The following is a 112,045-nucleotide window of genomic DNA, read 5'->3' on the forward strand; positions in this document are numbered from 1 at the left end:
CCCAACATGAGATGGCATTTCCTCTATCCTAACCCAACCCAACCTGAGCCTCGAGTCGACCCTAATCTAACCTGCCTCTAAATCTCTAAACCCTAACCCAACCCATCAAACCCATAGTTAGCAAAACGTAATTCAGGAGAAAAAAGGGGCCTCGGGGTGGCAAAATTTTGAGTTTAATACGGTGTTGGTTAAAAAAAACGTAGCAAACAAATGAAGACACAGGAAAATGAGTTTAAAATTTTGTCTTTTGCAAAATATGGTGAGGGTAAAATTGGAAAGTTGGCAAGACAAACATGTTTAAAATGTTTGCCTCAAAAAAAAAAGCACGGAGTTTTTTTTCACTCTAAAAGTTTTAAATGGAGTACTAAACGGCACACCAATAACACGTGTTTTTTCCGTTTAAAACAGAGTTTTACTAACTATGATCTAAGCCGAAATCGAGTCGGGAAAATCATGATAAAATTAGAGGACAGAAGTCAAGTCGGGGCTGCCAAGTCCTCAACCCTAAGCCAACCCGAAATTAAATCGGATTGACATTTCCCAACCCTAACCCAACTCAACCCAAGGAAATGCCAACCTAAACAGAGCCAAAATCGGGTTAAACCTGTGTTTCGGGTTGAGCCCGAACCAAGTTGCACCCCTACCACCAGCCATGTTTTGAATTTTGATAAGAATAACGGCATGGAAACTGAAACTGAAACGGGAACCTGAGTAAGGAACACAGGTTAGCCTCTTAACACGTTAAGAACTCCTTAACTTTCTTTTAGTAACTTTTTTCTTGCTTTTACTTGAACTGACAAAACTACCTCTCCCCATGCCATATGGCATGTAGAGATTTACTTGGTTCCACTCTCGGCAGTCGTTTCCATAGCAGCACTCATTTGATAATGAAGCGAACTGACCTTGGTTTTTATATTTAACAGGTGGCAAATGCTATTAAAATTGATAAAGAACTCGATTAAAAAGTAAAAGAGCAGGTGAGTTTGTCTCATTATCAATCGTGGTGCGCAGATATCAAGAGCCTATACTTTAGGAGGCCGTTTCGCCTACATCGCAACGCAATAAAAAACCAGTCGTCACCCATGTTGCAACCGTCTGATCACACGTGTGGTTTGGATTTCCAAGGGCAAAAACCCGATTGATTGGGTAACAGGTATGCCATCTTCTTTCTTTTCCTATTCTTTTGGGCCGTAATCACGAAAACTCAATCTTAAAAGCAAAATAGTCCCACATTAGATAAGTTAAATGGATGGGGATGAGTTATAAGGGAATGGACACCCTCCATGTAGTTTACCCGGTTAAATTCCCAACTCTTTTCTGGAAAAAATGGGCATTTCTTCTAGGAAAAGTACTCTTCAGTAGTAGAAATTCAACAAATCAACCCATCTCTCAAATACTTTTCCAAAATTCCAAACACCACAAATCAACCCTCTTTTTACCGTATCTATCTTACCTCATGAACTCATGTGGGTTGTCAAAAGTACTTTTCACTAGCCAGATTGTGTTCTCAGTTTATTCTAAAATTTTCATTTTACAAAAATCCACATAAAAAATGTCATCACCAAGTTCCCATTACTACTCTTAGCCAATCCAAAAAAATATCGAAAGCCCAAAATTGGCTTATTGGTTTGGGCTTTTCGGAGCCTACTAGGTGGAAGCTTAAAGAATGTAATAATCACTTGCATTCGTTTCCCTATAAAACTCTCCGCCTTACTACCAATGAACAAGATATCATCTTGATTCTTAGACGAATGAAGCATTTTCTAACGTCAGATCTGTTAGTGATTTTGGATTTTCAAAATAATGTATTTTGCATGTTTTAGTGTTTTGGAAAATATTTTATCAAAAGCGTTTGGGAAAAAAAAAATGTTTTCTTGGAAAGATTTGGTTTTAGAAATGGATGTAGAAGTGTAGTTGAAAAGATAGTCCCGTACCGAATGAGAAAAAGGAAAGAGAAGGGCTTATAAAGCACTACACTTCTCTAATACTTGTTGATTGCACATTGGGTTGAACCCATGGTTGGACCCGCGGGATGGTGCAACGCAATGTTTGCACTCGCGCGCGGCGTGGGCAATGGGCAATGGGCAATGGGCGCATAGTGGCGCTTTTTTAGGCGCACTTTGCACTTCGCAAGCCTAATGGTCAGTCCAACGAGCCCATAACTCCAACGGTCAAAGAACACATCAAATGGGTTGTGTCTCTTCCCCCAACGGTCAAGTGCCAAAGGGGTACGATCCACACCATAGATGGTTGATCTAACGATGACTGGGTTGAAGAGAGGTTTTACTCAAACCAACAGTCACCTCTAGGATCGATCAGGACCGTTCAATATCAATGGGTGCGATCTAAAGATCAGATTTCAAACATTCTGGAAATGTGTCCTGTAGAGATGTTTTTCACACTGAAAAGACACCAGGTGGTCTACAAAATGTGCAGAATTCAGTCATTTCATTACAGAAAAACGAATTGGCAATTCTTACAGACTTTACACTCTCTTCTACACTCCTACAAAATCTCCAAGTATTTCTACATACTGTTTTTTCTTTTGTTTACTGTTCTAGATACTGTTTTTCTGCAGAAACAATATCTAGAAATTTCTCTAAGGCTTGAAATTTCGGAAGGGCATTTCGGGTTTGATTCCGCCAGTGCTACGCGTCATCAAACATTAGTAGGGCTTCCCTACTAGGCTTCATTGTATCTTGGAGGCAATTCACGGATCTCCTTTGGACACTACTAGTGGGGGCGAATCTTGTCTTAAGGAAAGTGATATCACGTCTTGAAGCAACAAGTTTCTGTTTTCTATCAATAACAGTACCCTCAATATTTTCCAACAAGATCTTCTAAATATAATGGGACGCAATATCTCAATGTCGATTGATCACGGTGTACCTGAATCGAAAGTAATAAAAAGATCACATTACAACCTGTAAGCCCAATGGTTCCCACCTTGGCAATTCCCATTTTATTTTGATGATTCCAATATACAAGTGATTTAAGATCACTAATGTGTTTGATGTCTAAGTTGTAGATCATAATTGTGTTAAGACAAGATTGCTTGGATTGAGGCCAAAAAGTTCTCATTGGACCACATTATGAAGGCCAAAGACATCGGAGATCCAAGACGAATGAAGACTTGAAGAATCAATTGAAGATTGAAGTCATATTAGATTGTATAAGATCCAATCTTAGTATTAGATTTTAAGAGGCATAAATTAAGTTAATCTCACGCACCCTAAATGTTTAAGTGATTGTCCTTGTGGTGTTCCAATACTTTGGAACCCTCATAACAATCCCAACTTGGTGTAAAGTTGGAAGCCCAAAAATCAGAAATGAAAATCTGCTTGACATAGGCTTCTCGGATCTCCGAGAGAATTCTTGGAGCTCCGAGCTCAGAACTCCGAGACATTCCTCGAAGCTCCGAGAAATGGTCCAGTAGCATTTTTTCATTTTCTGTTTGTATTCCTGGAACTCCGAGAACACTATAACGGGAAGAAATTTGACCGTTGGGAACTTTGCCAGATTTACGACAATGCCACAAAACGGTCATATTTGGGTTTTTCTATATATATGAGTATTCCCACCTTCTCAATGATCAATCCTAACACTCAAAAACTTCATTTAAACATCCAAAGAGTGATCAAAGCTTGTTTATGCCTCTCATCCTCTAAGATTAGGATTTTGATCATTAAGCTCAATTTGTACATTTTATTCAAAGTTGTAAACCCTTGTGAGGGATTTTTTGTTTCCTTCTTTCTTATTCAAGAACTTTGTATTGGGCGAGTGTTCGGAGAAGCGGAGCCCACTCTCCGTGGTGTAGATTGCCACCAAGGTTAAAGCATTCGGAATTGTAATCGGCACCGATCTTCGCCGGAGTTAAGAAAATCAAATAGTGAAGCCATCAACGGGTTTGGTTGGTGGAGTGGAGTAGGCCTTGTGTGTTTGAGGACCGAACCACTTTAAATCTCAGGTGCATTCTCTCTAATCTCTTGCTTTACACTTGCATTGCACCTTTAGATTTAACTTGTGTGCTTGAATTTCATCTTGATCTCTTAATCTTCTAAAATTGGGTTTGAGTTTCTAAAAGAGTTAAAACTTGTTAGCAACCTAATTTTTTACCTCCTCATTAGTTGCCAATTCGGGACCACCCTTGGAATTTCACAACCCAATGTACTGATGTCAAAGCATGATCGATTGAGCGAGACATTATCTCAGGTTTACTTTTCTTTGGAAATTATCTCGGGTCGGCCCTAGATTCATAAACCTGATCCTACCCAAGATAGTTTTTTCAAGTTGGTTTGGGTCGGGTTTTTATTGTTTATCATAGGATATTTACTAATCTCAAAGATTGTAAAAGAAAAAACGACAAATTTTCATGCCAAAAACGTTTAAATTTATATAATCAAGTGCATGAATTTAAGAAGGAAACTATTTTTTCACATCACAACACATGATCAGCCCAATGAAAATAATTATATCAATATATTAGAAAACCCAATAAATAAGATATTTAAGAATGTCATAGTACGCCTATATTGGGCCGTTTGGACACGTGGATTTTAAAATCTTGGATTTCCTCAAAATCATGGACGGGAGACAAGAGAAGAAGGCCGCCCGTTTCGCTTCTCTTTATAATCCTGGATTTTAAGCAATAAATCCAGGTTTTAGAAATCTCTTCCCCATCCTAAGATTTCGAAAACCCATAACATGGGATGATCTCTTACTTTCTTGCTGACAGAAAGAAGGGCGAAAAATTAGAAAACGACAGACAATCTCCTTCTCTCATCTCCCATTCAGGATTTTGAGGAAATCCAAGATTTTAAAATCCGCGTATCTGAACGGGTCGGGTTTCAGGTTTCGGGCTTTTTCCTTCGGGTCAGGTTTTTCAACCTAAAACCCTACCCAACCCAAGTCGCATGATTTCTAAACCTGACCCAAGTTGCAACCTTCGGTGAGAGGGATACTAAAGGTAATTTGAGAAAAGACTGGATTAAAAATAGAAAGATACTGTTCGCACTTTCTCCTTGTTTGCCTGTCTCTCCCCCTCGTCTCTACATATTTCCTCGGTCATACATTTTCTCCCCACTTTCACATCACCCACACCCTCAGTATTTCCGCCGGAACTCCCGGCCAACCTCGCCGGAATCTGACACACGCCCGTAGGAATGGAAGACTATCTGAAGCATTTCGTTGACGAAACCGACTTCTACAACCGTATTGTCCTCGGAAATCTACTGCCACATCATCTGTGGAAACCGCTTCCTCACATTCTCCAGGCTTGGCTCCGAAATTACATCGGAGGACTCCTCCTTTACTTTATCTCTGGATTTCTATGGAGTTTCTATATCTATTACTGGAAAAGAAATGTCTATCTTCCTAAAGGTATAGAATCTCTTCTTTTTCTTGTTTGTGATTTTCAGTTTTGTATCTCGTTTTTCTTTAAGATAGATTTTTTGATCGTAGATAATATGAATTGTCAGATCTGCTCTCTTTGTTGATAGGCTTGGGTTCTCGATTTGGGCTTTCTGTAGTGTTTTTTAGGGATTTTGATGTTGGTTTACTTGAATTGATGGAGATATTTACAGAGGACTACTTTATTATTGATTTTCTTTAATGCAAATGCTAAGCAGATTGGGTCTTTCTTTTTATTTATTTATTTGTGTTTTCTTTTTGTTTGAGCAGCATGTAGAATTTACTTGTTTGGAATGGACAGTAGGAGTGGTTTTAATTTTGACTTTCCTTTTTTGTTGTAAATCTGTTGATTTGAAGAATATGACTAGGTGGAAAATCATTGTTGATTCGATATTGAAGTGTTTTGTTGTCAATTGGATTTGGTTTACTGGTTAACTTTTCTCCTTAAACAGTCACAGAATTCTGTTTACAAATTTGTTTCAATGAAGACTAAAGTTTCTTCGATTAAGAAAGTAGGCTAAGTGTTTGAGCACATGATATAAATGTTTTCACTGATTCCTATGGCAGTGATCCATTTGAAGTTCCACTATTGGAATACATTTGGGATCCCTTTAATCCATATAGAAGGATCTTAGAGGGAATGCTTCTCAGGGTTTCACTACTGCCATGTTTCAAAAAAGACGAAAAAAAAAAAAAAAGGTTCTTTACTACGTCTTACATTCGTGCCAACCTTTTAGCTATTTAGTACCTCTTAAGTTCTTTACTATTCTGGGCATTTTTGAGTCCTTGTATCCCCCTTCATGTGTTAGGGGTTGTTCTCTTTGCTCTTCATGATGTACTTTTCTATCTATTTTAATATATCAGGTGGGGGTCTGCCTAACCCCAGCTTACCCATAAAAAAAAAAAACAAAAAAAAAAGAAGCCTTTCTTGCACATCGAAGAAGTTGGAATGGCTCTTTTAAGTTTGATCACAACACTCATGAACAGAACTTGTAGTATTGAACCCTGACACCTTTCTATCTGTATTTACTTTCTTCCTGTGTAACATGGTGGATGAAATGCAACCTGACACTATTCCTTTTCACTCTTTTATCCATTTCACTGACTCTCTGACACAAGACCGACTTGGGACCAAAATATTTGAATTCAGTGGAAATAACGCAATGAAACTTAATGATCTCGTGTCGGCTACTAGCGAAATTGAAATCTATCAGCTGAAATGTCAATCCATACTATCTGGTTTGTACTTCAAAGAGTAGAGCTTACCACATATTTTCTTTTCACAAGTCAACTAGATCCCAATTTCTCTGTTCTTCAGGTGCTTCCATCTCCTAAGCCATAGTCTCTTTCCATTTAGGATGAAATGGGGTATTTGCAAGCCTTGTAGGATTACGAAAAAAAGGAAATAGAAGCTAGATATGGTCGAAAGGAAGGAGACAATAAACTACAAAGAAAAAAATGATTAATAGGATGACAAGTAAAAGTTCTCTTTTCTTTATGGAGAACAATGGTCAAGTCAGAGGAGGAATATGGAGGAATAGAAGAAAAGCTTGAGATAGATGATTGTAGGTGTTCTTTGGATTGGTCTGTTTGCTGGATCCGAGACTTCCTTTGGTGTAAACCTGCAAAGGCTTGTCATGAGGGATTTGTTGAACTTGAGGGCATTCTGTTGACTTTTCAACAATAATTGAGAGAGGTGTTGAATTCTTTAAAGAAGGTGCACCAGTGTCACTCAAGGAAGAAAAATATGGAATGTCTTCAATGGTGACATCTTCTTTAAAGAAGGTGCAACAGTCTCACTCAAAGAAGAAAAATATGGAATGCTTCAATGGTGACAACTTTAGATACAAATCATTTCTGAGTGATTAGACTAAAACATTTGTGTCCTTTATGAGTACTAGAATATCCTAAGAAGACACATTAATTGAACTGCGGTTCTAACTTGTTTCTTGTGGGAACTAAAATATGAATGAAGCAAACAGAACTGAAGACCTTTGTGGAAGAGGGGCGGAGCCAGGAATTTACACTTGCAGGGGCCGCACTAATTTACACTTGCTAAGTATTGGTCATTTGGGGTTGGGAATGTGGAAGGGGGGGGGGGGGGGGGGGAGTGGGGGTTATGGCCACTAAACTAGAAAATCATGCCTGTACAACCATGCCCATAAAAGGGATTTTTCTAGTCATTGGGGGGGCCATGGTCCCCCTCATGCTCTATGTGCCTCCGCCCCTGCGTACTACCATATTTGAGGAGTTGAATAGGATAATCCCCCCATCGCCCTAGGAGGCAGTCACAAGACTCAAAGCTACTTCACCCAATATATTGTTGAAACCTTCATCCCGATGAGTAAAGATGGAGTCACTTCCAAAAGGTGATGGTTTTTTCGCTTAGCCATACTATTATTTTGTTGTGGTGTGTAGGAACAAGAAAGTTGTGTTTTGTACTATTTTCTAGGAGTTACTTCTTTAAACCATGGTATGGATACTCCCATCCTTGGTTCGAACAATAAACATGAACTTTAACGTCAAATTGGGTTTGTAAAAATTTTGAAATAATTGAAATATACATGTTACTTCATCACAATGTTTCATCAAATATATCCAAGTAGTACATGAGTAGTCATTAATAAAATATAATAAAGTAACGAAAGCCATGAGTATACACTCAACGAGGGGCAGGAACCAAACATTTGAATGGATTAATGAAAATAGTGTGGATCTTTTATTGATACTAGGAGCATAAGTAGTTTTACTTTGAAAATTGACACGTCTCACGGCGTAACTTTGACTCGCTATTCAAAGCAATTTTTTTAGGAAATAATAACTCGACTTCAACAAAAATGCTTTAGGTGACATTGCCTCATATACAATGGACGAATATGATTAATTGGCTTTCAATGATGGGTTGTTGGATAGATATTCTTTATATATAGGGGTGTAAACGAGCCGAGCCGAGCTTGGCCAGGCTCGGCTCGGCTCGTTAAGCTCAAAAGCTCGGCTCGGCTCGGTCAGGCTCGCGAGCCTTACCGAGCTCGGGTTATATTATGTTCACACCCCTCATCTTCCCTGGACAGCCCTACTAGTGTAATTTGACTACTTTTTTTACACTATCGGGGGTGGTCCTAGTAACAAATGGGGTTCCAAAAATGAAGTGACATATTTTGCCCCCCCCTTTTACTCCCTGGACAACCCTTTTAATGTATAAATTAATATATAATATATATATATTTAAATATATTAAATTCTTAACGACCCGAGCCTGGCCTAAATTGGGCTCGGCTCGTTAAGCTTAACGAGCCTGGCGAGCCGGCTCGGCTCGGCTTGTTAAGAATTCGAGCCGAGCTCAAGCCGAGCTTGAGCGAGCCTCCGAGCCCGAGCCAAAATTGACACCCTTATTTATATATATGAGCAAATACAACTTGTTATTCTCACGACCACCACCAATCAACTTCTTCGATTCTAGATGATAAAAAATGCTGTCTCTTCTTTTCCCTCAGTGTTTAGCTTATCTTTTATCATCCGTGGAAGTTCCTAAACATGACTAATTTCTCCCATAATCATTTCTTGTTCCTTTATTGCCCCTAGAGTCCTTTGCTAGGGCTGAATGTTCTACACTAGTTGTTGAACCAACACCATCGTAGTAGTTTTTTCTGCTAGCGTCACCTTTAATACAGTTGTAAATTGATTCAAGAGAGTGTAACTCATCTTTTTCGAGGACTTGAAAAAGTTGGAGTTCTAGATCTGGAGTTAAACCAACTTACCAACAAGGAACTCAAAGATCATACATTGTTCTGCTTGTTTCTTTATGTCTTCAATAGTAAGGGCTATGGGCTAGTTACATTATTCAGTTTGTTTCTTTATGTCTTCAATAGTAGGGGCTATGTGGGAGTAGTAATCAAGTTCCTCCCCTTTTTTCCAAGGAGGCCAAGAAGTACTCTTCGTTCGATTAAGCACCTTGCTACATATTTGTATATAATAACTTCTACTACTACGGGGTTCCACCAAATCCAAAAGCCATGCCATAATAGTAAGGTTCTCACTTCTTACCATCATGGGATGAGCCCTCTTCTGTTGGTTCTTCAACCTTTCAGCTACCGATAAACATTCTAGCGGACTGAGCCCTCCAATTAATTTATTTTATAAACTGTAATAATCATCAATCCTAGGTGGTCATTGTTTTATTGTTTCTCGTGGAATTGATTACTCTTTGGTTAACTTCAAAAACATTGCTTGATCCTATATCCATGCTTCGCAAAAAGAAAAAAAAAACAAAAGATCTCATCCAAAGACAATATAGATAGCATGGAACAAAAGGGAAAAATACACCTTCATTATCCATGCATTGTATGCTGGTTTCCATTTTCATCTTTGACTTTGAGAAAAAGGAAACCCTCAAAATCTGATTCTAGGGTTATGATTTAGGATTTGATCAGAACTCTCTCTACTACCATGTCATAAATAAAAAAAAGGGCGGCCCAGTGCACGAGGCTCCTGCCATTGCGGGGTCTGGGGAGGGCTAGATGTACGCAGCCTTAGCCCTGCAATGGAGCAACCTTACCGTTGCGCCAAGGCTCGCCCTCTGTAATGGCGGGAGCATTCGTGTATATAATAATCAATTACAACTAATTACAAAACATCACACAGAAGATCGGACTTATCAAAGTTACTCAGTAAGTCTCTTAAAAGTGACGAACAGTTCATTCAGTGGACCATATCCAATAACTCTTAAGAAACACCATTATTACTCTTCTAAAATTTTGTTGGCTCATTTCATCTGTAAATCGAACAACATCTAAGCTGACACCAACGTAATAAGAAGATTCCTCTTCTCCCTAACACATCCAGCTCCACCCAAGGTTTGAAATTCCGGTTTCGGAGCCGAAACCAAAATTTCGGTAATTTTGGTTTCAGTCCCGGCCGAAATCCTAAATTTTGGATTTCGGCCGAAATTTAAAACCATGGATCCTCCTAGAAACCGCTCTAAGAGGGAATCTGTCAGCCAATGTACTGCGCTAGCAACCAGACAAAGCCATTATCCAAGCGTTTTTCAACCTTAACTATGACACTGAACTGGGGCAGTTTGAAACCAGGCTTGACAGTGATCCCAGGATCCCATGGGAGAAAATTCTGCCCTCTTCTCCCTGTCTTTCCCATTGCATCAAACTCAGACCACTCGAACCTTCTCCCTCGCCACGTTGATGTATTCCTCTGTCTACCTTCTCAAGCTTAATTTCTTGAATAATAAACAGCCAGCCTTTCTAGCTCTAATCACTTCCTTGATGCAGCCCTCCTTTCCAAAAGAGCCCAACACTTGACGTTCCAAGAAAAATCTTCATCTTAAACCGAGTTAGATTTATTCCTGGTCAAAAGGAAAAAGAGAGTTAGATTTAGTCCCCTCAATCTGCACTTTTCCAGATAATTAGCTAGTTTTTTTTTTATCATAATTCATCTAGTGATTTAGCCTCAAAACTCCCTTCTGCCTCTCCCTTTTGCTGTTGATCTCATTGAAAGTGATATTTTGCAGATATAGATCGGCTGACGATATGTAAAAAGGGGGATATCTTTTGACAAAGTACCCTCTTATGGTGTAGGTCTAATCACGTACACTCATGGAATGTCAAAAAGGTGCTTTAGGCTGTGAAATTACAGTAGTTACTGTCTAACCCTTAGAGTTGAAATGAGTAAGTAATTCGGAGTGACTAGATTATCCCCAACATATACAATAAAATACATCATAATAGTATTTCCCAACAGACCTCCTGCCTAATTTTATGCTCTAAATACTTTGAGAAAGTCATGAATTCCTTTCTCTTAGGGCTTACTTATAGTCTCATGGAATTTCTATCCGAATTAGAATGACTGTCTTTGGAATTTACGTAGTGTTCCATATGATATATTCAGTCTCTTATGTTTTTATGAGATAGAACTTGCATCAATGAAAAGATAAGATGAACTCATGGTTGAAATGTGAAAATGCATGCTTGGCTGTGGAGTGAGATCCTGAAAGAGATGTTTTCATCATTTTTTTTGCGGATAACATTTTCTCCCTGTCTTTTTTGCACAGATTTTATACCTTCAAATGAGTCCATACTTTTGCAAATAATGGTCACAATGAAAGCCATGCCCTTTTATAGCGCTCTTCCAACAGTTTCAGAGTACATGATTGAAAGTGGCTGGACAAGGTGTTTTTCTAGTATAAGTGAAGTTAGTTGGCCTGCCTATCTTGTATATTTGACAATATATTTAGGGATTGTTGAGTTCGGAATTTACTGGATGCATAGAGAGTTGCATGACATAAAACCCTTATACAAGCATCTTCATGCAACACACCACATCTACAACAAGCAGAATACACTTTCTCCATTTGCTGGTAAGTTCTACCATCAATTCGATTGAACTCGCTTGATTTTCTTGCAGATTAAAGTGACTTTTTTTTTTTTTCAAACAGAAACGTGTTTTCTTATGTAAAAGCTATCCTGTCAGTATGAAGACCCTGATATTGAACTGTAGCATTGCCCATTTCATGTCTTTGCTTCTTTCAACTGAATCCTAATCAATGTTGATAATCTTTATTTTAAGTGTTAAATAGTTATGCTGTTAATCAAAGATGCAAAGATGAGGGGTTAAATAGAAGAATCCACACGGCTGGTTCAACAACCCAACAAAAAATTAAAAAGGGACTCGATGTTCAGGACAAATAGTGTACCTCCAAAAGACAAGGATCTGGTAAGCACGATGGTTGGTGATTTGAGTAGGATAGCCATCTCAAAGAGATTAGTCACCTCGTTACGGCCTAGGACCTATGACTGACTCTCTAGGACCAGACATACTGCCCCGAAGTAAGGTTTGTTCTCTTTTTATGGGGTCAGAAGGTGTTAGGAACCAACTCCACTCGACCAAAAACTCGGTCTCTGCTTTAGATTCCTTGCTTCAATCATAAAAACTACATTTAATCTTGCTTCTTGATGCAATTTGGATTAAAATAAGTGCAATACTATCTTATCACTAAAAGGAGAAAACATGAAGCAAATGAACAAAAATAATTAATGCACTAAGCCTAGAAATCAAGTTTCATTTGACTGTCTGTGCACAAGCTTGATCGACAGGTTAATCTATTGATCGAGATCCAGCAGCATTGATCGGAATTAGATGTCGATTCTGGACAGTCATATCAAATTTGACTTGGATTCTAGATTTTGAAGGTTAAATCAAAACATTTTAACCCTTCCACTATTCTAGCATGCTATAATCATTGAAAAAGGCTCAGTAGGTAGCAGAGAAACTAAATTCACTGATATATGAAATAGGATTCCAAGGCTAGTCGGAACAATCTGATTGTCTCCATCAACTTGCTAACCAGTCGATCTGATGGATCATTCCAGCGATTAATGGCTCATTCCATTCTACATATCTGCATATTGATTGATGCATAGGACTGTGCAGCTAGTTCTATGCCAACCTTAAATCCATAATTCGGTATTAAAAATAAAAGGAGCTTAATTTAAAGATGCAATTCTAATATTATTTTTGAAACCATGATGATTAATATGAGGAAATAGCTATTGATCGAATGCAAACTGAAATACATGTAGTCTACTGGATTTTAAATTTATGATATATTAACTGTATATGAAACTACACGTGGAATTAATTTAACCTATATGTAGAATTCACTAAAGCATCCTATTTTATGGTGTGGAAATTGGAGATGCAAAAACCATAAAGAGCTAAAATACTGACATCTAATGGAGGCTTGGGGTTGCAATCTTCAGCTTTTAACCTTTGGAGAGCTTAGGAGCCCATCCAACTTTTGTTTACCCTTGAAACTTTATCCAAATCCTAAAAAAATATGAAGTCTCAAATGTTTTTTTTTCCAATGTAGTTGACTGTATAGGTATAATTGCACTCAAGTTGGTGTGCCTTGCCATTGGGAATTCATAGCCTTTATATAGGTTGGGGGTTTTTGGAAAAAAAAATCCCTTGAGTTTAAAAATCAGTTTTAGATAAAAATAACAAGTTTTGTTCAAAGCCTTTGGTAAAATCAGAAGTTGTTTTTAGATAATAAAACCCTAATTCTAAGGTTAGGTTTCATGTTTCTAATCTTAAGAAGTTTGGAAGGAAACAAAGTTGATTTGGAAGCAAATAGACAACTTTAGCAATTCTTGAAAATAATTACTTTGCCAAAAAACTAGTCCTGGCATCAATTGATGAGTTAATTTTTGATCAATGTGACAGTACATCGATCGATGGTTTGGGCCATCGATTGAGGATCAGAGCCGTTAAACAATGTTTTGCTGCCGGATTCACCATCCACCCTCCGATTCGCGATCCGGGGTCGCACGATTTCGAAACGTGGTTCACTAACGACCCGGATTGCCAAAAATGACGAACCGCGGCGACCCGCGGGAGAGAGAAAGAGAGAGAGATGCATATAGACTAGAAGAGAGATGGAGAGAGCTACAAATTTTATATATTTTGGGTTGAATTGGAACTAGAGCTTTATTTTGAAAAAAATATGTAGGGCACACATGAGGTTTTTTTATTTTTTTATTAAATGGATGAAGTATGGACTATGGAAGGATATTCATATATTCCAATCGGAACTTTCTTTTTGAAAAAATATGTATGACATACACGAGGTTTTTATATTTTGTGTATTAAATGTGTGTAGTGTGTACTATGGAATGACATTCTTGTAAAAATATATGAAATTATATATATACATATATATAATATATATATATATACCCTCATCGTACCGCGTACCAAACTACCATCGTACCCCGTACCCGTTCCCGTACCGGAACGAACCGCGTTCCAGGTAACCTTACTTTTGCATAAGAACTCTTCGAAAATCATATAGAAACCTTTATGTAGAAACTAGTTTTGTGGAAAATGGTTGAAAACAAGTCATAATTATCTACTGGAAATAAGGGTGTCAATTTTGGCTCGGGCTCGGAAGCTCACTCGAGCTCGGCTCGAATCCTTAACGAGCAGAGCCCGAGTTAGGCCAGGCTCGGCTCGGCTCGGCTCGTTAAGGCTCGTCATTTCAAAATCTGCAAAAACGTACCGAATGTCATGTCAACATCATCTGCAAAATGACGGTTGTGAAAATTCGAAATTTATTTTTTCCCGTAATTGTCATAACTTTTAACCTTTTTTGGTATTTTTTTCTTAATTGTCATAACTTACTGCCTTTTTTGGTAATTTTTCATTTTAAACTTTATAAATTCAGGAATTTACTTTTTGTATGTAATGATTACTTTTTTTTCATATCTGCTTTTGCTAGCGACATTTGCGATTTGTGACATTTGCGATTTGTGCGAAACTTTATAACGAAGCTCGATAAAGCTCGGGAGCGGCTCGCGAGCCTGGCCGAGCCTGACCGAGCCGAGCCTGGTTCGAGCCCGAGCCCGAGCCGAGCCGAGCATTTGAGCTTAACGAGCCGAGCCGAGCCGAGCCTGGCCAAGCTCAGCTCGGCTCGGCTCGTTTACACCCCTAACTGGAAAGCTTTGGATCTGTTTTTAAAAGCAATCTTCTCAGTGGTTTGCTACTCAGAAGTCATCCGTCTATCTTAAAGTATGTGCATCTCTATGTCTCAGTCACACCCTCATCATTGGTTTGCAACGCCAAGGGTATCGACCAATGTTAGGTCAGTCGAAAACAAAATAAGTTGCTACAACTACACATTGAATTATGTAAATTGGGAAGCTATAAAGGAAAGAATGAACAGAGAAGAAAAGATGGAGAAAACGAGAAGGGAGACAGGATTTCGTGGGGATGAAAGTTACACAATATGTGTAGCTTTCTCTCCTTTATGCTCATATGTGACAAACATTGGAAATGAAAAAAATATCCTTCTTATGGTTAGGGTTTTCACTGTTCACGTCACTATTAATGCACGCGAAAAACATTTTACTCTAAACCTCCCTCAAGATGAACTATAGATAGCTTATGAGGAATATCTTGAAACCTTTTGCTTGCTAGTGCCTTGGTGAGAATATCTGTCAATTTATTTTTAGATCTAGCATACGGGACGATGCTAACCTTTTTTTCTATTTTCTCTTCTGAAGAAATGACAATGTACCTTGTATATGCTTGGTCCGTTCATTGAATACTGGATTGGTAGTAATACTTGATTTCATAGGCATATAAACTCACTCCTAGACCTCTAAAAAGCATTATCATCTACATGAGCACAAAAGTGGCATGGGATATTGCTCTATACTCTGCCTCGACACTCGACTCGATGAAAACTGTTTGCTTCGTACTTTTCAATGTAACCAAATTGCCTCTTGGATCACTAACAGAGCCGACCATATTGGTATCATAGTCCCCTATACATCCATTTGACCATGGCATACAAAACTCCTTTCCTAGGGCAGTTTGGAGACAGATGCGAATTCTATAGACATCTTCAAGGTGATTTGAATAGGGAGAGTGCATGGACTAACTGATTAAGCTTACTGCATATGCAATATCTGAGCGATTGGTCATGAGGTAAATCATTTCATGAGTTCATGGAATCTTCATGAACTCAATTTATGTCTTCTTTTTCATACAATTTTCTTCTCCAGTCTCTTTTTATAGTGGGTCCAACAAATACTTCCTTTGAGATATGAAGATTCCATACTTTGATCTTGCCGCCTCAATTCCCAAGAAGTATTTATGAGGCATTGGGTCTTTGATGTCAAATACCCTTGCAGGTGCTCTTTCACTTCTTTGATATCTCGAGCATCATTGCTTGTAATGACAATGTCATCTATAGATACCACTAGGATGGCCATGCTCCTACGATTCCTTCTAGCAAATATAGAGTGATCACCTTAGTTCCTCCTTAATCCAATGCGATTTATCATCAAACTAAAACTTGGGCTGAAAAAAGTTGAGAGATCGATATACACCCCTTCTTAGAGGTCCCCATGAAGAAATGCATTCTTCATGTCTAGTTGATGGGGAGGTCAAAGTAGAAATTGTAAGATTAACGAATGGAATGCGGAAGAAGACGGAAGAAGTGGAGGAGGAAGAGAGGGGAGAGTTTAGAGAAATCGTATGAGAGAATTAGAGAGATGTGGTCGACCACTCTGTCTCTTCCCTATATATTATAAATATAACTTATTTACAATTAATTCACTAGAAGTGAAATGAGAGAAAATTATAGTTATACCCCCGTATGCATAAAGTAACTCCAGTAAACTCCTATATCTCAAGTTCTCAGCACTCTCAAGTTGGTGAAAAGATATCACTCATGCCTAACTTGCCAACTATCTAAGACAATCGATCCGAAGTGATGACTTTCATATGGATGTCAACAAGTTTTGTTTAGGTAGGAATGCAAGGGGTACAAATCAGTCATTGCTTGCGCTTCTCCCGTGTGATGATACGATCAACCTTAGTATGTTTTGTTTGATCATGTTGAATAGGATTATACACGATGCTTATGGAAGCCTTGTTATCACAATACAAGTTCATAGGACCAGATGTAGAGAAAGCTTTGACTACAAGCCGAAAGGTTTGCTGATGAATACAAGTCGAAAGGTTTGACTGTCTGGCGTGATATTATGAGTTTGGTCCATGAGTTTAGCAAAGGCATTCGGTTCAAAGTATATGTGGGCGATCGGATTCGATTTTGGTTAGATTCTTGGTGTTCGGTTGTGCCTCTTAAGGAGCTTTTCCCTACCTTGTTTGTGGTTTCTTCTCATAAAGAGGCGTTTGTTGCCGATTGTTTCGAAAGGGTGAATCTTAAGGTAGTTTGGAAACCAAGTTTCAGAAGAGGTTTCTTTGACAGAGAATTGGATTCAATTACTCAACTGTTTGGATTGATTGAAGGGTGTTATATCAAAAGGTGTGGGGTTGATAGAAGAGTGTGGGTTTGGAGCACATTAGGTTCATTTTCGGTCAAATCTTTCTATTTTAACTTAGTGCCTAGTGAAGCAGCTCCGTGGCTCCTCTTTCAGCCAAGATATGAAAATTTCATTGTCCTCCTAGGGTGAGTTTCTTTGGTTGTGCTGTTTGTAGTGGGCGTATCTAGACTATTGAATTCCTAAGAAAGAGAGGAATGTGGTTGGTGGATCATTGTCCTTTGTGCAGATTAGATTGAGACTCCATTGATCATTTGTTTGTTTATTGTAAGGTTTCACGAGAGGTTTGGGGTCTTATTCTATTGCGCTTTGGATTTTGCTGGGTGTTCCCTAGTTCTATTCCAAATTTGATTAAGAGCTGGGAGTTGTGTCCGTGGAAAAAGAAAGAAAAGTTTCTATGGAAGATTTGTCTTTTGGCCACTTGGTGGGTCATTTGGAAAGAAAGGAATTCTAGGGTGTTTGAAGGGGTGGCTAAATCTCCTTATTGGCTTTATGTGAGGGTTATAGCTGTATCAATTCTTTGGGCTAGAAGTCTTCCCCTCTTTTCGTTTGTATCGGCATTTGATCTTTGGGAAGGTTGGCAAATAATTTGCAATGAAGGGGAGCGCAAGTTCAAATTATTCAACATTGGGAAGCCCCTCCTGCAGATTTGGTGAAATTGAATTTTGATGGTTCTTGTTTAGGCAATCCAGGGGCGGCTGGAATTGGAGGCATATGTAGAGATTCTTTGGGAGAGGTTTTATGGGCGTATTCTGGGTCCATCGGACTAAGTGATTCAAATGAGGCGAAGGTAAAGGCGGCTTTCCATGGTATTATCAAGCATTTGGATAGTGAATTTTATGACGTTGTGGAAGATGACTCTTCAAATGTTATCAGTTGGCTTTCGGGAGTCGTGGCTCCTCCGTGGGGATTTCTTTCCTTTTTTGAGGAGATTTCAGATCTAATTCGTGGTTCTTCTATTGTTTTTAAGCATGTCAGGAGGTCTGCTAATGGTGAAGCAGAGTCCCTAGCTAGGGCGGGTGTGTCTGGGTTGGGTTTGGAATGATTTGACTTCCTCCCGCCTTGATTTTGTATGCTTCCTTTCTTTCCTTCTTTGTAATCCTTAAGGACCATCTCGGTTTTTTTTTTAATATATATCATGTTGCCATTTCAAAAAAAAAAGGACCAGATGTAGAGAGCCCTAACTTAGATAACAGTCTTTGAAGCCACACTAGTTCACACATTCCATATGTAGAGAGTCCCCATTTGTAGATTTTTAAGGGTTGCTGTGTCAAACACCTCGGATCCAAATTGACACTCTAGATATGAATCTATGTTTGCTTTCCATATTTTCTCTTTTCCAAACCCCTCACCTCCCGTACTCGCTTCCCACTCTGGTAACTAGAATATAAACTAGTTAAATGCAGTATATGAAATCCGAGTGGAACAAGAGCCGGTGTTGTGATTAGGCAGATATAAAGCAGTCCTAGCTTCATGGCCTATCTTAAACTTTTGAGTACTGTTTTCCTTATTAATGCATATGCATCTCAAAATATCTATTGTGTCAAAATTAAATGATAACGTGTTATTAGTATCGTGAGGTCCACTGGAGCAATTTGGGCATACAATTGTATTTTCAGCAACACACTAACTTCCAGCATTTGAGATTGATTTTCTCACCTTATGGATATAGCTTACGTAAGTATAAGTTATATCTGAGGATTCATCTATACCATATTAAGCATCTTTGTCTATTGTTAGTTTGAGAATTCCCATTGACATGCCTATTAAAATGCATCTGATATGTCATATTGTTTTTTTTGCCAGTTCAAAGTGGTTTCCATATTAAACAAATAGCTTGTCACAATTCATGAATTCTTTTCAGGGTTGGCATTCCATCCACTGGATGGTATTCTACAGGCACTACCACATGTTATGGCGCTCTTCCTCATCCCAACACATTTCACGACCCATATGATTGTTTTCTTCATTGAGGGCATTTGGACTACCAACATTCATGATTGCATCCATGGTAACTTGTGGCCTGTCATGGGCGCTGGCTACCACACAATTCACCACACCACTTATCGTCACAACTATGGCCATTACACCATATGGATGGATTGGATGTTCGGAACTCTTCGCGACCCAAAGGAAGACTCCGAGAAAGTGTCATGATATTATTCGTCAAGGGGATGGATCATTTGGCCAGGTTAAAGTTAATGGGCCTTCAACTTGTGTCTTTCCCTTCTTCCATGTAGCTTTGATTGAATTGCTACTTTCTTGTGATATTTAGCTATGTAACTCATGTTTCTTGTTGCACTATACATGCAAAGAGAACAGGAAATCCATTAATTTGTGTAACCAACCATAATTTAGGAGCGGCACATGGTGAATTTTGGATGAGATTCGATCATCCGAATGCCATGTGGCATATCCTTTTTGGGTTACATTTTCTTCTATGAAGGCAGGGTATAGTGTTCCTTTTTTTAGGGAGGATATGATACAAATGAGATGATTTTGTTGCAGATGTTTGTGTTTCTTAAGTCACGTTTGGCAGCCATGAAAGTTTTTTTTTTCCCCTCGGAATATTGGTTTTTCAAGTGGTGGGAGAGGGGAGGAGCGTGGGAGATGAAGAGAATTGAGAGGGCACGAGTGGGGAAAGGGTGACAGGTAGGGACAGGAGAAACTCTATCGAAAATAGAGTTTTATTTTTCCTTATTTTATGCCACTTCGCATTATCTCCTCACTCATGCTCTCTCGTTCCTCTCCCTCTCCAGCTCTCCTCACACCTCTCTCAATACTTGGTAAGCTACTATTCCATGGACAAAAAAAATTCATGGTTGGCAAACATGGCCTTAGGCTCCATTTTTTTCAACGTAAAATGGGCGTAAAACAAATTTTACACCCATTTCTAAGGGTGTCAATTTTGGCTCAGGCTCGGAGGCTCGCTCGAGCTCGGCTCGAATCCTTAACGAGCCGAGCCGAGCCGGCTCACCAGGCTCGTTAAGCTTAACGAGCCGAGCCTAATTTAGGCCAGGCTCGGCTCAGCTCGGCTCGTTAAGGCTCGTTAAGAATGTAATATATTTAAATATGAGAAAACGGTTCCTACACATGTGTAGAGAGTTCTCTACACACTAGCTTAAAATACAGTGGGGGCTCACATTGTTTGGGTGATCCAAGCCAACCATTTTAAAGGCCCTCACATAGATATGGTGTCGACAAAAAATCAGATCCATAGGATCATCCCAACCCTACGATTTGTGGAGGTAAAATGGATGTCTTTAAACATTCACAAATTAGTTCATTTTTTACCTCCAAAGTTCGAATGGTTAGGATGATTCTATGGATCTGATTTTTTGTGGACACCCTATCTATGAGAGGGCCTTAAAAATGAATGGTTTGGATCACCCAAATAATGTGGCCCCCACTATATTTTAAGCTAGTGTGTAGATAACTTATCTACACGTGTGTAGGAATCGTTCTCTCATTAAATATATATATTATATATTAATTTATACATTAAAAGGGTTGTCCAGGAGGTGAAAGGGGGGCGGGGGTGCAAAATATGTCACTTCATTTTTGGAACCCCATTTGTTACTAGGATCACCCCCCATAGTGTAAAAAAAGTAGTCAAATTACACTAGTAGGACTGTCCAGGGAAGATGAGGGGTGTGAACATAATATAACCCGAGCTCGGTAAGGCTCGCGAGCCGCTGGCCGAGCCTGGTTCGAGCCCGAGCCGAGCCGAGCCGAGCCTGGCCAAGCTCGGCTCGGCTCGTTTACACCCCTACCCATTTCCAAACTAAAATGTGCATAAAATCTGTTTTATGCCCATTTTACGTCATCCAGCATTTTATGCCCATTTTACGTCATCCAGCATTTTATGCCCATTTTACGTCATCCAGCATTTTATGCCCATTTTACGTCATCCAGCAGTTCTGTATTTACAAATACATGGAAATGCATACTACTACCATATGCAGGTTTTTCCCCATTGGCTCTCTGATGCGTACTTATTATGGCGTATGTGATTTAGTTATCAAGTAGTTATTTATGTAGGGTAGTGGATGTTAGTTCCTCTCGAATCGTTCCCCAATTATCAAGTAGAAAAGAATTTTACGACAGCAAAGGAAACTTTGTTTTGAGGAGAGTCATGGTTCCTCTCGAATCGAGCCATTAGGAGGTCCGGTTGCCTCGAATCAACCTTTGCCTCCCCCCCCCCCCCCCCCCTTTCTATCTTTTGTTTTGTTTGTTTGTGTTACGGCCAATTAGGCACGTAACACTCTCATTGGTTGATGAATTGGGGCCCTCCTTGGGATTACTTTGTACATCAAAATTCCATCGCTTGAAATTGAAGATCCCTCAAATTTGTTTTTTTGTATCCAAAATTTAGTGGTAAATATATAATTATGGCTTATTTAAGCAGATATCAATTATAAATTGAAGATCCCTCAAACTAAAACAACCATTAAAAAAAAAATCCCTAAAACTTGGAATTGGTGTGGTTCAAGGTACTTTTTCCATTTGTGCAATCAAATCAATGGAAAAGTAAGAAATTTTGGACAGAGCTTTCTTTCCCAAACTTGTCTAGAAAATTCCTGCAATCCCAAGAGAGTCTTATCTTATTTGCGAATAGGATATTTAGGCCAATTTGGAAGCATAAACTATGATAGATATAAAACTATATATGACCGTTATTTACTTAAAGTGACCTTTGAACACGCTTTGCTTACCTACACACGCTTTACTTAATCCCCAACTAAAAATGATGATAGAGACATGCGTTCAAGGGAGTGAATATTGAATCTCAGTTCACGTGTCTTGACAATTGGGGAACGCGTCTTTACATATTAATAGTTCAGTGCAGTGCATTGCATTGTCTATTAGGAGAAGATGTTAATGATAAACATGAATATGGAAATGATACACAGACTCCCTCATTTTGTTAGAAGCTATTCTAATTGGCTGTTGGAAGAAGTGTCTAATAGAAAGGGATTATCATTTAAACAAGGGAGTAAGGATATTATACCCTAATAATACGGGTTAGTATGTTTTGACAAGAAATGTAGCTTCCATGAAATACTTTTTTTAGTGATTATATTGAAAGCAACTGAGCGCGTTGGAATGTCAGCCCAGTGAACGCGGAAGATTAGTGCGTTAATCCTCCCACCCTAATAAAACAGTCAACTTGCATTTTTAAATTTACCAAAAATGCATCAAATTCAATGCAACCCAAAACTTATACAAGGTGGTTTAGTGGAAAGAGATGTTTATAGATGGAGAACGATCTGATTCTATATTGATGTATCTGTTGCAAAATTCAACGTGGTTACGTTTGGCCAAATTGCCTGGGTCTATGGGCAAGAACACAATCTTCCACTAAGAGAAATAAATAAAAAAGATTACAATATGGTTAAATCACTCGTAACCCACAAGTAACATTTTTATTTTGACTTCTCAATCAAGACCAGACGCAAGAAAAAATATAAAAGATCTCTCAGTTTCTCGCTACTAGAGAAAACCCAAGAAAAAATATAAAAGATCTCTCAGTTTCTCACTACTAGAGAAAACCCTTAGAAGAAAACTCTCTTGTTTCTCACTCCCACCATTCACATTCTTCCTCTCTCACAAATATATGTAGGACTTTTCCAAGCCAAAGACCTAATTCTAGTCTAAGTGAGAGGCTCGGACTAACTCTAATTTCTCTCTCTTGGTCCAACCAGGTACCTCCATAGCAATCCTAGTTGCACTAGGTAACTAGCCAAAGGTTAAACCTACATGGAGTAGGAAATTAGACAAAATCATAACAATCTCTGCCGGAAGATTTTTCCGATGAGTTGTCGTCACAAACTATCATTTGCCCCTTTGCCTTTTGAATTACTAGTTACACATCAACGAATCATCTTGGTTATGACTCTACCTGACTCGATCAGCACAACCAAAGCACATGTGCAATTGCACCAAGTCAACTCGCCTAGTCAACTCTATAGAGGGACCTCAATCCATCATCCTTGCTATCAAGAACTAACCCCTCACCATTGTCTTCATTTTGAAAATCTGTCTTTCCATGAGTTGCGAAAGATACCTTATGTGTGTGTGCGCACTATTCCATTTCCAAATAATGATCGAGATCATAAGAATACTTTTAAAAACTCCCTATTCTAAGATATAGTCCACTCCACTGCTATCTTTTCATCAGAACCATACAACCACGTGCGATTTTCATGGCTCCACCTATAGCCGAATACCGGCAATCACTGGAGTCCAAATGGTTAAGAGAGTTACTATCGTATTTGTAGCATTTGTTGTTCAACTTATCAAGTCGTTTCAAACAATTCTTCTTGATGTGATTGTATTTCTTAGAACAATAACAATGCACACTTTTGCCAGTGACTCTGGATCTTAACCTGTCTTTTTTGGATCTCCTATTAAATGTCCTTGCTTTTCTATTCTCCCCACATAATCAATCTATGCACTTGACGAATATCTTGATTAGGCCTCCTTCTAATCTCATAACTTCTTTCAATTTTACGGTATTCTTAGCAAATAATAACATAGTCACAAAATTCTTGTACAAATAAGAAAAATAAGGCCTTGTCTTCTTACTTTATCTTTTCTTGAACCTTGTTAAGCTGATTCACAAGTCCAATGAACAAAGTTATGTGTTTCAAAAGTTCTCACTTTCTTGCATCTTTAGCACATAAAACTACTGCTTCAAATACAGTTGATTGTAGGGATGGGAACCGAGTGGGGCGGGATGTTGCATTCCCCATCCCTGCTAGAAGGAAAATTCCCTGTCCCCACTTCGGGGATGGCAAGGAATCCCCGCCCCCGCCCCACGGCAATATCTAATCGACATCCCCGCTCCGCACAAAAATCCCTGTCTAAAAAAGAAAGCTTTTTAACGCCAATGAAGAAGAAAAGACAAGCCGTGCACTTATCAAAATATCGTAGTGCCAATATCACTAGCCTAAAAGAAATGTTTACTGTTCATGGAAAAAAACACTAAAACAGTACTAAAATAAGAGGGTATTGATAATGGCTTGCATATTGAAATGGGGCGGGCCGACGTGGGGCGTGCCCATCTCCATCCCCGTCCCCGCTCTGGGAAATTTTTTAAATTCCTGTCCCCGTGCGGGGCGGGGTGGATCCCCATTTTCACAGGTGAAATTGCCTACCCAAGTTGGTTGGCCAAGCTTTTTAACATGTAAATCTTCCCTTAATATTGGTGTTGACTATTCTTCATTAACGTTGAGCACAACGTTATCCGTAAGACATTGGCGAATTGTGCCGACCGCCTTCCCCTCAATGTCTCCGCACTTACCATTTATCATCTTCTTCGGCTTCCCATCATTTCCCTTCAATTCCTTAGCCAAACTTTGTGGAACAATAACATCTTTCACTCTTCTCTGCCAAAGAGTGAAGCTTCCCTTTCTATCAAATTTCTCAATTTTAAAGTTTGATGTTGAGCCTTTTAGTGCTATAACCGATCACCCACATCTCTAAATAACATTCTATTAAGTCGGCCACCCTACACGAGGAAGAATTATGCTCGTCTTTCTCTATTTTTCTCCAAAGTTGAGAGAGAAGAATGAAATACTAAAAATAGGAGTTCGTTCAAAAAAATGTATGACTTAATTTTACTAAAATACCCCTAAAATAGCATTTTAAGTTATAAAAAGATTAGAGGGTATTTTTATAAAATAGTATAATAAAATCGGATTTATGATTGTCCGAGAGGCTTTTGTTAATTGCCAGGATCCGATCGACAATAATTTTGGATCCTATAATAGGGTCCCAAAATGTGTTCATGGATCCGTAACATGTCTTGTCCTTTCCATTAAAGTTCGGATTCGGATTGTCCATCGGGACCGTCTAGGTCCGTTGACACCCCTAAAAGTAGCCCTTAAACATGCTTTGCTCACCTTGAGACACTTTACTTAACCCCAATTGAAAATGAAGAAAAAGACACGCATTCAAGAGGGTGAATCTTGACCCTAGGGTCACGTGTCTTGACAATGGGGAACGCGTCCTTACATATTAATAATTCAGTGTATTGCATTGCTTATTAGGGGCTTATGCTGATGATAAAAATGAATAAGGAAATGATACAAAAGCTTCCTTAATTTTATAATAACATCTCATTTTAATAAGAGAAATGATATCAGCACAACTATGTTCTGATATGTTCCTACCGTATCTTGTCTTTTAATATTTAAGGGGCTATCAAAAGGCAATTAAAAAACAAAATCCAAGCTGGGTATGTGGATTTATTAAAACATGGTTGTGCTGATATCATTTGCCTCAATTAAACGCTTCTCTAATTGGCAGTTGATAGAATTTTGAGCCGCTAGTGAATGAAAGAAATACATCATTAATAAAACAAGAGATTATGGATGTTATACTGTGTGGTATCGTTTGACAAGAAATGTAGCTTCCATGAAATAATTTTTTAAGTGATTGTTTTGAAGAAGACTCGGAGCGTTGGAATGTCAACGAGTAATGCGGAAGATTAGTGCAATAACCTACTCATCCTAATTAAGTAGTCAACTAATTGCATTTTTTAAATTTTAAGTAGGCAACTCTTTCTCATTGCTGAATTTGTCATTTTCTTTTTTGTTAGGTAAGTTGGGATTGAACCTCAGACCTCAAGTTTAAAAGAACATTGTGAAATTTCCTTAGACATTCCTATGTATTTCCAAACAATAGAAATATAAATATGCAATGTTTCATTTTCAATGGATAAAAAACCATTGAAGCCACTACTTGAATGGTTCATACATAGTACAGATGCATTGCATTGGTATATAAAAGCTACTGATATTAGCACTACCACATGTTTTGATAGGGCTGGGGCCATCATCCCCACGCAAACCCATGGGCAGGGGCGGAGCCAGGAATTTACACTTGGGGGGCCAGACTAATATACACTTGACTGCATTGGTCATGTTGGGGGGGGCGCCATGACCACTTAAAATAGCTAAGCCACTAATTTTTTAGCCAAGGAATCCGTACTATATAAAGGGATTTTTCAAGTCATTGGGGGGCCATGGTGTATAAAAAAGATAATGACTATGTTGAAAAAAAAAAAAACCGTTTTATTGGTGTGCCATTTAAAACTTTTACAATGAATAAAACTCCTTATTTTTAGGCAAACGCGTTTTAAACATTTTAAATACTTTTCTTTGGTAAACTTTCCAATTTTACCCCCACAATATTTTGTAAATGACAAAATTCTAAACACATCTTCTTGTGTTTCCGTTTTTTTAACTACGTTTTTTTTTTACCAATGCCGTTTTAAACTCGATTTTTTGCGGTCCCGTGTTTTTTGGCCGAATCACGTTTTGCTAACAATGAGCGTAATTTCTGATTACACTAGAAGGGGTGGCCCCGGGAAGAAAAGGGGGCGAATATGTCATTGGAAATCTAGACGTGCCTGCCACTATGAGTGTATTTCGGCGCGTAAAAGAGTCAGAAAATCAGGGAATGTAATTTTCCTAGAAATGCAGTACCAATTTCAAGGAAAGTACGTTCCCAGCTTCAAAGAAAGCAGAGAGTATGACAATTTCATGATCCCATCTTGACGACAACAAATTTAGCATACAAACATGAATCTTGACCTACAAACAAAGCCGTATGAGAGTTAATCTTCTCATCATGAATCAAAATCAAATATTTGTGGCTCCCACCATATTTTGCATCACTAGTCAGGTCAATCAATATAAGTTGATTTCCATCTTTAGGAAAGATTTCAAAGTGGACTTTCTAAGAAGATGAAACGTATTTTCCTAGAAGATGCTACAATATTCTATTTTCATATCACCTACCCTAAAGCAAAGCCATGCAGGAACGCCAATACTACTAGATTTCGCCTACTTTAGCCGGATTTTATGACTTAAAATGATATGTTCACCCCTTTTCTTCTCTGTTCCACCCGGTTGTAGACTTGTAGTGTAAGAACCAAGGTTTAAAATTTCGGTTTCGGTACCGGTTTCGAAATTTCAAAATTTCGGTCGAAATCTGGTACAAAACCCGAAACTAATATTTTATTCAATATTAAATTTCGGTAATTTCGGTCGAAATTTCAATGAAGTATTAGATTAATTTTCCATTGCAGGAATTTCCATCATTCTTCTCTGTCACCCAGCTTCTTAAACCGATGGTGATGTAACAAGAAACAAAAGGACTTTACAGGATTTAATGCAATTCCAATCCCCAAAAAATATCGCTTTCTGCTTTTATAATCCCAAAAAATAGTTAAGTTACATATCGCTTTCTGCTTTAAAAAAAAAGATTTTTTGGGTAAATTTCGGAAAACCCGAAATTTCGGTCGAAATAAATGACCGCTTCGGTTTTCATCGATTTTGGTGTCGGTCTCCACCGAAATCCAAAATTTCAGATTTCGGTCGAAATATGAAACCATGGTAAGAACTAGGTGTGCAACTTGGGTCGGGTTGGGTTGACCTTTTGCCAAAAAATGACTAGGAATCAACCCGACCTGATTTAATAGTAAAAGCTCAACCGGAATTTCCAAAAATCAATCTAAGTTGCACCACTAGTAAAAACCGTAGTCATAAACAAGGTTTTAAATTTCGGTTTCGGTATACATTTCGGTCCTCACCGCTGAAATTTTGAAATTTCGGACGAAATCTCTCGAAATCAAATAACGTATTATTTTATCCCCTAAACAATTTCGGCGAAATCCCTGAAATGTCGGCCAAAATTTCGGTAATTTCAGCTGAAATCTCAGGATAATATTAAATAATTAATAAAGCCCAGATTTTTTGGTGATTTTCCTTAAATTTCGGCCCCAAATTTCGATCGAAATTTCTAAATTTTGCTCGAAATTTTGTAACATTTCTAGTTTACCCAATTTCGGTTTCGGTCTCAACCGAAACCCAAAATTTTGGATTTCGGTCTAAATTAAAAACCTTGGTCATAAATACACTGGAGGGATGGCCGAAGGAAGAAAAGTGGATGAATATGTCACTTCCCTGTCATAATGAAAATTTCAAATTTTGAATTGTGATAACCTATGCCTGACTTTTTATGGTAATATGCACCTACATGAGACAAATTTAGAAAATTATTAGAATGGTTTAAAAAAAATTCTTGATTAATCATGAATTTTCTTCATCTATTTAAACATTAAAAATTAATTAATAATTTGAATATTCTCGCATTTTCTGAATTGAACGTGAAATCACAAATAAAATTTCAATTCTCATACATTATTTGTAAATATGTTTTTGTTGCGTTTGTTTATACAACAAGTATATTTGGTAAATATTGTGTTGTAAATAAACAGAGCCAAGCATTTTTATAAAAAAATTTCTCCATCTTCTCCTATACATTTGCCTCACCTGCAGAAACCAAACTTTGTAACTATACATGAGACATTTGCAGTTGGGCCCACACAACTGAATCACATCTGAATCCATCGGATCTAGATGGATTCAGATGTGATTCAACACACATGAAACTTCAGTGTGTGTGTGTTTCACACCCGATCCTTTGCTTTTAATAAAGGTGAATAAAGTCCAAAGAGATACGTAAACGAGTAGAGACAAAAGAAAGGTCGCCGCTAGATAGCCTAACGGCTATCAATGGACCCGGATGGTCTGATGGATCCAAAGAATCCGAACTCAGTTGGAGAGAATTGGGTAATTTCGTAATATACATCATAAGGATCAAAATTGTTTCAAAAGAAGTCTCTCTCTGACTAGTTATGTATTAACATAACCCTAGAGGCTAGATACTCGTATACAGTTAAGATTAATTCCTTTGTTTAGCTGCATTATTTTGACTAGTAAAAAGGCACGTGCACCGCACGTGCGGCGTCTTAATGAACTATTCCGATCGACTGCATATGAATTTAATAATAATCTTTAAGCAACAAAGACAAGTATGGAGCTCATACAATTTCTGAAATGTATGATACAGAAAAAGCATAAGATATGAAGAGCCACAAAAGTGTAGTTGCAATCTCAAAAGTAAATCTATAAAAAGCATGTAGAAACCTGTGTTCTAATGGAAATTATTGTTGAAACTACATATGTTGATGAAAACAATGAAAGTTTATATATGATTAAGCTCATTACATAGATTTTGACTAACACAGTTTGACTAATACGTCATGCAGAATTATTTGCTAAACATTGATTTGAACAATTCTTCACTTTGGGCTGAAAATTGGTCTCAACTTTGCGTCACCTGCATTTGCTATTTGAAGATTTAAAGGGTGTTTTAAAGGCCAAAGAGGAGTGATCCGATATCATCTCTTGGGCATTTTGTCATAACTTGGACTTAGTTATTAGCTCACACTGTGGACAGAATTTTAGATGCATGTGTAATCTCAACTCTGTTCAGTCAATATAATAATACTAACCGAACAAATTCACTAATTAATAGAATCATCCAGCATAGACAATGAATACTATAGAGTTGTTAAACTATTCCATCCAAAGAAATAAAGCACAGATCAAAGCTCCCTTGAGAGGGATATAATCAAAATTCATAATTATAATTGTCAACAAAATAGAATACACAAGGAAAAAAGATATACATAAAAGAGATAAACACACACAAGCAAGAAAAGTAAATATTAAAGTACTGATATTGGACCTATCATGTTTTGATAACTGCACTAATTAATCTTGTCATTTTTATTTAAACAACTGTCAACTATTATTGCTCTTTAAAGCCAGTTGAAAAGGAAATACAATCTAATTTTGTTTCATTACTAAAACATGGTAGTGCAAATATTACTACTGAAAGATTATTGTTCTTTTATTCTATCAAAGGAATAAAATATTATCACAGAATTAGAATATTATATAAAATATTTTTTATTTTATTATGTAATTAAGTACTTTAAAAGTAAAAAAAAATAAGTTGTTAATTTAAGCAAAAAATTATATTATAGAAGAAAAGCAACACCATTAAAAAAAATGAAAAGAAAAGCAAAATAATCAATATTTTGAAGGAATAAAAAAATTAATTTGTTCTTTTGAACATCCAATCCATCATCACATAAAGGATTTTAGCACTACGTCTGTGTGGCCCTACAAGTCCAACAACCTCCTCATCAATCATGACATCATAAATTCTATCATCTGCAAAGCAACATGGCCACCAATTTAAATTCAACATATGAAGAAAGGGAAGACAACCCCTCCTCATAAAAAAAAATAGCCTAACAATAGCAATTTTTATTCGTCGAGGACAAGCAAATTCAATCACCCGTCTATCAAGATTTGATAGTTCTTAATAAATTTGTATCTCATCTCATATGGAGGTTGAATCCTGAACAAAACGGTAATTTTTGAGTTGGATGGAGATTTCTTAGCTAATAGTAGGATTTTCTGCATAATCGAAAATATCAGCCCATTTGCAATAGGTTCAACTGATATTCAGATTAGGAGTACATTATGACTTGCATCAGTAAAATGAGTGAACCTACTCTAATTATCTCCATTACCTTTCTCTCTAATTCTATCTTTTGTGATTGAGTCAAGCGAACCGTTAGATGTGTTCTCTAATTGGATAGATATGTTTCTCGCCACCGAAACAACTTTGGCATTGCAAAAAGTGTTTCTTTGCACTCCATTATCTATTTTACTTTCATACGTTTCTAGAAGCCCCCGAAGCGAATGTAGTCAAAGCTGCAGGATGCTAAGATAAAATACTTTCTAAATGAAAATGGTAAGTTTGCTTATGGCAAAGACTGATGGTGGAATTACCATCTAATACAGGAGAGATTTTGAAAGAAACCACTAATTTTTAAATATTCCCCATTATTAGCACCTGACAAGTACAAATTTCATTTCTCGCATTGGGTGTCTGTAATCATCAAATAACATATTGAAACAAATTACAGTCTTTCATATTTGTCTTTCAACAATTTGGTGTTGAGAAATATTTTAACAGTTTCATGCATACAATTATACTTTTTTCAATGTTTGTCATATTAAAGAGTCGCTTCCTTTGTCATATTTTGTTGTTCATTATCAGCTTGGAACTTAATTATAGCTCCAGCAACAAAATTGATGGACAATTAATACATCAATCACTAAAATCAATGGCTATGCACCAGATCACTCTTTAAGTTAGATTATTTCTCATCCATTAAATCAATGTTCTTATAACTTGGATACAATTAAAGATTTGATTTGGGGATCTTTCCTCTCTTGAAAATTAGGGACTCTTCCCTCTTTTAAAGATAATTTCTCAGCACAAAGAAAAACTCAGATCAAAAACATGATTTGCAATCTCTGCATAAAGAAAAAAAAATTAGATCAGAAATATGATTTTCAGCCTTTTTTATACTAATTAAAGGAAAAGCAATCGAAACAAAAAAGTGAATCAACAATTATAAGTTGAGTTTTACGGAAAGAAGACGGATTTTTTTCTTCTGAGAAATGCCTTGATCTTCTGCAAGTAGCAATAGTTGAAAAGCAGGGCCGGGTCTGCTCTTGTTTCTTTACGGGGGACAGAGTTGTTACGAATGATAAGGAATGGAAGCAAAAAGAGATGAGTAGAAGTGATAGTAGATTTGCGGTCGACAGAAAATGTTATTTTTCATTTCGTTTGTTTGTCAATATTGAATTCTTATCATAGATGAACCTAGTTAAGTTTTAGTCACAATCCAATCACTTAGGCCCTGTTCGTTTGAGATTATGAGTTGTGACAACCGATCGTGAGTGTGAAACTGATTATTGGAGTAGAATTTGAACATTGTTTTGAGTCCAATAATTGGTTTGGTACTTACAATTGGTTGTCATAATCTTAAACAAACATGGCCTTATTAAGATTGTGATTTTGGATTAGGATTTGATTCATTGAGAATCATTGTGTATATAAATAGAGAAGAAAATTGATTGTATGTATATAAACATCCACAAATTGAAAGATTAGGATTTAAGAGAATGAAGCAATAAATAGGGAGGTGATAAATTCACCCCCTTCTATTACAATATTCACCCCTTATTGTTCAAATGGACTCTACATCCACACCATAGGATGATCCAAACCGTCCATTTGATGGGCCACAAATTAAATAGGTTTTGCCCCAAAAATAATTTCCATAGGATAATCCTAGCCCTCCGATATATAGAAAAACTCCATATAATCAAACCTCTATAGATTTGACAGCCAGGATCATCCCATGGAAATGATTTTTGGGGCACAACCTATTTACATTGTGGTCCATCAAATGGACGGGTCTGATCATCCTATGGTGTGGGCTGTACAGTCGATTTTGAAAAATATGGGGCCCCAAAAATCATTTCCATAGGATGATCCTAGCCCCCCGAGATATAGAAAAACTCAATATAATCAAACCTCTATAGATTGGACGGACAGGATCTTCCTATGGAAATGATTTTTGGGGCACAACCTATTTACATTGTGGCCCATCAAATGGACGGGTTGGATCATCCTATGGTGTGGGCTATACAGTCGATTTTGAAAAATAAGGGGTGAATACTGTAATGAAGGGGGTGAATTTATCACTGCTCATAAATCAAGATAGTTTCGATAAAAGGAAGGCAAACATGTGGCAAGATACGAACAAAGAAGCATTAAAGCAGGGTGGGTGCAGCTGGGTTTTTTTTTTTTTTTTGGAAGTATATGCAGAGGCATGGGAGAGGCGGAAATGACCAAAAAACACAACAAAGAAAGGGAATACATGGGGAATTAATGCAAATATGTACAGGACATAGAAGGAATTAATACAAAAGAGTGGAAGAAATTAACCCATGATTCTCGCTTTATACATAGTATAAGGATAAGGATTACTTAAAAGTTTAATTTGTCTCCGACCCATAAAGAGATTTTAATGGATTGTAGTCTAATATTATAGGATGGGACCAAGACCATATGAGTCACCTCGTGATGCTCTACAAGATCAATAGTCTTGATCTCATGTACACTCCTCCTGTGCCCCCATGTAGGACCCAAAACTTGCCTTTGAACCTACAAATGAATTTCAGAGCAATTGCTCTCTATCATGATTTATTCCCGGTTATAAATATTTTTATTTTATATTATTTATGTGAGGAATGCTAAACTCAGGTGCACCCTTGCATAAATAAGATGAAAGGACTCCTCCATTGGTTGAAAGTCACCAAAGTGCATTTAATGTCTCTGACATTTATAGTTTTCGGTGCTATTATAAATGCAGTTTGATGACTTCAGACCAATGGGGGCGCCCTTTCATCTTATGTATGCAAAGGAGCACTTGAGTTTAGCATTCCTCATATGCTACAGTTAAGTTCGTAATGAACGTTTTTTCTTTTCTTTTAAAGGTTTTTTTCTGTTCTTATTTGTTCATTTTGAAAAGGCTTGTTGACGTCAACGACGTGACATATTTTGAGTAGGTCACTTTGTTGGGACTTGCCTACCTATTTCCTCATCCCTTCCGAGAACTTTCTTTTATATGTTTTTAATACCTTCTTCTAGTTTATATTCATTCTCTCTAACTATTTTCGATAAGAACACCAACCTTTGCCTTCCACATCATTGCTCTCAAAGTTTCACTGAAAATTCTTCAAACTTTGCCAGAAAAAATGGCAGCTAAGAGATCTCTTGATGAATCTGCAGGTAGCGACCCAGATCAGCCCCATCAGAAACAACTCAGAAAACCACCTTCTTTTTCAACGTTCGTATCCCAATTCTGATAAACCTTTTCTCTCTTTTGATCTCTCTTTTTTTTTTGCCCTTTTATCTTATTTTGTTTTGCTTATCTTTTTCTTGATTTGGTAACTTCATGACGCATAATAGATATTAATTCATTTGGCAGTTGATCTTGCCTGATCTTATATACTACTCCATATTGCCACTAGTATCTCTTTTTTTTTTTTTTTTTGGATAGGTATGCCACTACTATCTATGTTATATTCTATGGCATCTTTCGTTTTTCCTATTTAGATTGGTACAGGATTTCTTTTAACAAACTTATAGCTGCTTTTACCTTCTCTATCTACCCTCTTTTGTGTTTCTTTTCCTGAAATAAAGAGAAAGAGAAACAAGAAGACACTGCAACCTTTAATAGAAAACAGACAAAAAAAGGGTGGAAATTTCATTTCTCTCTCTCTCTCTCTCTCTCTCTCTCTCTCTCTCTCTATATATATATATATATATATATATATATATATATATATATATATATATATATATATATATATATATATATGTATATGTAGATAGATATTGCTTGTTTTTCCATGTGAAGTATGGTTATCATGATGGGTAAATTTTGGTGGAGATTATTCTGACATGGGTTTCTTTCTTTTGACAGTGTGATTAGAGAAGCTATGATGATGAGATCGTATCAAACCTTATGTTCTGCATTGGAGCCATTGCTAAGAAGAGTGGTATGCTTCAATCTCAATCAAAGGATGCATAAGAAGATTTTGCCCTTTCTAATCAATGCTACGTTCTTCATCTTTGTTTTAAAATTCACTTGGAAAATTAAGAAAATCTACTTTTTCTTTCTTTTTCTTTCAATGGAAAGAAAACCTACTTTTATAATCAATGCTTTTGCACCTTTCTTTCAAAATTCATTTGAAAAATTATGAATCTTGAACTTGCCACAAGCTTAATAAAATCGAAATATATATATTTATTTAACAGCCTACTAGTCTACTACATGATATCCTTCACACCCATATTAGGAAAAAAAAATCTCATCTGCTATTTTTTGTCTTGTAACTACAAATTTCTTTTTTGCTCCAAAAGTTGTGATTGTGAAATGCTTTTGCTATAGATTCCATCATATCTTATATGATATTCGGATTTCCTACTTTTTTGTATGAGAGAAGAAATCCAAAATCTTGTTTTGGCAACGGCACTCCTTTCTTTATTTTACACTTCACTAAAAATCTATCCACGGCCAATCAGAAAGTTTAAAATAGAGAGATTAGGAGTGCAACTTGGGTTGGATCGGGTTGAGCTTTTGCCAAAAAATGAATTGGAATCAACTCAAACCCGACCCGATTATGGTAAAAGCTAAACCCGAATTCCCAAAAATCGACCCAAGTTGCACCCCTAAACCATTATTGAAACAAAGTACAAGGGAGTGGGGATTTTATCTCTCCTTTTGTGAACTACTAATGTAATAATTTCTACATATACCTATATGATATTATCATAGCTGGATTGAGCCTCTAGCTCAATTAGTCAAGGCTTTGTTCTTCAATCCTGACGTCGGGTTTCAAGCCTAGCTTACCAAAAAAATATATGATATTATTTTAGAGTTTAGATAGTAGAAACATAATCAGTAATGAGTAAATTATCTTTGTTGGAGAAATGAAAGAAAGAGCATAAAAAATTATAGTATTTTGTACATAGAAATAGTTTTAACTGTCTTCTAAAAAAACCCTAATTTTAAGATCATCTTATGCATATTTTAGGTGCAAGAGGAGGTTGAGCTTGTCGTAGCACGCGCTGCACGTCATGTCTTTAGGTACCAAAATACTGGCTTTGTATGTGTGTGTTGGACGCGCTTTCTTCCCTTATCTGTTTGGATTGCAAGAAAAACGATTTTGATGGAAGAAAATTTCTTGGATTTCTTTCTTTATTTATTCACAATGTAGAAGGAATTGATATGATTATGGTTAATTTAGATGGATATCATCGTAAATTGAAGGTCCTTCTGCATAAAAATTGAATAAGTTTGGTACAAGTTATCTTTTTCCGTGGGTAAAAAAAGTAGAATTTTTTACAAATACTTTTCCTTTCCAAACTTTTTCAGTAAGGCTCTGCTCACTTGTTTTCCCGAGAAAGGAAAAGAAAAGGTTTCCTGGGAATCTGACGTGGTATTAGGAAAAGAAATCCAGGGAAACTGTGTAGGAAAAGGTTTCACGCGCCTGTTCACGTGCGCAGGAACTGTGCAGGAAAAGGTTTCCCGAGAAACTGCTTGCCCACCTTTTTTCAGTAGTTTTCCCGGGAAAGCAAATCCGACCAAAATAGTGGGATTTGGTTTCCCACACTTGTGAGAAAAGAGACATTTCCACATCATTTTTGGCAATTTCCATGTCATTATTTGACATTTCCCACCTAGGCTTGTTACTTTCTCAGGAAAACAAGTGAACACCAGAATTCTGTCTTGTCAAGGAAAAAAGAGGTTGATTTCCAGGGATTTGCTTTCCTGGGAACGCAAGTGAACAGAGCCTAAATTCCTGTAATCCAAAGGGAAGTTATAAATTCGCACCCTGGGACAGCCCCCTCTAGTGTATTTATGATCCTACTCTTTTATGCTAGAGGGGGCTTTCCCATGTGAAAAAAAAGCCGGACGAATATATCATTTCCCCTTAATTAATTATTTATTTCTCCTGGATTGTTAATATGGGTTGGCCTGACTGAGTGAATGATTGACTTGTCTGAGTTGACCCGATTTCCACCTGCGTACTAATAAAAAATTCCTTTGACTCACCCAAGTCAATAAAAAATCGCCTTACTAGCTACCAACTCACTCAAATTAATTAACTCGGTTTTATATTCGATGAGTTTTTGTCCCAGTGAAAAAATTTAACATTTATCCTAACAAGGCGTGTGAACTTAATTTAAACATGAAGCTGATAGAGTGCTATTTTTTTCCATTTATAGATCTCCCTCATTGAAAATCCAAGCAGCAGAAGCATCAAGCTATCAACTCATCTTCAACACGAAACTCTCACTCCCAATCTTCACTGGAAGCAAGATAGTGGGTGAAGATTATAACCCACTTCAAATACTTCTCGTCGATTCCAATGGCCAAGAGGCCACCCTCCCATTTCCTATCAAAATAGAGCTTGTTGCTCTCAATGGAGATTTTCTTAGCAATGACCAAGAGGAGTGGACATCTGTGGAATTTGAGAGCAATATTGAGCGAGAACGGCCAGGGAAAAGGCCATTGCTCGCCGGCGATGTGTTAGTCACTCTACGAAAGGGCGTTGCACATGAGTCAATTGGAGATTTTGAGTTTACTGATAATTCGAGCTGGATAAGGAGCCGAAACTTCAGGGTCGGCGCCAGGGTTGCTCCTGGGACTTCACTAGGAATGAGGATCAAAGAAGCAAGGACTGAAGCTTTTTCTGTTAAAGATCATCGTGGAGAATGTAAGTTTTTTTTGGTAATTTGTTTGATGGTCCTTTTTTATATGAATATGAATTTATTACCACAATTGATCTATAGAATAAGGAGACCATCATACTATTCTTGTTATATTACAATTAATAATGATAATTAAAATAATTTTAACTGATAATTTATTATTAATATTATCATGATTATGATCTAAGTCACAGATATCGTTATCAGGAATTTCTCAGCAAGGGAAAATCTCTGGATATATTAATTTTTGGAGTTATATCGGGAAAACGATAAAAACAAAATTATTTAAAAATATTTAAGTCTAAAAATTATGCAAAAATATAAAATAAAAAATATTGTAAAAATATCGTGGTAAATGAAAATATCAATATTTTTTAAATTCTTGGAATTATTTCATGCTTTCATCGTTTAATCAAAATATCACGATAAAATCGCTCTATGTTGAAAATATCGGAGATATTTGTGACATAGATGATAATATTATAATAATTGTAAGGTGATATGCTAATGTAACCGTTTGCTTAGTAGTTTGTTTCTTTAGTAATAAAAGATGAAGGTTAAAGATCTCATGCATAACAGAATTTCACTTATTTGAGAAGGAAGAAAAGAAGGTAGCCTGGATATGATCTGTCTTACTGTTTAAAAATATCTTATACTGCGAAAAAGAAATCATTTTCAGTTTGACTATTGAGGATACGTATCCATGGCTTTTGTAGAACCATGCTATTGGGACAACAACTCCTTCAATCAACCAATAACGATGGAGGGTGCGTTTTTTTGTTTGTTAGTTTTGTTGTGTGTTGAATGTTAGGTGAGGTTGGAGGGTGCGTTTTTTTGTTTGTTAGTTTTGTTGTGTGTTGACTGTTAGGTGAGGGTGTGGTAATAGCGAAGTTGGCCCGGAATGAGTCTAAACCACATAACAGAGAAGTATTCCCAATCACAAATTTTTCTCTCATTTTTTAAGTCCCACCTTATTCAATATACTTTTATCAAAAATTCCCTCTCTCCGTTTACTTCACATAAATTTCCCTCATTTTATTTTACATAAACTACCAACCAAAATCTCTCTCTCTCTCTCTCTCTCTCTCTCTCTCTCTCTCTCTCTCTCTCTCTCTCTCTCTATATATATATATATATATATATATATATATATATATATATATATATATATATATATATATATATATATATACATATATGAGGAAACTGTTGGTGAGCTTAAGCTCACAATCACATGGGGGCCCACTTTGTTAGGATGATCCAAAGCATTCATGTGAAAGTCCCTTACATAGATGGGGGGTGTGCCAAAAATCAGCTCCATAGGATCATCCTAACCCCTCCATTTGTGGAGGACAAAAATGGACAGACACAAATCTGCCCCATTTTTGTCCTCCACAAATGGAGGGGTTAGGATGATCCTATGGAGCTAATTTTTGGTACACCCCCTATCTATGATAAGGCCTTGCAAATGAATGGTTTGGATCACTCCCCAAAATGTGGGACCCATGTGATTGGGCAAGCTAGCTCACCATAAGTTTGGTGAGCTTCCTCTATATGTATATATATATATATATATATATATATATATATATATATATATATATATATATATATATAGAGAGAGAGAGAGAGAGAGAGAGAGAGAGAGAGGGGAAAAGGATTGTGCACTCTAGCGTACCAAGCTTATGGTACGCTCGAGTGCCCAATCACATGTGGGCCTACTCTGTTAGGATGATCCAAAGCATTCATTTGAAAGGCCCTTACATAGATGGGGTGTGTACCAAAAATTAGCTCCATAGGATCATCCTAACCCATCCATTTGTGGAGGTCAAAATGGACAGACACTGTGTGTCCACAAATCTGCCCATTTTTGCCCTCCACTTTTTGAGGGATTAGGATGATTCAATGGAGCTGATTTTTGGTACACACCTTATCTATGATAGGACCTTGCAAATGAATGCTTTGGATCACCACAAAAAATGTGAGACCCATGTGATTGGACACTCGAGTGTACCATAAGCTTGGTACGCTCGAGCCTACAATCCTTTTCCTCATATATATATATATATATATATATATATATATATATATATATATATATATGTGCATTTATTTTTAAATAAATTACCCAAAACCCTTTCATTCCTTTTATTTTATCTAAGCTAATTAAAAAAACCGTCTCCCTCTCCCTCTCCCTCTCCCTCTATTGTAGGTAAAGTTGTAGACATTTGTATAAGCAGACTTTAAAAATCTAGGCCTATTTTATCAGATAGAGCTAATCACATGAATGGTCCCAAATATCTTTGCCTTACTTGGGTGGGCCTAATGATAAAGTGTCACATGACTTTTAATGATAAATAGAATGGAGAATAAAACAGTCTGACACGTACACCTTGTGGTGGTCATTTTCATTGATCAAGTGGCCACTACTGGTCTAGTCCATTACCTTTGCAACCTTGATAAAATGATCTTATCAAGGTATTGATCAATGGCCTATAATCATTCAAAGAATCAATCATACAAAGTACATCATCTTGTTATTAAAGGCTTTTACATTGTTTAATATTTATTTGTTCTTACATTTAGTGCATGTCTTGCAACCATGGAAAAAATATTCCACGGAATATTAGTGGGTTGGGAGAGAGAGAGAGAGAGAGAGAGAGAGAGAGAGAGAGAGAGAGAGAGAGAGAGAGAGAGACTTGAGAGAGTAGGAGTGAGAGGAGCATAAAAAGGCACAGAAAAACAGGAAAAAAAATTCCAATTTGAAGTAGTGTATTTGTATCTCTGTTTTTTAGGGATTCTCATGCTCTCTCAAGTCTTTCTCTCATTTTTGAAGTACTATCTCACAATTAGTCATTTTTCATGATTGCCAAACATGCCCTTAGGCTATTTAGTGTTGCTAGGTAGACTAAATATGAAACCAATTTTAGGCAAATGATTGTTGGTTTTGGTATTTATACAAAGTTTAGGGAGTTTCTTGTTATTAAATTTAAGTAAAGAGGGTTTTTGATAATTTTTATTTTTTTTAGAGAGATTATTTGATTTTTATGAATAGGCGTACAAAACATACTCATCATCCCATCCTTGATATTTGATCCGACATCAGGTCACACTTTGACGAGGTGCTGTTCGATCAACTATCAAGGGTATTACTTCCATCATACCACCTTTATACGCCCTTTCATCATATGATTTCTCATTTTTCTATTCCTATTATTTTGTTTTGCCACCTCTAACTTCATGTGTACTGTCTGGATGATCCTAACCCTCTAATTTGTAGACCGCAAACAAACAATTAAAGAGATGAAAATACCACTATCTACATTTAGCAAACAAACATCTACATTAATCAGACGTTTATTATGGGTTAAGAGTTGATCTAGATTGTTAGATGTGTCCACTGATTGGACAGTGATAGAGAAGGTTGAGAAGGTGAGATCTAGCCATTAGATTAGTTTGAGATCTAATCGAGATTACGTATATTACTATCCACAACATAAATCCTTGGATTGGAGATTCAATGTTAATCCATTCTCTTTGCAACAATTATCAAAACATTTTAAAGCTTACTTGAAGTAAATTTGAATCTGTTTGTAGTGTATAAGAAGCACCATCCTCCATATCTACATGATGAAGTGTGGCGTTTGGAGAGGATCGGAAAAGATGGCGCTTTCCACAAAAGACTCGTGCACGCCAAAATTAACTCAGTCCAAGACTTCCTGAAGCTATCAATTGTTGATCCTGGCAAACTCAGAACGGTAAATATCGAATCCAACCATCTAAATTCTTTACATCTGCATTGTTTTATATCAAACACCAATAGTAAAAATTTCATTACGGGTGCTTTGCAGTACTAGATCATTTCCCTATCAAAGGTTGCCTTGTGTTCGATCTAGAATAGGTTGTTCTAGATAAGTTCTTACCCACATAGATTTTATCTCTTAAAAGCACTTCTTCTTCCAAAACAATGAGGATAAGAGGACGCCCACCCTTTGGAAGGAATTACACTTATCCATGCTTTTTCAAGATAAAGTACTTTTCAGAAATAGTTCTCACTCTGGAAAGTTCCCTGGCAAACAATGGATAACTCATATCATAGGATAGATCTAATCATCCTTTTGGCTGAGGGCTGATAGCGAGATTAGTCTCAACCCTTCACAAAAAAGTAAAAGGCTGATTTTGGGCATCCCACTTAGTCACAACTGTGGTAAAACAACCATCTTATCTAGGACAATCTATTCTACAATCAAACAGTTTCTAATTAAAAGTTTAAAACCTTCTTGCACTAATATAATTCATACTTTTAAACTTGGGCTAATCTCGATTTTGAATATCATGCAGATACTAGGGCAAGGAATGTCAGAAAAGATATGGGAAGTAACAATGAACCATGCCATGACATGTGTCATGGGCAACAAGCGTTATGTGCATCAGAGCCCTCATTCCACCCTCATACTAAATCCTATTTGTCAAGTAGAAGGCATCATCCACAACGGCCAAACATACGCAACACATACTATAACCGGGCGTCTCAGAGTATGCCTCAACTTTCTATTCACTCTCATATAGACCTGAAATGTTTCCTTGTATCCCTTAATCAAATGTAAAAAATAATTGAAATTTTGTAGGCCCTTGCGGAGCGAATGGCCTTAGATGCTTATTGCCACTGGAATCAATTGGAAGAGGTTGACCCCGAGAATGCCCCAAGTGAGTACTTCTACTTAGTGACCTTCTTTTGTAAAGCTAATTGAGTGATTTTTCTCCCACCTCTGTCCTTTTACACTAGGTAAACAAGTATTGTATGAATTTTTTTTAGTTACGAGTATCAAAGATTAGATAACCCAACTTCAACAGCTTAAGCTTTTGGAGTAATTGATTGTTTCACATTGTATCACAACAAAGGTCCTTAGTTCAAATCTCTCTGATATTAAAAATCCACATGTAATGACCAACTCAAAAGAGTGGGGCCACATGTGCCATGTGTAGGCCAACCCTAAAAAAAGAGGGGCCACACACGAGGGGGAGTGTTAAAGTATGAAAGATTAGATAAAGGTTTTAAGCTTTTGGAGTGATTGTTCGTTACACATTTTCATGGTTCCCAAACATGCCCTTATTCTTGATATAACTTTGATATGTATGAAATTCCGCAGGTGGGTTGATGGCCCAGGGAGTAATTGAATCGCGTCATGACATTGTGCAACCAAGTAGCCAGTATGGGGATCCGGACACAGGGTTTGTTCAGATGGTGCCCCTTCCGGACAACAATGTACGAATTGGACATAGTGATTGGCCACAGAACTTGTCCCGTCTCCCTTCAATGATAGTTGGAGACAGACACTTGTTTATGTCAGACTCTATGCTAGATGATGATTCATCTCCTACTCTTCCTTTCCTCCTTGAAAGTTAAGAGTGATCTTAGTCAGCTTGGTATGGATGAAGTCAGCAGCCCTCGATGTCTAAACGCATGTGAAGAGGCGACCAGAATGGAAGATGATCAAGCAAGCAATTTTCACTTTCGAAAGGGCTTTCTTTTCTTTTTCATGTGTACTTTTCTATTTTCATACCTTCGTTGTGCCATCTGCACCGGTTTTGTTTTAGAGTGTTTCCAAAGGCAACCTTCTGATTATGTAGTGATGGTTTGGTTGCTTTGCCAATATATTGTAGATTCACAAAGGCGGACTTTGGCTTTGGAAATTGACATTAGGAGTTGACAGAGGAGAACAACCCCACTTCTCTTCTCCTCTGTTCTATAAAAAGTAAAACATCTGATCGTACTCAAAATTATAAATACAAATATAAGATACTAAAACCAAATAAAATATGGTAGTTAAATTTGAATATAGAGGCATATGTTTGGAAAAAGATAATTATTTGACCACAAGGAGTATCCATGAAGTATCTGCAAAGTAAGCATCGGGGTGCTGTTTTTTTTTTGGTAGATAAGCTGGGATTGAACCTCCGACCTCATGGTTGAAGAACATTGTCTTTGAAAATTGAGCTAGAGGATCAACCTCTTATCCGCCCATGTTACTCTCACTAAGTAGGACCAAAACACGGACAAAATAGTGTTGAAACTTTTTTTTTTGTTTTTTGAAATGGCATATATAATAAAAGAAACAGAAGGGACACCCGAAAGGGAATACCCAAAGATACAGAACAAAACATAAAAACTAATTACAAAATGACTAGGCCATCAAATAGGAAATTGATCAGACCAATTCATCGAGATGCATACCACCCCTCTTCTAGCCAAAGCGTCCGCCTTCTCGTTAGTAGCCCTTCTAACATGAATCAACTCAATATCTGATTCCGCCAATATATCTTCCATTTCGTCAAAAAGATCCAAAAACCTCCAAGGTAGAGCCATCCCACCCCTCAGCAACCGGATAACATTAAACGAATCCCCTTCAACAATTACACTCTTCGGACGGTCCCTACTCACCTTTTTTATGCCATTGAAAGCCGCTTGGACTTCCGCCTCCGTAGCGTCAGTCACACCTAAAGGGCCCCAAAAAGACCAAAGAACCTTGCCGGCATCATCACGACATAAATCTCCCACCCCGGCTGGACCAGGATTCCCAAAGCAAGCACCATCGAAGTTTATTTTTAACACTCCTTGATGCGGTGGTTCCCATCTCTGCACAACTTTATTAGCCCACTCACTACTCAAGCACACCACCCCCATCCTTCCTAAAGATCAAACGCTGAGAAAAACCGGAAAGATTGATGGCATCTCGTCCAATTAATAACCAAAGCAATTATCCGCATATAAAGATAATGAGGAGCCTTGGACATTCCCTCAAACACCCGCTCATTTCTCTCCTTCCATACCACCCACCAAGTGGCAAGCAAGCATACTTCCCACAAAATTTCCCCTTTCTTCTTCCAAGGCACAAAGCTCCATTGTTGCAACAACAATTCAATAGACCTAGGGAAAATCCAGCTGATCCCAAATCTCAGAAATATGCGACCTCATATAGACCGGGTGAACGAAAAATGCATAAATAGATGATCTGCAGATTCCCCATCCGCAAGACATAGGAGGCAATGATCAACAAGTCACATACCTCGGTTTCTCATAAAGTTAATGGTTTGAATCCTGTCGCGACATACGGCCCAACCAAAGATACTAACCCGCGGCGGACAATGAAATTTTCACACCTTTCCTGAAAAAGAGGGAGTCGGGCAGGGCATCAGGCTCGTATAGAAAGATCTGATAGAAAAAAACCCAGAAGAATCTGCAATCCATATTCTCTTATCCATCCCTTTTCTTTTAATGTAGCCATAATCCAAAAGCCTCCTAAGTCTAGTCGTAGAATCTAACTCTCAAGCAAAGAACCTTCTTCTACAAGCCGGGCACCATTCCCAAACACCATCCCTACTAACCATACACTCACTCACCATAGCTTCTTTATTCACCGCAACCCGAAAAATTTCTGGGAACAACAACTTGAGCGGGCTATCACCACACCATAAATCACTCCAAAACTTAACTCTATCCCCTCCATAATCCCTAAATCTAATATTCAGGTTGAATAGGGGGGACATTTTTAAAATATCTCTCCACACCGTTAGCCCCTTTGACTTAAAATTATCGAAAGACTCCCACCCTCCGGGTTGACAACCTTACTTACTACAAATGACCCTAACCCACAAATGAGATCTTTCTTCGCTAATTCTCCATAACCACTTTCCAAGCAAAGCGTGGTTAAACTCCCTAAATCTTCTAATACCCAAACCACCCACTTTGATGGGCACACAAAATCCTTCCAACTCACCAGAGAGATTCCTTTTTTGTCCTCATTACCTCCCCACAAAAATCTACGTTGGATCATTTCAATCCTCAACAAGACACTGACAGGACACTTGAAGAGAGACATAAAATATACAGGAATATTTGCTAAGACTGCCTTGATTAAAACCAATCTTCCACCTCTCGATACTAAATTTCTCTTCCAAGTATCCAGCCTATGCCCAATCCTTTCTAAAATCGGCTCCGAAAATGCCTTATTTGGTCTTCCAACCCCCAAGGGCAGACCCAAATACGAGGCCGGAAGATTATCCATCTCACAGCCCAATAACCTCGCGAACTCCAGAACCTCTTCCAAGGGGACATTCAACGCAAACAATCTAGACTTATGGAAATTAGATCTTTGACCCGTTAACATTTCATAACATCTCAAAGCGGACTTTAAATTTAACACTTGGGATCTCTCCGGAACGCAGAACAAGAGCGTATCATCCGCGAACTGGAGGTGAGAGACCTCCACACAGTCTCTCCCAATACTGAAGCCATTGAACAACCCTATATCGCATCCTTTAGCTAACAATCTACTCAGAGTTTCCGCCACGATGACAAACAAGAAGGGAGATAAAGGGTCCCCTTGCCGAAGACCACGAGAAGACTTAAAAAAGCCTTTAGGAGACCCATTTAACAACACTGAAAACCACGCTGAGGATACACAGGACATAATCCATTTGCGCCATCTATTCCCAAAACCCATTTTAGCAAACAGGAAATCTAAACAGTCCTATTCCACTCTATCATAAGCCTTTTCCATATCCAATTTGCAAATAATTCCTCTCAACTTGAGCCTACGATAATAATCTATGGCCTCATTGGCAATAAGGGAGCAATCTAATATTTGTCTCTTCGCTACAAAAGCACTTTGATAATCAGAGATAACTACCGGTAGAACTTTCTTTAAGCGCTCCGCTAGAACCTTAGCCAAAATTTTATATAAACTACCCACAAGACTAATAGGACGGAAATCTGCAATTTTTGTTGCCCCCGCTACTTTAGGAACAAGAGTGATGAAGGTAGCCCCCGTGCCCTTGTCCAACTCCATACCATTAAAAAACTCCATGAAAAAATCTAATATGTCCTTTCTCACATTTTCCCAACAAGATTGGAAAAAGGCAAGACAAAAACCGTCCGGCCCCGGAGCTCTATCTTTGCTCAGAGCAAAAACCCCTCTCTTAATCTCCTCCTTCTCAAACGGTTTTTCCAACTCCGCACACAAAGATAGATCCAAACTGCTAAAGTCAAGATGCTCCGGAGTTGGTCTGGGACCCCCATCCAAAGTATATAAGGAATTGTAAAACTGTAAAACAACTCTGGAAATCTCATCTTTACCCGATACTGCCACTCCCATATCTAATAAAGAATCTATCCTATTTCTCCTCCTCCTTCCACTGGCCACGGCATGAAAGTATGCCGTATTTTTATCCCCCTCCTTTATCCACCTATCTCTTGATTTTTGTCTCCATGAGATTTCCTCGTGTAACAACACCCCTTTGTGCTCTTCTTTTATCCTACCAAGCTCCTCCCTCAAATCAAAAGACCCTAGCCCATTTTCCTCGAGGTCCTTAATTTCCTCTATTCTACTTTCCAACCACACTTTCCGGGTTAGATCAATACTCCTTTGCTCCTTCACCCACTCCCTTAATCTCTCCTTCACAAATCTTAGCTTCCTACCGATTCTAACATCAGATGGACCCACAGATTCATAGGATGTCCACCAGCTACCTAGCTTTTCTACCATGCTAGGGACCAGTAACCATGCAATCTCGAATCTGAAAGGAGGGAGACCCCAAGATTCCATTCTCGGGTCCAAAATGATAGGGCAGTGATCTGAGACCGAATGAACAATGGACCTTTGAAAAAGCTCAGGGACCAGCTTCAACCATCCATGACAAAAGAGAAATCGATCAATCCTACTCTGAGACTCACCCCGACACCACGTGAATCGAGATCCAGCCAATGGAAGATCAATTAATTCATTTTTTGCAATGAACTCATCAAATGACCTCATGTTTTTAACCGATCTCCTACACCCCAATCTTTCACCAACAAACCTAATCTCATTAAAATCACTCCCAATGCACCAAGGATGGTCCCATCTCCCCCTAACCCCATTAAGCTCCTCCCATAACAACCCTTTCTCCGCTCCTAACGAAGGGCCGTATACCCCAGTAAAAGTTACGCATAAAGCATCCTCCGTCCTCAAAAGGACGATGGATAAGGAGAAGCATCATTTCCACTCCTTCTTAAAAGACCACACCGACTCATGCCAAGCTACTAATATTCCCCCCGAGGTCCCTTTTGATTCCACAAAGGAGAACCTCCAATCACCCCTAACACCTATATTTCTCAATAGATATCTATCCACTACCTCCAACTTAGTTTCCTGAATACATAATAGGGTCGGCTTCCATTTTCGAACCATTTCTTTAACCTGAGCCTGTTTCTCCAAAGATCCCAGACCATTAATATTCCATGATAAAATCTTCATAGGGAACCAACTTTGACAAATTTCCTCCCCTTCCGACCCCTTTTCTTCATATCGGAGGGAGAGTAACCCATTTTTCCCTCACCCACTTTCCCCCCATAATTCACCTCAGTCTTTAACTTAGCTAGTTCCCTAATCGTCCTTTTTTCAGTAGGACACTCTGACCTAGCCAAAACTCCCTCTGCCTCTCGAACCTCGGCCTCCCTAATCATCTCATGAAAGCCACCCACCGGACCAGAGTATTCAACTCCTAACACCTTACTAACACCAATTGTATGCTCCACCATGGCCTCTACCCCATCTAAATCATCCCCTCCTTCTACCTTTTCATCACCCCCCAGCCTGATGTCAGAAGAAACTTTCACTTGAGAATTAGGCCCTGGACTATTCTTGGATGTCTTATCAAAAGCCACATCTAGAGAAATTGGAGAAAAATGTGACGAATATAAACTCGAAAATTCTAGATTTTTCCTGTCAGAAGCCCCTTATACACTACTGATTCCTGCATCTAATCCCTGCAATTCAGCAAAAGGAGACAAAAACCCATTATCCAAAATCGAATTAAAATTGCTAGTACCTTCCATTGCCACACCGCAAAGGATACTGACCCCTAACCTCTGTCGAGGACAATTGATTTGCTCGATATTTTCATTGCTCCCAAATACCTGAAAGCTAGGGCTGTGGCACCCTCCATCCAGGCAAGAATCCAAGGTATCCGCAGATCCAGTAAACAATCGATTCGGAAGTGGGTTGCTGTCCAAATCTTCAACAATCCTCTTGAATACTCCATCCGCATTAATTGAAGTGCTCACCTGCTGCGGAATGATGTCTCTAAAGCTCCTTTTCATCCTCACCGCATTAGGGTGTTTGAAGCCAACCTCGTCTTCTCTGCTCTCCACCCTCAAAGAAGAAAGACCAGCAGCAGCCAAATCTGGGCTTTGATCAACTTCCCTCTCCGCACTCTCCACACCGAATTGGATACCCTGACTTTCCAATGGTTGGAATAAATTGATTAGGGCCGGAGAAGATTGTACGGGCTTCCTAATTCCATTCCTATCAAAACTAGGGGTGCTGGGCCCAGTTTTAGCCACTCCATTTCCTTCCAAAAAGCCCACAAAACTATCCACCAAAAGATTAAGGTGATTTTTTAACCCACTCAGGGGCCCACTCGAATGAATCCCAGGAATAATTTCGTACCCATCCCAATCCCCAATGTTCCGATTTTCCTCAAATTGGTGACCTGCTATCCCCGGTAAAAGAGACCCACTACAGCCGGTCTTTTCACGCGTCAAGTAATTGTTATCGTGTGCGATACAGCTATTTTCCATCCTTCTGTAATCCCGCCCAACTGCGGCCTCATGTAAACCGACACGTGTTTCTAGTTCAGAGTTTTCAAACTCGTCACTATCTTGCGCCCTTTCGCTAGAATAAGCCGGTAACAGAACACCTACCGGAGAAATGTTAACGAGAGCCTCCCCCGCCGATAGCTCCTCCTCTGATCCATTATCGTTGCTCCGGGGTGACATAAAGCTGCTGGAATCATAGCTAGAGTCCTCATACCCATCCAAATCCGGCGATTTTGACTTGTCACTCACCGTATGTTCAACTCTAGCACATTTGGCCCAAATTATGACTCCCTCAACACTGGTCGGAACCGCCACCACCACCGGACAACTCCGGCTAGTCGCCAATCGTATTCTCGCCTCGAAGTATCCCCTTGCCGATCTACATGAATCATCCACTTCTAACACTCTGCCAATCTTACTTCCAATTCTCTTAAAATTTTCCAAACACTAAGCTTGTGGTGGGATCCCAGTTATTCTCCACCACCCCTCCTCATTCAGAGTATCGAACTTCTTATGCCAGTTTAATAGTTCCACTAATGGTGAGTTGTTAGCCGCAAACCACACCATTTTTCGCCTTCTCAATCTCCGGTCTGGATTGCATAATAATCAAGACCTCAAGCTCAGCTATCTTGTATACCTTTAACTCCCCACCAATCTCTGCTCTTTTTCTCAACCATTCCTCAATGGCCTTAACATTACCTGACCACCCACACCTAAATTTTCCCCATAAACTGTTTTCAACCCCTTTTATAGATGCAAGTGACACAATCTCCCCACTATCTGAGTCACCATAGTTAATAAACTGATTAGGTGATGTGGTAACCTTTTCCTTGACACCATCATCTACCTCAACCTTCTTCCTTATTTCAGCTTTTTCGTGAGGATTGCGCTTCTCTCTATCTCCCTCAATATTAACATCCATCGATGACCAGACTTTGCCGCAACCCCAGCACTCAGCTCTTCTTCGGAAGTTGAAAAACCTACACCTGCAGCACTTCCAATCCCCCATCTTCCCATTTTTTTCTCTTTACCTCAGCTTTCTCAATCCTTCTTGCTCTACGATTTTTCTGCACCAACCAAGGAGGTTGGGCACGATTTCCTCTGTTCATGCAGACGGAGGAGGTGTGGGCACAAGATAAAGAAAAAGTGAAAAACTCTACTCAAAATAGAGTTGTTTTTTCCTATTTTTCAACCACTTCAGACCATCTCCCCGCTCCTGCCTTCTCAAATCTCTCCCTCTCCCACTCTCCCTACCCCTCTCTCACCACTGGTTGAAACTTTATAATAGTATTAAACTCCTATGCCATGACAAAGGAGTTTAGATACTCCTTTCATCTCAGTAACTATTGACATCAGGTTATATTATAGTGAAACTCCAAAATAGTGTTGATTATAAGTCAGGTTTAGCTGCTAAGAATTTTTTTTTTTTTTTTTCATGATAAATTTGTGTCTCCAAGTGGTAAGAGAGGGATAGGGGATGGGAGGAGAGATTTGAGAGCGCACCGATGACTTGAGGGTGAGATGTGGCTAAAAAATCAGGAAAAAGACTAAGATTTTGAATGGAGTTTTTTGTTTCCTGGTTTTTCAGGCTTTTCTTTCCCTCTACTCATCCAGTACCTCTCGTATCTATACCTCTCCCACTGATAAGCTAATATTCCAGGAAAAAAATTCATGGTATGAACCGGAGGAAATAAAAAAAACGACAAACAAAAATATGTTGGTTGAGAACCAGAGGAATAGAGGTTCAAGGAGGTGAAGATGGAGATGGAGGGTCTCAAACCTCACCCTAAACCCAAATGTAAAAAGGAAGAACCTCAAGAAAATATAAAATGGAGAAGGGACTAACCTCAACTTCGTTCAAGGAGGTGGTGAAGATGGAGTGGAATCGCTCTAGAGGGTGGTTCTCGTTGCCGGTGGGAAACAGAGAGGGTAGAGGCAAACTACAGTGAAAATGGAGTCAGAGAAGATAAGGTAGAAAGATGAAAAAGTAAAAAAATAGTGAAAAATGCTACAAAGGGCATTCCCGTCTTAAAATGGGCTAAGTTTTCTCCCTCCTCCCTTCTTTGACAATTTAGAAAATAGCCCCCCTTTCTCACAATTTCAGACAAAAGGTACATTATCATTTCCCCAAAATAAAAACGCATGCTTACCGTGATTTTTAACTTTTACATAGATTTCCTCTAATTAAAATTATTCCAATAAAAGAAAGATTCGATTCATGTCTACAAATTCATAAAATCAATTTAGAAGCAACAAGATAAGCTTGCAGATTTTTTTAACAAAGTACAGTCATCACTGACTAAAAAAAAAGATGATAAAACTTGCCATATATATATATATATATATATATATATATATATATATATATAGGGCACAGAGACATTGCCAGACACAAGCTTAGGAGAAATGAGGTCTTTGAAATTCTTCTTTATAGCACTCCTTGTGGCTGCCATTGCAACAAAAGAGGTTGCTGAAGCAACTAATCGTCATCTATTAGTCAACGAGTTCAATGTCACACCTATCCCTTACAAACCAGATCACTGTAAACATCTTATTCCAATTTCATTTTCTACTGTCATCTCTACCTTACTATAAGAAAAAAATAGCCTTAAGAAGAGCTTTCTAGTATTGGTTTTTGTACTTATTTTGTATATTTTGTGAAAGGATAAGGAGGGCTTATGGTTGGATTTGTTGTTTTCAGGGAAATTTTGTGATGGTCAGTGCCTTACGCACTATTGCTGTGTATGCCTCGGATTATGTTTTAAATGCTGTGAGCATCATGGCGAAGAACTCCAATATCGCTGACTACTTTTAGGACATGTAAATGGAGGTTGTGGACAAGCGATACCACTGTTTTTGTCTCTTAACCTTTCTTTGCATACCATTGAAATGGGATTATGATATAATAAAATATAATAAGGAATGACTGTTTCCACTTATATTTGTTTGTTTTCTTCGTTGTTTTTGTTGTTTGTCTTTTAATTTAATTTTTTTTTTTCATTTGTGCTTTGTGTGTGTTAGAGAGAGAGAAAGAGAGAGCGTTCATTTCTTTTATACTAGAGAGAGCAATGTCAAGTAAAAAAAGGACGATATATCACTTCCCTTAACGTTACACAACTATATAAAAAACAAACTGTTACAAAATGGGAGAGCAAAAGAAAATGATTTTTTCACCCTCTTTTCAATTTTTCAACCCCCTCCTGTCTGTCTTTTCTAAAACAAAATGCCTCCATTTCCACCCTTTTTGTTTCCTTTTCTTGAAAATGATTTCTCTTCTATAGGGTTTCTATATACTCGCTTACTAAGCTGGGGTTCAAGACATATAGCACTGTTTTGATATTTGCACTAACTCATCTTTGTCTTTTATTATTTGAAGAGGTTCCCAAATAGCTATGAAAAAGCCAAATAAAAAGAAAAGACTAAGCTGGTGTTTTTTTCTTTCTTTAAACCGGAATTTATCTAGGAACGCAGCATCTGAATTTTGTTTGCAGAATAGCTGGGTTTATGCAATTATTAAAGGGTAGTGATAAATTTACCCCCTTCCCAATTCTTGGTCTCGGAATATCCTGATTGAATGTGGAAAATATAATGAACCAAACATGCTCTTAGTGTGGGAGGGAAGGGAGGGCCTTGAGAGTGAAGGAGCACCACCACAGTTAGATCTTGTTTAGGCTTTCTGGATGGAGTTGTCAAGGTTTGGGTGCTAACCGTTTTGCTGCAGGTCTACTGATTTCCAATGTATTTGCATGAGTGGGACGCCTTTCCCAGCCTTTGTAATCTTGATTGGGAAATAATATTAGTTACCTTTCAAAAAAAAAAAAAAAAAAAAAGGTGCCCTTAGGCCCGTTTGGATACCTCATGCTTTTGTATTTGGATTTGGATTTGAGTTTTGGGTACAAAATACATCAATCATCCTTATGCTCATGTTGTACGAGAGGAGGGAGGGAGGGACGCCTTGTTGCTACTGCGGTAAGGTTGAGGAGCAGCGAGGGTGAAGGTAATTGCCACAAATATGGATTTCCAAATAATGTCTTGCAGAAAAGATTTGAAAGTAGATTTTTTTTCACTGTTGTAGCTGATTTGGAAATCGAAGGATTTGATCCAGTTCCAAATCTCAACTACAAATGTGAGAAATCCAAATCTAAATCTTGTGGGTACCTAAACGCGGCCTTAGTGTTTGAAAATGTGAATGCAGACCAAAAGCCCAATCATGGTAGAGCCAACGACTAACTATGTGCTAAACTTAGATGTTCACAACTACAGCCTAATCAAGCTGTTGCCTATTTTAAACTTTAAAAAATAGTGAATACTTCAAGAATGTTTTTTTGAATTAAACTCGAATTTCAAGAACAATTCGGCAAACTTTCAAAGTAGGAAATTATTGAAAAGAATGTGATCGTGAAAATTGAACCCACGCACCATTCAAACGATTCCTGGTTTAGTTACTTTCGGCTCCCAAATAATTTTCCTATCGATGGGGAAGTCTAAATTGAAGTGCACCCTGCAAAAGTCCTTCACAAGTGCGCTCTCATTTGATCCACGATGCCAAATACTATTTATTATGGCTCTGTAAAACACAAAAATAAAGGAATAATAAATGCTTATAAATGCGGTTTGGCGATCCAATGGGAGCACCCTTGTGCTGGTCTTTTGCAAGGCCGCCCTTAATTTTAGCATTCCTCTCCATAATTTTATACTTTTCCTAGTCTTTTGTAGAAAAACCTATGCCTCATTGATTGTTTTGGTGATGCCCTCGGACAAGCAAGAAAGTAAAGGAGCTGATATTGGTGCCAGCCATCAATGGTAAGAGGCACTTTTTGGGTAGAGGGCAGAGCGGCACTTATATTGAAATCAAAACCACTTACCTTGTAGAACATTTAAAAATGAATTGGAACCGACCCCCATTTTAGGGTAAATGTTCAACCCAACTTCCCAAAAATCGACCCACCCATGTCTTAGTCCCATACCAAACGGACATCCCATGTGTAAGATTTAAGGGCATGTTTGGAAACTATGAATAATCATTCCACAGAATAATCGTGGGTCCAACTGTAAAAGACGAGTTGAGAATGAAGAAGGAGAGAATTAATGAGGCACGAGTGGAGAGAGCATTGATAAAACCCTACAATACAGTGAAAAATTTAGGGAAATGATTTCGGCACTCCAATGTTTTGATAAACACGCTCTCACTTGTTTGTCGTGTAGTATTTAAAGGGTTTTAAGAGCTTTTTGAGAACCCTAATATCCTCTGACATCCCTTTAAATACTACACGACAAACAAGTGGAGCGCATGTTTATCAAAACACGGGAGCACAGAAATCATTTCCCAACAATTATTCGTTGAATTGTTTTTTTTTTTTTTTTTCCTTCTTGTTTTCTAGTGGTTTTTATATAAACTACAGCTGGAAATCACGAGGGCTGTAAAATTTATTAAGAGATAAAATGACAGAAATGCATCCTTCATATTCAGTCACTGAAAAAGATTTACACGCAATGTTACAATTGGGCAGAATTTTAAACAATTCTTCATTGGGATTTGGAGACCTTAATAAATCATGAAGCAAACCAACTTTCAATTACTTCTTTTTTCTTTCACATTATAAAGCTAAATTCTGCCCAAGTGTTTCATTTTCAGATGCTAAAACTCATCCTGCATTATTTGCAAATATTGCATACATGAACATACAACAAGATTCTGAAATTCAAACAATAGAAAAGCCCAGAAAAATGGGGGCATAATAAAAAAATGAGGGAGAGATAATAAAAGGGGAAGAGTGCTATACCACTTTAACTCCACTAGGGCGTTTTCCTTCCATGGCGTCTTTTTTATTACGACAACTGGCGCAGAGGAAGGGGCCTTCCCAAGGCTTTGCGCTGGTAGAGAAGATGGCGCCGGCATGAACTGAGATCCCCTCACTTGGTGCGAGATCCACTTGGCATACAGCACACGTGAAAAGACCCGATGTCGTTGATCCTGTTGTTGAGTCATTCCCAAGCCTGAAATTCGTTCACATGAAAACTAGAGTTAAGACCAACATCATGTTTCATTTTCCAAAATACCGTCTCAATTCATCATATTTCATTAGATCCAGGATGTGACATGGTTCCGAAGGATGACTCCCAATTGGGGCCCTCCCTCCATCACCCCCATGGGAATGGTCTACAAGGTTCATAGCTACTCCTCTTACTACAGGACACTTACCTAGTCAATGCGTAGATCCAGCTCTCTACCCAAACTTTTCTGGTTGACCCCATCATTACCCCACTTGTCCGACAGTTGCTGAGTAGTTTTTGGATAAATGATTATGAAGTCAAAATCATAGCATGAGCCTGATTAAAAATCCAACCTGACCCAACAAAAAATCGAATCTAATATTAAGTCACACGGATCTAGGACCTATTCTTGTATTTGTAGAAAAGACCGAGTTTCAAAAACGAATTTCTTCAGTGAGTTCGTGAGTGATTGTCCTTGCTCAGGCATCAGGCTTTTATCACGAACTCATACAGTTTCAACAGGGATTTCGAATTAATGCCGGACATTTTACCATTGTCGGAATTCTGGGCCGTTGTCGTCTAAGGGAGTGAAAATGAAAATCTAGGGTTTTATAGAACGAACAGAAGGGTCCTATTCTATAGGAACACCCCTGAAATGGTGAAAGATGGCATTATCTGTTCTGACGAGAAGCAGCCTCATTTCTTCAAAGTCTTCCTCCCTGGCACCACCGACAATTGACTGGTAATTTTCTCTCCCTAGCTCTATTTGCTTTTTTATCTAATCTGCATACATCCGCCCTGGAATGTGATATGTAGATTTTCGGATTTTTTTGGTTATGTTTAGCTTTAATCCTTGGAAAATAATTTCAAAAAATTATCACCTTTTTGGTTTTTGAAAGGAAAAAAACGAATGATGATTTTACGCGGATTTTGGGTCTATCTGAATTCAACATGAACTACAATTACTAAAATGAAGAATAACAAAGAGGTTTTGCGGAGTTTCCTTGATTTTGCACTTTTTTTGTGTTACATTGATAAGAAAATTGCTGTTAGGCAGTTATTTTGCAAGGAATTCACATGTGGGGATAGTTATGCCAATGAATAAATTGCCCTGTTTTAACGATAATCAACATAAAATTTTACTATAAGTTTTCTCAGTAATGTTGAGGATGATACAAATTGAGTCTTTGTATTTGAGGGAATCCCATGTGCTTCGTTTGGTTGCACAAAAGCTCGGCAGCCGTCGGAATTTAATTTGGATTTGGCATGCCATTCCACGTTTGGTTGCCAAAATGCATTGGACTCCCTTTGATTCCCTTGGATGTCTCTCATGTAATAATTGCTTGTCTCCTTCCAAAAGCAAAGAATTATGGTTGAATTTTCTAGGGAATGATGCTCTCTCTCTCTCTCTCCCCCCCCCCCCCCACCCCCCTCTCCTCTCTCCCTATATTGGTAATGACACCCCCTACTTTTTCTCCTACTCTCCGAGATAATTCTAGACAACCAAACACTACTACACAATTTTCCGAGATAATTCTAGGCAAATCAAAATGCTTGTCTCCTCCCTTCCTATTCCATTACTCTCCGAGCCACTCCAAGCAACCAAACATAGCAATGGCCATTCTTGAAACATATCCAAGAGAAACAATCTTCAATTGTTTCGGTACTGGGTCCTAGTGGAATGTTTTGCATGTAGATTTGAACAAGGATGCCAATGAACTGTGCTTACAATATGGTTGGCAGGGTTTCGTGAGGGATCATTCTTTACTAGTGGTGGATATCCACTAACGTCTAGTGAGACAAAGAGAGTTCTCGCTCAATGGTAATGATGCGGATGGAAATCATAAAGATTGTTCTAGTCGTTGGCGTTGAACAAGTTTTTATATTTTAACTATTATTTTTGTCATTTTATTTGTAGCCTACTTTTTAGGCATCAAATCTCACCCGTTTGGTGTGTTTTTGGTATTATTAGAAAGGTTTTTCAATTACCTATCTAATGGGCCCAAGAGCACATGATTTGGATGTGATTTGAGCAAGTTATGAGTGTTTTTAGGAAGGGGTATAGGTCAATTACAGGAATACTATTTTTGGTAAGTTTTTATCTTTATTTAGCTTTGCTTTAGATTAGATGAAGGTTGAGATTAGTTCTTAACTTTAGGTTATCTTCTAGGGTTTCTTTTTCTTATAAATACATCTTATGAAAGCAATGTAAAGAGACTTCGAATATTGAATAGAATTAAGATTTTCTTTTGTGAGAGCTATTGTGGCTTGGACTTCTTTCTTCTCTTCTTCTCTTGGTGGTTTGGAACCATCTTCTCTCATCTCATCTCCTCTATTATCTTCTATTTCTTCAATCAAATCAGCACAAAGAAGGTTAGTAAATCAAATTTATTTTTTCTTTGTTCTTGAACCCTAAAATACAAAAACCCAAAATCCATAGATCTCTCGTTCTTCAAGATCTCGTTTCGAGACTTTGAAGGATTGTTTTTATGATTAAACCTCAGCCTAAACACCCAAGAACCCTAACTTTAAACCCCTTTTGAGCCTTATTGAAAATTTGCACACCTTTCAAGCCCGAAACCTTTTTTTTAAGATCCATAGCTTAGACCTACCACTAAATCAGAGCCTAAACCCTAGATTAACCTTTCTTTTACCTTCTAAACCTTAATCTAAAATTTGGACAGCAGTATTATACCAAAATCTCAAATCTGCCAAATTACCAAAATACCCATACAACCCAAAACTAGACCGTTTTGAACCTTTTACTGCTGCTGAACTTTTTTTTTTTTTTTCTTTATTGGATATTATTATTTTCATGCTTGTGTGACATCTATTTCATTGGGACTTGCATTAGTTTTTAGTTCTTTTAATTGGTTGCATGCGTAGGCTTAGTTTCAAACTAATCTTGCTATTATCAATTCATCTAACGAATCTTTATCGCTTTGATTGATTTGTATAAGGTTTAGTTCATTCTTAATTACAATCTTTACAATTATTTATGCTATTTAAGTCTCATTATTGCTGCTGCCCATAGATTAATTAGGAGTTAATTCGGCCCTAGGTAAGTTGTCAAGTGTTCTTTTAATTTTCCGCGTAAGCCCTAAATTGTCCTAAAGTCTTAATCCCATTAGGAGTGTAGGATTTTTCCCTATTCTAGGTATTGTCCTGCATCAGCTTGGTATCAGAGCACAGAGTTTTTTTTAGGAAACCTTTTAGGGTGTTAGAAAAAAACCGAGTCCACACGATGACGTCTAGCAGTCCATTATCTAATGATGAGTTAGCTCAATTCATTAGAGACAATATGGCATATCTGAATCTTCTCCGCGAAGAGATACAGCTTAGTAGAGAGCACCATGAAGCCTGCAATCGAGACCGTGAAGCCCGTAGTCGAAAGCTACAAACCGTTAGCCATGAGATTCCATGGTACCGATGTTACCAACCGACGTTATTCATGTTACCACAGTCGAGAGCTATAAGCCCACAACCGATGTTACCCACTCCCACAACATGCCAGACGCAGTTGATGCTAGTGATGTGTCGAATGTTCTTGGTGAAGAGTGCGCCACTGATGACAGAGTTGCTGGGTATACGGAGTCTGAGCCTATTGTAGTGATTGCAGACATCGAGGCCATGATGAACATTGTGACTGAGGATGCCGATTCTATAGTACATGAGAACAATGACAGTATTGACTCTACAGTCGATGCTCCGATCGAGATGATTGTGGAGGTTGAGACCGACGATATCAGTGAACATGATGATCATCACGAGGTTTGTCAGTCTGCCATTACTGAGCCAGATAAAGTTATAGTAGACGCTTTTGTTGCCGATTTCATTGAGCCTGTTGCGATTCCAGCGGATGTTGATATTTTAGAGGATGGTCATGGATTGATACTGCACAGAGCTGTCATGCTGATCCTGCCGATCCAGGAGGAGAATGTTGCTATCTTTCCAGACAGATTACTTCTCCGCAGCCGTTTGCGTTCTTATGATTTTTCAGGGGCGATTTCTTCCCTCTCACTCTGCCGGCATTTCAGACGGTTCTTACAGTTCCCACGAGCGTGTTACGGCATTCGAGACTCTGACAGATTACGACTTATATTGAATCAGCGGATCGTATACATATTTGATCCAGGCGGAATAGAACTCGAGGGCGAGTTCTTTTTCAAGCAGAGGAGAATGATGCAGATGGAAATCATAAAGATTGTTCTAGTCGTTGGCGTTGAACAAGTTTTTATATTTTAACTATTATTTTCGTCATTTTATTTGTAGGCTACTTTTTAGGCATCAAATCTCACCCGTTTGGTGTATTTTTGGTATTATTAGAAAGGTTTTTCAATTACCTATGTAATGGGCCCAAGATCACATGATTTTATGAGTGTTTTTAGGAAGGGGTATAGGTCAATGACGGGAATACAATTTTTGGTAAGTTTTTATCTTTATTTAGCTTTGCTTTAGATTAGATGAATGGTTGAGATTAGTTCTTAACTTTAGGTTATCTTCTAGGGTTTCTTTTTCTTATAAATACATCTTATGAAAGCAATGCAAAGAGACTTTGAATATTGAATAGAATTGAGATTTTCTTTTATGAGAGCTATTGTGGCTTGGACTTCTTTTTCTCTTCTCCTCTTGGTGGTTTGGAACCATCTTCTCTCATCTCCTCTCCTCTATTATCTTCTATTTCTTCAATCAAATCAGCACAAAGAAGGTTAGTAAATCAAATTTATTTTTTTTCTTTGTTCTTGAACCCTAAAATACAAAAACACAAAATCCATAAATCTCTCTCTTTCTTCAAGATCTTGTTTCGAGACTTTGAATGATTGTTTTTTATGATTAAACCTCAGCCTAAACACCCCATGAACCCTAACTTTAAACCCCTTTTGAGCCTTATTAAAAATTTGCACCATTTTCAAGCCCGAAACTCTTTTTTAAGATCCATAGCTTAGACCTACTACCAAACAGAGCCTAAACCCAAGATTAACCTTTCTTTTACCTTCTAAACCTTAACCTAAAATTGGGACAGCAGTATTAAGCCAAAATCTCAAATCTGCCAAATTACCAAAATACCCCTACAACCCAAAACTGTTCCGTTTTGAATCTTTTACTGCTGCGAACATTTTTTTTTGTTTTTCTTCATTGGATATTATTATTTTCATGCTTGTGTGACATCTATTTCATTGGTACTTGCATTAGTTTTTGGTTCTTTTAATTGGTTGCATGCGTAGGCCTAGTTTCGGACGAATCTTGCGATTATCAATTCATCTAACAAATCTTTATCGCTTTGATTGATTTGTATAAGGTTTGGTTCGTTCTTAATTATAATCTTTACAATTATTTATGCTATTTAAGTCTCATTATTGCTGCTGCCCATAGATTAATTAGGAGTTAATTCGGCCCTAGGTAAGTTGTTATGTGTTCTTTTAATTTTCCGCATAAGCCCTAAATTGTCCTAAAGTCTTAATCCCATTAGGAGTGTAGGATTTTTCCCTATTCTAGGTATTGTCCTGCATCTGCGCCTTAGTTGTTAATTTGTTATTGTGGGGACCTTGTGTCATTCATCCAAATGGTATAGTTTAGATTTTTACTACCCCTATATAGTATTCCAAGAGTCACTAGCTAACTTGTCAATTATCAAATCCCATTTGCAAATTGTAAAATTCTACAATCTCACATTCCAAAGTCTAGATTCTAGTATTTATTCATGGTTGTTTCATTTGAAATAAAGAGGGATGATGCCTCTTTTTGGCAATGTGATTTTAGCAGTTAAGAGCCACTACTAAACATAATTTGGCGACTCACTATCCATGTGGTGCTAACCTAGTGCATGGACCACATTTATTTTGTTTGGATGGCATGTATCTTTCATTTACTTTGTTTTTTTATTTCAACCAAACACCAGGTTCTAATTTTTTGGATACTTTCCATGACAACTAAACATTCTATGGAAAGTAAACTTTACTTTTACTCTAACGTTACTTCTACATTCTTTCTACTTTAATTCTACTTATAATGTCCTTGCATCCAACGTACCCTTAAGGAATCACCTTCAATCATGGTTATTAATTCCGTTTTGTTTCATCCAAAATGTTAGAAATAGACGAAACATTTCGTTCCGGAATGGAAACGGTATATTTTCCGTTTCGTTCCGGATTTCATTTGGTTTCGTCCAGTACGAAATTCGGACGAAACAGACGAAATGGACGAAATTCCCTGTTTCATCTGAAATACCTCATTTTTCTGTTTGTTTTTCCCCTTCTCGTCTTCTTCTTGCCTCTTCTTAGTTCTCTCCGCCTTTCCTCTTCTTAGTATTTCCCAGTTTTATCCAAAATACAGGATTTTTTGTTTTGTTTCTTTTCTTCTTCTTGCCTCTTCTTAGTTCTCTTCTCTTCTTCTCTTCTTCTTTCCTCTTCTTAGTACTTACATGTAAAGTCATTTACTTAAATTATTGTTGTTGGAGCCGGAATTATAACTAAGCCTTCAATTATTGTTGGAGCCAAAAAAATTTCTATCAGAAGCTTGACACCACACCTCAGACACAAAACTTTCGGTTCCAACGAGACAGCAACACCTCTGGCCCTTGAAAATTCCAATCTGGCCTGCCACTCATGGTTCCTAATAATCCCACAAATATTGATCGGGTCGAGTTCCCAATACATTATTCGTCAAAGTTGAGCTTGAGTTACCCAGAGGGAGGAAGGAATTCCAAACATTTAAAGGTAGAAGGATAACGTTCGACATGGGTTATCTGGTGTGGGGAGGATCCTTTTTCCAGTAGCAATCCAAGTTTCTTTACATGAGCCTTAAGCCCCATAGCGCAATTCTCAGATTGTTATGATAGTTATGTACCTAAGGCTGCATGTTCTCTAATTTTTAGAGATGGGTGTATCTCTAAGAGCTCAAAAGACTTCATTAGATTACAAGGCAGTGTCTCCTCGCCCCCTGCCCCCTCTTTCCCCACGCCGCCCCCCCCCCCCCCCCCCCCTCTTCTTTTTCTTAATGATAGATCATAAGCAATGACAAAGATGTTCAAATTTATTGTCTTGGATATAAAGATGAGATAATTTGGACGTATGATCCATTCAAAAAAACAAAAACAAATGGAAGTATATATATATATATATTTTTTAAATGGAAGTATGATCCCTAAGGTAGATTCTTTGTTAAGCCTTGTCCCAAGATTAAAGTGTTGGCATTTGTTCACGATTTTCATCTATTTCGGATCCTACCCCATCCCTAGGTTGTAGCCTTTCAATGGTTAGTGTTTCAGGGAAAAACATTATTTGGAAATCAGCTTGAAAAAAGAATGATTTTCCAAATGAATGGTTGTCAATTTTATACTTCTCTTGAAGCGATATTGTGCATATTTTTCTTCATTTTCCACAATCACTCAGATCTGTTATACCTTTTCTAGATTATTCAATGTCTTCATTAACCTATTTGAAATTACTAATATTGGTGAATTCTAGACTTGGTAGAGTTGTCATTTTTTTTATTGAATGGTAATTTCACTAAACCGCAAGAAGCGAAAGGGACAAAGAGACCGAGACAGTCTAGAAAAAGGAAAGATACACCAAAAAAACAAAAAAAAGAAGGAAAATACATGCAGAGAAAAATGATCCTCACGGAGAAAGAGCCAAAAAAAAAAATACGTTCTTTGACAACCCCGGAGTGATTGAATCGAACAATGTCAAAATTGGCGGGTACATCAGACGTGTCTGCTCTCAAAGCCATAAACCACGATCACATTGAGAATCTCCTCTATTGCATCCGCAAATCTCCAAGGGTAGTTGGAGTTGTCTCTTCCCATCTAACGACATTAAGGGAGTTGCCCTCAATGATAAGGTAATCTAATCAAATTTTGTCAACAAGATGAATCCCAAAGTGAAGGGATTGAAACTCTTCCTCCTTAGTGTTTGTCTCACGGATGAGACCTGAGAAGGCCCACTTGATCTCTCTCAGAAATCCTCAAAAGACCCTATGTCAGCCAGTCCTAGGTTTCCAAAGCTCAATCCGTCAAAGTTCAACTTCAATCATCCTAGAGAGGAAGAACCCACATGGGGCTAGGGCGCTCCTTCCTACAACATATCAACCAGATCTCATCCAAGATCTGTAGAAAGATGTCACAAAATTACACCTGAACAAAGGGAGGAACACTGGATCATGATAAAGAATATTTTCCTTTAAATTCTTTTAGCGGAATTAGATATACCTTTAAAGACTCGTAATTCTTTCTTTCCATACTAACCAAATTGCAGCCCAAGAGTGAGGTTCTAGAGGATTCTTTCTACCACTAGAAGACCATGTAGCAAAATCCCAAGCTACGAAAAAATCTGCAATATGACTAGGAAGAACCCAACTAACTCTGAAAAGACCAAAGATGAAATTCCAAATCTCGCATGTGAAACTACAGTGGATCAAAAGATGGTCAACCGACCATCAGTTATACATAAAGCACAATGGCTGATGATGATTTTGTATTATGTGACTACGATGATCTGTCGATGTCAACATTCAAAATCATCCTTCGAATTCCAACCCCTAAAGTTGGTCCCATATTTTGCTTTGATCCTCCATCTCTAGAGATTTTCTCTTTCTTCTCCAAATTTTCACAACCATTTTCCAGAGAAGCCTTATTCAGTAATTTTAAGGTCTAAAGCCAAGGCTCCCCCTATTTCACGATTCACATACATCTTCCTAGCAACCCAGGTGATACTTCCTAGTAATCTCATTTTCATTCAGCAGGAAATTCCATTGGAGTTGCTCAATTCTCATAATGATGAGCATCGGGCATTGAAAGATCAACATATAATAAATGGAGAGGTTACTTAGTACCACTTTCGATGAGAGTGACTCTACCCACAATGGAGAGAAGCCTTTTTCCATTGGCTTAATCTTTTTTCCACTTTCAATCATCAGGTCCCACAGGCTTTTTGAAGACATGCCAACACATAGTGTGAGACCAAAGTAAGTGGTGTAAAGAGATTTGATCGTACAGGCCAAAGCACTCACAAACTAATCAATCTCGTTTTCCTCCATGCTGACACCCATCACCACAGATTTGACGAAATTAATTCCTTAGAAGTGTGATGTCTAGAGAGTATATTTTTGTGATGTTTTCTATAAACTAAACCAGTAATTTCCTCGACTCCTATTATGATCTCACATCCTTTACTCCCTACGAAAGAAATCAGTGTGCAATTTTTCAGTTACTTGGGCGAGTATTTCATCTCTTATTTCCAGTTTTTATTCAATAAGTTACTGAGATTCGAATTTCAAAAATTGCTGGAAGTTTGGATTTTTTAAGTCATTATTATGGAATTTCTTTGAATTTCTGTATGGGTTTTCTGCGGACTTTTTGTTTTGCTTTTGAGAGAGGAAACTCGAAGAAATGGGGAAAATTGACTGAGAGGTGAAATGATTTGCTGAAATATCTATTTTCCTACACTAAGAGCACTTTGCCAGATGGAGTTTCCAAGCAGGTTTTAGAGCTTTTTGAAGACATGCCAACAAATATCTATTTAGAGCTTTTTGATTTGATCCTACACTAAGAGCACTTTGCCAGATGGAGTTTCTAAGCAGATTTGATCTTACAGGCCTGAAACTCCCCCTACTATTACTACAGCGACTAAGAGAAAAAGCCCCTTGCCTGAAACCCATTAATTGATTGTTGTGGCTGTACGCAACAAGAATAAGGAGGAAAAGGAAGGATTGCACATGAGCAGAAGAAGAACGCACATGATAAGGACTAGGAGGGACCACTCAATGCATGCAACCAGGGAACCCTATTCGTACCACCAGGTTTTCAGCCCCGCACTGCCTATATATGTATGTATATATTCTTAATTTTGTATATTTATCATGTTTCTAATATTTGTATACATTTTATCTTTCCCCCCGCCATAAACCCAAAAGCAACAAAAAAGATACAAAAATCCCTGAGAATTTTCCTTCTCAAGAAATTCGTTTGACAATTTTTTTAATATGCTTTTTAGTAAACTATAGTGTACTAATTAGTATTTTAGAATTTAATACTTTTACTAAATAACAACTTATCTAAGTTAAAAGTTGAAGGCCATCCCAAGGATAACATTATAGAGGTCTTATTGTATTCATAATCCTTCTATTCAAACCTTGCTGACTAGCACACCGGAATTCAGATTCGTTGAGAACTATTGCTAAGTAAAACCTACAATACATAATGCATCATTATACCATGCAATTCAGGTTGAAATGTGAAATGCCCAATTGTCAAGAGAGAGAATTCTGAAACTTAAATAGCAGAAGAACATAGAAAATAGAAACCATTGCAGTACAAAAAAATCCAATTTCAACTAGAAAAAGCACTAACCTTTCTGCAAGCATTGCGGAGCCTTCTTCAAATAGTTCTTCCACTATAGCCACAGCAGATAGCTTCTTGGCCAATTTATTTGAAGAATCGCGGGACCTCTTCCGGAAGATGAGGGACCTCAGCTTGTTCTGCTTCTTGGGTGGGGGCAAAGGCTGTACAGAATGATCGGGTGGAATTATGTCAACAACAATACAGGTCGTGTCATCTTTCAGCCCCCTTGACCTCAACGCTTCCTAAATGATGATCCGTCAAATGTGATGAGGATGTGTTACCACTTACCATTTAATGAGTTGATTTCTCTATATAGTCATTGTTAAAGTATAAAAGATTAAATAACACCATCTCAATCAGCTTAAGCTTTTGGAGTAACTGGTTGTTTCACATGGTATCACAGCCAAAGATCATGTGTTCAAACTTCAAACCTCCTTGATATTAGAAGTCCACATGTGCCATGTGTAGACCAACCCTAAAAAGAGGGGCCACACGTGATGGAGAGTGTTAAAGTATACTCAACTCAGCTAAGCCTTTCTCCCAAACTAGTTGGGGTCGGCAGGGAGTGTTAAAGTATTAAAGATTAAATAACAACATCTCCATCAGCTTAAGCGTTTGGAGTAACTGGTTGTTCCACAGTCATATGCATACCACCAGATCAAAAGTTCAAGTCATGACATATTGTTCCCATGAATATGGCTTAAGTACCAAATCATGAATGGTTACAAGTAATACATGACTAGGAAATAAGAACAATATGATGCATTTAAATTACCTTTACAACTTGCCTAGCAGCAAGCTCTGCAGGCAAACCACGGCAAGACTTTGCAGACATCTCAGATGATAGTGCATCCCAGATGCCGTCAGAAGCGATAATTAGCCTCCCCCCAACATTTGATAGCTGGTTTACCAGAGGAGAATATTAAAAGTGGTGATAAGAATGTACGATGCAATATAAAATGCAAAACTAGTTCATTGTTTCATCATTCATGCATATAAGGTAGTAAAGAAACTAGCAAGTCAAAGAAGTTTATATGAGGGATTCTAGATGATTAATAAATGGTATTGGCTCAACAAGAACACCAATACCTTCACTTGTTTAACATATGGTATTGGAACTATAAATTCCCCAACATCCATGTCTCCAATTGACCTCGAAAGGCATAAACCTCCTGGCCAACAACGGAGGGGACCAATCTGCAAAGAATTTAAGTAGAGAAACATACACTATCAAACATTACAGTAATAATTACACAAAAAAGTTTTCTCTCACGTGAAACCAAAATTTTAAAAAATATAGTATTTCACCTCAGCACCACCAACAATGCTGAGCCTTCCTACTTCACCTCCGCTTGCAGTGACACGTTCCCTCCTGCAGTTACAGAGCAAGCAAATTAGATGGGTACTCAAAGGGCATAAAAAACAACTCTAGATTAAAACAATAGATACCCACTCTTCAGCATTTTCTTCTAGCCTATGGTCAACAGTCAATAGGGAAACAACACCACCCTGAGCATCCAAAATGCATCGAGAATCTCCAACCGATGCAACTGTGACAGTCCATCCATCAATTATTACAAACGTGGCAGTGGTTCCAGAAGTTTCTCCTGGTGGCATTAAGACAAATACAGTCAGAATTAATTTATCTAGAAGTCCAGAAACATCTATCATATCCTAAGCAATAAAAGAAATTAAAACTAAACCATGCCTCTGCTCTGGAATTCCTTGTCGGTCTTCACAAACCCTGCAACTAATGCACGAGGCAAGGCTTGAAGCCATTCTTCCCGCCCAAGCCCACGAGGAATTGCGCCCAATACATGATTTAACAAGTTCTCCTTTGTGAATATCGCAGCAGCATTCCCATTGTGCCCATCAAATATCTGAAATTTAGTTCATCACATAATGAACCACTGATCATCGCATAGATTGAACCCAAAGAAAAACAAAGAAATCAGCATTCCATGCCAATTTCAGCTAAAGTGAAATCACTCAACATGACAACACAGAGAAGTTGGACTTTTTCTGAGAAGTTATGAGAAGTTATGAAAACCGGTAGCATGTTGCATGTTCAACAAACAGACAAATTTAAATACAATGAAAGACACCAGCCAAATCACTCAACGGATAACCATTGGCCGGTAGATCACCTACAGTTTTCAGCGTGTCCTGAACTTCACAACAGAGAAGAAACAACTATAGCACTTTCATCAGGCAATTGAAATTCTGATACTTGTGCTCAGAATTGAAATGAATTATTTGAACAAACAATCATCCATGTTTCAAAGCATTACATTATCCAAGATGGAAGATGATGAAATGAATGAATTCAATCTAAAGGAGGCAATTAAGGGCGTGTTCGGCAAGGCTTCTCATTCTCTCGTATAGAATCGGGCGGAAACGGATTTAAGAGAATCAACGGAAGCAACTCCGAGTTGCTCCGTAAAATCTAATCCTTTATTCACGTAAAACATAGAAAAGGCAGAAACAGGCCTGGTGGGTCAGATTTGCCGAACTACATTTTAGGGATTTTATTGCTTTTCAGGTTCTCCAAACCTACAAAACAGGGAGAAACCATTTAAATAATAGTTGCCGAACACGCCCTAAGCTTCCAAAGAAGGCCTTCCTATTTACATCACAAATCATATCGCTTAACAGAAAACCATTAAGCGATAGGTTATCTACAATTTTCAGCATGCCCCCAAATTTCATTTGAGAAGAAGCAACTGTTGCAGTTTCAACAAGTAATTCAATTCTCATACTGGTGATTAAAATTAAAATGAATGATTTGACAAAAAGATCCATCCATATTCCAAAATTTTACTGCAATTCAAGAAGAAAGACTCCAAAATAAACCAATTCAAACACAAAGAGACAATCAATCTTCAAGTGAAGGCCTTCATTTGCACATTGCATATTAATATAAAAAAAAAGATAGATATCATAAAAGGTGATCAGAAACATACTGCAAATACCAAAAAGGTAGACGAAGGATTCCAATACATGTGATTAGAATTGAAATGAATTATTTGACAAAAACATTCATCCAAGTACAAAATTTAACTCTAATTAAAGATCAAAGCCCACAAAATAAATGAATTCATCCTTCATTTGCACATTGCATATTAATATAAAAAAAATAAGGATAGAGATCATAAAAGGTTATGAGCAACATACTGCAAAAACCGAAAAGGTAGACGAAGAATTCCCAGGAACTCTCTGGCAATCTGTCTTCATTAAGAAATAATCCTCCCCTTTCCTCGACTGAGCCGCGGATCCATATCTAACATAGGGTTTCTCCATCTTCTCACTCCTCATCTCTCTACTGATCAACGCGGCCAGCGGCACCAGATTATGGTGCCGCCTCCCTTCTCCGGCCACTGACCCCATTCACACCTCAGATTCACACTCTTTACCACCAAAACATCAAATCAAAATCTCTTTTCGCATCCAAACCTTAACCTAATCCTTCATAAACCTCTCTATGTCAGCTCATTTAGCTACAACTAGACCTTAGAAGAAACAATTTCAGATCTGAACACAACAATCTGAAACAAGAAGAAGAAATTAAGACGGAAACGCGGAGAGATGACGAGATATGAACTGTATCCCACAGTAATCTAAAAGCAGAACCTAATAAAAAAAGAAGAAGAAGAAGAAAATAAACCCTAGGTAGATTTTTATTTTTTACCACGCGTTCTCTCAATTAAAAAAAGAAAGGGTAATTGATTTCTTTGAAAAGAGCTTTAGAAAACGCCCTTTTTTCTTCTCATCCATCTTTTTCCAATTCAGGTTAGAAAAGGCCAAAAGGCCAAAACAAAACCCTGATTAAAAATGGACAAAAGAACAGAACGATCTCCTGATTTTCTCCACACCGCGCGTTTTGTTAGGGTTTAAAACGTTAAAATGTCGTTTTCCTTTGGACTTCTGTAGAATTTAACTCGTCAAATCTCAATTTCAAAGAAAATGAAATCCTAATATAAGAATTTCTCTTCTAGTTTGACTCTATTTTGATTTTTTTCCCCTCGGCAAGTAAGAAATTTGGCAGTTCTTCGATTAATTTACTCTCATGTAGAGAGAGAGAGTCTTTTTCTTGTCTGCAGGCTTTTTGAGATTCCTTTGAAAATTCTTTTTAATTTTCAGGAAAAGGTTTCCGATTAGGGGAAATACCAGAAATGCCATGAGTTTTATTAAAATTTACCGGAATCGCCTATCTGAAGGAAAAAAGAAAACTAGAAAAGCTGCCTGGCTGCATGTGTTTCTGTCGCGTAATCATATGAATGAGCTTTTAATGCGCGGGATGCGTAGTGCACACCTGTCATCTTATAATTGGTTTACTATAAGGGATATTGAAGATCCAATGCAGGGCAATATTGAATCAACGGTCAGGATCAACAATGGTGGGACCCACCGGCAAAGTTGCCGCGCCTCACTGTATTACAGTGAGGTCGCGCCCTACTTTATGCGGACAAAAGTTTGCTTATAGCGCATCATAGCATCTGCGAGGAATTGAATTCGTCTGCACGTGAGTGGTCGAGTAAATACCCTTGGATTTAGAAAATATTACGATACTGCCCCTCTTTCTTGGGAATGCAGCCGAGAGCCGCAGATCTTTCCGTCACTGCATCTGCAGAAATGGCAAAAATAAAAGCGAGATGATAAATTCGCACCCACTGCAGGATTATTCGCGGCATTTTAACGTGAATTGACGTCAAAAAACGTTCACGTTACCCACCTTTTTGACGTTTTTCTTACGTCAATTCACGTAAAGGGATGCGAATTATCCTACAGGGTGCGAATTTATTATCTCCCAAATAAAAAATAAGAAAATGATGATTTAATTTAATGAGTGCTATGATAGCTGTAGTTGTGGGTGGATGTTGGTGTGTGTTCGACTCTCCTAATCCACTTAATTATCAGACGCGTCTGACAGAATAAATAAAAAATTAGACGCACTCCCACATGACTCATGGGATGTGAGACTCTTTGTTCCGGTCAGACGCGTCCATATGATTGTTGCGGACATGAAGGCAAGGCACTTGCCAAGAAGCTTCCCCACCATTGCTCCATCTTGCTTGAGAATTGACTTCCATTTGTATCTTGGAAGCCAAGGAAAATGTGGTTGAAAATGACTTAAAATATCGATTTGTGGATTTTTTTAATAAATGATCCAACAACTTTAATGATATAATTTATAAGAAAGTTGATTAGGTCAGAGTAAATGCATTCCCAATCTAAGGCCCTCTTCAGAGGATTGCAAGAATTTTCTGGAAAAGTTTGAAAAGGAAAAAAAAATTCTAAAGTTTTATGATGGTTATACACGAGAAAAAAGATTACTTCAACCAACCCTATTCAATTTTTATTTAGAGGGACATTCAATTGATATGAATGATATCCCTCTAAATTAATCATAATCGTATCATTTCCCTCTAAAGTGCAGAAAGAAAAAGAAAATAATATTTCCCATCAAATTTTTTTTTCTCGCAATCCAAATGGGGCCTAAGTATTTGCAAATTAATTAGATTGGAAAAAAAATTGTCCTAAGTTGATAAGAAAATTAGAGTGGGAAAATAAATAAATATTTAGTAAAATTATACAATTTATCTTGATATTGAAAAGGTAGTTGATTATTAGTTAATGTCATGAAAATGAGTATGAGTAATGGAAAAAACTTGGGTGGTCCATGAAGTTATTTAAAACCTTATATATATTCCCTTAAATATTTAGATATATAGCTGTATAGACTATGGGAAAACTTGGATGGCCCCAAGGTTATTTAAAACCTTTTAAATGAAAAGTTTCATTTAAGTATTAAATAACTGATGAATATAAAGTATTAAATTCCTTATGTGAATACTTTTTTATTTTATGGTTCTATTTTTACCTTATAAAAATTTAATGATAAAAACACATCTTTTGCATGAATGATGTTCACGATTAAAGGGCACCTCATATGGTTCAACAACTGGCAAAAACAAGGAGAGGTAATAGAACATGGCAAGGAATCAACAAATTAAAATGTCTTAAAGTGCATATTTCTCACCAAGCTTGATCAAAGATCTAGAATAATCTGATGAGGGTGTGACCATGGGCAATAGACCAGATTTGTGATGATGAACAATATTCATGGATCAGACCACCTTACATATGCCAATAGGTTCATTACAATGATTGTTTTCCTTTTTGCTCTATTTCTATCGGCGTAAAATGCATTTTTACACTTAAAAATGGGTGTAAATTTTGTTTTATGCACATTTTTACACTTAAAAATGGGTGTAAAATTTGTTTTATGCACATTTTACTTCAAACGAAACGGAGCCTTTATCGAAAACATTGGTCGTCCAAAAATTCTCTTGAAGAGCTCCAGACCTGAGAAATCATGAAAGATAAAGAATTTGATACTGAAGCTCAAGTTTAGTAGTCCTCAAGATTCCAATTCAGGTTATTTGCCCCAATGTAATCATCACATGTATAGAGATTTTACAATTGATCACCAGTTAGAAGTGTTTTTGGTAGGTAAGCTGGGATTGAACCTCTGACCTCCCGGTTGAGTAACAAAATCTTGACTCTTGATCTAGGGGGTCAATTCCTTTCACCAATTAAAACCTCCTATTGATTGTACGTACTCAGAAAATCTTAGAGGTTCAACTCCAACTAGTGCTACAAATGGATTAAACAAAGTCTCTCTTTCTCCCACCGGCCCTACCCCTCTCTCACCACTTGAGAAACTAAGTTATCATGAAAAAAAAAAAAAATCGTGGTTGCCAAACACGGCCTAAGATTTTGAAAATCATGATAAAATTAGAGGAAGGAATAGGGTAGCCGAAGGCCTCAACACAAACCCAATCGAAATTAAATCGGGTTTGCTTTTTCGACCTGACCCGACCCGAGGAAATTCTAACCCAACCAGAGCCAAAATTGGGTGGTTGAGCCCATTGAGCCCATCGGCCCAAGTCGCACCCCTATCTAGGAAATAAAATTCAATCTAAGCACTTTCATTACGCGAACAACACCACCACCTTGACACTCGTCACTCATAAATGCTCCATAGAAGCATATCAGGTTGTTCCTAGATGTTCCATCAAAGCATATCTTGATTGAATGAGGGGCATCCAGGGAAAAAATCCAATTTCTGTTAGCATTTTAATATCCATTGCCCCCACTCGAAAAGGATAGCACCCTTTCAATGTTATTAACCATAGTGTTCTTATATATTGAAATGATTTGGCACTCTCAAAAGATTAGAAAGAGTTGTATTTCTTTCATTTAACTATAGCTATGTCAGAAGCCCAAAATTCACAGCAATCATGCCATTCGAACTTTCATTTTGGATAGCAGGAATTTCTGGAAAAGTTTGGAAAATAACCTTTTCCAAAATTTCATGTTTTCCATTGTTTGATTACAAATGGAAAAAAGTTACTAGAATCACCACATTTCAACTTTTATTTAATTTGTAATGATAGCCCTAAAATTGATCATTTGCCTGTAAAGTGTGAATACAAAAAAAATCTAGGATTTTTTTCCCTCAAGAAACCCGTATGGGTGTGGCTCTATGGCTTAAAGTCATGGTATACTCCCCAGTGACGCGAGTTCGAATCCCGAATCTCCCTAAGTTTACTCGATGCGGGGGTTTATAGGTGATTGCGCGCATCCGTAGGGAATAGTCCTGCCCTAAAAATTGGGGTGGGAATACCCTATGTCATCCAAAAAGAAAAAGAAAGAAATGTCTTTCCTGCAATCGAAACAGAGCTAGTGTATCTTTTGTTGTTGAATTGCATAATTTGACTGTCCAAGCTCATCGAAGAGAAGTACATACTATTGTATCTTAGGAAGGGCAATTGGGGTATTATTTGGTTCCGTCAAAGGACGGTTCAGATAATTGAAGTTGGGACCACTATCATTTTATTACAATGAGTTGTGCCCTACTGAAGCATTCCTTTCCATTCCTCTCTCCATATTTCATGCATATGGCTTGAAAAGCTAAGCATGAGGAAATGTCAACATATTCCTTGTTTGGATTACAGGAAAGACATTTCTTCAGGAAAACTCTTTCTTAGGAAGATTTTTTATTTTAGAATTTAACGGGAAATGATAAATTTTAGCAATATATAATTATAAAGGGAAAGGTCCTATACTCCTTTAAATAAAACTTATGTGGGGTGGTTCAAGTCACTTTTTTTGGTGTGTGATCAAACAATGGAAAACATGAAATTTTGGAAAAGTTTTTCTTTTCGCGTCTTTTTTCTCACATGGAAAAGATTAGCCAGGTCAAGTTTGTGGTATAAACACGAGAATGGTTTAGTTAGCCCTAGACTTTCTTGATAGTCATGACATCAAAGATGATGCCTGGTGAGGGTTTATTATAATCAGGTGGCTTTTGTTTTTTCAAACCCTCGGACTTAACCAAGATTTTCCTCATCAACAAAAGCAGTAACTTTTTGACTAAATTATGATTCTAGATGTCTAATTGGAATATAAACATCTTTCCAGAAAATAGATTAAAAAGGAAAAAGAAAAAAAAAAAAAACTCCTGTAGTCATACCGTTGCTTTTCTTCATCATCCAAAAAAAAGAAAAAGAAAAACCACTCTTCAAGATCTTGGTTCTGCTTGTGGAGCCTACCATTCTATTAGGAAACTTGTACGGTCATGATGGCTGTTTATCTACTGATCTGCCTTAATGGGGCTGTTCACCATGGGGCTATCTAACCAAGATTTATCTTATTCTTGGATGGACTTACTGTTGAGAATATCCACCGGGCAAAACAATCCGATCCTGCACAAATTTAAACGGAAAGAATAAAAGTAACCAACAAGCCACAAGATGAACACCGTGATTTTACGTGGTTCGGCCAAGCCTACTCTACGGACGAGAAACACGACCTTCCACTATGACAAAAACAATATACAAGGATTACAATGGAATTAACCCAAAACCCAAAGACCACAACCCTTTCCTTGCATCTCAACCAAAGATCGTACACAAGAGTAACACGAGAAAAACTCACAAGAGAAAATCCTTGAGAAGAAAACCCCGAAAAAGAAACTCTCTTTCTCTCTCCCTTCTCTCTTACCTAGAGGTAGACGATACCTCGTGCCACTCCTCTTGCCGTTCTCACACACGAGAAAACCCACTCTCGTTATCTTTATATTAGGGTTTTTTCCAAAACCCACAAAGGCTATTTCTATTTTGCCATTCCTTTTTGCCTTCCCACATGCCGTGGAAATAAGGCAACTTTCCCAACACTTACTTTCCTCTATTCATGTCAACATTTGTTCTTGCATAAACTATTATCAAAACAAAATTGGTGAACGGTAGACAAGAAAATTTCAGGATAAATTCATCCAAGCAGCATAACCAATACCAAGAACAGCACATCCAGGGATTTCTATCCCTGTGGTGAACAACCGCGTTTGGATTTCTCGAATCAGGAATTGGAATCGACGAAATATTTTGATTCCCCTATAAATGGAATGGAAAAAAAATTAAAATAAAAATTTTAACTAAAAAAAATGAATAAAAAATTCATTCTGACCGGAGCGGAATCAGAATACCACCTCTTGAGGTCGGATATAGACCCCCCCGGCCACCCCCTTTAATTCTGCCCCGGTATCATTTCTGTACCCTAATTCCATTCGTTTTATGAACCAAATGCTGGAATCCAGCAGAATTGGAATAGGATGCCAGATTTCCTTTACAAATTCTTTTGGGATTCTCAAATTTTCAGTAATGGTTGTGTTTCTTTCCTCTAAGATTCTTGCATTCCTCTATTTTCATGTCCCATCTCTTGGAAGTGAGGCGGATGAGCTAGAAGATGATAAATGTACACAACACAACTAAACTGAATCCTCTTTCATGTCTACTCATTACATCACCACAACTTTAACAATGTCCAGATTTTTCATCCACACGACTTGGAACTTACGCATTTCTTAACAACTTCTACATGAATTGCTGAACATATGCAAGCAGGTTGACCTAACCTAACAGCTCATCTTTCTTTTGGGAATGAGTGATCTCACAACTTAATGGAATTGATTTTCATGGACCCATTCCAATTTTCATTAATTGTCTTTATTTGATGCTAACCATCTATCTGATATGACACATATTTGATATCCAATGGCCAGAAAATTGCAAGAGGATAAATCCACCCACTTTATCCCTATGTTAATTAATGTTTAAAAACGACTTCCCACTTTTTACAATCACTGGTTTAAGGCAATTTTTGGGATCCTAGAGAGTAGACCTGGCAAACGGGTGGGTCGGGCCGGGTCAACCCGCGGGTGATGCGGGTGCGGGTCCACGGGTCGGGTGAGAAAATGACCCGCATTTTGGCGGGTCAAAATTTACGTGACCCCGCGGCCCGCGGGTGGGCCGGGTCAACCCGCGGGTCACCCGCAAATATGCCGCAAATATGGGATTGTAATAATTATTTTGATTTTACAGCCTCTATTTTTCCCGTAATTGTCATAACCTCAGATATGTGATTTGGTATTTTTTTCGTAATTTTAAAATTTTATAACCCTTTTCTAGATAATTTTTCATTCAAAACTTTATAATTTAGCTAATTTACTTTTTGTGGTGTAATGATTACTTTTTTACATTTTCTAGGAACATTTTAGCAACATTTGGATGCGCGCATCTTTGCATACACAAAGGCCACTTGCCGAGAAATTGCCAAAGGAGAAGCTTGATAGCAAATTCTAATAAAATAAAAACCACATTTAAATGTTATCAACACTACTGGGCACTCTCACTTTATGTATGGCCCACACCATAGGATGATCCAAACCGTCCATTAGTTGGGCCATAGCCTAAATAGGTTATGCTCCAAAAATCATTTCCATAGGATGATCCTATCCCTCCAATCTGAATGTTAGAGGGTTGATCCTAACCCTCTATAGATCGGAGGGTTAAAATCAACCGATGGAAATAATTTTGGGGTATAACCTATTTAGGGTATGGCCCATCTAATGGACGGTTTGGAACTTTGGATAATCCTACGGTGTAGGACATACCGTACTTTTTATAAAGTGAGGAGTTACTCATAAAAAACAAACAGCAGTGATGATAACATTCTCAAAAAGATTAAAAAATACTGTAAAAATGCGGGTGCCCACGGGTTGACCCGACCCGACCCGTGTTTTTGCCGGTTGGGTCACCCGCGGGTTGGTTTTTGACGGGTCACGGAAACTTAGACCCGGGGCCGGGTCGACCCGCGGGCACGGGTCACTTTTGCCAGGTCTACTAGAGAGGTCATAGGGGAGCATATATGTGAGATCAAGGCCGTTGATCTTGTAGAACATCATGAGGCAGCCCACATGGTCTTGGTCCCATCTTGAATAGACATAAATGAAGCTTGATCGACATTTGATGGATCATGATCTGTTGATCAAAGTGTTCCTGATGCTAATTCGGCTGGCCTAATGGTTGCTGTTTGGATCAATTATTTGAGGATGCCGAAGTGTGGGCTCAATAAGTGTCTTTTAGGAAGAAGCATATAAAGTGACCTTTTCAATATTTTCCTGTTTATTTGTGGTCGTTGAATGTGGTTTCTTACCCTCAACGACCCAATAATGCATTTTATGGTTGGCTAGGATTGTTTGATTGGCGTGATCTTTGGGTCATTTGAGATTTTCAACATATGTCCTCTGTGATGGACGGTCTATATGACTATATCAATCAAAGATTGGCCCACTATGTCATAGTGGGCCTACGGAAGGATTCCTCTAGTATTGCAATTGGACATTTTCAAAGCCCTTCTAAAGTAGAGCTTCTCTCACATTTCTCATTGGCTCAAACAATAAGGCTCTTCCTGCCCTTACACCTATTTTCAAAGCCCTTCTAATGAAAATCCTGAAAATTTCAAGAGCAGAAGCTCCCACAAGTTCTCAAGCTTTCTCTCTCCCTCTCGCAAGCTCTCTTTTCTCTCAAGCACTTTACATTTTCTTTATTTTCTCTCTTTCTTCATCATTTATCACACCGGGCAGCAGCTTGGACACCATCTCAAGGCCTTCAAACATCCCTTTGCCTTCGCCCTCTTCTTCCCACTTCGCCTACGACTTGGGATTCCGCAAATAAAAGGGGGAGGGACTATACTATTTGTTCTTTAGATTTTATTTTACTAACACCTTGACTGAATAATTTCTCTGAGACTACCGTGAACAATTGTGTTAAACTCCTTTGTTTTCTGATTCTGTTTCCCATACAATATACATATTGTAATCTTTGTGAGTGGAACAATACTTCTTTAGTTCTGAACTTCTGATAATCGGTAGAAAATACCTCTTTAGCGTCTGGTTGCTTGCAAAAGGGGTAGCTACAGCATCATATTTGACCAAAAAAAAAGATCTATTTCTTTGAAATGCCCATTTGCAAGATATAGATTTCTCTCAAACTATCTACAGTTCAAATAAAGAATCTATCTTGCATATGTGATTTCTGGTTTATTTGATTGTATCTGTATTCATTCCAGTGATTAAACCATATTCATTCCAAGTAACAGCCTGAATTTCGAGGGTTAAACTAACCCTTTGCTTATTTTCATAGTATCTGATTCTTCATTTTGACATTCATTACATTTGAAAATCCGACTACCCACAACATCTGGGCCTTAGAACTTGTCAAGATATTTCATTGATATATTGCAAGCTGAACTGCCTCGCTAGGCCAATTAGACGTATTTGGAGCATCCTACATGCACGTATCTTGTGTGCTTCTTCGTTATTTCTAAGATATAATCTTGTCAAGAGCCATACTAGATCTCTTTAGCACTTCTTGTTGTGTGTTATTCGCCTTCGCTTTATGATTTGCGTATCACTTTACTGCAGAAACTTGTCCACTTATACTGCTAAGTTCAATCTTTACTTATTTCTTAAATAGTAGCCTGTTAAAATAAACTGCAAATTGCGCTCTATTTTATTAATTCATAGATTGTCTGTCTTTATCCATCGCTACATGTCATGTTAACATGTATGAATACCATTTCATTCTCACAACTCTAGGCCTTATTACCATTTAAATCAGTTAAGTTGTTCTTACTGTTTGCATTGCTTACGGGAACCTGAGATTTTAAGCTTCGGTTTGTTACAAAGATTTAGGGGCCGTTTGGATACGTCGATTTTAGAATCCATGTTTTTAGTTTGAAAACAATGTAAAAGATGGTTCATGATCAAGCTGTTGCATGCTGTCCTGGTAGCGTTTCTTGGATTTTAAGTAAGAAAACCAGGTTTTAGAAACCTCTCCCCCATCATGAGATTTCTAAAACCTGGTTTTCTTGCTTAAAATACAAGAAACGCTGCCAGGACAGCATACAACAGCCAGATCATGAACCCTTTTTTACACTGTTTTCAAACTAAAAACCTGGATTCTTAAATCTGCGTATCCAAGGGTACGTTTGGATACACGAATTTTAGAATCCGGGATTTCTTCAAAATTGTGGTTAAGAGACAAGAGAAGAAGCTGACCAGCCGTCATTTTTTACTCATGTTTGACTTCTCGCCCTTCTTTCCGTCAGCAAGAGAGTAGCAGATTCTCTCATATTTCCAGGTTTTAGAAATCTCAGGATGCAGGAGAGATTTTTAAAACCTGAATTTCTCACGTAAAATCCAAAAAACGCTGTTAGGAAATCATACATCAGCTTCATCATGAACCCTCCTTTACATTGTTTTCAAACTAAAAGCCTGGATTCTAAAATCCGCGTATCCAAACGGCCCCTTAGTCTTCCTCACTACAACAAACTTGACTTGCTGATTTAATTTTTCTGAATCAGATTTTACCTTCAACTTAAAGGTAGTTTTCACTACTCTCCGAGTCTTTGCAGGGCTACCGTGCTTGTATAGTATACCCTACCCTTTGTAGTTTTTCTTGATGTGAACAAAGGATAGCAAGCCTATCCAAACATAGGATAAACCCTATCTTGTTGTCCCATGGAGATCAACTACAAAATAAAGTGAAGAGTGCTATTATTCTAGGGGTGCAACTAGACCTGGCAAACGGGTGGGTCGGGTCGGGTCAACCCGCGGGTGATGCGGGTGCGGGTCCACGGGTCGGGTGAGAAAATGACCTGCATTTTGGCAGGTCAAAATTTACGTGACCCGCGCGGCCCGCTGGTGGGCCGGGTCAACCCGCGGGTCACCCGCAAATATGCCGCAAATATGGGATTGTAATAATTATTTTGATTTGACAGCCTCTATTTTTCCCGTAATTGTCATAACCTCGGATATGTGATTTGGTATTTTTTTTCGTAATTTTAAAATTTTATAACCCTTTTCTAGATAATTTTCATTCAAAACTTTATAATTTAGCTAATTTACTTTTTGTGGTGTAATGATTACTTTTTTACATTTTCTATGAACATTTTAGCAACATTTGGATGCGCGCATCTTTGCATACACAAAGGCCACTTGCCGAGAAATTGCCAAAGGAGAAGCTTGATAGCAAATTCTAATAAAATAAAAACCACATTTAAATGTTATCAACACTACTGGGCACTCTCACTTTATGTATGGCCCACACCATAGGATGATCCAAACCGTCCATTAGTTGGGCCATAGCCTAAATAGGTTATGCTCCAAAAATCATTTCCATAGGATGATCCTATCCCTCCAATCTGAATGTTAGAGGGTTGATCCTAACCCTCTATAGATCGGAGGGTTAGAATCAACCGATAAAAATAATTTTGGGGCATAACCTATTTAGGGTATGGCCCATCTAATGGACGGTTTGGAACTTTGGATAATCCTACGGTGCAGGACATACCATACTTTTTATAAAGTGAGGAGTTACTCATAAAAAACAAACAGCAGTGATGATAACATTCTCAAAAAGATTAAAAAATACTGTAAAAATGCGGGTGCCCGCGGGTGCCCGCGGCTTGACCCGACCCGACCCGTGTTTTTGCCGGTTGGGTCACCCGCGGGTTGGTTTTTGACGGGTCACGGAAACTTAGACCCGTGCCTGCAAATTTGCGGGTGGGCCGGGTCGACCCGCGGGCACGGGTCACTTTTGCCAGGTCTAGGTGCAACTCGGGTCGGGTTGGGTCAGGTTGAGGCCAACCCCTCCCAACCCGAGGAACCCATTTTTCCAACCCAACCCGATTTCCAACCCGGCTGGGTTCAACCCGATCCAACTCGATTCACAATTTCCTCAACCCGACCTGACCCAACCCAACCCGAATTGATTTCTAATTCGGGTTTGGGTTGGGTCAGGTTGAAGAGAGAGAGAGAGAGAGAGAGAGAGAGAGAGAGCATTGAAAAAAAGAAAAAGGGATCTGAGAGAGAGAGAGAGAGTAGAGACGAAGTTTTAGTCTCTCAAAAATGAAAAACCCACATGGATATCAATCCAACAAACACTTATCTCTAAAAAGAAGGATTAAAAAAAAAACCTCTCCCTGTGTTTTGGCGCGGTCGTGGATAGTAAAGACAAAGCCGCTGGGGGGAGTTAGGGTTAGGGTTTGGTAGTGAGGAAGAAAAGAAGAAGAAGTTTTAGTGTTTTAGTTTTTTAGATGAAAAAGAAAGAAAAGTGGCCGTGAAAGTGAGACGTAAAACACTAAAACTTAAAAAATTGTGTTGTGTGGTGGGCCACTTTCCCAAATCGTGAAAACTTAACAAAATAATTAAATAAGAGGCGGGTTACAATTCGGGTTGGGTTGCCCGACACCCCAACCCGACCCAACCCGATTTGCAAATCAGGTTCCAAAATCCCAACCCGACCCGGAAAAACCCAACCCAACCCTGCAAAAAATCGGGTTCAACCATACCCAAGTTGCACCCCTATATTATTTGAAAGAAAAGTGGAGTGTTTATATGGTGCCCGACCGTCAAGTATCGTGAAAACGGTACCTATCAAATATCAAGGGTGGCACTTTGACGTATCACCTTCACAGGACTTCACAGTCGGCAACCGTATAATTTCTTAGAAAAGTGAATGCCCGTGACATTCTCCTTTTGAAACTTCCTCCAACTATGGATAAAGCATTTGAATCCAGGGAATAGAGCAGCTGATTATCTATCCAAAAGCAACTGTCCTATGAAAGGATTCCCAATCTCTCATTCTGTATTTCCTGATGAATTCCAAAATATTTTGTTAGAGGACTCCTCGGGAGCCATTTATATCCGTTTGTAAATTTTCTTTTTTTTTTTCTTTTCAATATATCTGGTGGGGGTCTGCCTAACCCCAAATTACCGATCAAAAAAAAAAAAAAAAAAAAGCATTTGAATCCCTGTTTTAAATTTCCGTCAAACTATGGATAAGACATTTGAATCCCTGATCCCCGTACTAATATCTAAAGCTTGGGTTCCCCACCGTCCTCTGATTTCACTTCATAGGGAAAGTTGGATGGTGGTGGCGTACACTTGTTGGTGAGGTGTCATTCTTGCGAAGGAACTTTGGAAGACATGCCATATGTCCTGTTGCGTGTTGGGAGTGCGAGTTGGCTCCACCCATCCCACTCAGGCGACTGGTAGGGGCACAAACATACTTTTATAAGGATTTTGCTATTTGGGCACTAGTTAAAGGTGCATTGGAAACATAATTTTAAACGCGTTTTGAGATTTTTATTAATGTTTTATGACTTTTTCATTGGAAACATTTGAGAATGTTTTGAGATTTTACCGATGTAGTAGGAACACAAACATACTTTTATTAGGATTTTGCTATTGGAAACACGTGTAGAATTATGTTTCCAATGCACCTTAACTAGTGCCCTAAGGGCACCGGTTAGCAAAATTGTCATATGTTTCCAATCCCTAGAACGATCCATTGCCGCCATTACAAAAAGGAGGAAGAAGATACGAAAAATAGGATGAACAGTCTTATAATCCAGAGATAGTTTTTAAGGAAAGTTCTTTTCAAGAACAAAAAAAATCTTCATAAAATTAGATTACCAAACCATGGAAAGTTAATTAGGGAATGTTTTTTTTCCAAGAAAGAAAAATGAGTACATCCAAACATGCCCTCAAGGTTATCCCAAGAAGCCCATTTTTTCCATATTCTTTTTGAGGTTCTCCATCTTATAGTCTACCATGTGAAGAAGAATAGTACGTGTATGGCTGGGATTTGATTGGAACGTAGTATTTGGATGTGGATAAGTGGGCAGCATCTAATCGTTACATGTGGAAAATAACAGGGAGGGAAAGGGGGAATAATGGTGGGGACCATTTCTTAAGGGAGATGATATATTCACCCCCTCTGCTGTACGCTTTCGCCCCTTTTTAACGTGAACAGTGCGCAACTTTAACGCTTTCTGACGTCAAATCACGTGAATAGGAGGGCGAATTGGTACTGCAGGGGGGGTGAAAATATCATCGCCCAAACTTAATTAAAATCACTTCACCATCACTGAATTTAATACTAATACATCTTGTTCCTTCGATAGTGAAAAGTAACTGACAAATAATTGAAAAGTTTCCTTTCCCCTTTCTCCCTCTCCAACATTCATTCCTCTAGATCGAATTTCCCCCAAGAATGGAAAATTAGATTAATTTCATCTCTCTTCCCAATAAAAGATACAGATTTTTTGGAAAGGAGAATCGAATCGGAATCGGAATCGAAATCAGGCATTCGAATTCAGAATCGGAACCACGAATCGGAAATTTAGGGCTAATGAGAGTTGTGATGAGATTATGGGGGGAGTAACGTCATCGATCGCGGCAAAAATCGCCTTTTTTCCTCCGAGTCCTCCATCATATAAACTGGTTTTGGATGAATCAGTGGGGAGTTTGTACATACCAGAGATCCCTCGAAGGGATGACGTGGAGATCTTGAAGCTCCCCACAAGACGAGGCCAAGAGATCGTGGCCGTTTATCTTAAGAACCCTAAGGCTACTGCTACTCTTCTATATTCTCATGGTAATGCTGCAGATTTAGGTCAGATGTTTGATCTCTTCGTAGAATTGGCCGTTCGTCTTCGCGTTAATCTCATGGGGTAATTAATTTCTTCTACTATTTATGCATAATTATGAATGTGAATTTTTCGCCTTTTTTTGTGAATTTTGTTAAATCTATAAGAATGCTTGTAAAATTGATTGTATTTATGAAATTTGCTCTGTATCTTGCAAAGGGATATTGGCACTATCCTGTTTTGATAATTGTACTGATTCAACTTGTCTTTTCTTTTTTAATTGGCTTCTGAGAGCTTATTGGGAATTTGTAATTGCGTTTGACTTCTGGTTAAGTGATATAAATACAAGTTGAGTTAGTGCAATTATCAGAACATAGTAGTGGCACTATCAGTAGCCTCTCACAAATTGTGAACTGATTTTGTGCACTAATTAGTGAACTGCAAACCATGTAAATCGAATTAACATTGAAACCTGTAACTGTACTTGGAATTCCTTCACATAGCCTACCAAAATACAGAGATGCCATAAGAAGAACTCCTAACAAAGGAAAGTTTTTTTTTTCTTTGTAATTTCGGTCCTGCCCTTCCATACTTATCATAGGGCTAGAGGTTGGTCACATTCAAGTTATTTATTTGAGGGAAGCTTCAATAGAGGGTCATATGTCTTTCTCGTAGTTCTTTCATCAGTAAATGCCAATTTCGTGCTAAGTATGTTAATGGATTGGCATTGGAAGTTTGGCACCAAGTAGACGAAATGTCCCTTTTAGTATCTTACTTACCCAATTTGTTTGGATTGTAAGCTGGATATATATTTGAGTTATTTATTATATTTTTATATCTCTGTAGCCTATTATTCTGGAAATATATATTTTTATTATTGATTGCCATTAACACGGGCTTATGCTGCATGTTGTTTTATTTCTTGTGAATCAGTTTATTCTTCCAAGCTTTGCTTGTTTGCACTAATTTAAGAAATTTGCACCCAATAGCACCTGACCTTACCCATATTCTATTCAACACTCAAAAGCACAGTATTCTACTCAACACCCACCTAGGTTTACCGGTATTCGACTCAATACTTGGCTTGATACCTATCTGATATATGGAAAGCTTGGATTTCAATTCATTTATTTTTGCAATCTATTTTGCAGAATTTTCATATCTCATTTCCTTCCTTCTCTTCTATTTAATTACATTTTGAGAGTTTTCGGTGCACATAAATGTTCCACTCAATCAATTAAAAGTACTGTGTAAGGAGGGAAATATTCTTTTCTATTCCAACAACCTTTCCTTTGGTTGATTATAGATTCTAATGAACATTTTTTTGCAGGTATGACTATTCTGGATACGGACAATCTACAGGGAAGGTTGAATCCGTAAACCTAATATTACTTGTTCTTATGTTCTTCACGATGAGAAAAATTTCCTTCCGTTGAATAACTTGAACTTTAAAGAAAACTCTCTTATTGCTACCATTAGCCCTTTTTATGTAAAACTAATGGTTTTTCATTGAAACAGCCCAGTGAGTTTAATACATATGCCGACATTGAGGCAGCATATAAATGCCTCACCGAGCAATATGGAGTCAGAGAGAAGGATTTAATCTTATATGGTCAATCTGTTGGAAGTGGTCCAACTCTAGATCTGGCTTCCCGATTACCAGACCTTAGAGCTGTAGTTCTACATAGTCCAATTCTCTCTGGTTTAAGAGTACTGTGCTCAGTCAAAAAGTCATTCTGGTTTGACATTTACAAGGTAATGTTTGATAATATTATATCTCATTCCCATTTTTTTTTGGTAGAAAATAACACATTTCTTTCTTTTTCAGAACATTGATAAAATTGGCCTGGTGAACTGTCCAATTCTAGTCATTCATGTAAGTAAATCTATTGTCCTCTCTTATGTCCTTGTTTCGTTTATCCTATGTTTGATTCAATTGACTGTCCCTTGTCCAATATGAATATTATTTTAATTGCTCTACGATTTATTATTTCTGTTTTGTATCTTTTCTTGCAAACTATATGCAGTTTGAAGGAGCTGATATCTTTACAGTAGCTTATAACATGTGTGCACGTGTCAGTGTTAGGCACAAGGACCCTTAGAAACCTGTCACGCTAACACCTTTATTCAATTATATGATCATAATTAGGGACTTGCTAGGCAATTTCATCGAAAGCCATTTCGCGGCTGGCTTTTGCACGATAGAACAGCCACACCGGTTGACTTTTTGGGAGATTGTCTTATTTATTTAATTCATCTGAGGTGTCTATTCGATCATTGGAAAAGCCAGCCCCGAAATGGCTTTCTGCGAAATTGCCTAGCAATTCTCTCATAATTAAAGATGATACATTTTAGTCCTTTCTGTCAGGCCAACGCCTTTATTCAATTATACGAGCATAATTAAAAGATGATAAATATGTCCTTTTAGATATTAAACGTAGAAGAAAATACTATATGCAATTAAGAAAAAAATACATTAAGCTATTGAAACAGTATACAAATAATACTAGACTTTCTCTTATAGTCCTGTTGTTCTTTAAATGTAGTGTTTTATTTACGTAGAACTTGAGCCAAAGTTAAAATGGCAATGAGAAAAAGTCATATTACTTGAGGTTTGTTGGTTCTAACTTAATGCTTACATATCAAAAAAGAAGAAGAATAAATGAATCTTTACCAGAATCTATATTTACTGGCCTGTCAGTAAAAGATGATCGATGTTTTTCCTAGAGCTGCTGTTTCACATTTTAACCTTCTTGTGTTGGTATCTTCCACTTTGTCTCACCGTTTAGACTCCATTGGCTTGTACAGATTGTATCTGCCAACAGAGGATTCTAAAATAAAGATGAGTAGAAGATGCCAAAACAGCAGTAATTATCAGCTCACTCCATTTACTAGCTTTTGCTTCGAAATTGTTTTCTTAAGGAGGCATGCCTTTACTTAAGGTCTCCCTCTTTATGTTATTCTATTTATTCCCTAGTTTATTTCTCTGCGTAAGATTGGATTTTGGACCCTTGGCCTCCCAGAGGCAGGGATTCTTTGGAATCTCTTTTTTGCTACTGTCCAATGGCTGCTTTGGAAGGAAAGAAACAGGAGAGTCTTCAAAGGCACCTTTAAAGGGAGTTTGCAGTCTACAGAGGCAAATTTTCTCAATGGTAGTTTAGTGGCATCTATCCTTTATTCATTCATGGGAATCTCAGATTCTTCTTTCTATAGGGCTTGGGAGGATATTTGGTTGGGCAGATGCTCCATGGAGGGTTCGTGGCTCAAGTGAGAACCACCTATTCTCGGGAATTGAAATTGAATTTCGTGGCTCGAGTCTTGGCAACCCCAGCCCTGATGGGTCCTGAAGGTATTGGGGGTTTTCTGAGAACTGCAGATGGGGGAAGAATTTGAGCTTTCTTGGGCCTAATCGAGGTAAAAGATTCTAATGAGGTGGAGGTTCTGGCGCATCTTCATGGTGTTAGGCTTTTGGATTGAAACAGCCGTTGGGACCATTATTAAAGGTGGCTCTCAATGTGTTCATATGGTTGAGGGAGGACGCCAGACACCTGTGAAGATTCATGGATGCTATAGAGGACATCTAGGACACTTTGGAGGGTCGTAGGGTAGAGCTCATTCATGTTTGGCAATAAGCCAATTCTGATGCAGATTCTCTAGCCCGTTCTGGAGCTACCACGGAGTCGATCCTTTGGCTTGATCAGCCCATTTGAGCTGATATTATTCCTGCTGATTGTTTTGATTGATTTTGATTAATACTTCAGCTAATCATAGTAGAGTTTTTAAGAGGCTAACTTGACAACGAAACACATATAGCACCATATATAGTAGAAATAGACACACGACAAGAAACAAATATAGGGCTAGGAAACTTGTGCAGAAATTACTACCACTATTATTCCCCTCAGAGAAGAATTGTAAGAGAAAAGAAAAGAAAATATCTTTCTTCTGAGTAGACAGGGCTATTCTTATGAAAAGTAACATCCATCGAATCTAATTTCCTTGTGTCTACCACCTCCTTTTCGAGAGTACTAATGTATGTAGCCTTTTTGTGATAAAGAAAATACTAAGAAAGCACACTTCATGGATCTACCTGTAAGTCAATTTTATCAACTTCAAGATTATGCATAAACCTTTAGAGAAATATGAAACATCGAACCATCATGTTTTTATAGAGCAAACGGAGATTGATTTCAGTTCACGAGTTTAGATTATTTATCAAAAATTAAGTAGGTAAATAGATCGTCCTGAAAGAATTTAGTAATTATATTCCTATCAAGAGAGATCAAATGATCTCATGAAGGTGATGATTCTTTCATTTGGGAACTTCATTTTGTTGAGTATAAGCACAAGAAATTTGGAGTCTACTTTGGACTCTACAAATTGGACCGCCCTGGACAAAATGAGGGAAGCCAACAGAAGGCATGGCAACCCATTTTTCAAGTGGGGCCCACATGGTAGTCCCAGTCCCTGCTAGCCTTCAATGTGAACTCACGAGAGAGATGAGGGGTAAAATTGTCATTGTGACAAGTTTGACTATGGTTAAACTGTCGAAATGTCAATTTCCCTTTTATTTTGGGTTTTGGGGGGTAAAATTGTCATTGTGAAAAGTTTGACTATGGTTGAACTGTCCAAATGTCAATTTTCCCCTTTCTTTTGGGTTTTCATAATCAAGGGGACCCACTTGAGTTGATCCCCAAGCTGGGTTTTGTCTTGTATTCGTAAAAGAGTCCATGTTAGTTTCGGAATAAAAAGTAAGTTTCCTAACTGAGTTAGGCTAGTTTAGTAAGTCATGTTTGGACTAGTTTCTATTTTAATTTTTCCTAATTGAGTTAAGCTAGTTTAGTAAGTGACGTTATGACTACTTTTTATTATAATTATTGTTGTTTTTAATTGATTGAAGAGTCCTTGCATACTTTCTATTTCAATTTGTTATAGAATCCTAAGTTGGAGGAAACTTAAGATTGGTGTGGATTTTGTTTCCAAATTGGGAAGGAAACTTCCCTTCGCAAGTCAAGAGAAGTCTCTAGAATCGTTTGGAGAGTCTATATATGTAGTCTGATGACCACTCTTTATCCATATACATATACATGAAATTTGAAGATTGGGATTATGTTTTAAAGTTTCGGCCGAAAGGCATTGATATCGACCACCCCCAACATGAATTCCACGTGGATTTGTGTCAGTAAAAGATTTATGTGAAAATATTGTTATTTCAGTGATGACGACTGAAACTGTGAAATAACTATAGAAATAATGCAATACTTCTTTCGAAATGTCGACATTTCAACCGAAGTTTTGACAAGAATAAATTTTTGATAAATAGAAAGTAAAAAAGTGAGATTTAATGGATTTTTGAAAGAAAAACAATGGAAACATCGTTTCATATGATCTGTAAAGAAGAAACTCATGGTTTTCTACCCCGGGGTGCCATGTGCCGTTACCGTCATGTTGCCATTACCACTATCGTGGGTATCGACGTTGCTACTGCCGTGAAGTCAACATTGCCAAGAAGTCGTCGTCGTGAGGTAAAGTCGAAGATTAAGTGTTTTTAACACTTTACCCTATTCTTGCTGTAACCTTATTCTCGTTGTAAATGTCAAAGAAGAAGGGCTTTCAGCCCTTTGAATTAAAACTTTTAACACGCGCCTCCCCCCCCCCCCCTCTCTGCAATTTTCAAACATTCACCCCTATTGTTTGTATTTTCCTCAAATAGCTGTATTTCCACCTTGTTTTTTTCTTTTTCTTCATTTTCATGAAAAAATAAATACAGAAAATGCTATCTGCATTACCATATTCTGAAATAATTAGAAAGCAATATTCTTAGAAGAGATTGAGTGTGTTTTAGTTGGAAAGTTTATCTTTGTCTAGGTTGTTTAGAGTTATTTGATAAGTGTTTTATCGTTACAAATTGTGTGTCCTAGAAAGGGAGTGTTTTAGAGGTGAAAAAGTCAATTTATATGATGTAAAAGTAAAACACTCTTTGATGAACTTTGGATTAATTATGAAAATTAAAGTTCATGCGTAGAGTCTACTCTCTTTTCTATTGTCTTCTCTTGGAATAATGTTTGAACCTGATTTTTTTATTCTATTTCTGCTGTGCCTCAGTGACATTCAAAGAACCTTCTACCATAAAAGGACCTTGTAAGTTGGCTAATACATGTCTCCATCCACATATTAATGCTAGAACCTTTGTTTCATTTGTACCAATTCTCCTGAGAGACCTAGAAAAGTTGAGCTAGCAAACCACAAGTGGTCTCTGACAGTAGCACCTAACCCTGTTGGGCCCCAATTGGCCAAGAAGATCCATCCTATTTGACTTGAGCAGTTTCGGGGTGGGGGCTTCCATCTTTCCACTACTGTGCTAGACCCTCTCAAGTCATAATTATTCTACATATGGTAACTTAACAAGTGGCATAGAGACAAATTGGCAAATGTAGTTCTTCATACTGTTTAAAAGGTCCCTGAGCCAATCATGGACTCGTCCTAGTTGACTAGTTTTACCTTAGCTGAGTTTTCGTCCTAATCCAAGTTTTGCCCAACCAATTCAGTCCAAAACTCCGAGTCACACAAGTTAGTGAAAACTTTACTGTGTCAATCTCCGACTCGCTCTGGTTGACTACTTTTTATCTTTCCCCAGTTTTTGTCTGAGTTTGAGTTTTTAAACACTAGTTCTTCGAGTTCGAGAAAAACTCAAAAGATTGTGAAACTGCAACTAGAGAGCATTTGATGGAGAGATGATGTGCATATGGATCTGCTATAACTCGCTACCTATATCAATGTTGTATTCTTTAGAAGTGTTTTATTACTTTTTATAATTTATGAAAATGGCATCCATTACCCACAAACATCATTCATGTGAAAATTACTTGGTTTTATTGCCAAATTTTTATGATGCGAGAGTAGAGCCTGAGCTCAGAAATGTAAGGTATTTAATAGATAGAATGAAATTTTCATCTTTATGATATTTAATAGCTATAGAGAAATTTGCATGTATAAGGTATTTAATAACTATAAAGAAAGTTACATTTCTAAAGTATTTATTAGTTATCATTCAAAAAAATATGAAGTATTTATTGGTCAAAGGAAACTTTACATTTATTAGGTTCTAAATTACCTCGGGGGACTACTCAATTTTTCTCATTATATATTGTATAAATTTCTAACAATCATATGATTTCAAGATGAAATCCAATCCCCTCTTATGGTTTTACAAATGGATTTGAGTTTGACATCATTGCATGTAGTAACATGAGGGGGTTGAAATGTGAAATGTGTAACTGGGAGCAGCCATTCAATATTGGGTACATACCAATTCGAATGGGACGATTGTGAATAATAGTAACGATCATAGAAGAGCATCAAAGATGACAATAACTGGTTGTATTTGGTTTGCCTGCGAATTTTTTTATTCGAAGGGATGCTTTAGTCCCAAGAGAGGACCACGACCTTTGACAAAGAATGATGGATGGAATCAGTTTCTTTGCTAGTATGTCTCTGCTAGAATGAGGTGCAAACTTACATGACTAGTATTAGAAGTGCTGGTTTACAGAACTAAACTACAGACAATAAATGAAATAAAAGCTGAAATAATAAAATATACGCTCAAACAATTGTCAATAACAAATTACACAGATTAAACATCATTATCTAGTATTCTGGCAAATTTCCCTGTTGAAAATTTTGTTAGTAGAGGATCAATGATATGTAAAACAGTATTTTACTTTTTTATTCTATTATCGATATTAATTTCAGGGAACAGCAGATGAAGTCGTTGACTGCTCTCATGGGAAGCAGCTTTGGGAGCTTAGCAAAGAAAAGTATGAACCTCTCTGGCTAAATGGTGGTGGTCATTGCAATCTCGAGCTTTATCCGGAGTTCATAAAACATTTGAAGAAATTTGTGTCGACTGTTGGTAAGTCAAACGTTGCAAGGCATGGTTCAAAAGGAACGAGGCCGAACTCTAGTGATCCAAGTAAGCCAACCGAAATTGAAACCTTAGATAAATTCCAAGAGTGCTCTAATCATCTTGAAGTTCCGAGAAACAGTTTAGATAGTCGAATTGATAAATCAAAGGAGGTTGAGCTGCCTGAGAAATCACGGATGAGCACTGACCGTGTTGATAGCCATAGGAGAAGAAAAGGATTGGTTTGGAGATAAGATTTGAAGAGACTTCCTTAAGTTGATTAGCTGAAGGGTCCCATGATCAGGTATTCTTTCTTTCCTTCTAATAATTTTATGTTAATGATGCATTAACTCTTACCATAAGTTACTAACCAAGTAACCATAGGATCATTGTAGTCAAATTATATTAATATGCCAAAAGAATGCTGAATGGTGGCCATCGAAAGTCTGAAACGATTATTTACTCCCCTAGGCTTGGAACATGATAATTAGTATTCCTAGATATCATACATTCGGCAAGTGGGAGGCAAAATACTATTATGTATCATCAAAAGTTTCTTATTCTAGAGATACGGTGCATTTTAAGCATGTTGCCCCCCCACTATTGATTACCTATGGTCCCAAAATCTCACCCAGCCATTTGTAAGTACAATTTATCATATCAGTGCTGTTGAATGGAACCATTGGGAGTTGTAGGCCTTTAATCAGATGATTAGTCTCACTTTTGGATGTGATCTTGGGGCAGTAGTCAATCCATGGTCGGACCTCTCTATTAGTGGGGTTTGATCATGCAAAAACTCACATGAGTGTCTGGAACAGAAAATGGCTTCATTGGATTACACTCTTATAATACATGACTGTGTGTTTGTAGTTTGTACAGACTATATATATTTTTATATCCCATATATTTAAACACCTGTGTGTGTTTGTATTTATCACTTTTAGCAGTGTGATTAATACCAAAGAATCTGTTAGACATATACCTTAAGCTTATTAGAACACTTTTTATTTCACTAGTTATCTACTCTACCATTTAAAAACTCTCCAAGTTAATCAGGAACTCACCGCAGTTGACTCGGTTTCACCTTGGCTGGGTTCTAAGCTGATTCCGATTTTTTCCCTACTGAGTCAATCAAAAACCTCTGTGACTCACACGAGTTAATAAAAAATTGACCGTATCAATCATTGACCCTCCCAAGTCGATTGAGTTTTACCTTGCTGGAGTTCTTATTGCAGTTAAAAAAATTTAAACGCTGATTTGCTTTCTAAGAAATAAATTTTTTTCTATATGATGCATTTGTGATAAACTCTAGAGAGGCATTGACTTGCAGTTTTAACCGAATCTGAGCGATATTGCCAAACAGGAGTGAGCAATCAATCATTAAATGACCTCATGCTTCTTCTTTTCTCTCACGGCCAGTGATTGAATTTGACAGAGCTTCCACAGATGGCGAGCGAGAAAGAGAGCAGAATGAGATCTGCATCAAATTATATGTTCTCTGTTAGTAAGGCACTGAATGTTTCTAGATCGCAGAAGTGGCTTCAAGACTGTTGTTTGCTGACCAAATCTATTTCCGAGCAGGTTTGAAGCTTTGTTTTGTCAGTAGTAGGTCGCGTGTTTGAATCAAATCGATCTTGTGAGCCGCCGCCACTTTCTATTGCAATTATGTGGATTTCACAGTCTAAAATTATGTTGAAGGAAGTTTTACTGTTAGATGTTACCAATGCTCTCAGATATGTCTACTACATATGCTCCTGCTGTATGCCATATATCAAGACATGCTCTGGTGTTGAAATCCAACTTGCTAGAAGAAAAGAACTGAGATATTACGTCCTAACAAATGGCTGGTGCTATATTGAACATTCCCTTTTCTTTGGCCTGAAAAACTTGGTTGTGGATATTGGTTGTTTGCAAAAACCATTTTGTATTCTAAACTGAGATCAGAGAAATGGCAGATTTAGATGTGTAGATTGGTTATAGAAGGTCAAATTCATTGTCTATTTTGGCGGTGTTGGTGTTTCAACTCCAGTTGGGTAGTTTGGAGAGGAAGGTGAGAGCTTATTATATATATAACCCCATTGGGCATGTTTAGCACGTTATTTTACCCCGGATTTTATGATGCTGTATTTGAGGAGAGATGGGACAATCTAATCCTAAAAGTAGCGGTGAGCTGATAAACAAGTTATGGCTTTTGGGTCACGGAAGGCGGGGGCGAAGAGGAGGTAAGGAGGCGAGCAGGTTGATTGCCACTTTTTAGTTGTTAGGGTTTGAAATCTCAGATAATGAGGTCAGATTTTAGTCTCAATTTTGGTAAGGAAGCTAAACCTCTGTCCAGGTTGAAGAACAAAGCCTTGACCGTTTGAGTTAGCAGCTCAACCGTGAGGCTTATGCAAAACAGGATTATTAACAAGAATGCAAATTTGAGTTCAATAATAAGTTTTGGCCTCGATCAATTCTCATATAAAAATTGAGCTTTAAATGAAGCTGTTGTCTCCATTCATGAGGTGGCCGAAATCCCCTTTGCGATGGACCCTAGCAAATCACTTAAATGAATCAATTGATTACAACTATGTGAACGAATTTGTAACAGCTTTCTAAGCCAAGTGTGCTAAATCGTAAAGATAATCAATTATGGTACCCTCCTAGCGGCAGCTTGATTAAAACTTCTCAACTCTCCTCGGCCGTTTTGGGAATGTTTCAATAGGTTTAGATGAGCTTTGTAACGTGCAGATCTGGTGGCTAATCAATTGAATGGGGAAGCTTCATTAGCGTCATTAGATTTAGGGTAACTCTCTTCGTTAAATATATTCAAAATTTCTTTATATTCTCTAATCGCACCCTCCCTTGTGTCTGGAACTCATTTGAAATCCAGTTGGAAATATTAAACATGTCCTCTGATTCCTTGGATGGTTCCCCTGTTTCACGTTCGAGATAATGTCATTTGGGCTTCCAATTTCTACCATGGCTGCAAATCCAAAAAGACTAGCATTTTTAAGGATCTCTTAACACTTTCGTACCATCTTGGTTTTTTGATTTAACAATTACAAGTTAAGCAGAGGCTTAACCCAATTTTATATTGGGCCGCAAAAGAAGAAGCAGAAGGCCGCTACAGGTCCCAACATCTATTGCGTAGGCATTTGGGCTGCCAAGCCCAAATTTCAAATATAGTAATCTAAACTGTGGTAATTAGGAGTTTAGGACTAACTCACCAAAAATTTTCCCATAAAAAAAAAAGTAAATTGCAAACGATAATAATTACAAAATTAAAATATCTAACCCTAATTTTATTCACCACCTCCACATTCTAAGCTAAAACACCTGCATTTTGTTCTCCCATTGCGTTTCACCAAAGTGTCGGGTAGGGACGGCAACTGATCTTTGTTCCTCGCCGAAATTGAAGTCTTTCCTATTGGTTTGGGTCTCTAATGGCCTACGAATCATGTGGTCTTTCTCTTCGGTAGGGATGCGTTCCTGCTGTGGTTTGGCCGCCGCTGAGGAGGTAGAACATTGTGCAAAAACTTTTGAACCATCTCAAAACTGGTAAAAGTAATAACAGCGGCGGGCGTAGTTCTCAATAGATTTGTGGCACAGCCACGGTAAAAACCAGGGATGCCTTCTTGGCGAAAGACTCTCTTAATGCAGTCTACAACGCCGGTGTAGTGGTTCTCAGAATTCCGGGATTGGCCTTGCTCTTGCAGTCTTGATCGTACAACCTGATGATTCAGAAATCATAAATAAGAAATAAGCAGGAGGAATGATAGATACAAGGGCGCCCTTCCATAAAGAGCTGCAAAAGGGCTCTTGATTGGATCCACGTCATCAAATGCCACTCATTTTACATTTTCAATCGATTTTAAAAAGTAACTGGAAATGACGTGGATCCAATGAAAGGCCCTTTTGTGGCTCTTTATGCAAGGGCGCCCTTGTATCTATCATTCCTCAAAAAGTAAATGCCAATAGAACTCGCAACAAATCTACTACGGGTGCAACCCAGGTGCAACTTGTCTCGATTTTTTAGAGTTTTGGTTGAGCTTTTACCATAAAATCAGGTTGCATTCGGGTTGATTCCAACTCATTTTATAGCAAAAGCTCAACCCGTCCCGACCGAAATTGTACCCCTACAAATTTACCCTCTCCAGTAGTTACCATGATTTCACATTGGAGAATATATCGTTCGGAAAATTTAAGCAATTATGTCACCATGGGAATTATATGAAACGTATTTTCTAGAGATATAGTTGAATTGGATAAGAACCTCATGGGGGTAAGTCATTGTTGCGGCAAGTACTTTAGAGAGTGACGAGGCAACAGCGACATTTCCAGCACTGAGCTCATCTACGGTCGTGTTACCTGAGCACTTTGATTATGATCAGAAACAAAGAAGAACAAGAAAGCAATTAAAATCTCTGTAGTTAAAAATATTCATTACCCCTTGCCAAGTAAGATTTGATCTTTTCATATGCTGGAAATTGTATTGCCACGTGGCTTACCCCAGCTAGTGCAGGCAAAAGGCCGCTGTTTACCACATAAAAACAGCATACCATTGAAACTTTTGAGCCAACGATTCATCTAGGTCTGTAACAATAGTAATTCAGCTCATGATTTGTTTATGTAGATTTGGAAGAGGTGTTTGGCAAGTTACTCACAGGTAAAAGTAAAATTACATGTACCCAGGTTGACTTGAATAGTTAGCCAAGACGATCTCAGGTACTTTGTGAGCCAAATATTTTACTTTTCAAATCTTTGATCTATCGGTGGAAAAAAGGAGCCCGAAATGACTCACCTGTATAATCCACGGATGCCTTCTTCATGTGTAATCCTTTTCAAAGCAGAAAATATGCTCTTGTATGGCACGACGTCTAGCCTCATTCCCTGTGTCTGCAAAAGAAACAAGACAAATGCACTTGGACCTTAAAAAAGCCACAACCAAATTCATAACAAGATAAAAAAAACATGAATAAGCCGTATGCACTTCAGTCAAATTATATATAAAATGATGATAACACACTATAGATTATGGCAGCCAAAACAAAAGTTAGGCATTGTGGTCCTTAATCAAGCATGTGAAAAAGGCTCCGTAATCTTACTTTGGTAATTTGACACAGGCGAGCACCACTGCTTGACTGAGGCAGGTTTTTTGAGTCAATCGAGTACACCAACACATCAATATAGACATATTACAATACAATAATAATATAAACTGATATTCACAAAAACACATAGTATATTTCATAGAAAAAAATACTGATTATATGAAATGAAATAATGCATACAATGCGAAAGTCCAACAATGCGAAGAAGTATAATTGTTATGTGGATTATTACTGTTAGAAACGAGTATGGACAAATCTCTTCAGACGGTGTTGGAAGGAGATAATTAAGCAAAAGGATAGGGTTGAGTCGCTCTCTCCCAGATGAATCCTCCAAATCCAGGTTGGCTGAAGTTAAATTTTGACGAATCAATGATTGGTAATCCTAGGCCAGGTTGAGTACGGGGATTATTACTGTTAGAAACAAGCATGGACAAATCTCTTCAGCCGGTGTTGGAAGGAGATCATTAAGCACGGAAAGGGTTGAGTCGCTCTCTCCCAGATGGATCCTCCAAATCCAGGTTCGCTGAAGTTAAATTTTGACGAATCAATGATTGGTAATCCTAGGTCAGGTTGAGTACGGGGAATTCCTAGTGATGAGACTGGATCCACCAAGTGGGATATTTCGGGCCCCATTGGGATCAAGGACACCAATGAAGCAGAAGTGAGGGTGGTGTTTTAGGTAATCAGGATCACTGACAGTAGATATATGGGCAGACTAATATGGGACGACTAATAGTGAAGGGAGATTCCCTTAGGGTCTGTTCAGTTGTGCATGGGAAACGGATTCCGAAAGGAAAAGGGGCCCATTTTCCGTGGATTAGCTCTAAAACGTGCGTTTTGTTGGGCGGATACAGAAAGCGCGCTGAAAATAAACGGCTTACGTGGAATCCATTTTATCCCACGTGTCTACTCTCTTTCCGAGAGTCGAAATCCAACCAAAACGCATGGATTCGCGTTATTTTCCCCGACTAAAGCCTCAGGCTTTTGAGAGAGAAAGGAAAAAAAAGCCCTAGCCCTCTCTACTGGTCCTCTCCACTCTCGCCGACAACCCCTTCTCTCTCGTCCCCAACTACCCTCCTCGCCGGCATCCGTCCTCGCCAAAGACCACTCCTCGCCGGTACTCTCTCTCGTTCTGTCTCTCTCCTGCTCTCTCTCCCTTCTCCTCTCTGGTTCCATACTTTCTGTTCTCTATCTCTGCCATTCTTTTTATTTGTCTCTGTCATGTTTTCTTTCTCTGCCATTTTAGAATCAACCATGATTTCGTTTTTTAGGGTTTTGGGGATTTTAGGGCTTGGCGATTTTAGGGTTTCATATGATCTGGTTCCATACTTTTTGTTCTCTATCTCTGCCATTCTTTTTCTTTCTCTCTGCCATTTTAGAATCAACCATGATTTCGTTATTTAGGGTTTGGGGATTTTAGGGCTTGGCGATTTTAGGGTTTCATATGATTCATTTTCTTCATTTTTGTTTTATTTGATTCATCAATATCTCTGATTTTTACAGATTATGTATTGCTTAATGTTGTCTCATTTTTGTAGCAACCATAATCCTGCTGTTTCTTAGCTATTTCTTTTCCGTTTCATGACAACAAAATGCGCACTCCTACTGCTTTCTTAGCAGTTTATTTTCCTTTCCATTTCTTTCTGCCACGTCATTTCCATTTCCTCCGCGCAACTGAACAGACCCTTCGAGTTAATAGGTGGATAGGTCGAAACCGGTCCCACTCGTGGAGGTTTGCGGACTTGATTGAAGAGATTCAGGATCGTGTGGGGGGGCATCTGGTTTGTTTCCAACATCTTTGGAAACTGGCTAATGGTGGGGCGAATTGGCTCGCCCTGTCAAGAGTCGATGGGACGGGATTGGAGAATTTTGAGGAGCACCCTCCTTGATTTTTCTTTATTTATGTAGTTCTATTTTGTTGCTTAGTTGCTATTTTGTTGTTATGACCACCTCCGACTCAGGGTTTCCCCCTTTCTTTTCATCAATATAATTTCCCATCATGTCAAAAAAATTCTAATTCATTAACCTTGAATATAGTCTTAGAGGTGCGTCACAGAGGCCACTTCTTGAAGTTGGAGTGTCTCGATCGTGGAATTAATTTAGGCAACACTATCTCCAGATTCAACTAAGCTAGACTCAATCCGTGTCATTGATTTGGTTGCACTATCAATAAGGATTATTGTAATTGAGTCTCTGTTTTTTTAAATGCCTAGAAATTGGTTAAGTTGTTCTACTTAAACTCACAAGTGAAATGCAGACTGCTACCTTTGTGTCTCTATCTCACCAATATGGTTAACTTGATTAAGGGCCAAAAGCAATATGGTGTGAACTGATATCGAGAAACCAATGCGTAGTATGTCAATCAGATGCATAGTAGACAATTACTTAGTAGATAAAGTTTAATAGTTTATAGATCAAATCAACTTGGTGTAATGGAACACAGTAAAGGACTAAGATTAAAGATCTAAAAGATTCGATCAAAGATAGACACCTTTCAAGAATATCAATTGATCTTTAGTCAATCCAAACACGGTTGAGAGTGATATCTCGATCTGAAAGTCAGATTTGAAACATTGTAAACAGTGAAGAATACTGCACCAAAATAAAAGAAAAGGGCGTTATAAAATAAAAAACAATAATCTTGGTCTCAACGATCAACTCTGCTTGATTAACCTACCTGTCTAGGGCTCGGTCTTTAATCCCTAGGTTCGTTGGACCCTTTGGCTTAGTCTTGCAAACAACTCTCATCGTCGAACTCCTCCTCTAGCCACCTTAGTATTTCCCTCTTATGTTCTTGTATGTCTTAGGTGTACCTTTGCACTCTCTATAGGGCCCACATAGGCCTCTAGGTGCTAGGCCTGGTTGGCTGACACAACACCAGAGGGGCACAGAACTCGATGCACCAAATGGGAGTGGACCATTAAATATGAGGACTACAAAACTTGAGGAGCTGCACGGGTTTCCAGGGAGGAAACTGAGGAACCCATCCTTTGGCCATGTCCACCTTGGGCATAAGATGATGTCTCCTAGGGTCCAACACCATTTCGAAAAAAACCAAAAGAGAAAAGTTGGTTCTATTGCAACCCACAGTGATGTATGCAAAGTGGAAAGTGAAATTCAATTGCACTTGCACACACATCATGTGAGGATGCAGGACGGTGCAAACGGTGCATTTAGCCAAGCCAAGCCATTTGAGTTAGCAAATGCAGTAAAACCCAACACATCTTAAATAGGGAACCAGAAAGTCCTAAAGTGTCTTTTAACAATCCAAAGAAGAAAGGGTAAAGTTGGAAAACATTTCGTTACAAAAGAGATATCATTAAATTTGAAAACACTTCTAACAAGCCCCCACTTGTTTTAAATTTAAAGCAGTCCATTGATTCCAAACTTAAGCAAAAACTTAGGCATTCAACTATATTTGTATATAAAAGAAAGTATACACTAGACTTGAATTTTTTTTCTTGGTCTAAATATTCAAAATTTATCAAGATACATAGAAAGTTGGGTCTTGGGACTATTTGCCTTTTCAATAAATAGAGATTCTCACAAATATGCCACACACACCTCTATAAGAGACAATGCACTAACAGCTCAATGTTATCACGACCATGCGCTTAACCCCGTCATTACATTGAGTGATCTATAGATCAACCTATTTTTATAGTAAGCAGCCACAATTACACACTCATATAAGTGAATATATTAGTAGTGCTCTTGTATACACTACAATTCCAAGATCTATAGATCCGCTAAGATATTTTAATATCATCATCTCACTACTTACAGGATATACTGTAATTACATTATAGGAACAGATAAAAGAAAAGATTTTATTATAATGTTCCTGTATATATACCCATTGACAAATAGTTTGTTTTTATCATTGAACCAAGGTTAAAAACACTAGGTTGTGTTATGTTTAGAACATTTATAGGCTTTAAACCCATTTCTCTTGATGTGGAGAGATGATTGTCTAGATTCTCATTGGATATCACACATTGGACTGGAATCACTCCATTAAAAATCAAACTCCTTACACTATCATACTTCATATGTAATTGTCTGGATTTCACACTATAACTCTCGCAATACACTTTTATTAAAGACGTGTTGTGTAAGAGATAAATGCCACAATTATCATTCAAAAAAAAAAGTTTCCTTCCTCCCTAGGCAGACCAGCTTGCCGCATGCTACCCCCTTACCCAGATTTTTTTTTTTTGAATGGTGAGACCCAGCTATCCATCCAATACATACACCATGGAGCATGACCTTGCACCAACAGAGCTTGTTAGTGATCTAGAAAGCGATTTCCAACCTTGTTTATGCATCAGAACATATACCCACTCTAACCCTTCGAGAGAAGGTTCTAAATTTCCGTTTTGATTTGGATTTCAGTCCTCACGGAAATAGGAACGTTTCGGTTTCAGTTGGCAAATTTGGTGGAAATCCTGTAAAATAACATAAATGTATGGAAACATATGAATATGACACAAATTTAAGGTGAAACTTCATGAAATGCTAGAATATTACAAATATAAACTTAGGAAGCATGGTTTTAAATTTCCCCGAAACAACCGAAATGTTTCCAATGGACCAATCTCAATGAATTCCTTCCATGTCACTATTTCCGTCGAAATTCCCAAAATTTCGACCGAAAATACCGAAATTGTTGGAAAGACAAAAAATGAAAAGATGCTATCATTTGCATTTCATTTTAGTAGTGTAAAGAATGATATTTGGTAGGCAACATCATTGAACTGCCCAGCAAAGTAACTGCATCCTATGCATGGGATGTCACATCAGCATGGGACTAATAATACCTCATAACTCTATGTGGTATTCACATGAAGTTGGGATCCTAGGAGGGGAGAATGGTCATTGTACTTTCTTATACCTCATTACATTGTATTTCTTTATTGACTTTACTGTTCCAGAAATGTGCGACAACGCATGTCACTAGGTGTTTGATGTGATTAAGCCATTATGGATGAATTTCTTACTTATGTGATGGTTTCTAAGTATGTATTTGTGCTTATTCTAGCATTTTGCAAAGTTTTCATCATAAAATTTCATTATTTGTATATGTTTCCAGACGTTTATGTGATTTTACAAGATTTTCACCAAAATTTTCACCACATAAGCAAGATAGTCATTAATAATGGGTTTATTAACATCAACACCTCGCACATGTCTGATAATTCAGTACATACCACATTTCACATGTAATTCATATAAATATTTTATCATAATACAAACGCCACATTTCACATGCAATTCATGTAAATATAAGTATGTAATGTATACTAATATAGTAACTAATGCACTTACGATTTTGGTTTCGATATGCATTTCAGTTTCAGTATCATTTCGGTGGGGATAGAAATGGAAACATTTCAGTCATTTCATGTCGGTTTCGATGGAAATTTAAAACCATGCCTGGAGACACCCTAGACATATTTGTATGTAGAGAGAGAAACTTGGGCAACTCCATTTCCGTCTCATGCAAGGGAGCTTAACATTCATCTCCTCTTTTAGAGAGAGTACAAAACAGAAACTTATACGGCTACTGATATTGGATCTATCATGTTTTGATAATGGGTCGAACTCGCCTTCTCATCGCTGCTTTAATTGGCTGCTGAGAGCTTTTTGGGAATTGTAATAGCTTTTGACAGCTGGTTATGTAATAAAAGACAAGGTGAGTTTGGGCCATTATCAAAACATGGTAATGCCAATATCAGTAGCCTAAATGTATTGACCACAATAAGTTAATACAGCATATTATATACATGGAAAACATGAAAAATGTCAAAGTGATTAGATTAGATCTTCGAAAATGACTTTCTACCTATGACATCAGATACTTGTTTAGGCCTAACGTATTGTGTCCAGCACGACATGGAACTTGGTACAGGATACTTTATGGACACTTCTTTTGTTAATTAACTATCATGCTTCAAATGTATGGACTTTCCTCGAATTAACCATCATGCTTCTTGTTTGTTATTGATGCATATTTGCAACTTTTCCTTTTACTAAGTTAAATCTAGGTAAATTTTCCAATTTTTACTTGCACATATATATGCCATGTTTTCATCTAAATGGCATCGAATAACATTCCCATCTGTGTCAAGGACTTTGAAAAGTGTCGTCATTTCCAGGTATATACCAACTTGTTCATTTACAAGAGAATAGCTAAACACATTGAGGAAAAAAGATACCTTTCTTGAGCAATGTAACGATCGATAATTAATACAAAACTTAAAACATATGCAAGTATCTGTCATGATATAGGTAATGATGCAGTACAGAAACCATAAAAACAATAGCCAAGAATAAAGTCTGCAGAATATTACAGCCAAACAAATAAAAGAACCAATATAAAAGCTTAAATTGTATAACTAAGAATGATGTAGCTAGCTACAACGAAGAAACTTCCCAAGATACTATTTACCCTACAAAACTGATTTGGGACCAGCACACATACATATAAATGAACTATAAAACATACTTGGAGTCTTGTCTTGACAACCCACAATGGATTAGTTGCAATGGCTGTCGCAGCTCCAGCGCCTGAAGCAGCTATAATATTTACACCAACTGGAACTTGATGATTTCCATCCACTACATTATGACAAGTTGAAAATGTAATGAGAATCTGGATCAAAATAGTGAACCGGTCACTAGGGAGTATAAATATCACTGATAAGCTTAAAGGAGAATATAGTACATCTGTCTAATTTAAGAAAGAAAAGAAAATAAGGACAAAGTGAAAGGCTTCAAGGAAAAAGTATTGTATGAACAACCTTGTGAATGAAGTATCCCTTTGAGTTGCTCATAAACTGTGAAATATACCTGCATGATGAAATGACAACGTCTATTACTCATTACTCCGAATATACGAAACATAATTCGAGAATTCAAAGTTGTTAATTAGGGTCACCAAAACCCTAGAGCATATTTCATAATTTTCAATAAGGATTTTAGACCTACCTGTTTGGTATTAATGAAAAATACAAAGGCAAACTGTTGATTATTCTTTAAACAAACATTGCAAGTCATGAGCTTCAGTTCGCTGACCAAAAACAAAGATGGAATTACGTAGGTAATTTTTTATCAGTGCCACACACATCCTATTATATTATCTTTAGTTTTACAAGAACCATATCCTTGGGATCATTTGTTGCAAGCAAAAGCTTACTGCAACATCCCAATTCTTGGAAAGCAGTGACATAGGAATCATGGTTCAAATTTGATGCAAGGGGATATTTAAAATCACAGCTACAAACTCTCACTTACCTTTGTTTCTAATAAGGAAGCCCTTGAGGTTTCCCTTGAATCTACCCTCTATTTTGAATGATTTGTAAGTCTAGGGTTTGATGCAAGGAGAAAGAGATCAGAGTTAACATAGAGATACAGTGTGATGCAGATAGTAGGCCCAACAAGAGGCATATTTGCCCGTTGAAACTTTTAGGGCCCGTTTGGATACCTCATGCATTTGTATTTTGACTTAGATTTGAGTTTTGGATACAAAACACATCAATCATCTTCATGATCATGTTTTAAGAGAGAGAGAAAGAGAGAGAGGGAGGCAGGGAGGTCTCGCTGCTGCCGGAGCAACGTCGAGGAGCAGCGATGGTGAAGGAAGTTGCCACAAATATTGATTTGAAAATCGGAATTTTTTGCACTGTTGTAGCTGATTTGGAAATCTAAGGATCTGATCCAGTTCAAAATATCAACTAAATCCAAATCTAAATCTTGTTGGTATCCAAACGTGGCCTTAGGGATTTATTTCCATGGTATTTAGTTTCTAAGATTTTTATTTCCATGTGTTTAGTTTTTAGGGCTTTTATTTTTGCATGTTATTTTATTTCTAGGTTACTTCAATTGCCTATATAAGGCCGTCATGTATTAGAGAGTATAGTTTTTTGAAGAAATAAAATTGATTATAGACTTTCTCCCACAGATTACTTCTTCCTCATTCACCTTTTTCACTCTATTCTTCCTTTTCTTTTCTTCTCCTATTCTTCTTCTTCTTCTCTTATTCTTCCATCTCTCTTCCCTGGCCTCATCACCGTGATAGTTACGAAGTATGTCGTAATCCCTAAACAAATCTTATAATATTATGGAGAGAATACAAATAAGAAATTACATTAATACCCCTATGGGGTCATCAACCAAATAATATAATACGGAGATAATAATGAGGAAAATATCACACGTGCCCAGCTTGCATAGGATAAAGCAAAAACCCGAACTAGCAACTCCCTTTGTCAAGATGTGATGGGGATCATCCCTGGCTCCGTAAGTTTTTTGGTGTCGTTATTACTTATGTGGACATTATCACAAGAGGTGCTAGTATCGTGACAGGGTGTCCTTATCAGTTCTAAAGAGATTTTCAAAGAGGGAATAATTATCATTAATTACTCTAACCCATTAAACAATTGGGACGTAACGTGACATCATGTCACATAAGTTACAAATAGCCCACTCTTGATAAGAACCATATTGTCCAGTAAGGTTATATTTTAATTGTTTTTAGTACTAGGAAATTGAATGAGTCAAGTGACATATCTCTGCAGAGGGGCAACCAATTTTGGCTAGCAAGGCCGTCGCGAAAACTTCGTTGGAAAGCGTGAGAACTTCTCAGAGAAGATGTATGCTGGAGTTTTGATGCATGCTGGAAATGGGTTTGGTTCCGGCGGTGGGGTTGGTAAGCTGGACCTTGGATGGACAGAGAATGGAAGGGCGTGGAAGAGTTGTATTCTGTGGCAAAGAGCAAGTGGTGGGCGAGGCTTAGGGCAATGATGGATTGATGGGTGGGTGAAGTTTCGGTTGATACAAGACTGGGGGAGTGGACTGAAAGTAACATGGGAAAAGGGCTGACAGTAGAAGCAAATAAGGTCTGAAAACAAGGTGAAAGGACGCTTTGCTGTTGGCAGCAAACTGGTTTGGAAGGGGTTGTTGTCGACTGTTATGTAAGGTGGTTTGGGAGGTGACTGTTGGGATGGTACACGACTGAAAAATAGGGAGTAGGATAGGCAGAAGATAAGTGGGTCTTAGGTTAAGGGGTTGTGGTTGTTTGGGATCAAAACAAGGGTGGTTCTGCAGGTTTAAGTGGGTCTGTTTTAAGGGGAATATGGGGCTGTTTTGAATGGGCGTTGGAGGACTGCTTTTAGGACTGCAAGGAGGATTGTTTTGAATACGAAATTTGTCGTGTGGTGAGGCTGAAAATCTGCAGGTTCTTTGTTGTCAAAACTAGATGAAGACAAGATCAACAGCTCCATAACTCGGTGAATCTGAAAGCTTCTTGATGGCGTAGATCGAAGGAGGAAGCAGGAAACGCTGCTTCTATGGCATCTTAAACTGAGAAGGGTGCTTGGAGCTTTTGCTCTCATACCAAAGTGATGCGGGCTAGGGAAGAGAAATAGAAGAAAGAGGAGAAAAGAGAAGACAAGAAGAATAAAAATAGAAAATTAGAGGTGAGAATCTTTAATCAATCTGATTTCATCAAAAACTAATTAAAGTTCAATACAGCATGCCTATATATAGGTAATAAAATATCATGGAAAATAAAAGCCCTAAAAACTAAAAATATATAAATAAAAATCCTAGAAACCAAATAACATGGAAATAAATCCCTTAAAGTCCTAATGTGCAAATATGCCTCATTGGGCCTACAATCCTCATCAATTAGAAGAGTCCAAGGAAGGCAAAACACAAACTTCATAATTATATGCTCCCAAGGAGAAATTGGAACTAGTAGTGGGGTCCAAAGCCCAGTGTTAGTGATTATTCTTTGGTCTTCTGCACATTTTTACAAGCTGTGCTCAACATGTCAATATATCTTAAGCCACTAACATAAGTCCTCGAGTCCAAGAACAGTCTTACCATAACAAAACCATGACACTATTTCAAAAAAAAAAACAATGACACCCGTATGCTTGTATAATACGAACATTTGCACCAAAATGATAAATGGGTTTTGTGTTATCAAATTGAGTATCATATTTCAATCACGTGGCTCTCATCGAATTAATACAATGCTTCTTCTTTGTAAGTCTTGTATATTCACAATTTAAACACTGAGTCGGTCTTATCAAATGTATTGGCAAGGTATTGTTAATTTCTTCTTGAAGTTAAATCCAGTTAAGTTTTCTAATTTCTATTCATAATTTTATTAAAATCACATGATTCTGGTATCTGCATACGCATCCAAGATTTTGGAAATTTCCAAACGTCGTCTAATTTTGAAATATTGGCAAACTAATAGTGGAGTGCAAAGCTTGGTGTTTGTGATTATCCTTTGGTCGCTTGACAAATTCTGCACATTTTGACAAACTAATCTGAATTAGCAAGATTTCAAACATTGATCACAAAGTTTCACCTTGAGAAATATGATGTGAGCTTCCGGAAGCATTGTAAGCTCAAGGCACGACTCAAAAGACATGCCTGCTATTTTTATAAGTGGATAAAAAGAACTTAGCCACTGCATATGCCGAGAATACTACTAGCAATGGCATCATATCTAGCCAAATAACAAAATTCTAGATTTCATCTATCTTTTTCAATAAAAGAAAATAATTTAATACAAGAAATTCTCAGATGTTCAACAATAAATTTAGCCAAAATTGGAATGTTAAAGTAGTAATAGAAAATTCTAGAGTTCATCTATCTTTTACAATAAAAGAAAATACTTTAATACAAGAAATTCTTATATGTTCAGTGACAAATCTAGCCATAACTGGCATGTCAAAGTAGTAATAGAAAAATTATCAATTTGACATTTATAGATAATGTAATAATTTCAGATCCACAAGTAAATGCTACCAACATCTTCTATGATTTTTTTTTCTGTGATTAAGAATGATATAGCTGACTCACTTGGCTCACATACCACCATCCTTCGATTGATTTCTAATGCTTTCACATTATAACTCAAGTGCCCATTAACGAAGAAAGGAACATTTAAGGCTATCTGGCTATTTTGAGGCTATAACACTCCTTGATTCATAAGCTTAAGTACAAACAAAAACAACGACCAACTGTTTTGCGAAGGATAATTTTTTCAAACGGGATTACTTGCAAAGTATGAGACGTAGCCAATCAATAAATATGTGAAGACAAAGAATTCTCACCGATAGATGGGATGCCAGAAAGATCTAGTTTACTGAAAAGCCAACTTAAACAAACAATACTCACTGCCCAGTTTGGGAGTAGTGCCAATATCGTTGGAGAAAGACCACGATACATTCCCTTGATGCCTTCATTTTTAATTATTTGTTCTAGATTTGCAACAATCAGACTACCTGATTTTAACCAAAACGACAAAAGAGCTTCAAAACCCAAATATTATCAATGCATACCAAGAAATTAAAAAGATAATCGGCACTTAAGGGGTATTTATAAAATGTCAATCTGCTTTTTTCTTGCAAATGGGACACCAAATATAGAGAACTTAATAAATAGTAATGTATAAAAAAATTAATCTAATAATGGAACCCTTTCAGTAAAATGGCACTGGTATCCCATTACTATCATTGTTTCCCAAACCAAAAAATTTAAAGGTTTTCCATATTTATTTTTTGAGAGAAGAACCAAAAACCCCCCCATTAACATAGTATCTCATGCACAACGTATTACACTTGTACAATAAAATCAAAATCAACTTCAATCTACCAAGTCTGTCTAAATTTTAAATAGGGGATTGATATTCCCACCCCCAGACCTTGCCAGAACCCGCAATGGTGGGAGCCTCGTGCACTGGGCTGCCCTTTTTATATTCCCACACCCCACCATCAATAACTGACCTTCACTGTTGTTTTGGACCATAAGATGCTGAGGTGGTATTAGTTGCCCCAGCATGTTTTAAAATGTTTAAAAATGAAGAGGCAGCCATTATTTTAATTCGAACTTTCAATAATAATCTAACAAATTGGTAAAATCATAAGTCTTAGAGAGTACTTCAAAAGCTAAGTGCTTTGATGGTGTTGCTATCCATGATATTATTTGTAGTTGGATTCATATTAGCGCGCTGTTCTCCCCCACCATCAAACCTTCTGAGGTTTGGATTCCCCAACTGAACATTGCACTATGTTAAATTTGGATGGCAGTAGAAAAATCCTAGATTAGAGTGGCAGTATGATCCATATGGTAGGTGTTAGGAGGGAGGCTCTTCTCCGGCCCTAATCTTGGGTTCTTCATTTACCTGCATGTCTGGGTATTGCCTGTGATGTGGCAGAAGCCGAAGTTTGGGCTGTTTAGAATGTACACAGATTAGTTTATCGATCCAGAGTGAAAAGGTTATGGATTGAGGGTGACTTCCTCAACAGATTCATTGACTTAGAAGGCACCCTTCCCTGGAAGTTTAGTTCTTTGTTTAAAGAATTTTTTATGTATTGAGGAGTATTGAATTACCTAGACTGCGATCTTTCCTTTTTCTTTTCATTTTTTAAAATTTTAATACTATATTTCTCTTTATATCCTTCTCATTTCGTTGTGTCGTATGTTTTTTTTTTATAAAATCTCAATTGTTGGAAAAATCTAGGTCTTCTAGAGATAGAGTGTGTGGATTTACCATAGAACTCTACCCCGAAACAACCAGAATACCAAGATTAGAGACGATACTCACAGCTGAAGCCATAACATATAAACCCATTATGTTGCATAGGGTCAGCCCTTTTTTTTTTAATAGTAGGGTCAACCCAATTTCATCTATAATAACAGCTCTGTTTGTTCTGAATAACAATGAGAGCAAAGATTTTAAATTACTGGAAACTGAAACAATATAGGGGCGGGCATACATCATGGTTCTTGAAATATCTTTACAACATGAATCTTGACCTACTTCTAGCTCAACATTCAAAAGATTCTAATTGCCTTCATCCTCAAGAAATAATTGTGGGCTGCCATTTGATTTCTGGAGGATAGAGAGAAGTCCCCAAAGGAATCAGACTTCCAAGATTCCAGGGTAGTCATAATAGCATGACACCTTGCACAACTCAGGCTGCTCACAGGATGTTATTTCAGCCACTACATTTTACACTGTTCATTGAGCAGCGACAATTGATTTTTATTATTATTATTATTATTATTTATGAACAAGCAGTGACAACTAGTTTGGGACAAAGGCTTAGTTGAGTTGAGTTTAGTTATGAACAAGCAGCGACAATTGATGGCAGCAACACGATTTTATTTTTATAATTTTGCTTTTCATTGACTTGTCTACTCTACAAAAGGGAACCCAAAGTTCAGCTCCCAGTTTGTAGATCCAGATCTAGTAGTCTCATAGTATGAGTGCACAGTCACTTTTATGATCAATAGTAGAAGGTAATTTCTGGGTCCCAGAAAGGGTATATTGGGTGATTTGGGATCAAGATCGTTAATCTTGTAGAACATCAGGAGGCATCCGACATGGTCATCGTCCCATCATGAATGGATATTTCATGCGTAAGATAAACGATTACACAAATCACTGCTTAGCTTCCCTTGGTGGAACCCTAAATGTGGCTTGATTGAGGCTTCTTGGATCAAAATCCTACTATCATCTGAACCATGTGTCCTCAACATCATTTGTTGGGCCTAAAATTGCCGTTCAGATCAACAGATTCGATCATGTAATCAATGCATAAGTGGGTCCCAACAAGTTTCTTTAAGGAAGGATACATGCATCTCACCACTGAAGTGCATACTCTAGTTGGTTAGAATGCACATAGATTTTTAAGGATGATAATATATTCAAAGCTATCCATTTGATAACATATTTTAGCAGCTCCTCAACAACCTAAATGAACTACATAACCTCTAAGTATAAAAAAAACATAACCACAAGCTCATCTTGTAGCTGGAATTAAGGATTTTTTTGTTAGTACCTCCACGACCAGAATGAGGCGCTCTGGGGAACACCTGGACCTGGAGTCTTGTCTTGATCACATCCAAGGGGCATACAAAAGTGGCAGAAATCGCTCCTGCAGGTACAAATTCATTACACAAATCATGAAAACATAGAAAATAGAGTACTTTCAAGTTTCAACTAAATTCCGTTCGAAGAGAAGGCTCTGTTTGGATTGCAGTAATTTTCAGGAAAAGTTTTGAAAGGAAAAATATTTCTAAAATTTCTTACAAATCTTTAAACACGAAAAAGATAGCTACGACCAACCCTAATCAAGAGGAAGTTTCAATTTATGATGATATCACTCAAAATTAACCATAATCATATAATTTCCCTCTAAATCACGAAAATCCAAAAAAAATTCTATCAGAAATATTTTTTCTTTCAATCCAAACAGGAAAACAGTTTCCAGATAGAATCTCGAAATACATAGTAATTTCATTGTAATCAAAGAGATACAAATAAAAAACAGACAATGATAAGGAATTCAAGCGTGCAAATACCAAAAATTAGAAGAGAAATTGAAACCCTAACGGCTAACAAAACGAGAACAAACCTGCGGCGGCGCCAGCACCGGCGTTACAAAGAAGATCTCTGCCACATGGGCCTTCAGATTCTCCGGTCATATCAAAATGATACAAATCCGAGTTGAGAAAATCAGGAATCGGTTTTTGTCCGAGTTTTAGGGATTTTCATTTTAGTGGAATGAAAAGGGGGAGAAGAATATGATGGAGGAAATAAACTCTCATCAATAGCTTATTATTATTATCTCGTTGAGTTTCGATTGCCGAGTTTTAAATGGGGAAGTGACTCAGTTGGCCGGGTTTTAGACGGTGGCCGACTCCATTGTGAGGACTGAGGACTGAATGACTGTTTTTTTCATGGATTACTCGTTGAGGAATTAGTTCCGAAAAAAGACAAACAAGAGAGGGAGAAATAGAGCAATTTTTCTAGAAAAAGACAAAGAAGAGAACGTGGTATTCGTGGAAGGCGGGTGGAAATATCATTTTTCCGGATTTTTCCGTTGGGCCATTGGAGATCCAACATGAGTATGTATGTATATTCCATCAATGGTCCAGATTAAAAGAACGTGGGGCCTATGTGAAATAGTAAGCGTGCCTCTGAAGAACTTACTTTTCGATCTTTACCCCCTTTTTTTACTAGGACAGCCCCCCCTCTATTGTATTTATGACCACTCTATATCATTTCCCACAAAATTCCCTTTGATTTTGTGGCCCATCAACCAAGTAAGCATCACAAAAAGAAGTTTCACTAAAGAGAGTAGGGAAAGGACTAGCATGCAGCCTAGTTCAATATACCCGCCAAAAATTGAGAAAGAGGGGTCTCTCTCATCAAATTGAGGTATTGTCCCCAGGATTTACATACGCTACAATTGGAGTCCATGGGTCTCTATCCTCAAACGAGGGCTTTGGCCCCAGGATTTACATACACTAAAATGGAGTCCGAGAACTCTTTTTGTGTTTTGAATTTATCGTGAAATAGACAAGCAAGCAATAGTAGGAGAAAACACAAAGAAAGTGCAGCACACGGAAAGAACACCTAGAATTTAGTTGGTTCCACGTCCATATCACTACCAGAAATACCACAACCCCTTTACCCATGTTTGGCTTCCAAGAAATTTTTTGGGGAGTGATAAATCGACTCCCCAAAATGATAAATCGACTCCCCATGTGTCTTTCTCTCTCCTCTAGGTTAGAGAAATAGACACATGAGGAGAGAGATAGACACATGGGGAGTCGATTTATCACTGCCCAATTTTATTTTTTTTCCATTTATTTGTTTAGGAAACATGGCAATAATTGTAACTTCTTTCTTTCTTTGGGTCTTTAGTTAATAGGAGTTTAAATTAAGCTAGAGTTGGTGTTCACGTCAGTTTACATAGACAAGTAGATTTGTTTTTGCAATTTCAATCCAGCTAGGATTAGTATTTTGGATAAGTTAGGAAACTAGTTGTGGAAAAGGAGTCTCGGATAAGCATCTATAAA

The 112,045-nt window shown here is 37.8% G+C and overlaps 5 protein-coding genes across 11 annotated transcripts; 3 read left to right on the forward strand and 2 right to left on the reverse strand.

Annotated features, from left to right (window-relative positions):
• Nucleotides 1-5,007: 5,007 nt before the first annotated feature.
• On the forward strand, nucleotides 5,008-19,738 carry LOC143884756 (delta(7)-sterol-C5(6)-desaturase-like). The gene is made up of 3 exons (XM_077388513.1): nucleotides 5,008-5,379; nucleotides 11,471-11,776; nucleotides 19,132-19,738. The coding sequence occupies exons 1-3, from the start codon at nucleotides 5,163-5,165 to the stop codon at nucleotides 19,422-19,424; spliced, it is 816 nt and encodes a 271-aa protein (XP_077244628.1). The 5' UTR covers nucleotides 5,008-5,162; the 3' UTR covers nucleotides 19,425-19,738.
• A 13,968-nt stretch (nucleotides 19,739-33,706) lies between these two features.
• LOC143884757 (protein SAR DEFICIENT 1-like) lies at nucleotides 33,707-43,037 on the forward strand. Of its 2 annotated transcripts, none has more exons than XM_077388514.1 (8): nucleotides 33,707-33,909; nucleotides 34,549-34,624; nucleotides 35,663-35,715; nucleotides 36,858-37,348; nucleotides 40,941-41,101; nucleotides 41,685-41,879; nucleotides 41,972-42,050; nucleotides 42,494-43,037. In XM_077388514.1, exons 1-8 carry the CDS (start codon nucleotides 33,818-33,820, stop codon nucleotides 42,748-42,750), a joined length of 1,404 nt encoding a protein of 467 aa, XP_077244629.1. In that variant the 5' UTR covers nucleotides 33,707-33,817; the 3' UTR covers nucleotides 42,751-43,037. The 2 variants fall into 2 exon arrangements, with proteins under 2 accessions (XP_077244629.1, XP_077244630.1); XM_077388515.1 differs by having other exon boundaries at nucleotides 33,731-33,851.
• Nucleotides 43,038-54,532: 11,495 nt separating this feature from the next.
• LOC143884758 (putative protein phosphatase 2C 15) lies at nucleotides 54,533-69,377 on the reverse strand. Of its 2 annotated transcripts, none has more exons than XM_077388518.1 (8): nucleotides 68,489-69,377; nucleotides 67,023-67,194; nucleotides 66,768-66,921; nucleotides 66,623-66,686; nucleotides 66,404-66,511; nucleotides 66,090-66,215; nucleotides 65,324-65,475; nucleotides 54,533-54,978 (listed from the first exon to the last, which is right to left on the reverse strand). In XM_077388518.1, the coding sequence occupies exons 1-8, from the start codon at nucleotides 68,699-68,701 to the stop codon at nucleotides 54,759-54,761; spliced, it is 1,209 nt and encodes a 402-aa protein (XP_077244633.1). In that variant the 5' UTR covers nucleotides 68,702-69,377; the 3' UTR covers nucleotides 54,533-54,758. The 2 variants fall into 2 exon arrangements, with proteins under 2 accessions (XP_077244633.1, XP_077244632.1); XM_077388517.1 differs by having other exon boundaries at nucleotides 65,324-65,556; nucleotides 68,489-69,373.
• Nucleotides 69,378-82,671: 13,294 nt separating this feature from the next.
• LOC143884759 (uncharacterized) lies at nucleotides 82,672-93,152 on the forward strand. Of its 5 annotated transcripts, none has more exons than XM_077388521.1 (6): nucleotides 82,675-83,239; nucleotides 84,486-84,522; nucleotides 84,674-84,910; nucleotides 84,984-85,031; nucleotides 90,908-91,362; nucleotides 92,389-93,152. In XM_077388521.1, the coding sequence occupies exons 1-5, from the start codon at nucleotides 82,938-82,940 to the stop codon at nucleotides 91,310-91,312; spliced, it is 1,029 nt and encodes a 342-aa protein (XP_077244636.1). In that variant the 5' UTR covers nucleotides 82,675-82,937; the 3' UTR covers nucleotides 91,313-91,362; nucleotides 92,389-93,152. The 5 variants fall into 5 exon arrangements, with proteins under 5 accessions (XP_077244638.1, XP_077244636.1, XP_077244634.1 ...); XM_077388519.1 differs by having other exon boundaries at nucleotides 92,422-93,152; XM_077388522.1 differs by having other exon boundaries at nucleotides 92,478-93,152.
• A 1,107-nt stretch (nucleotides 93,153-94,259) lies between these two features.
• On the reverse strand, nucleotides 94,260-110,957 carry LOC143884760 (nicotinamide adenine dinucleotide transporter 1, chloroplastic-like). The gene is made up of 9 exons (XM_077388524.1): nucleotides 110,596-110,957; nucleotides 110,020-110,115; nucleotides 107,351-107,457; nucleotides 102,955-103,003; nucleotides 102,660-102,772; nucleotides 95,842-95,936; nucleotides 95,488-95,573; nucleotides 95,314-95,408; nucleotides 94,260-94,771 (listed from the first exon to the last, which is right to left on the reverse strand). Exons 1-9 carry the CDS (start codon nucleotides 110,663-110,665, stop codon nucleotides 94,496-94,498), a joined length of 987 nt encoding a protein of 328 aa, XP_077244639.1. The 5' UTR covers nucleotides 110,666-110,957; the 3' UTR covers nucleotides 94,260-94,495.
• Between the last annotated feature and the right edge of the window lie 1,088 nt (nucleotides 110,958-112,045).

The sequence above is a fragment of the Tasmannia lanceolata genome, unplaced genomic scaffold (genome assembly GCF_043159265.1).
Source record: "Tasmannia lanceolata isolate RefF3 unplaced genomic scaffold, GAP_Taslan_0.1 ptg000008l, whole genome shotgun sequence".
Taxonomy (NCBI): domain Eukaryota; kingdom Viridiplantae; phylum Streptophyta; class Magnoliopsida; order Canellales; family Winteraceae; genus Tasmannia; species Tasmannia lanceolata.

Coding starts and splice junctions, on each gene's coding strand:
- LOC143884756 (XM_077388513.1), top strand. CDS start 5,163: ATGGAAGACTATCTGAAGCATTTCGTTGACGAAACCGACTTCTACAAC. Junction 5,380..11,470: donor AAATGTCTATCTTCCTAAAG/GTATAGAATCTC, acceptor TTTTTTGCACAG/ATTTTATACCTTCAAATGAG. Junction 11,777..19,131: donor TACACTTTCTCCATTTGCTG/GTAAGTTCTACC, acceptor AATTCTTTTCAG/GGTTGGCATTCCATCCACTG.
- LOC143884757 (XM_077388514.1), top strand. CDS start 33,818: ATGGCAGCTAAGAGATCTCTTGATGAATCTGCAGGTAGCGACCCAGAT. Junction 34,625..35,662: donor AGCCATTGCTAAGAAGAGTG/GTATGCTTCAAT, acceptor TGCATATTTTAG/GTGCAAGAGGAGGTTGAGCT. Junction 41,102..41,684: donor ATCCTGGCAAACTCAGAACG/GTAAATATCGAA, acceptor AATATCATGCAG/ATACTAGGGCAAGGAATGTC.
- LOC143884758 (XM_077388517.1), bottom strand. CDS start 68,701: ATGGGGTCAGTGGCCGGAGAAGGGAGGCGGCACCATAATCTGGTGCCG. Junction 66,687..66,767: donor CTAGAAGAAAATGCTGAAGA/GTGGGTATCTAT, acceptor CTGTAACTGCAG/GAGGGAACGTGTCACTGCAA. Junction 54,979..65,323: donor TCCGCAATGCTTGCAGAAAG/GTTAGTGCTTTT, acceptor AACGAATTTCAG/GCTTGGGAATGACTCAACAA.
- LOC143884759 (XM_077388521.1), top strand. CDS start 82,938: ATGGGGGGAGTAACGTCATCGATCGCGGCAAAAATCGCCTTTTTTCCT. Junction 84,523..84,673: donor ACGGACAATCTACAGGGAAG/GTTGAATCCGTA, acceptor TCATTGAAACAG/CCCAGTGAGTTTAATACATA. Junction 85,032..90,907: donor GTCCAATTCTAGTCATTCAT/GTAAGTAAATCT, acceptor TATTAATTTCAG/GGAACAGCAGATGAAGTCGT.
- LOC143884760 (XM_077388524.1), bottom strand. CDS start 110,665: ATGACCGGAGAATCTGAAGGCCCATGTGGCAGAGATCTTCTTTGTAAC. Junction 110,116..110,595: donor CGGTGCTGGCGCCGCCGCAG/GTTTGTTCTCGT, acceptor TTGTACCTGCAG/GAGCGATTTCTGCCACTTTT. Junction 95,937..102,659: donor TTGTCAAGACAAGACTCCAA/GTATGTTTTATA, acceptor TTTCTTTTGCAG/ACACAGGGAATGAGGCTAGA.